Raw genomic sequence first — 144,179 nt, forward strand, 5'->3', positions numbered from 1 at the left:
AGTACTTCTAGTAGGATTGTACATTTAATTCATAGCCTTAGGGGTTAATGAGAGAACCGTAATGGAGGAATTTGGGGTTGAAAAAGTCAAGCAAAGGATCACTTCCAACCAGCCCCTACTGCCATGACATACTGTGACAAACGGAGCTGTAAACAAACAGGCTGCCACCCTCTACAGACTTGACTACAGTAGTCTGACAACCAAACAAATTAAGGATGGCTTATGATGAAGTATTGTGGTCTAAGAGGGTAGACTGCAAGTGCCAGGATTATTTGTGTCAGACTAGCAATGATGGTAAGTCATTCCTGTGGTGGGCTGGACACTGTGCCAGGTTTTGATATCCATGCCATGAATACACGAGACACCAATTCTGGACAGGCCATGACGTCATTTCTAGTTGCATCACTTCCTGTATGTATTCTCCTCATCTCCTCACATGTGGATAAGACCAATTTTTGCACAAAACAAGCAATATCTTTTGAACCACGGCTTAAAACCTCAGTGCAAATTCATGTGATTCTCCATGTAGTAACATAGTGTCGGATGTCTATAAAGCTTTGGGCCAGAGTATTTTATCCATCCTGTAAATAACCATTTTATTGAGAAGGTCAATGAGGAGATCTGGTTACCTATGCTGGATCGGAGGAAGAGGGAGACTTAATTGCTCCCAGTGAGTGCAGTCTGAGGACTTGATTAGACCTCCAACCACTTCTCATGTTCTTCATTTGTATGGCGACAACCTTCCTCCTGACTGAAATCAGGCTGGGGTCGTTCCATGTCTACCGGTCTCCTGAGAGTCATACCCCAATGACTCTCCAACCTACTGACTACATTCCCTCCATTTTACTTCACATTGTTACCCAGTGAAAAAAAGATATACTGTATAACTTCAATTAATAGCATGGTCATTTATTTGCTTTAATCACTAGGCAACCGGTGCTTATTAGAGATTGGCTTCTACTAGAGCCAAGCGTCTATTTCCTTAATGCACGCAGCTTTTGCTCAGTAAAATGTTGCAAACACTACACTGTTTATTGTGACCAGTATGACCAGTATAAACCAGTATATATAGACCAGTATATATAAAAAATATTAGATGACTTTTACTTGAGTAATTGTCTTATTCTGTGACTGAATAATAGTATCTTCACTCCTGTATTTCAATTATTTATTTTGTACTTTTGTACAAAATTAATCCAAATAAACTGTGTTGAGGGAACTGAGGACAGACAGAGCTGTTATCTCTTAAGTGTACTTTTGCTAATTGTATTATCTCAAGGAAAAAATAGGAACTGCAGCCAGTATCATAAAATGAAAAGAGAAAATCACAATAATAGCGCTCAACTGAGCCGCCTGCCATTAGCAAGATGAATTAGTTGGGTCCATGCTAGTGACAACAGCTACAGAGGGAAACTGATCCTGGTGCCTTGAAGACCTGAGCTCCCAGACACCACCAGGAAGCAGACACAAGGCCGGGCAGATCTCCAAGACCCAGTGGACACACACACACACACACACACACACACACACACACACACACACACACACACACACACACACACACACACACACACACACACACACACACACACACACACACACACACACACACACACACACACACACACACACACACACACACACACACACACACACAGGGAAACAGTTGGCTCAGAAAAGTATACCTACATACAATGAATAATCTGAGATCTAAGATACACATTTTTGCAATTATACTTGATGGAAATTCCAGTATTACTTTTCATACAACATATAAACTTTAGTACTTTGGTAACAACGAACACAGAAAATAAAAACATACTAATTGCGAAAATTACTTTGCCCCTTTGATGTATTTTACTTTTAGCTTTTGTATTTAAAATCATCCTTTATTTTGCATGGTCATTGCCTGGAGCCTGGCTCTCCAGTGGACTCTACTCGCCATTCTATCCAGAGGCCTACATAATAAAGTGAGGACCCTTGGTCAGAGGCAGGTTACATGGCAAGCACTGCTGCACATAGGTGACATTGACTACAAATTAGGTTTAATATTGGATTCCAGGCTGGCGGCCCTTGCCCGGACTCCATTACACCAGGGAGCCAGCAGACGCATGAAGAAATTTGTATCAGATCACATACAGGAGTATTTCAAAAATACGTAGCTAGGGGGAGTGAAAGTCAGTTGAATGTGGCTAAGGAGGTTCGCTTATGCAAGACCTGAAGACTTGTGTTAGCCGGAACTGATACCTAGTCTTCACGCTTTAGTTATACCTTAATGTTTTGGCTTTGGTGAATGCCCCAATATCATTCAATTTATACACAACTAACACTTGAACAACATAAACCAATCAATGTTGTGGCGTGTGCCCAAATATTGTGGATAGAGAAGGCGATGTGTTAAAAACAACTATAATTGACCATTGAGTCAACTTAAACGTGCTGTTATCAGTTCCATTGAATTTCACTTTAACACGTCTGTTTGTCATGAAAGTATTCTTGAATGGTCAGTATCTATATACTCGTCATTTTTAGTGGCCATAGGTGCTGGGATGATTGATGACATGTGAAGTATGACATCATGCCAGTGGGTGGCTTGTAAGAGCGCTGTACCAATGAGGTCACTGGTCTCCTAATGACCTCCTCAGGTTTCACAGCAGCAGCCGCCTTCTCTTCGGCCCTACTGTAGGCCTCTCCACTCCACCCTGGCCAGCTCAACGCTTGGCTAGCCTCTGAGCTCATTGTCTTTAATCAAGAGTTTGGGGTATTGAGTATTAATTCATTTGGTATCTCCTTGCCCTTAATTGATAGCACATTTTCTGTACACACAGTGGTGTTGCTATGTATCTATTGATGTTGATCCTGTGGATCTTCATTCATGATAGCATAACATCTTTCCTGCTACCTCATACTAGTGGGTATAATTTGCAGTATATATTCATGAGCTTTAACTGGTCAGGTCACAAAAAACTCATGAGCTAAAAGTATGCTTGCATTAAGTATACTTCCAAGTTCTGTAACATGGTTACTATTCCAAGAGAGGGCTACTGTACAGCCTTTACGGTGGTCGCTAAAGGTCTTGTTGCCACACAAACATCGCCTCAGCAGACTAGCCACAGCCTCACATCAGTATTTGTTCTGCTCTGAATCATAGGTGGCCCAAAGCTGTCTTGATAAATAGCTACTCCAGGCAAGCATGGAGTATGCTCTCTGACACTATAGGTCACATAACCTTGTTGTCGAGACTAAGACTAATGCAATGTGAAGTGTCAAGTTATTATACTGAAACTAGACTGTGGAACAGAACCCGAACTAGTCTGGTGATAGGAAATAGGTGAAACAAGGCAAGGTGAATGTAGAAAGGTCAGAGAACAAAGAGATAGTGAGGAGCAAATGAGAGGGTACGGCCGGGGAAGTATTACACATTAACGGTAGCCTGTTGGAGCTGGAAAGGGGCATTGGGGGTGCTTGCTAGTTGATGTGAATGATAATAGGCTGCACAGAATAATTGAACACGTGATATGTAATAGCTACTCAATGGAGACTTGGTAGCACATGATGCTTGTAAGGAACTTGTTTGTTTATTTCAAGACTAAATAATGCAATAATAATTCAACTCTCTGTGTCTCCTGAGCAAATGCTTCAGCACCTGTCAGAGATTGTGGTACAGTGCCTATTGAGAGAGATGCTAGAAGAAAACATGCTATTATAACAAAGCCAAGTAAACTCAAAGTAATTGTCTGCAGATGGTGAAAACAAGCCACAGCTGTTAATATAGAGTGAAACATGAGCTATAAAATATAAATGTAGCAGCAAGGGATTGAGAACACACAGCACCAGACCAAAATCAAATGACTTCCCATTACAGAATATAACCTACTGATCTGACTATGCTCTAGGTACATAGAGCATTTAAAGAGACCAATCTATGACTTGCTCATAAGGGTGGGGGGAAGGAGAGAGAAGGAGGGAGAGAAGGCGAGAGAGAAGGAGAGAGAGAGGTCTGATTTCATTGATATGCCTTTTTCTCTTTTCTCTTTTTTTGGGGGGGGACTTGATGTCAGTGTACTTTACCAGCACAAAGGAATCCCGTGCTTGCTGACATGCCTCTGCTGAGAGGTAAAGAGAACATCTGTCTCCTGTCACAAGCCTTCACAGGCCTGCCATTACCCAACAAGGGTAAGATAAGCCACCATCAGTTTGGAAAGGAGGCTACTTGAAGCCTTGTTGCTATCCTCATATAAGAACGTACATTGTACTAGCTATGGGGAGGGAAAGATGGTGGAATGGTTTCAGTGTGCTTTGAAATGAAATTGAGAATGAACTCCAGAGATGCAAGGATAGGTGGGATCAAATGTTAATTAACTGTACTGTTTATAGCTCAAAGGCCACTTAGGACTCATGTCTTTATAGAAATCAGCACTCCAGATTAACTCAGTATAGAGAGTCCATGCCCCATAATGCTCATACTCAATAAATCAAACTAGTCTACAGCTTGAGTCGTGTGCTATATGCACGTGATGAAGCAAGTGCATTATAAAATAACCATATCCACTGAAGGCAAACTGACGTGTTTGTGTAATGAGTGTTGACCACATCCAGACAGCCAATATTTGCTGAATTCCCTACAACTATCACATGATCAAAATGCAAGAGGGCATGCTAAATACATGTCCATGCTTTTCAAATAATATTATGCTGCTTCTTTCAGAAGTCTTTACCCGCTATTAAGGTTGTGCTGGTAGCCTAATGTTAGTGTAGTTTATTTGGTGACAGATGGCCATTTTAAACAGCAGAATAAGCCTACATAATGCTAACATACTCAGTCATTTACATAGATACAGAATCAAACCAAAAACAGCAATCATCTTCCATCTCCATTGCTATTTTCCTGCAGTGGAGATGTCTGTGCACATTGTTAATCAAATGTGTTGTGGAAAAGCAATGCATTTGACTATACATCACCCACCAAGCAGTGAGAGCCAGGCAGGCCCTGTGCAGTAAAAGCCCTGTGCTGTAATGGGTGTGTGGTGCTTCAATGAAATATTAAAGGAGCCTAATGAAAAATAGGAAGATTGCCTTTTGCTGCAGAATTACAAATGTGTCTATTAATTTATATTTGAAATCATACCAATTTCATCTGGTGTGAGTAGAGCCAGGCAATAAGAGCAGTTTAAATTTTAATGTATAAACATTGTTTCCCTATTGAAATGTAACATGGGTCTTTGAACAATGTACTAGCAGCAATAAATCAACAAGAGTAGAAAATTGCATGTCAAATTTGCATTTAACAGAATATGAACTCTACCTTAATAAAATCAATTACATCTTTCTTTAATTTAATTGGCGTCAGCTCAGATCTTGCAGAATGCTAATATAATTCAAGATTTCCATATTTAATGATGCATGATTTTCATGGTAAATTTTACTTGGAAAATGTTGTCTTTAATGAACCTTAGAGAAAGCTTTAGTAGGATTCTTATTTGATAAATGTAACTTCTTTATTTCTAAAGGTCTTTTGGTCATTTTTCATATTTGATTATAAAAAGCCTAATGGATCATATTTGAACAATAAAGAAATACTTAAATTGTTTATAAAAAAAAACTTAAATGGGTCTTGTTTATTTATTAACGTTGCACACCGCATAGGGTTCCGACTGTATGTTAGTGATGGAAAGGTTGACTATTTTTACTGACGGATCTTTTCGACTCCTTCGGTCAAAAAAACGAATCTTTCGACTAATTTCGTTAATCTGAGTCTGTAATGCCCAGAGCACACAGGACCCCCTACCGGTGAACGATGAACTGACGACTCGAAAGTGTTATGATTCTACAAGCCTCTCCTTCATATGTCGTTCACTTTAGGGGGCTTATTGGAGCTTTATTTTCCGACTGAGACTTGTAAAAGTGTGCTTTAAACAATCTAAATGTATTCATTGCTAGTTATACAAATATGATTACTTCTTGGTACATGTATTTTTCTTCTCTATGCTTCCTGCAGCGTAATCTATTTTCCTGCGCGCATTTATGACGGACAGTTCATGGTCGGAACACGTTTCTGGACTAGAACTCCTGAGCGGGAGGAGCGTATATCAATCCTGCTGTAGGACTCATTGCGGCCAGCAGATCAAACGAATTACTAAAATGAACAAGTCATTAAAACGAATCATGCCTCTCGTGTCAGTAAAAAGAGTTGTTCAAAAATAATGAATAGTTTGCTCAGTGCACATCACTACTGTATGTGCAGAAACTCTTTCAGGGGTTTGTTACATTATTGTTGAGCTATACAATATAAATACAACAGTAACACATGATCTATTCACACTCTTGGTTCATACTGCATGATGTAGGTATAGCTACAGTAGCCAGTTTGCCATGTGCTAGCCTAAATTAAATAATGCCACATGAATTACAATGCTGGTCTGTTTTAAATGTGTGGTATTTAATCCATCATTTACAGTTGAAACTGAGCTTTCATAGCGAATATATCTTGGGGTGTATACCATGCTCTTAGCTAGTGTTACCTGGAGTAAATGTCCGAGCCCACATAATAAAAACATTGACATCAAAATCCCTCTGTTTAAACTAGAAACTATCTGAGACTCACGAACGTGTTCTACGTTTATTCTACGACAACCAGAAAATTCACCGGCCTCGTGACGCCGGCGTTCCAACTTCGAGCAGGTCTTCTCACAAAAACGTCTGTCAAATCCGAACAGTTTGAGCCATAGGCTATGCTATGACCCAACCATCGAAAAATGGGACTCTCTGTCTGAAGATAACCCGGTACAGACCGGTAGAACATGAATGAAAATTAATATGATTTTTTGGGGAAGCAGTGTTACATATGTAACTTTTTTTTAAAATTATTGTAATGATTTCCTATATGTATCAGGTGCATCTCAGACACCTAAAACCATACTTCCTTTAGATTTATTGTTGTATGAATGTGTTATTCAATGCGTTTCTACGAGCTAATATCACTCAGGCCAAATAGCACTAAGGCCTAATTCGGTGTTTCATCAAATATACAATGCATTCAGAAAGTATTCAGACCCCTTGACTTTTTCCACATTTTGTTACATCACACCCTCATTCTAAAATGGATTAAACAATTTCTCTCATCAATCTACACACAATACCCCACAATGACAAAGCAAAAAAAAGGTTTTTAGGCATGTTTGTAAATTATTATAATATTTTTTTACTTGAAATATCACATTTGCATAAGTATTCAGAACCTTTACTCAGTATTTTGTTGACGCACCTTTGGGTATGACGCTACAAGCTTGGAACACCTGTATTGGGGGAGTTTTTCCCATTCTTCTCAGCAGATCCTTTCAAGCTTGGATGGGGAGCGTCGCTGCACAGCTATTTTCAGGTCTCTCAGAAGACGTTCGATCGGGTTCTGGCTGGGCCACTTAAGGACATTCAGAGACTTGTCCCAAAGTCACCCCTGCGTTGTCTTGACTGTGGAAGGTGAAACTTCGTAATGAGTGGTGCCTGGTTTCCTCCAGGCGTGACGCTTTGCATTCAGTTTAATCTTGTTTTTTTTTATCAGACCAGAGAATGTTGTTTCTCATGGTCTGAGAGTCTTTAGGTGCCTTTTGGCAAACTCCAAGCAGGCTGTCATTTGCCTATTACTGAGAAATTTGTGGAGTGCTGCAGAGATGATTGTCCTTCTCTCCAGAGGAACTCTGGAGCTCTGTCAGAGTGACCATCAGGTTCTTGGTCACCTTCTTGCCAAGGCCCTTCTCCCACGATTGCTAGGAAGAGTCTTCGTGGTTCCAAACTCCTTCCATTTAAGAATGAAGGAGGCCACTGTGTTCTTGGGGACCTTCAAAGCTGCAGAAATGTTTTGGTACCCTTCCCCAGATCTGTGCCTCAACACATTGCTGTCTCGGAGCTCTATGGATAATTCCTTTGACCTCATGGCTTGGGTTTTGCTCTGACATACACTGTCAACTGTGGGACCTTATATAGACAGGTGTTTGCCTTTCCAAATCATTTCCAATCAATTGAATTTACCGCAGGTGGACTCCAATCAAGATGTAGAAACATCTCAAGGACGATCAATGGCAACAGGATGCACCTGAACATTATTTGGAGTCTCATTGCAAAGAGTGTAATACTTATGTAAACAAGGTATTTCTGTTTTTTATTTTGCCCTTACATAGCTGCATGCTTCCCTTTTCAGTCGCAGTAAATGCACAGTCCCTTTCCAAGGAGTCTGCTACGAAAATGGGAATAAATGGATGTCAATTTCCATTTTAAATTGGTAACCAATGACCCATTGAGACAGCCTTTCTACCACAGACAGACAGAATAACTGGAATTAGAACAGCCTGACATTTCAGTTAATTGCACCAAGCATGCCACCTTCGCAATAACCTCCAAACCAGGTTCAATTAAGTCTTCACCTTCCAGCCACAGTTTCAACTGAGAGCAAAGACCACTTAAACAGTGCTATGAAACAGGAGAGGCATGATAGAGTGTAGCAGTCTTTTGAAACAAGTTCCTATTGGAAAGTCACATTGGGTAATTATATTTTGTACACTAAGTTCTGTCTCTGATCAATTTTTTTTCTTCAATTAGACATATTTCCTCATCTTTACTCTAATCTTCATAATTGGCAGGCTCTTCAATACTCAGCTCTTTGCATCTAAATGCATTTCCATGCAGACATCCATGAGAAGCTTACTTCACTGTCCAATAAGTTTTACATGTTGTTTGTTTAGGATAATCCAGGATTTGGATTAATCACAAATCTGCAAACATCCCAATTCATTTAGTTGCCTTTGTCAGAGGACTCAGGCAACAAATATAACTATTACTATGATCTCGTCAGATGTCCGTCTTGTCATTTTTCACGTAATTTTTATAGTCAAGTCAGTAAAAACATCCTAAAGATTGATTCCATACATCGTTTGACTTGTTTCTATGACCTGTAACGGAATTTTTCAAGTTTTTGTCTGGACAAAGTGCCTGCGCCTCGATGAATTACTGGGCTGAACACGCTAACAACAAATGGCTATTTGGACATAAATTATGGACATTATGGAACTTTATGGAACAAATCAGTCATTTATTGTCGAACTGGGATTCCTGAGAGTGCCTTCTGATGAAGATCATCAAAGGTAAGTTAATAACTTGTTTCTAACTTCTGTTCACTCCAAAATGGTGGATATTCCTCTGGCTGTTTTGGGTTCTGAGCGCCGTTCTCAGATTATGCTTTTTCCGTAAAGTTTTCTTGAAATCTGACACAGCGGTTGCATTAAGGAGAAGTCTATCTTTAATTCCGTAAATAACAATTGTATCTTTTATCAATGTTTCTGCAAAAATTACCGGATGTTTTGGAATCAAAACATTACTGCACGTAACGTGCCAATGTAAACTGAGATTTATATATGTATTGTGTAAAATGATGCCCTATCTGATGAAGATCATCAAAGGTTAGTGATTCATTTTATCTATATTTCTGCTTCTTGTTACTCTTCTCTTTGGCTGGAAAAATGGCTGTGTGTTTTTTTGACTTGGCTATGACCTAACATATGTTGTGCTTTCGCTGTAAAGCATTTTTTAAATCGGACACGATGGGTAGATTAACAAATGTTTATCTTTCATTTGCTGTATTGGACTTGTTAATGTGTGAAAGTTACATATTTAAAAAAACAATTTTTTAATTTAGCACGCTGCCTTTTCAGCGGAATGTTGTGGAGGGGTTCCGCTAGCGGAATGCCTGCCCGAGAAAGGTTAAGAACACATTCTTACTTACAATAATAATTGTGAATTGCAAGTCCTATTGGACTCCCAATCACGGCCGTATGTGATACAGCCTGGAGTTGAACCAGGGTCTGTAGTGACACCTCTAGCACTGACATGAGGTGCCTTAGACCGCTGCACCACTTGGGAGCCCATGTAATGGTATCTTGCAAGCTGTTCCTCGTATTTATATCAAAGCAAATGCCTGAAATGGGCCCTGAAGTCTTATAGCCTTGTCTGGCCCTGTGGATAAACCATGCTTTCTTTAAGGGTTGATAGTTTGATATTAAGCATGCCACAACAGAATGAATGACCTTGATTGGTCATACTTTATGCAATGTATCAACCCTTTATGCAATGTAGGGGTCTTATGAGCCATATATAGATACGCTATTACTTTTGACTTTACTAGTTTCTGTAATGCATTCTGATCATGACTGAATGTCAAAGTCAAATAAATGTAAATTATATATGTATATATGGGGAATGATTGTTAGTAGTAATGTACAAATTAATAATAAGAACAAATTTCAATTTTTAAAGCAAAACGTTTATTCATGTTTGAAATTACACAGAACTACCACAAGGAAGACTTTTCAGTCCAGGGTGTAGTCGGGTTAGAAAGAAACACTAAACATTTTTAATACGTTAGAATCACTGCCACAAATCATTTTCCATGACTTTATCGGTTTCAGAATCACATACAATACAAAAAAGAGAAAGAAAGTTTGAACCCTGTCAAACAGAGCTTGAAATGTACAGTTCTGAAAACTGAAACCTCTATGTATTACAGTTTTTATAATGATTTTTTGTGTGAATTAGTAACAAGATGAGCAACATTCAAAATGTTCTTCAGTATTTACAACAGTTTTACTGTTTGGTGTTAATTTATGACCAACATTCTCCTAGCCCCTCCCTCAAAATCCACCAATTAACAATTTTGCACCTCTCCCTCTTATTTTTAAAAATTACTTTTTTTTTCTCATTATTCTTAGTATTAATATTATTGTTGTTAACATCATACATTTTCTTGTTTTTGTCTTTTTGAAGTTGCAATAAAGCAACATTCTTTTTTTAAGATTAAAATATACATTAGATTACATGAACAAAAACAAAGAGTTTATTACAAGATGTAATCAAAACCACTAAATAAAAATGTTAAATAAAAAGACAAAAACTATGGTGGTGATATTGTTTAGAGGTAGTAAGTGAGCACTCTAAGCTATAGAAATGTTGAAAATCTATTGGTTCCTATGAGTTTGAATGAGGTAATAAAGCTGTGTATTGATTGGTGGGATGTATAAATACTCTTAAGCTATATTATATACAACATATTTTGTGTGACTGGTATCTTGTCACATGCCAAAAGGAAGTGCTATAACTGGTTGGATTTACTGTTAGACCCATGACTATTTCAACCAATAGCTCAAAATAACATTTGAATATCACATGACTTTCACCTCACACAGAATGTTAACCTATATAAAGTTGTCATTTTCTATGCTTGAAGATTTTGTCCCAAAATACAGTGTTATCCCATTAGTCTTGTCAATGAAAGGACTGCATGTCAACGAAAGGACTGCATGTCAACCTGGTGGTTGTAAGGCTAAACTAATACTGAAAGCAACTCTTCCAAGCTGCCAGTGAGTTTACAACAGTAGCATTTCTTATTTGCTGCACTCCTTGCGTTCAGTGATGGAACTTCTACTTTGTTAGTCAATATACAGTAGGTAAGATACCAAGGGAATTAGCTGATCTAAAACAAAACACAAATGATATATATTGCATTTCAAAACCAAAACATTTTAGAATGCATATGACAACACCAAATGCCATCCACTTAGGAAGAAATTCAGCTTGGGGAACATCACTTCTTAAATCAATTGTCAATTTAAATGAATGTTGCGCAATAAACATCTGGGCCTTGTTTGATTGGTACATGTGCTTACCCCTTCAAATGACAGACATAAAATAGAGAAATGGTGAAATATAATCATGAGACTGATGGAGTTTGAGCGAAGACTTCACTGAACTACCAAGAAAACATCAGGTGTCCATATTGTAGAACATCATTGTGAGGGGGGTTGAGGACTCTGGTAGATGTAGCAGACAATTAGTTCTGAAAAAAAGTTTTGTTTATCCTCTCTGGTTGGTCAGTCAGTGAAAGTTCACGCTCTACAGCTTGGGGATCAGATGCATCGATAACAGATCAATTCGAGGTATCAGAGTGCACACTTCCAGGTCCTTCTGTCGGGGAGATTACAGAAGATGGAGTCATTGCATCGTGCCATCCCCCATTAGCCTAGGAAGGAAGCAGAAGAGAAGGGATCAAAACGAAATACTACAAATGAAAGAAAACCATGTTAACAACATAATGCTTCATAAGGAACCTATATTTGTAATCAAGACCAGTTACCAGTTAACCAAAATGTTTTCATGTGAGGGAGAATAAGATGACTCTGTACAATAAAATATATTTAGTAATACAGATAACCAAAATACAGGTAAAAGAGTCATTCTTATTGTGTAGAGTTTGTTTGTGACCATATGCTCATTTACTAATTAATAAATAAAAAGAGGTATCTGCTTTGATATACAGTAGTATGCAGTACAACTGGAAAGCCAATGGCCATTCTCTGCATTATACTAGCATCAGCCATGAGACTCCTAGAAACAAATGTGCCTTATGCCTCAGCCAATGGGAGCGATCCCTGAAATCAATGTCTAATCAGATTTCAGCAGTGGCAGACAGCTTGTCGCTACATATTCTTATGTCAGTCAGGAAGAAGGAGGGCTGGGGGTGGGTGAGGTGGGGAATGCTGAGTGGAAGTGACGTGGCAGGGCCTTTCCCAGAGAGCCAGTCTGAGCCAGCCTGACTCCGATTGGCTCGCGGCAGGGACTAGCCTTTGCTGGATCTCCTTCGTCACCATCAACAAAACAAAAGGTTAGCGTATGCTAATTAATCTATGATGCACTTCATTATCAAAACAATCCGTCTGCATTACTGTACATTGGGGGCTCTAGCACTCGTTGTTCATTGGTGGAATTAGTATTTTGATGATTTAGATCGACTGGAATAGGTCAATAAATAGCTTTATCTGGTCTGCTTTGTCACAATGTCGGTACTGCATTGAAATAAGAGTATTGCTGTATGAGAAGGCCTCTCCATCTCTTTAAATGAATTATCCAAAGCATGTTTTTGTTGTTTTCTGGGTGTTTCTACTCTTTTCACGTGCTATTATTGGATGTGTTGACTTGTCAGTAATGTTGTATTTCAGAGAGTATGTTTGTGTGGTGATTAATTGAGCACTGGCCTAAACAGTGAAGGAAAGTGAGAGAGTGAGAAACACTTCAGTTGAGCCTGCTAGAGGTTGACACTTCTTCTAAAGGCCTGCGGGCTAAAAGGTGTTCAACAAAACCAAAATGACACCAAACGCTGTCCAAGAACACTAACAACGACCTGTGTTATCGTGTGTGTGCTTGCTTACATGGTAAATCCCCCCAATTATTTTTATTTTAAAGATAACAGTGTGATATTTTAATATACTTCCAAATATGTATCCCAGTTTGTGAATGTCAAGTGATTGTCAAGTATGGAAAATTAAACATCTAAGCGGTTAATTGACAAAGGTTGGCAATGTCGAAAGTATTAGGTTCACCTCTTTGCAATACTGAAAATGTACAACTTTTATATGACTATCAGAATGTATATATTAGCTCATGATATTAAAATGCCTCTCAATAACAATAGCTGTCATGTTGGGAAGCTGAAAATAACCAAGCCTTCACATCTCTACTGTCCCAACCATGGCAACATGAAGACAACAAAAGGTAATAGTTTCTCTCTGACATTGCAAAGGGAAATATGTCAGTAACCATTTCTCTCTCTCCCTCTGCCTCTATCCTTTCTCATCAAACAAATTAATCTTTACTCTGATGGCTTCAGATAATGCACTGTGTTATAAAAAAGAACCATCAGCCCTCATCAACGAAGATGGAATTCACGTCTGGAAAAGGCTGCAGGCGATCTCACTTTCATATTTTATCATGGTGATAAGGATATGGCAAAAGCTCTGAAGCATTTCAAAACAGCTAAACTAAATATAGAATACAACTAAAAGCCTACTTATGTCATTTTGCTTTCAGTCACATAAGGTATTACAAGATGTTTATAAAATCAAAAACGGGATTTTAAATCCAATGTGTTTTTATTCCACCTGCACTATGATCTAGGTGTGTTTCATTAAACTCTGCTTTTATCCCCCAGCAATGAAAATGTGCCAACTTTCCTACAATCTCTAATCTCCAGTGTCATGTTTGCTCTATCCTTTAAGAAGCTCAATCACTTGCTGCGTTGCTGCGGCAGTGCTGAATGGAGTTTCTCACTCCCTGGCTCCCAGCTGCTACTATGTATTCTCCTGACATCCTAGATTTCCATTCAACCTTTCAAGTAACATTCAAAACTTTTTTATAAGAAAAGGACATGTATAATGAGTCAAGAAATAAAATCAATTAGTGCAATTCATTTGTCTAAGATGGCACTTTAATCAGACAGTTGGCAGCAACACGGGGTGTTCTCCGTCTGAGCTACACACTACTACCATTATGTGTATAATGTTTACAGTAGAATGGATCCAGTTTGGACAAGGTCTGCTCAAGGTAATGAAAAATAACCACTGTCTCCAGAATGGTGCCTACAGGAAGAGGATACCGAGATCACTTACATTCAAGCCATTTGGGCTGTACATAGTGTTCCCCCCCAGAGCTTCACTGTATCCTGCCGTCTGACTGATAACATGGCGCAGGGTATCCACCTGTGGGGAGAGAGAGGGTGGGCATGGCTGTCAACTCACTGTGGCATGGGGTTTTTACATTAACACACATGCTCAACGCCACATTTCAAAACATACAGGACTTACTCCATGTGGAAAGGGACTATGAGACACAGACAACACATTAAGGTGGGTGTTTGCATTATCCAATGCATGTAGAGTATATCCACTGTCATCTAAATGACTACTCTACCTATGGCTATGTCGAAAGTTATTGTGGAAAATGTCTCAATTCTAACGTTGAGACATACCATTGGGAAAAGCACGGCCACACGATACACATAAAGTATTCAAACATACAATGTGTTTTGTAAACAAAGCTATATGCACAAACAAATAGAGGGGAGGAATACATCCGAATGGACATAATGACGAGGACATGTTTGCTGTAACATATGGACAATACAGTTGTATTGTACAGACATGATTCATATGTTCTTTAAAGTGTTAAAAAGCCATACGTCTCTAGTTCTAAGGGGTTCATCTGACATGCGTATGATTATGCTCCTCTATGTGTCTCTGAACCTGAAGAAATAACATAATGGATGACAACGACAATATGTAACACCAACCAAAATGAGACAAAGACAGGAAAAGATACAAGAGAGGAAGGAATGTAGGGGACCATAAAACCCAACACCAACCCAAGAGCTCAAGTCAAAGCCAAATGCATTCACAAAATGGAAACTTCAATCAAGTCTGTTACAGAGATGAAATAAATCCATTTTCTGGAGGCTTTTATAAATAATTGTTGATAGCAATGGGGTGGGATATTTTTAGGTAGGCCAGAATATTCCATCCAAAGCGAATTAGAGTCAGTAAAAAAGAAAATGGAGCTCACAGTGTGGCTCACTTTTGCAGTGGAGACCTGACTGTGGGAATTTGAGCTGGCCCAATGTGGGCAGCATATCTTAGTTACTGTACTTCAGACTGCACTGTGGATGGCTCAGCACACAGGCAAAACTGGGACGGCTCTGTGCATTTGCACACAGGACCTGTCCCTGTTTTTGGCTCCTACCTGTGACTGCACATTGACTCCGACTTGTGCCCCTTGGTAAGAATCCCCATTCAGAGACTGCATGCTCAAGAACATGTCCCCAGAGTTTGGGAGGTTAAAAGAACCTGAAGAACCTGGAAAGGGAAGATGTAAGTAGCTGAATAACTATATTGAGGGCTACGAGGGAAGAGTACATACTAACTAAACACACACAAGCGCACAGAGAGACACAAACGCAGACACAATCTACTGTACATAGGAACACAACGCCCACTACTACACTCAGTTACTAGATTCCCAGAAAGTAAGCAACTACAAAAGGAAAGGACGGAAAGCAAGGAAATACAAGATAGAGGAGAGGATTATGGTCATGTCAGAACTCTGAGAGGCTATACAGATTTTCCCCAAAAAGGAGGCAAAACAAACTGAATGAAAATCACATGACACAAACAGAGATTCAATATGTGGCTGGTGGCTTTAAGCTCCAAATTTGTTCCACATCCCTTAATCCTTATCTACTGTTAGTGGGGAAATATCATATACCAATGACAAGGACAATAAGAAGCTTATGAAAAGAGCAGTACCAGTAAACATGTTGGTTAAAAGAGTGTTTTTGCTCTCTGCAGAGTCCAGCTGAAATTCTTCATCTTTCATCTGGAATCCTGGGTGCAAGAAAAAGGGGACCACTTCAAATAGCTATCGCTTACCAGATCACATCCCCTTGTCAGGTCAGCCAAGTCCAAAATCACAGTCATTCTCCTGGACTATACATTGTGTTGGATGTCTTTGTATTGTCATTTGTGAGTCCTATTCATTAATAATTGTGTGCATTGTTGTTGTTATTTCACATTGGTAACCTATACAGTCTACTCTAACTGCTCCCAGCTATTATTTTCAATCTCTCTTAGTATAAAATGCACTACCATACAGTGGAGCTACAGTTTGAGAAATTAGAGGGGGGGCTGAGGAAAAGTCAAGGGAAAACAAAACCTCAGTGACATCATTTTGAATTGTCTTTTTGCCAGAAATACATCTGTTCTCGGTTCACAAACCAAGAACGCACTCTTTATGCATGAGTTTGCTTGTCTTATTTGGCATCGACTGTCTCAAAGACAGGAGACTCTGGGATCCCCAGGCTGGGAGCAGTGCCTGTCACTCCTGCCTGTGTGAATGGTGCGTGAGTGGGGGTGAGGCATGGGGGGCTGGGGGCTGAGGGCTGGGGGTGGATGGCAGAGTTAGGGCCTGCACAGGGGTGCCTACCGGAGTTGGGTGTGGTAGGGGAGTTGGTCTGGCTGTTCTGCACTGCGGCGGCCACTGCATGCGCTGCTGTTACTGCAGTCTTAGCAGCGTACAGGTTAGCTTCTTCCTGGAACTTGCCTATGTTCTTCTTGTACCGGATTCTCTTGTTGCCGAACCAGTTGGATACCTGGGGGAGAGAGCAGAGGGAGAGCCGAGGTGTCAGACGTCAAGCAGCCAAGGCACTGTGCACTGAGCAGTGTGATTGTTTCAAGACGTTTGGGTCCATCAAGTACCCAATTCCCAGCCCCTGCAGTAATGTCCACTGGGTATGCAGGCTAATTAAGCAATAATCAGGAATCACTTGTGCGTTTTCATAAAAGTGAGCATGACATGCCCTCTGTTTGTCTCTTGACAAAACCAACACACCAGGGGTTGCTCGTCTCCCACAACACAAACTGAAAAGTTCTCCTGACTGTATTACATTGCCAGGCCTATTGCTAAGGAAACAAGTTCTGCCATTACACTCAAAGAAATGTATAGACTTGTTTGCTTCTGCATTGGTGGTAGAACTTGCTTGTGTTTTTAACAGATTATTAATGAAGGATATTGCGTACTACACCAGTGCAGAGCATCAAACCCATGGCTGGCCACGGCACATTCTGTCAGCCGGGCTGCATAACACAGGACACAGGCATTGTGGTGCTATGGTGAGGTCAAAGAGTAACAGTGAGACCTAAAGTGCCTTCACAAACTATTCACACCCCTTGACTTTTCCCACATTTTGTTGTGTTACAGCCTGAATTTTAAATGGATTAAATTGAGATTGTGTCCCTGGCCTACACACAATCCCCCATAATGTCAAAGTGGTATTATGTTTTTAGAAATGTTTGCAAATTAAGAAAAAATGAAAAGATGAAATAGGTTGAATACTTATTGACTCAAGATTTTTGTTATGGCAAGCGTCAAGTTCAGGTGTAAAAATGTGCTTAAGAAGTCACGTAATAAGTAGCAATAATAGTGGTTAACATGGTTTTCAATGACTATCTCATCTCTGTACAACACACATACCCTTATCTGTAAGGTCCCTTAGTCGAGCAGTGTTTTTTAAACACAGATTTAACCACAAAGACCAGGGAGGATTTCCAATACCTCGCAAAAATCTGACTTTGAATATCCCTTTGAGCATGGTGAAGTTATTAATTACACTGCGGATGGTGCGTCATTACTTTCCTAACTCAGTTGCCGGCGAGGAAGGAAACCACTCAGGGATTTCACCAGGAGGTCAATGGTGACTTTAAAACAGTTACAGAGTTTATTGGCTGTGATAGGAAAAAACTGAGGATGGATCAACAAATATTGTAGTTACTCCACAATACTAACCTAAATGACAGAGTGAAAAGAAGGAAGCCTTTACCGAATAAAAACTATTCTAAAACATGCATCCTGTTTGCAATAAGGCACTAAAGTAAAACTGCAAAAAATGTGGCAAAGAAATTCAATTTATGTCCTGAATGCAAAGCATTATGTTTGTGGCAAATCCAACACAACACATCACTGAGTACCACTCCATATTTTCAAGCATGGTGGTGGCTGCATCATGTTATGGATATGTTTGTCATCGGCAAAGACTAGGGAGTTTCTTAGGATAAAAAGAAACGGAATGGAGCTAAGCACAGGCAAAGTCTTAGAGGAAAACATGGTTCAGTTTGCTTTCCAACTGACACTGGGAGACAAATTCACCTTTCAGCAGGACAATAACCGAAAACACAAAGCCAAATACACACTGGAGTTGCTTATCAAGATGACATTGAATGTTTCTGAGTGGCCTAGTTACAGTTTTGATTTAAATCGGCTTGAAAATCTATGGCAAGACTTGAAAATGGCTGTCTAGTAATTATCAACAACCAACTTGACAGAGCTTGAAAAAATAATAATGTGCAAATAGTGTACAATCCAGGTGTGCAAAGCTCTTAGACTTACCCAGAAAGAATCACAGCTGTAAGCGCTGCCAAAGGTGATTCGAACATGTATTGACTCAGGGGTGTTAATACTTATGTAAATTAGATACAGTATGTCTGTATTTCATTTTCAGTAAATGAGCAAACATTTCTAAAAACATGTTTTCACTTTGTCATTATGAGGTATGATGTTGTAGATGGGTGAGACCTTGTTATGAATTCAGGCTGTAACACAACAAAATGTGAAAAAAGTCAAGGGGTTTATGAGGAACTGTTGCGTCCATATGAAATACAATCTCAGGACAATGTCTGCTGTGTCTCTTCAAATTGAAACCTGAAACCTCACTTTAACAATACTAGTAAATGCTAACATTAAAAACAGTATAGGGTCCAGCTTCTATATTTCTAAACTGCAGTTTCTATATTTACATTTCTACATTTCAATATTTATATTATATTACTATGACTACTACTTCAATATTACCGCACTGTGATAGAAATAAAACTGTCTCTCATAGTAGAAAGAAAGATTGACATTTTCTTTGCATGGGGTAAAACCAGTGTGTGAATGCTGGCTCTGCAATAATAGTGGAATAATAATGAGATTAGGTTTGTGTTTTAATAGTCCTATAAATTAGAGTGGCCTGTCGCCGTGCTATGGCTCCCCTCTCAGCTCCTGCAGCCTTCTGCCGGACCAGCCAAAGAGCAGCTGCCCCTAATGAAGCTTTATTTAATTTCCACCCCTGCGCTTACTTTTTAATATCTCCAGCAGCCCGCCAATACTGCAGCAAGCGCAAACTGACTGGATTTGCATGACATCAGATCATTTCTATCCTGCATGTCTCTGTGCTTCTAAATCTTTAATATCTAGGCAATTAAAATTAATGACCATTCAGGCGAAGCCACTGTTGGCATGGTTTCCTTGACATCAATTGTTTGATGGGTTTACCTAGAGGTTAAACTAACAAGCAAGGTTTAATTGGATGCAATGAAAGCCCTAGCCATCATCCTTTTTACTTAACCTGCTTACAGTGGTTTTTAAGGGCAGACAGGATGCAGGCAGTCTCACCCTTTGAGCCAGATCACCAACAGCATTGCAGACCATAGAAAACCTCTCTCTGAGTGGTATCATTACTGGGATATTACTGTATATATTTAACAGGAAACAAAAACACATTACCCTGCTTTGAGAAATCACTTTAAGGCAAATGCAATGACATTGTTATATTTTAGTAAATGCAGAACTAAATGAAGTATACAATTATCATTATTACAGTTAATTAAAATAAATGCATTTAATAACAGTGATGATTCTGCGGTATAGTACAGGGGCTAACATTTAAGGGAGAAAAAAACAAAGCATAGGTAAAAACAAGCATCCAGCCAGCTCTCTAAAGCCTCTGGCCTGTTTCATCTAATAGTAAAGGCCAAACTGAGCTGCCTGTCTGTGTGTGCTTCTGGGTAATGGCTGGAGCTGCCTTTAATCCATCCTTTATGAAAACACATGCTGGACCAAGACTGATGCCGTACACCCGTCTGCTTCAATGGCATCTATGGGCCTCACAGCGCATCATAAAAAAGTCACTTATCAGCAGCGTTGTGTTAACACAAGGGCCACAACATAATGAAAACTACCGAGCCCAACATAGCCAGACACTTTATGCAGCCCATCTACATGGCATTATAGTGCATAATAAACACAATGATTATGACACTGAGCTTGGATTAGCAGTATATGAGGGGCCTTTGAACATTTTTATACCAGTAATGATCATCATTGTGACTATCACTGGTTTTGGTATGCTATACAAACAGTAGTTCTGTCAGAGATATTTGCTTCTGATTCTTGATAATAATTCACTATCCGGTATTCAACAGTGTTACATGAATGCTTGAAATAGAAAAGTATTGCAATCAATTAATCAAAAACAGAATTGCTTTGACAGGATATATAATGTTGAAATGGTATTTAATATATCAGTATATCAGTTTGTGATGTGTTCAGTGTTCAGGTCAGTGTAATTCTGTTATTCAGGACAAGCTGTTATGACTGTATTTAACCACTGTTTGGTGTTGTTAGATTGCACAGCCTCAGCAGTGTTAGCATCACCTAGCCTGGGTACTCAGGGGCCACTTCCTCTGGTCTACACACATTTTACTCCTGCCCACTGAACCCTGGCTTTGGTGATTCACAGGTTGCGCGAAACATTGTGTAAATGCAGGCACCGTAAGGTAAGGACCACAACCCAATCCACAGAACTAATTCCCTTTTATCTTGTGGCAGACCGTGCATTCAATTGACTTCCCTGTGTTAGTGGGAGCCAGGTTGAAAGACTGAATTACCTGACCTCAGCAGCTGCATCAAAGGGAGCGATTGTATAATGGCCATGCAGACTCCTTGCAAGAACACGACACCGGGTTTGTTCTCAGCGACCCACTAGAGAGGGCATGTAACAGTAGTTAATAATCCACTAACATTTCTGTCCCATTCCGGGTCAATACACCGCTCTTGTCATCGAAAGAGAATAGATGATCTTTCCCAGATCTCAATACAACTGGATTTATAAGGACTTCTTAGAGAACTCCTTAATGAAGCCTCACACTTGGGTCTTAATTATACAGACAAAGGTGGTTTCAGTGGCCGTGCTGCTACTTATATTATCAATAATAGAACAGAGAACATTAATACTTAACACATTAACCCAAGGCATCCCTCGCGCCCTCGCCTAAATATATAATGACCTGAAATATTGATAAGTGTCGCTCAATTGAAGAGTGTGAGCTCTGAACTGGGCAACCACAGATTGCGGTGCTGAGTCGGCCATGTGTTCTGAACTCTCTCGTTTGTCCGTCTGGAGAGCTGCCTGTCCCTGTTCGTGCCCTGGGAGCAGAGTGACCCCTCACAGCAGCACTGTCTGGAGAAGATATCAATTATGGCCCCAGACACATCCATAAACCAAGACACAAACCACTGCCGTCCAATCACATGCTTTCATTTAGGAGCCCAGTGTCACACATGCAAACTGACAGAGTGAAATAATACAACTGCATCCTGCATTTAGAGGGCCATTGCTTCATGAAGTGAGGTCAACTTTTAAACAACACCATTAGCTCCTTTCGCATCACTGATGGTCGCTACAAACAAGCACATTTGGCCTCGGATGGTATAGTCCGAGGATATGCTGTTTACTTCACCAGTAAATAAGTAATCCATTCCTTTGATTGGATGAGAAGTCCAAATCATGCTTGTAAGTGTTGGTGCACATGTTTTACAGATCTAAGTTAGGTTACTTTTTTCCAAAATGATGTTCATGCAATGAAACTCACACTCCGTTCCTTCTTGTCAGAGAAGAATATAGGCATTGTATAATGTCCACCCAAACCTACTTAATCAATCCATTAATCAAAGCAGTACAATCCACCTAGACATCTGTGATAACCTTCAGGCTGATATTTAATGCTTATTGATTCACATAGTTCTACTACAGTCATTGAAGTTCACCATTAAATTTGAGGTTATTTGGAAATACCCAAACACTCATTCTCTGGAGTAACTTTCCTGGCTCTCCTCCTATGCTTGAGTATTTTAGGATGACAAACTCAAAGAGGACTTGGCTTAGTCTAACTCAAAAGTAGTCAGCAGGAGTGGCTGCAGTGGCCTAGGCTTGTCAAGGAGAACCCTGCTAATGGGGCTTGAGATGAGTTCAAGTGAATTTGTAAAAGACCTCTTATTTCTGGACTGATTTGTCCTCCTGGGAACTCCTACAGTGTCCTGTTTAGTGAAGCACTCAGAACAAAGAATTGTTCCACTTGTGAGGGTCAATGTCCACTCCTTCAACTAACATGAAGCACACAGGTAGAAAGCAGAACATTAGACACACGCTGCATGTTTTAAAACCAAGAGGAACATACCTAACAAATGATCTACAACTAACAAAAAATGCATACAGTATAGAAAACAAATGATTTGTGTTATAGAAATAACAAAAAAGTGAAATGATATGACATGAGACATCAAAACAAACACAGTGTGGTGGCATGGGTGTTATCTTGAACTGGTATTTAACAATCGTAAAAAAACGATTAAAAGTGAGCTGAAAATACAAATGGAAATGTTGTATGATCCCTAGTCTTTGCATATGATTTGCTCACACGCTGATGTGTGAGATTCAACAGCAAAATAACACGCTCTATGTATCACAGTGGAACTTGCTTGGTGCCAAACCTACAGTAAAACTGTAATCATGGTATGCTTACATGAAAATAGCATCGGACACATTTGTTATGCCAGGATATCAGTCCATTTGTGTGAGGGAGGGGAGCTGTGTGCAGTGGTAGACTGTGAAGGTGCACATACAGAAACAAAGAAAATATACCAAAGAATGAAAACAACAACAGTGGATCAGGAGAAGTCATGACATACCTGTGATACTGTGATGGTGCTTCCCACCCCCTGAAGGCAAAAAAGAATGGGCTTTTACAGTATCTGACTGCATGACTACACTCAATATACCCTTTCACACCCCCTCCCCACAGAAAAGAGAGAACATTGCAAATCAGTGTTTCTTGTATGGGTAATTCTCAAATTGGAACAGCCATGGATTAACATCTGAACTAGAATACAAAAATCTAAATGGTTCAAGGTGTAACAATAGTAGCAGAACAGAGTGCAGGAAGATAACAATACTAAATTGGTTTGGGTGTGAGAGATTATATTGCCTTCAGGTTAACCCAACTATTAGGCTAAAGGTCAAGTGGGAAAGTCACATAAGTTGTCTGTAAAAACAAAATGTTTAGTGGGTGAAGCAGTGTCGTCTCCATGTACAAGCCACTGTGACCACACACGTACACCTTAAAAATCATATTTATTTACTGGATAACCTATACTGGTAGACATCCAGTCACCTGGACTGATCAGGCAGACAGAGAACACGCATGGCAGATGGGAATGAGAAAGAAAATGGCAGGAGACCCAGAGTGGACAGCTATTGAAAGGCTAACATACTGTAGGCCCAGAGTGGACAGCTATTGAAAGGCTAACATACTGTAGGCCCAGAGTGGACAGCTATTGAAAGGCTAACATACTGTAGGCCCAGAGTGGACAGCTATTTTAAGGCTAACTTACTGTAGGCCCAGAGTGGACACCTATTGAAAGGCTAACATATTGTAGGCCCAGAGTGGACAGCTATTGAAAGGCTAACATACTGTAGGCCCAGAGTTGACATATACGGAGGATTAACAGGCCTAGAGTGGATAGCTATGGAGGGCTAACCCACTGTAGACCTCCTATTGAGGCCACTATTGAGGATACTGACCTCCCCTCCCCATGGCTACTGCTGCGATAGGCCGAACACACCCGAACTGAGGTGTCATTAGGCTCAATGTCAAGGTAAGATAAAGACACTGGGCTCTGATAGTGCGGAATAGCCGTCCTTCCAGGCTGGTCTGGTGTTGCAGCCAGGGGCCTTGTTTACTGCCTTTTCCCCCCTGATTACCCAACAGCCACTGCGTCTGAGACAAGGAATCTGCACCCACCTGGGATACTGTGATGCTGCACTTCTTGGCCAACTCCTCTTTGGCTTCTTCACTGGGATATGGGTTGCTGAGGTGCGAGTAGAAATACTCGTTTAAGATTTCCGTCGCCTGCTTGCTGAAGTTTCTTCTTTTCCGCCTGAAAAGTGAACAAAATGAGAGAAAGGCCAAGCTCATTAGCAAGACCAGTATTAACTCATCCATTTGGAACAGACAAATTGCACAATCAATCTCACACATAAATGGTGAAAATAATGAGGAATGTGGGTCTGAGAGAGGCGTCTGGACCGGAATATTGTGTCCTGCCTTTCAGCACCATCCTCATCAACAGACACCAAGCCATCCGGCGACCCACAAACACACACAACACAAACACGTACAGTACATTGCTTAATTTGGTCTGTTGGTCTCTGATCTCCAGTCCAAGCGTGTAATGTGTAGTGTTTAGTGCAGTGGATGGGTAGGCGTGGTGATGGAGAGCTAGGCCCAATTGCCCAGTCGGAGTGCATCTCGGTACATTATAGAAATCACAACATGCCCAGCTGAGCATTCTTCCTGAAGTGCCACAGCCCCAGGGAACTTCAGTGGGAGCAAAGCAACTCTAACTAGATCCGGGTCCCCTTCTTCCCCCCAGGGCACTACTTACCATGTTATTGAGCATTAACTTATTTTGCCTTGTTTACTGCACTTCACGAAAGCAATGGGAAGCAAATGTGCTTCTGCTTGGTTTGCTTTAGCCCTAAACTTCCTCCCGCTCTCCTTAGAGCTCCACTCCACAAACTGTTTGTTATTACAGTAATCCAGAACACCTGCTCATGACCTCCACTCCACCAATTACACATGACTTTGTTCCTGCTTCATTTAATCTAAACTGCTTTCAGGTGCTAGCGGATGATTGTTTTGAGAAGATGGCTATAATACATAACGAATGCACTTTATGGCAAGATCATCTGTGAATATTTGCAGTGTGCTCTTTGGCGCTGTATGTTGTGGGTTCGTTTTTTCTCAGACAGGAAGTGCATTTCTCTAATGTTGTTATTACGATCATATGTCTACATAGAGTTCTGTCTATGGGTACCTTCCGATGCTCCAGGCGAGAAACATTGGTTTTGTGCATCACAGTGAAACACACAGGAACACACACGCACATATATACACACTGACCTGGCATCAAGGAATCTGGAGCGCAGGATCATGACGGCCTCACAGGTGCTCTGTTTGAGCTGCATCTGGATGGAGCTGAACTTGCGGTGGATGATCCCCACCATGCGCTCGATCTCTTTGGGAGAGATGGGTCGCGTGCGGGACTGCTCCCTCAGCAGGTTCATCACATGGGTGGTGAACTCGTTACACGCCTGCAGAGAAATCACAGAGCATAACCCAGCCCTGTTAGTGTACTCCTGGCTGTATCTTTTGGCGAGGTACAACTCTCTAAGTAGCTGACCCGCCTCCCTTGGTTAAAAGCATCTTCACTGAACGTGCCCTGTATTTATCCTACTGCTGAGTGCTTCAATGACTTAATAGGTGAAGTCATCTATGAATGCAAATGCCGATTTGCAATTTGGCTTTGGCCCAGCACAGAGAGAATTTAACCAGCTTTTTGTTAAACCAGTAGTTCATACATGATTCATTAGAATAACTCATTTACGTTGTGCACACTTTAGCTCATTACTCTGAGTAAAATTCGTTAAGTATTTACATTTAGATAATTAAACAGGGAAACACCCCTAAGAAAGATGCCTTCACTCCAGGCAATACTATCTCTCAGAATGAGAGAGTACATTTGTGTAATTTACCTCGCCGCCTTGCTGAGGCAGTGTTCCAACCTTTCATTTTCTCCTATAATACTCCTCTGTTTTATTGCTGAAGCTCAACGTGGCAGCCTAATGAGTTGATCGTATTCTCATTTTACTGAGTCGACTGCACCACTCCTCAGAATTTGTTCACGAACCACACAATATATACATGTTTACAATATTACAAGGGGAATATTTTGTTCCCAGTTTTGTACTCATGGTGATTAATATTACTGGCAATATTTCTAGAACATCAGGGCAAAGTGAGAATGAAAAACATCATGCAAGCCTATGAAGCTTAAAGGTGTGATGTAAAGGAGGTTAAAGGTGTGACTCACACCCACCTGTTCGTATTTCTCCAGCTCTGTGTGGTAGATCTGTCTGATCTGGGTGAGTTTGGATCTGTAGTCTGAGTGTTCGATGGAGTTGTCTGAGGCCCCGCCCGAGGCTGCAGCTGCAGCGGCTGCAGCGGCTGATCCACCCCCTTTCTCTGGTCCTGACACGCCCTCCGCCAGCAGCATGTTGTCCAGGCGCATGAGCTGGGGGTCAGGAGGGTCCTCCTCCTGGGAACCACGGATGCTGAGGCCTGAGAGACAAGAGAGAGAAAAAGAGAGAGAGAGAGAGAGAGAGAGAGAGAGAGAGAGAGAGAGAGAGAGAGAGAGAGAGAGAGAGAGAGAGAGAGAGAGAGACACATGATGACATCCAGACCTCCAGACATGACACAGAGGCTTTTTGATTAGTGGGCTGTATGATAGGGCAGAACCTCCATGGTAACTGCAAAGTAATATCACTCCATTATTTGTTTAGTGTTCCTTTGAAACCAGAGGGTGAGTTTGATTGGCTCACCAAGAACCACACCTAGACACATATTCTCAAACAACTCCATGGCTGACTGGGTGATTTCCATTAGGGTGGCAAACACACAACATCTAAAATTATGCAGCTAAAGTAGCAGCCTCACAAGTATTGTCTTGTACAGAATCCTGAGCAGTGAGCCACTAAAGCCCAAATTCACTGGATGTCTGAATTCTGGTACGTGCAAACATTGCAGGGGTAATTAACGCCATTACCTCAACAGAATCGTAAAGCCGTAGTGTGGGACAGGTAGTCCCCTGTGGGCATGGATTGGGTACTTCCTGTCTATGGTCTGTATTCCTGTTGCCCAAGCCTTCTTTTAACTGCACACTGTGCTGCTCACTGTGTGTACAGGGTGCCTTACATGACAGCAACATCCATAAACTGACAAAAGCTCAACTGCAAGGTAGCGCTTCTATTCTCCGAAAGGATGAATATACCTCAAGCATGTGTCTGCCTTTTCGGCATAGAGCAGAGCCTTAAATCACAATTGTCACTTTGTTTTCTGAGATAAAACACACATTTTGCATTATTCCACTTCATTTACAACAATCTGCGAGAACTACTGTACTACTACACTATAAAAAAAGAAGATCCTGCTAATTGTGCACTTATTTACTCTGCAACTAAGAAACCTCAGGGCACACGCCCGTGCACGCACACACCCACAATTCGTTGAGCGCTGACTTTTGCTGCTGTTTCTTTTTCCTTCTTTCTTATCTTTCAACAAATCCTGATTAGCCATCAGTCAGCCTCGGAGCACACCTGCGCGCATAGAGAATGTTGCCATGACGGCTGCAAAGAAAAAAAACTGCAGCAGTTCAGAATTAACAGCCAAATAGCCCTGTATTATTTAGTCTAATAAATGGATTAAAAAAACTGCACCCAATCTGCAGTAAACACTGAGTGCCCACTCAGACGTTATGATTACCAGAGTTGTCTCAATTCAATAATCTGCCTGCGATTCAGGGATTTCCAGCAGCTCATTAAGGCTTCATTAAGATATGGTGAGCCTCTGAATTCCAAATAAGAAGATTAGTGGTTCTATTGTGTGAGGCAGTAGCCAAGCAATCAGAGGCCCTCTCAAATCAAATCAAATCACATTTTATTTGTCACATACACATGGTTAGCAGATGTTAATGCGAGTGTAGTGAAATGCTTGTGCTTCTAGTTCCGAACATGCAGTAAAATCTAGCAAGTAATCTAACCTAACAATTTCACAAGAATATGTCCATACAAATATACGAATGAGTGATGGCCGAACGGCATAGGCAAGATGCAGTAGATGGTATAGAGTACAGTATATACATATGAGATGAGTAATGTAGGGTATGTAAACATTAGTGGCATTGTTTAAAGTGGCGAGTGATACATTTATTACATCAATTTTTCCATTATTAAAGTGGCTAGAGTTGAGTCAGTATCTTGTCAGCAGCCACTCAATGTTAGTGATGGCTGTTTAACAATCTTGAGATAAAAGCTGTTTTTCAGTCTCTCGGTCCCAGCTTTGATGCACCTGTACTGACCTCACCTTCTGGATGATAGCGAGGTGAACAGGCAGTGGCTTGGGTGGTTGTTGTCCTTGATGATCTTTTTGGCCTTCCTGTGACATTGGTTGGTGCAGGTGTCCTGGAGGGCAGGAAGTTTCCCCCGGTGATGCATTGTGCAGACCTCACTACCCTCTGGAGAGCCTTACGGTTATGGGCGGAGCAGTTGCCGTACCAGGTGGTGATACAGCCCGACAGCATGCTCTCGATTGTGCATCTGTGTTTGTGAGTGTTTTTGGTGGCAAGCCGAATATCTTCAGCCTCCTGAGGTTGAAGAGGCGCTGCTGCGCCTTCTTCACCACACTGTCTGTGTGGGTGGCCGATTTCAGTTTGTCCGTGATGTGTACGCCCTCTCCACTACTGTCCACTACTGTCCCATCAATGTGGATAGGGGGCTGCTCCCTCTGCTGTTTCCTGAAGTCCACGATGATCTCCTTTGTTTTTTGACATTGAGTGTGAGCTTATTTTCCTGACACCACATTCCGAGGGCCCTCACCTCATCCCTGTAGGCCGTCTTGTCGTTGTTGGTAATCAAGCCTACCACTGTAGTGTCGTCTGCAAACTTGATGATTGAGTTGGAGGCGTGCATGGCCACGCAGTCGTGAGTGAACAGGGAGTACAGGTGAGAACGCACCCTTGTGGAGCCCCAGTGTTGAGGATCAGTGGGGTGGAGATGTTGTTACCTACCCTCACCACCTGGGGGCGGCCCGTCAGGAAGAGCAGGACCCAGTTGCACAGGGCGGGGTCGAGACCCAGGGTCCAGATGGGTTAGTGCAGTGTGATTGCGATTGCGTCGCCTGTAGACCTATTGGGGCAGTAAGCTAATTCGAGTGGGTCTAGGGTTTCAGGTAGGGTGGAGGTGATATGGTCCTTGACTAGTCTCTCAAAGCACTTCATGATTACGGAAGTGAGTGCTACGGGGCGGTAGTCATTTAGCTCATTTACCTTAGCTTTCTTGGGAACAGGAACAATGGTGGCCGTCTTGAAGCATGTGGGAACAGCAGACTGGGATAAGGATTGATTGAATATGTCCGTAAACACACCAGCCGTCTGGGTCTGCAGCCCTGCGAGGGTTAACACATTTAAATGTTTTACTCACGTTGGCTGCAGTGAAGGAGAGCCCGCAGGTTTTGGTAGCGGGCCGTGTCAGTGGCACTGTATTGTCCTTAAAGCGAGCAAAGAAGTTGTTTAGTCTGTCTGGGAGCAAGACATTGTGGTCCGCGACAGGGCTGATTTTTCTTTTGTGATTGACTGTAGACCCTGCCGCAAATTCTACCATCAATCCACGGTTTCTGGTTAGGGAATACGCTCACTGAATCAGCGTATTCATCAATGTTGTTGTCCGCCGCTATGCGGAACATATCCCAGTCCACGTGATCGAAGCAATCTTGAAGCGTGGAATCAGATTGGTCAGACCAGTGTTGAACAGACCTGAGCGCGGGTGCTTCCTGTTTTAGTTTCTGTCTATAGGCTGGGAGCAACAAAATGGAGTCGTGGTCAGCTTTTCCGAAAGGAGGGTGGGGGAGGGCCTTATATGCGTAGTTGGAATAAAAATGATATAGGGTTTTGCCAGCCCGGTTTGCGCAATCGATGTGCTGATAGAATTTAGGAAGCTTTGTTTTCAGATTAGCCTTGTAAAAATCCCCAGCTACAATAAATGCAGCCTCGGGATATGTGGTTTCCAGTTTACATAGAGTTGAATGAAGTTCTTTCAGGGCCATCGATGTGTCTGCTTGGGGGGGAATATACACGACTGTGATTATGATTGAAGAGAATTCTCTTGGTAGATAATGCAGTCGGCATTTGATTGTGAGGAATTCTAAGTCAGGTGAACAAAAGGACTTGAGTTCCTGTATGTTGTTATGATCACACCACGTCTTGTTAATCATAAGGCATAAGGCTTCTTTTTACCAGAGAGATGCTTGTTTCTGTCAGCATGATGCGTGAAGAAACCAGGAGGCTGTACCGACTACGATAGCGTGTCTCGAGTGAGCCATGTTTCCGTGAAACAAAGAACGTTACAATCTCTGATGTCTCTCTGGAAGGCAACTCTTGCTCGGATTTCATCTACCTTGTTGTCAAGAGACTGAACATTGGCGAGTAGTATGCTTGGGAGCGGTGCGCAATGTGCCCGTCTACGGAGCCTGACCAGAAGAATGCTCCGTCTGCCCCTTCTACAGCCGCGTTGTTTTGGGTCGCCGGCTGGGATCCGATCCATTGTCCTGCGTGGTGGGCCAAACAGATGATCCGCTTCGGGAAAGTTGTATTCCTGGTCGTAATGTTGGTGAGTTGACGTTGCTCTTATATCCAATAGTTCCTCCCGACTGTATGTAATAAAACCTAAGATTTCCTGGGGTAACAATGTAAGAAATAACACATAAAAAAATAAAATACTGCATAGTTTCCTAGGAACGCAAAGCGAGGCGTCCATCGCTGTTGCGCCGGAAGTGCCTGGCACTAACTGAGCGACTGACCAAGCACACCTAGTGAGTAGGCACTGGAGTGTGTTAAGCGTCTCTCTCTCTCGCTCAGACACATAAACACAAAATTGAGCTGAAAACAGTGACACTATATGGTCCTTTTAAATGAACATGATGTCATTTCTCCTATCACATTCCCAATTGACATTGGTGTGTATGGTGTGTGTAGCTCAGATGTGGAGATGCGAATGCAAGACAAATGTGTGTCTATTCATGGATTGTCTGGATGTTTGTCTTGTAGGTGTAATGGTGTGAAAGTAGAGGATGAATGTGGCCATTTGTGTTGGAGACACTGATGCTGGAAGAGTTGTAGCATCAGGTCTGCCAAGCCAAATCACCCATGTGGACAATATGCCATTAACTCCACTAACTCTAACCCCATCCCCATCATACCTGCAAAGATGCTAAGCTATTAGAATCGTATCTATGGTGGTGGCAATAGCTGGAGGTTGATCTACCAAACAGGTTTGCTCAGAGCAGTACTTTTGTCTACCTTTTGCTGCAGACACTTGTTTAAGTCTGCACTTTCCTTTGTGCTGGAGGTGCTAGTAAGTAGGTAGGCACGTTTTTCATGTCAGGTATATTAACTAGAACTCTGAGAGCAGCCGTTCACATTTCCACACCAAGCCCATGTTGTCACTTTCACTCCACTCTTTATCCAGGGGAAATACAGCTGGGGGAATTTACAGGGCTTTTCAGTTAAATGGACATAAATCACTGGTTTCATTCCAACCAAATAATCACCGGCCATAAAGAGCTCCTTGTCTCTTACCATATATTACCTCAAAGTTCCTATGAGCAATAATGTGGCCATTCAGAGCTTGGGAAAACAGACCGAGGTATTAGGAAGTGACATGTAATCCTGTTATGAAGCTGACGTGTGGAGTGGCCATGACATTTTTATCATAAGTGTCCATTTCTATTTGGGAAATCAGCGGGATAAAAATGATTACTCTACTGGTCTGAGATTGTGCCGCCCCTCCAGCAGCCCACTAGGGTGTGTTTGTGCCAGAGCAGCTATCGAGCCCCATCCATAACAAACACGTTTGGAAACACTGCCACCCTCCACCTGGCTCAACATACAGTAGGGAGCAGCTCTCATTCAAAAGACCAAGTGCTGCGATTTTCCTCACAAAGTCTATCTACTACTGTCCCACTGGGTAAAAACTGGTTGAATCAATGTTGTTTCCACGTCATTTCAACCCAAAACAATATAGTATATGTGATGGTGTTAAATCCTCGTGGAAAACTGATTGGACTTGCAAAACAGTAATCAACGTACTGCAAGGGAATTGTCTTTTTTTCACCCAACTTTTAAGCTAAATCCAATATCATGGTGATTAAGTTTGGGGGGGGGGGGATTTCTCGTTGAATTCACGTTGGTTGACAACTCAACCAAATGTCAATCAAAACTAGACGTTGGAATGACGCCTGTGCCCAGCGGGGTGCTTCTCTCCCTCTCCCTCTCACTCCCCTTGTATTTTTGTTTTCTCTCATCATCAAAATCTTTGTTCATGTTACTTAATACTTAATTTCTCCTCTAGGTTTGAAAGGAATAGAAGTCGACAATGTGATTAATACATTCATATCAGCGAGGTCTGGCCTGACTTTTGATTTGTACATGTTTCAATGTCATATCTGATCCGAGACAATAACACATACGACAGATAAAGACAAAGCAGGCCTCTCTCACAGCCTCTCTCCCCTCCTCTGTTTATGATAATTTCCGGTTTCAGGCCGTTGTCTCGTTCATCACCCCTGCTTGAAGTTCTGACAGTGATCTGAGCAGTGCCTCCAGCCTCTCCTTCCTACCACCTCTTTCCCCCTGTGCCCTCTTTCATTCCGTTGGCTTAGCTGACCTTTGGCCAGTGCTTGTTTACTCTCATCACTGAAGTGTGAGCTGGAGAGCCATAAAGGTAGAGCCCTGCTGGGTTAATGTGAGCTTCTGAGTAGAGGAGCAGAATCAGGGGCTGGAGCAGGGTTATCCACCAGTTCATACTGCAGTACTACACTGTTATAGAGAACAGTGACAATCATTTTTTCTAATGAGATGATTTTCTTATTTTTGCATTTCCTTTCTTTTAATATTTCTTCCACAGATTGAATCAAAAGACTAATTATTTTTCTCTCTATAGCATGTGATTGGATAGAGGGCTAAGAATATGGAACAATATAAACTGTAGAATAGTGTCGTAAATTGTTGGGAAACTGTGTGCCTTGCTGTATTTGAAAGAACACCGCTGTATTGTAACTTCCACTGCTTTCAAAATATCCTGTTCGATACACTTAACCCTGATCCCCTGCAGTTCCTTTCCTGCTCAATGCTTCCAACGAATGGGCCCAGCGCATATCTACACACTCTGCATCTAATTGCATCGATCCACAAAGGTCTCCCAAAGCTAACTAATCGAAACAGAATTTATTTTCTGTCAATAATTGCAAAGGTCATCTCTCTTAAACCAGGAGACAATCCCAGGCAGTACAGATACGGGCAGGCTGTGGTTCTCCTCTCTCCTCTCAGCCCTCTCTGTCGTGTGTATTAGTGAAGATCCCTGATTTCCACCATGTGATTAGACCACACTGCCAAAGCAACACACCAGAGACCACGGAGGACTTAAGAGAAACACTATCACAAAGAGCACCGTGTCACTACAGTCTTGTTCCCATGTCTCTTTTGACTTAATATCATCTCAATTTTCAAAGCCCCCGGATCAGTGGCTGTCCTCTTTGGAAGCAAGGAAGTGCATCAAATTACCATTGGAAATCTTTTGTTCTGGCAAATCAAAAATAAAGATTCTCTTTCATTGATGTCGTTAAAGTCTCTTATAAGCTTGGCCTACATCCACATGGTACAAAGAATCTGGGAGAATGCCTGCGGGCTCTCTCAAGCATGTACATAATTAACATGCCATTAACACATTAATACACATTAGCTATTCCCAATGTTAATGGCAATCACACTGAGGGAAAGCTAGCACGCATTAGCCACATTTTGTTCCAATTTCTTTCTTACCATGAAAGAGCTGAAAAGGATCCTGTCTAATTCAGGGGCTAAATCATTATATTTCCCCATAGACAGAAACAGTGGCTTTGACAGTTCTCTGCACATGTCTGTCAATGCGTGCTCACACTCTCTCTTTCAAACTGCATCAATAGGAAAAGATACACACATTACATTACTATTCCATCTCAATAAAAAGAGACTTCAAAGCATGCAAGTTCTCGTTGTATTCAATGTAAACCGCAAAGCGTTTGACTTTAAAGGAAGAGAAACTGTGGGGATGAACAAGTGAGCATGCCGATTAAATGCAGAGTAATAGAGGGTAAGAAAGGGACCCTAAACTGGGGAATCCCTGTCCAACATGATGCTGTATTTCCTCCCAGTATGGTGAGTGATAAGATAATCAGCAGGCCCGTTGACAGTGAAGTGGTACAGCCCCCCAGTGCTGGGTCAAGTCATACACCACCAGCACACTCTAAACGGACAGCACGAGGGTGGAGGGACAAGACGTGACAAAAAGTGGCTCCGGTCAGAGAAGAAGATCCCTGTCAGCTCAGGTAGCCTTTGTCCTTCGATGATGATGCTCTCCTCTCCCAAAGGAGGCTTTGACAAGGTAATGGGGAGGGGGTGTACTCCAAATCAGAAAGATGGGAGGGGGATGGGTTAGGGGGTGGGAATAGATAACCCGAACAAACATCTTGTAGACATTTTGCCGAGTACACCAAAATGAATCACTGTCCCATTGTGGTACGGACATTTCTGGAATGTGACACAAGGCATGACAGGCCAGGGAGAGAGGATGGGAGAAAACTGAGGGAGGGAGACTGGGTAAACAAGGCCTAGTGTCACTTGCTGTGTCTGTGTGTGTGTCCGTGTGTGTGTGTATGTGTGTGTCCACTCTGAATGCTGCCCTCTCAGACTATGGTGGGCAGGCAGCCAAATGGCGCGGTGATGGCTGACCAGGCCTCGCTGTGGCGGCCGCACGCGGCGGTCGGGGAGACTGGCCAAATGAGTGGACAGGACCTCCGTTACAGATCAGCACACAGACTGACCCTACAGAACACATACAGGGATCAGCAGCAATCACCAACTCAATTCTGCATGTTTACCTAATGAACCACTTACCATCAATATTAACATAAACCTAGTAGAAAGATATGACGTATTTATATACCTCATAAAAAAATTGCATCTTGCTCTACTTTAGTAACAAATAAATGAGATTTACAATAAAGTACTCATGTAAAATTTCAATATGACTAAGATAATTTGTTGCTTCTTCCCTCTTCATTTCATATCTTATGTACTTTTGGTTTTTAGCTGCTAGCCTCAATTTACTGCAAAAGTACCCAGATTTTCTATTCAGACCCCAAGCACATAATGCAAATGTGGCACTGAAAGCCACTTATGAAATACCCAAAGGCAACTAATCTCTCCTCCTCTTGTTCCAGCCTTCTCTGCAGCTCCCTAATTAGAAGATTGTATGAAACCAGGTCACACAGCAGGTCCTGCACACACAGACAACCAGGCATATATACAGATACCATTTCATCTAAACATCATGTGCATGAAGCCATGCATACATTATTCTACAGGCTAACAGTGTTATTAATCCCATGATTTTACTGTTGTCCTCTAAAGAAATGGTTTAGGGTTGAAGAATTGTGTGTGTGTGTGTGTGTGTGTGTGTGTGTGTGTGTGTGTGTGTGTGTGTGTGTGTGTGTGTGTGTGTGTGTGTGTGTGTGTGTGTGTGTGTGTGTGTGTGTGTGTGTGTGTGTGTGTGTGTGTGTTACTCATGCACACATAAACCATAAAGCAGCACGGGGAACATACAGCAGACCATGATCCAGTGCCAGACAAATTATTCTTTGCAGTGGCATTTCTACACGAGAGTTGACAGTCTATCATTTAGATTTTGTTGCAGTGTATCCACGCTAGAGACTGCACTGCCTGAAGGAGAAGGAGCTGTTTCCCTCTGAAGAATGCATTTTATAGAGAAGAATATGACTCCAAATTATAAATTAACATTCCCTTCACAGCCGAGCTAACGTATATAGTCCCAATTACACTTGGAGGCAGAGGCTGTACCGGTGTAAAATGGGCGTCTTTGACACACAAAAGAATATCATACTGCTGAGCGGTGAGAAATGCTGAGAAGCGCACCATACATTTGTTTTTACAGTGTTTATGACCTAAGGTAAATAGTGAATGTGATTTGGAGAGACAGAATGCTCAGGTCAGCCAAAGTCACGTGTACCTGAACAGGAGCATCATAGCTTCTGGCGTATTGTTGTGCCTGATGCTGCAGGTTGCTGTGGTCTGCAGTGTGACTTTGAGGAGGAGCTGGACAAATCAACGTCCAGTCCCAACAACAGCATGTGACAGAAGCAGGCCAGAGAGGATGGACAGAGGAACAGAGACTACCAGGAAGGCTGCCAATCTACTCTTAATCAGCTCTCCTTTTGCTCAACGCATCACATCATATCCATCACAAGAATAATTGTGACAGTACTACAGTGGTATTGGGGTTTAATACAAACTATTATAATAGGGATTCACAATAAAATAAAAATGTCGATAATAATTCCAGCAACAAATTGCTAAAGGGAAAAACCCTTTGTTTTTTGTGTTTAATTTGATTTTATGAGTAACTGTTCTGTATTTATGGTGCTACTGCTTGTCTGGTATCCAGTGAACAAGTTAAAAAAGGTTATTTGTTTCTAATTATTCTCAAAGTGTATTTTACACACCATTTAATGAGTTTGACTGGAGGAGTGGCCATGGGCTGTGACTTCCTCCCCTAGTTATCCAAGATGAACCGTCCAGTCTCCCCCACGTCACCCCCATCATGTGAATCAAGTCCCTCTCCCTACTCAATTCTCTACAACGGCTTCACCGAAGCAAGACAACAGCTCCCGTGCCATCTCGTCTCGGCTTACCGGGAGAGAGAGGGGGTTGGGGGGGACAGAGCGAGGGGCTTGCTCCATAATTACAGTAATTAACAGTTGCAGATTTAATTGGAAGGGAAGGCATTAACGGGAGGAACATTGTGGCGGCGTGTGCGGAGAGAACCTTTGCGGCACAGGGCTTTTGTGTGGTACACACCTAATGGAGCAGTGGCTTGCTAGCTGGCTGGCTGGGCTGCGGTAGCGCTGCAGCCCACTGCTGACACAACAAGCACTGGGTTCAGATGCCGGGGCTCGTCACGACTCAAACTGGAAGCAGATAATTAGGTGCCAGGTTAATGAGAGCATGGGCTCTTGATGGCATTTGGTTACTGTATGTGGGCAATTAATGATTTAGCTTTTGTGTGGAAAACATAGCCCATTACTCAGCTTGGCCTCTGAGTTGGAGTGATGGAGTGGCAAACGGCTGTAACTATGAACCTTTTTTAAATGGCTAACGTTGAATACATGCAGTCAACTTGCAGTTCTATAACAGACGTTTGGAAACATACATTTAATCTCAACCTCTGTGTTGAAAACATACATTTAATCTCAACCTCTGTGTTGGAAACATACATTTAATCTCAACCTCTGTGTTGGAAACATACATTTAATCTCAACCTCTGTGTTGAAAACATACATTTAATCTCAACCTCCGTGTTGGAAACATACATTTAATCTCAACCTCCGTGTTGGAAACATACATTTAATCTCAACCTCTGTGTTGGAAACATACATTTAATCTCAACCTCTGTGTTGGAAACATACATTTAATCTCAACCTCCGTGTTGGAAACATACATTTAATCTCAACCTCTGTGTTGGAAACATACATTTAATCTCAACCTCCGTGTTGGAAACATACATTTAATCTCAACCTCTGTGTTGGAAACATACATTTAATCTCAACCTCTGTGTTGGAAACATACATTTAATCTCAACCTCCGTGTTGGAAACATACATTTAATCTCAACCTCCGTGTTGGAAACATACATTTAATCTCAACCTCCGTGTTGGAAACATACATTTAATCTCAACCTCCGTGTTGGAAACATACATTTAATCTCAACCTCCGTGTTGGAAACATACATTTAATCTCAACCTCTGTGTTGAAACATACATTTAATCTCAACCTCTGTGTTGGAAACATACATTTAATCTCAACCTCTGTGTTGGAAACATACATTTAATCTCAACCTCCGTGTTGGAAACATACATTTAATCTCAACCTCCGTGTTGGAAACATACATTTAATCTCAACCTCCGTGTTGGAAACATACATTTAATCTCAACCTCCGTGTTGGAAACATACATTTAATCTCAACCTCTGTGTTGGAAACATACATTTAATCTCAACCTCTGTGTTGGAAACATACATTTAATCTCAACCTCTGTGTTGGAAACATACATTTAATCTCAACCTCTGTGTTGGAAACATACATTTAATCTCAACCTCTGTGTTGGAAACATACATTTAATCTCAACCTCCGTGTTGGAAACATACATTTAATCTCAACCTCCGTGTTGGAAACATACATTTAATCTCAACCTCCGTGTTGGAAACATACATTTAATCTCAACCTCCGTGTTGGAAACATACATTTAATCTCAACCTCTGTGTTGGAAACATACATTTAATCTCAACCTCTGTGTTGGAAACATACATTTAATCTCAATTTCCGTGTTGGAAACATACATTTAATCTCAACCTCTGTGTTGGAAACATACATTTAATCTCAACCTCCGTGTTGGAAACATACATTTAATCTCAACCTCCGTGTTGGAAACATACATTTAATCTCAACCTCCGTGTTGGAAACATACATTTAATCTCAACCTCCGTGTTGGAAACATACATTTAATCTCAACTTCCGTGTAGCCACTAGCTGACCTTTTCAGACTGTATTGCCCTATGTCACTGCTTCTACGTAAAAAAAGCTCCATAGACATCAAGCAGACCATGAGGTTCCAGGTCAAACACAGTACATTGCACGCCCATACACACACAAGAAGAAAGAAAATGGGTACTCATGCCATAAGTGTTAACTCACGGTATCGCCTTTCACAATGTGTTTGTGAAATCCCATACACTTTTGAAAAGCACTGCATTTTCATTCCATAGGATTTACTGGCAATGAATCCACAGAGAGAACTTAAGACATCCTCTTTCTTAGCCCTCCAGCCCAACGGCTCCACATCTCTTATTTTGGAGTATGTTGTTCTCTTGTCTGTGGTGGCCAATTAGAGTGGTATAAGATAAATGGGCACACACAACTTTGATGTCCATCTTTTTAATAAGCTTTGGTTAAGATGACATCTGTGTGAAAGGGTTCAATATCCTCACAGTGGGAGAGAAAAGAGGTTTATTCAGAAAACAAAAATCATGTAAATACTGTTTGAAGGTTTGGGCTGGGTTGGGGATCATCGCTTCTGCTGTGACTCTGCTGCTGATATTCATGATCATTTATAGCCCAACATATTGGACATCTTAGTTCTGCAAATTAGCCGAGGAGAGATGATGTTTAGAGCCTTTCCAAATCGTTACTTTTATGAACAGAGACATGTGCAAAAAATATATATTCAACTACAATGTATAATCCCTCCCCCAAAAATATTTCATATTTCATGCATGGACAAAATATTCAATTGAAAATCATTTTCAAAAATAACTCTATACTAGTATAGAATATGTATCTGTGTAGCCTTTAAGCCTGTGACATACTGTACAGTGCATGGAGATATGATCACGTTTTTCTGAGCATATTTGTTGGGCGTCCACGTGTGTGTGTGTGTGAAGTGCGCATACCCGCTCTGGCCTGGGGACGTGCCCTTTTATATGTGTGTGTAACTCAGCCAGGAATAATGTAAATGTCTGAAGAGTCTTAAGACTGAGCAGGCCTGTATAAAAGCGCCCTGTTTGAGGCTAGTAAAACAAGTCAATAAATACAGACGAGAAGCCAGAGCTGTCTGCTGCGGGCTCTCCTGAATGAAAAGAGAGGTGAGCTGCTTATTTTCAACATGGCATCCCAAGATGACAACAGCATTATGAGCCCTCATACATTCTGACTATCACTCGTCACTCGCTACGTATATCTGTCAACGTAAAACTCGCCTACATCCTAGATGTAAAAAAACATCCACCTCCACAAGAGAGAACTGTGATGGTCATGGAATTTCGGAGGATGGTAATTGGCCAGACAAATGACCACGGTCACCGTAATAACCGTTCGAGTAGCAAAAAAATATGAACTTTTTTTTTTACACATTTCTTTTTCTGGCTGCATGAGCTTCCCTAGAAATAGAATGAATCCCCATTCAAGACAATGATGGCATAGTGGGTGGACTGGTGGCCATAGCGAGTGTACACATAGGAGCAAAGTAGGAAGTCAAATACTGTATGTGCTAAAATATGTGTTGTGTTTTGTTGATTCAACTCAACTGACATTTGCACATATTTTACTTCCTGCTTTGCTCCTATAGGTACAGTCGCTATGGCCACCAGTCCTCCCTTGAATGGGGATGCCCATTCTATTCATTCTATTTATATGGTAGCACATGTACATGTTTGTTCCACAAACACAAATATATATATATTTCTTTTGGGGGGGGGGGGGTTATGACGGTTATTATATTTTCATGACAGTCTACATACATACCCGTTGGTTACACGGTTATACAGTAATTGTGCCAGGCCTAACTGTCACACAGCTGGTTGTGTTGGGCAGTGACACATTGTATTAAATGCTGCCTAGTTACTGATCCAGGTTCTCTCTCTCTCTCTCTCTCTCTCTCTCTCTCTCTCTCTCTCTCTCTCTCTCTCTCCCTTTGAATGTTTTATCTCTAAAAGAACAGCAGCAGGAGATGGTACCACTCTCTGACTCCCACCACAGACAGCACCCAGAAGGTAGAGTTCTCTTCCTGTTTGCTCTCCAAATGGGAGGGTGATGACACAGACTTACCTAAATGGAAACACCATTACGAAGACAAACACTACACTATAAAAACTGTTACCTGATTACAGGTGAGAGCAAAGCCATGGCTTTCTACCTTTTACATTATGTCAACACTTCAGAAAAGCTAATAGGTCAGCAACTGACTGACTGGTCTGGTCCATTTTGTGTTCTTTCCCTTTTCTCCATATCTGTTATCCCAACAGGATGTGTTTACCAATGGGAAAAGTTCCTCTGCAAACAGGCTACAGTACTGTACTGTATGTATCATATCTATGGCTTTATGTATGAATACTCTGAGGTCATATATCACCACAGGTCGTATATCACATTGAGGCCATTTTCAGTCTTTTAAATAACACACCTGATATTCAATCGCTGTATGTGGATATCCGTTTTCCATTTCTTTTGCATGTTTTTATTATGTATGAGTCATTCCACCTCAAAAAGCACAACATAGAGGATTTTGACACCCACCATGTCACATTGTTCTGAAATTGTTTCTGTAGTTATCGTTGCTGAAAACATATTTTGTTGAATATAATGAGATGTCAGCAACATTGATTGCACCCACATTTGAATTGACAGGATTCACATAGTATAAACAAAAATAGTACCCAACATCCAATTTGGAACATAATTCTTCTTAACAATGAGTAGGACGTGAGGAATCCAATAAAATGGTCAAAAGCCACCCACGGACCCCCCACACCCCACGCTAATCCCATCCCAACAACCAGGATACACAGTCAGTTCTCTATGTCTGACAAGTAGTATGGAGCTCCTGCTTGGAGTATTGCTTCTTCAACCTTTGTAGTGTATTCCCTGTGAGTATGGTGAAGGTTTTTTTTCATATTCAGAGAAGCTATTTGTTTTCTACACAAAGTTGCAAAGAAAATGTTGTGATCCATTTAATAAACACAAGAGATCAGAAAATGGATACAAGGGTGTTGTGGAAGTACTCAATGGAAGAAGTTTGGTCCAAATCAAATGTTGCTTACTATTTTTGTTGAATATTATGTGAATCCCATAAATGAAAAGGGTCAATTTGGGTGCAATCAATTAGCTTAATCTCTCAGAGATCAAATACCAAATCAAAATCAAATCAAATTTATTTATATAGCCCTTCGTACATCTGCTGATATCTCAAAGTGCTGTACAGAAACCCAGCCTAAAACCCCAAACAGCAAGCAATGCAGGTGTAGAAGCAATACAGTTTCACCAAAATAATGTTTCAGGAATGCTAATCTTATCTGTTTCCTAACTACAGAAATGATTTCAGAACAATCGGAGATAGTGGGTGTCATCACTTGCTGAAATTACATGGAATTTACCCATATGAAGTATCATGGAGGCATGTACTGCACACATCTGCACAACAATGTGTGGAGTGGGAGGTGTCATGAGACAAATCTACAGGAACAATTATTAGTCCGTTTCTTTCCCCTCAGACAATACCACCACTGGTGATACACCACATGTTGCAAGCCTAAAATCCTGTGATAAGCGATACAAATCTCCTGGACAAAATTAAATGTATTAAACATATGGATTTCATAAATCTAGCCTCCCTCACTCTGGGACAGAGGTAGAGTCACTATAGAGCCCAGCATGCAGTTTCCCTGAGCTCTGTTACTCAAAGTCACAAGTGCTCTGTCTGCTATAAAATTGAACACCAGCAAAAGCAGCAAGAAGCCAATAAAAAATGACTCTCGGTCCAGGAGTTGTTGAATTTCTCAGGAAACTTTGACTTACTAGCATGTTACATGGTAACTATTGTAAGGTATTCCAATGGTTGTGACTCTAGTACAGTATAACCTGCGAATCTGACACTTGGAACGGTAGTAATGATGTGTATTACTACTTTCTGGAATCCATATTGATGGTGGATGAAAAATATGGATCAAAACCATCTAATTGAGACAATTGATCATCTTCATTCACTCAAAGAAAAAGAGTTCACCCGGAAATAGCAGGGAGATATTCCTCAAGGTTCAGTGCTCTGCAGCATTGCTATTCCTGTTCAAGATACAGTAGCTCATGTTAGTGTTAGCCCGGGTCCAAGCCGTACGCATTGTTAAACACCCAACTGGGATCCTTCTAACCTTGAGCAGCATACCAAAGGTAGAGGCAGCCTGGGGCTATGGGGGGACTGGGTTCCACAACTCCCAGTGCCATGCTGCTTCACAGTGGGGGCCCAACATGGCCAGATTGGTAGAGAGGCCTTGTGGTATAAGGGCTGAAAAGGGAGGAGGTAGAGGCTAGATGAGGGCCGGGGCACTAAACCCATTCATCTGGACCAGTGGTACTACATTCATTTGAGTTGTTTCATTATTTATTTGCTTTGATGTCCAAATGAGGCTTGTCTGGCCATCTCACTAGGCAGTGATACAGGGGGAAATTGCATTCACCTTGGTAGAGACAGTGGTGGTATATGAGCATCTGCTCCCAGTCTGTTCACGAGACATTCAGGGTAATTATTTCTCTAGCTTGATGGATAATCTGTGATCACTAAAGATCAGAAAGAGCTAAGAAAAGACAGCCAGTAATTATCATTGCTCTGTGACTCTCCCTGATAGGTGAAGGACTTTTGAGCATCTCGTAAGTCAACTGCGCAACTTGTTTTAAGCAAACGAACACAGAAATCTTCAGATCCAGTCTGGCAGCAAGGTCACACTAACAAAGGCAACGTCTTCCCCACTAAAATACGTTGTTGGAGACACGGCATCTGTCATGTTGACTGCAACTCAGAATGTCCATTGTTGTACAGAGGGTCAATAGGAATTTTTGGAATGTTGTTTTACAACAAAAGGGGGCACTGTAGAAAATACTACAAATGTCATATCAGTGATTATGTACTTGACTGCCGTGTGCTTCCATTAGTAGCTAGCATTTTTTATGCCATTTTAAAAGTGATAGGCTTTTGGCAAATAGGCTTTTGTGTCAGAGTGGAGAATAGAATGGAAAGGAAACAGTAAGGAATGTGTGGAAATAGGTTAGGACAGAAGTGCAGTGGGCTAATAGATGTCCAGTAGTCCTATGAAAACCATGACTGTGTCCCTCCCTCAAAGCACACAGCGTCCGAGAACAGCCAGAGTGGATGACGGTAATACACTAGCAGACTAGGTTTAGCAGCCTACTGTATGTGTGGGGGGCAGAGTGAATATGATGAATAAATGAGTATTTGAACAAAGTAGAACCCTTTTTTCTCTCAGGCTCATATTATTAGTTGTGCAAAAACAAATATACAGCCCCCACCATTTGAATCATTTAAATTCCGATTTCCAAGTATAATTTAAGATATTTTTTTTGTTGCGACAGTTGGCGGTTATTTCAAAACAGCGTAATGACAGATTAAAAAGTTGTCAAATTGGATATTTAAGAGGACTGCAGGCAGTTGTGAATTTTTAAAGGAAAAACACAGATTGGAGATGAAATGAGGAACCTATATGCATATGTTATGCCATAGGAAATGAATACGTACATTTTCCTCCAGGCCACCTACTTTCTAACCGGGAGTGTATAGACGTGGTAATGTCACAGAGTAGAGTTCATGTGGGCGAGACATTGCTTTTACACAATGATGTCAAAAGGAATATGTCACTGTATGATCATGTGGAATAAAGATAGTATTTTCTTCTCTCTGTGAGTTAGTATGGTTTCATTATTCCCCTTAAGAATAATGAAACCAGCCTTTAATATGAACCTTGAATCAGCTTCTATTGAAAGTGGTTAACAGCATTATAGTTTTCCATAGCAGCACAGATCTGTTGAAAATACCCACGTGTAACATAGGCTGTAATGTAACAGCTTTCTTATATATTGAACAAAAGAGAAAGTGACAAGTGACAGTAATGGTATGACAGTTTTTGCGAGATGAGTTTTTGTAAACGTACAAAGCCAATGTGCTGGATGCAAGAGGGTTAAGTCTCAAAGACAGCAGGGTGTTGCTATTTTACACAGCCAACGTAATTGATTGTAGGAACAATGTCTGATCAATACACACATACAAGCCTCTTCCTAACAAAGACCTGCATGTAGAATTCATATACAATATCATATCTCAAAAACAGATAGTTCTGGACAAGCATGCTGAAATAGCACTTACTGGACCCGCTGTCACTTCTGGCTGTTATTATTCAACACTTAACGATATAGTTTTTTCTGACCTTTGGTCATTTTGTTGCTGTTTGTTTGTTTTGTCTTTCACAAGCGTTTCCTTTCAGTAACTGTTACTCAGAAACGCCCTCATGTCCATACACACTTCCTCATGTCCATACACACTTACTCATGCAATAAGCATCATTGTCACAGTTCCTTCCCTTCCAAATGGCTCTGCCTCCACCATCTGCAGGCATTCCCAGACACCCCGCTTTGAGTCTGCCATAATGATGCATGACTAAGTACAGTTAAAGTGTTGCAGTCTGTTGGCAAAAAGCAGTCAAGCACTTTGCTATAGTGTCACTACGGATAAGCGAGACAGTTGAAGTTTGACGTTGGATAAAAGGCAGTGACAGGTGGTGTGTGTGTGTGTGTGTGTGTGTGTGTGTGTGTGTGTGTGTGTGTGTGTGTGTGTGTGTATGTGTGTGTGTGTGTGTGTGTGTGTGTGTGTGTGTGTGTGTGTGTGTGTGTGTGTGTGTGTGTGTGTGTGTGTGTGTGTGTGTGTGTGTGTGTGTGTGTGTGTGTGTGTGTGTGTGTGTGTGTGTGTGTGTATGTGCATGTGTGTGTGTGCATGTGTGCGTGTGTGTGTTCGTGCGTACGTGTGTATGTGTGTGTGTGTGTGTGTGTGTGCGTGCGTGCGTGCGTGTGTGTGGAGACCATGGCACAACAGCTTTGAGTGTGTATTTCAGTGGCACGTGACATGAGGATGGACACACAGAAGAGAAGTGCTGCGCTGGGGTATATTAAATCTGGGACATGGTTTAAAATAAGCTCCTCTGCCAGGGAGTGTGGCCACAGTGCTGCCAGTGCAGCTTGGTCACGCCACTGCCACTGGCTCAGTACAGCCACAGCAGCTGGGCATCTCCTTCCACACAGGTGGCAGGACCCGGGCAACACTGGCACCGTCTCTTAGGAAACTAAAACAGCCTCATGATGCTGGACTAAAAATACTGCTCAAACGGTGAAGGAAGTGTATGGTGTAAACACATGGTAATATAATTGAAACGATCACATTTATAATAAGAAATCCCTTGGAGAAGGCAACGTTACTCTTCTGAGAATGCCTACACAGAGTGCCCCAGCACTTGCAGTAAGCCTGTGAACAAAGTACAGCCTTTCCAGTGCACTCCTCATTAATGCAGTTTATTTGGCTTCTTATGCTGGGCTGTGAGAGCCGGTCTCTTTGGTGAGTCTATGGAGCAGCTGATGCCTGCTCTGTTTGACAAAGCAATCAGGGGGCTGGAGGTTCACTCAGAGCAGGGATTCTCTCTCTTCCTCGCTCTCGCTCTCCCTCGCTCTCTCTCTCTCTCTCTCTCTCTCTCTCCATTGTCCTGCTTCTGCCACTAGATATTCAACTTACAGTCAATGAAAAGCAGACAAAGAAATACCCGCTCCACTTTCTTTTGCCTGGGGTTTAATGTCTACAGTAAATGCTGCATAGACTCACTCACTCCTTTACCAAATGTAATGCTGCTATTGCTTTCATGTACATTTTTTAAAGAACACTTTTTTTTGTAGAAATGCTCATTTTGCCTCATCATTCTGTCACAAACCCTTCTCCTCTCCCTCTTTCTCCCTTCCACTCTCTTTCTCTCCCTCTCAGCCGCCACAGACTACATAATTGATGCAAATGCTGTCACTTGCGTCAAGAGTGGAGGCTCTTCTGGTTAACTTCTCTGCAACACTTTATCGAGGAACATTAACTAGAGAAAGCAGCCTCGCGCCAGGGGTGGGAAATATGCTTGTCATGGGTCTCATTCAAGCTGCCATTCAAGGGACTACTTCAGGACTGTTTCATCAAGGTGATTGAGAACAAAAAAGTACTGAAGCAAATTCCAGCTTATGTTTCGGGGCCTCGGCACATACATTATTTATACTGGCCCAGCCCAGCCTCTCCACCCCTCAGAATACATCATTGCCTGATTCTCAAATATTTCTCCAGGTTTCATTCCATTTAAGCTATATCATTTTCGCATCAGGCTCGACAAACCATTAGGCACAGAGAGCCTGCTTTTTGTGTGTGACACAGACCTGAAATTATGGATTGCTGCTTTCATGTGGGAGCAGTTGGGGCTTGATGGGAAGTCTCTCACGATTGGTAAGCGACAGGGATGCAGTCAGAGACACAAACCGAGTTCCGTCTAATAGAACAATGCTGGAGGAATATTCAATTTAAGCCTGTTTCTAAAAGGGTATAGATTGTTTTCATTTATGCAATTACAAGTATTGAAATTCAGCATATTTTTATGTGTAGGTCCAACATTTAGCGTTCTAAAACTGGTTAGGAAAGATACTTGAAAGGCAGACATTTGCAGTTCTCAAGTATGCACATCGGCTACTCCCTTTGACTTCCAGCAGAGTGCTGCACTTGTCTGCTCCTGCCTCCCCCTTTCTCCCCCTCTCTCTCGTTCTCTTTCTCTCTCACTCCCTTGTCCTCTGTTTCTGGCCCAGGCCTGTGCTACAGATTAAGTGACTTGATCCTGCAAACATCTGAGGAATTCAGTTCCACATAGGGGTCAGAGCGAGGCCAGGGGATAGCCTTACAGGTCCTGGTCCATTAGCAGATCAGCAGAGGTGTCTTCAGCACGGCTCTACCGGCAGGACAGGAAGAAGGTATCTTGCAGGATGCCATTCAACAACACTCATTATCATTACAACCATAACCTCAGCCTGCTCACTCACATGACCACAGAGATTAAAGAGGAAATTAATTAGTACCACACAATAGTTGTTTCTTTGGTAGCACGTGTCTTGCTTTATGTGTTGTACTAAAGAAGCATAGCTTTGGAGACTTTAGTTAGTAATTGCAGATGACATAGTTTTGAAAAGTGCACAATGATATTTTGAGCAGTCATTTTTGTTGTTGTTGACTTTTTCACTTATTTGTGAACTGCACAACTCAATCTCACTAGCCTGTTGACTGGTTCTAAGTAGGTACTTCAGAAATTAACAATACAACATATTTCTGGCCAATAACGAAGATCTGGCTTCCTGGAAAAACATTTAAACCATAATTAGCTTTCTCCATGAGAGGCTCAAATGCTTCAGATGGATTTTCTGATGCTCTCACTGTGTTGACTGTTCAACCCTCTGTGCCATTCAGAGGGTGAATAGGCAAGACAAAATATTTAAATGTCTTTGAACGGGGTATGGTCGTAGGTGTCAGGTGCACCAGTTTGAGTGTGGCCAGAACTGCAATGCTGCTGGGTTCTTCACACTCAACAGTTTCCCGTGAGTATCAAAAATGGTCCTTCACCCAAAGGACATCTTGACACAACTGTGGGAAGCATTGGAGTCAACGTGGGCCAGCATCCCTGTGGAACGCTTTCAAAACCATGTGGAGTCCATGCCCCAACAAATTGAGGCTGTTCTGAGGGCAAAAGGGGTACAACTCAAAATTAGGAAGGTATTCCTAATGTGTTGTACACTTAGTGTACACAATCCATGTCTAAATTTTCTTAAGGCTTAAAAATCCTTCTTAAAAATGTCTCCTCCCCTTCATATACACTGATTGAAATGGATTTAACAGGTGACATCAATAACGGATTATAGCTTTCACCTGTACTCACCTGGTTTGTCTGTCACAGAAAGAGCAGGTGTTCCTAATGTTTTGTACACTCAGAGTATATTGTGGTAAGCAATTTAGGTACGCTATTTAGCTTGCTTGTTTTATGGCATTTCCATTGATTGTGTTTGGCTCTATGTGGTAAAGCATATGGGGTGAAAACATGCCAGCATGAAGAACTGCCGTTAAGGCAGTGGTGTCCATCTCTCAGGAGCCAGGAGCCCTGCATAGTGTGACCTGCTCAGAAGGAGCTCCTGTAGCTTACTGGCAACGCAATGTGAGTTTACGGCTAACACAGACTCATTTACTTGACTTATAGAGAGGCCCATCATGGGCAGGTTCTGTAGAACATGCTGACCTTGTCATTCTGGGGGGGTAGGCTGGCTATCCCCCTGGGCTGCAGGAGCAGGAGCCTATTGGTGCTAAAGTACTGTTACCCATCCACCCTCTGGCCCATTACAACACAACAGAAAGGAGATTGTTATGTGTGACAGCAGAACAGGTGTCTGCTGTAGGGTTAGGCATAACAAAAAATTTTGTAAAGTAAGACACAGTAACATGTTGGTCTTATTTCTGAGCCGAGCCTATGGGATTTTATTAAATGTAGTACATTATATCAGATGTATAGGACATAAATGGGGTATATCTGGTTTTGCAAGAAGATACATATTTCCTTATACCAGGGCTCTCCAACCCTGTTCCCGGAGAGCTACTGTTCTGTAAGTTTTAACTCCAACCCTGTTCCTGGAGAACTACCGTCCTGTAGGTTTTAAATCCAACCATGTTTCTGGAGAGCTACCATCCTGTAGGTTTTAACTCCAACCCTGCTCCTGGAGAGCTACAGTCCTGTAGGTTTTAACTCCAACCCTGTTCCTGGAGAGCTACAGTCCTGTAGGTTTTAACTCCAACCCTGTTCCTGGAGAGCTACAGTTCTGTAGGTTTTAACTCCAACCCTGTTCCTGGAGAGCTACAGTCCTGTAGGTTTTAACTCCAACCCTGTTCCTGGAGAGCTACAGTTCTGTAGGTTTTAACTCCAACCCTGTTCCTGGAGAGCTACAGTCCTGTAGGTTTTAACCCCAACCCTGTTCCTGGAGAGTTGTAGGTTTCCCCTACAACCTTAATCTAGCACACCTGATTTTAATAATTAGCTGGTTAATAAACTGAATCAGGTTAGTTACAACTGGGGTTGGAACGAAAGGAGGGTAGCTCTCCAGGACCAGGGTTGCAGAGCCCTGCCTTATACATATGCTGAGTATAAGAGAACCTAAGCATTCATTGCAATAGTCTTAAAAGATGGTTTAAAATGACACCAATGACACCAATGAGCCCAGAGCCCAGGAACTGCCCAGTGTTTCCTATCTTCTATGAAATATGACCTATAAATATTGTATAATTACAATACGAGTAAAATAGTTTTCCTTCTATGTTAAAAATAGCTTTTCTGCATTGGAATGGTGTGGGCATACCCCAACAACAGAATGGTGTGTATACAGGTAATTAAAAAGGTTAATGCAAGTAGACCGCTGATTGGGAAGCTCATCGTCCTCTAGACCACTGATTGGGCAGCTCATCGTCCTCTAGACCGCTGATTGGGCAGCTCATCGTACTCTAGACCACTAATTGGCCAGCTCATCCTCCTTGCAGAGATTATATCATATTCTATGAGGAAAAAGCAAGCATTTTTAAAACAGCCTGAGATACAAGTTTGGGGTGGGGTTGTGTCTCCAATATGTGCTTTGGCCACAAATATGAGTATAGGGTGAGTCAACAACATTATTTGGATATGAACATTTAAAAGTGAAATTTTCACTGGGCAGTTACTTTAAGGATAAAGGGGGAGGAGTGGCTGTAAATCAGGAGCAAGGAGAGCATCTTTTAGCTCCCTATAAATCCTTATTATTTCAAATAGCATTTTTGAAGGCTAGAGAGTAGAGCAGAGCATGTTCTCTTTATTCTGCAGTCAGTGGCAGACACGGTCAAGCACTATGGGTTAATGTAATATCACAGTTGGATGCATCCCCAAGCCACTTAAACTCCCTATTAGTAAAACAGTCCTTCTATGCACAAAAAAATGAATGTCTGCAGTAACTTAAAGAGCAAAGAGCATTGTCTAACCTACTTCAGGGAGTAGATATGTAGGGAGTAGATAACGAAGAAAAAAATACAAGCTGTTTCCATTGCAATATGAACAAGCATATGAACATAATTTCAAAAAACAGCTACAGTTGGTGAAAATAATCATAATTACTAAGCTTTATTCAGAGTTTCTTAACTAACTGAGATATTCATAAACCCAATTTGGTCATAGGAGGAAGTTAGACTAAGTAGCCTATGGAAAAATGGAGTGTACAAAAGCCATGGTTCATCTAGTGGGACTGGCATATCAATTAGGATTCTGAATAAGAGTGTAATTGGAAGCAACAGGAGCAGAAAGAAGCGGAAATTCATCAAGGCAACCATGGAAAAGCACAAATGGGTTCTGAAGGAAAAGTAGAGAGCCGCTCCGCCACTCCCCTTCCCAGTCTTTGCCAGGAATAAAATCACCTACTATCACCAAATGCTTACCAAACAATTAAATCAGCAACCAAACAACTCTTGATTAGTTGTTTCCTTCCCTGCACAGTCCTAGAAAAGTTCATGGTTTTGCTGCAAATATTAGCAAATTATTCCAGAAGCCTTGGTCCTTCAAGTCACATCAGCTGAGATTTTAAACTGGGTCTTAAGAGCAAAACATGGCATTAAAGTTTTATAGCTCATGTGCTCCACCAAGTTGTAAATTTGTTTCATTAAAAACAAGATAAAAGGGAGGAAATGACTGTCTGATGCTCTCGGCATCCCTCCCGTCCAAAAGAGGGCAACGTCATTTTGTGAAAACTGAAATAGCTACGTGGTGTTTGGGTCATGGGCCATTTTCCAGGGTGTTTTATAGGTAGGTGGGTTTTATGGGGTGAGCATGGTGAACACACATACAAATACAGCCAATGAGCACTGTCCTTGTGTTTTCAGAGTAGGACTGGCTGCCTGGTGACAGAGGCCCACTGCCCAGGAGCATCTGTCTCTCCACACGCCCTGCCTCTGCTGCCAAACAGGCACACTGGCGCAAGCTTGCCACACACTCATTGTGCCACAGCTCCACTGTCACTAAATGGCACGTTCTCTCAGCCCCAGTCCTCCCTTTTCATAGGCACAGGCTTCTCCAGCTGCAGCTTAATTTCCTGTGACTTGCCTAATTACTGTAATTAAGGATTAATTGCCATTAATTATTCACACATAAGCTCATCGCAAATCATGGGGTAAATGTCTTATGAAAGCTGCCATACAAGTCATGTATAAACACACTAGGATGCTCCAGGCTGCTGAATCGATCACTCAGCCCTCCAGCAAATCTCCACGCCACACTTAGGAAAACAGCGATAACTCTCCCCAAAATCAACAGTCTAGCCAGGTAATGGAGGAATCAATCCAAATGTTTTTTTTGTCTCTGTTTCAATTCATCTATTTCCAATGGTGCATCCGAACATCTAAAACATCAAACGGATATATGTGCCTGAAAGTGTTACTCGATCACAACCGTAAACGTTGCCGTAGCAATGTTTTGGTTTACCCGTGAGTCATGTGGTCAGAGATGATGTATGTTGGTACTAAACACAAGACATCACAGACTAAAGAAACCAAGAGGTTGGAAATCAAGTTAATGTGGGAACATAAACATGAGCATATGAAAGGGCTAATTTAGCTTTAAACTCTGCTTCTAATTCTCTCCCTCCAGGTCAACTGCATGAGAGGATAGTTTATTCAAACTGCTATCACAGCAGAAAAGATGCCTGAAAACTGGCAGGAATTATCTTTGTGTGGCACATGGGGTGAATTAAATCAGTTAAAACATTTTCAGGAGGTTTCAGGGGGGAGGGAGTAAGACAAGGTTTCAGGGGGAGGGAGTAAGACAAGGTTTCAGGGGGAGGGAGAGAGGGATAGAGATGGGGTTTCAGGGGGGAGGGAGTAAGACAAGGTTTCAGGGGGAGGGAGAGAGGGATAGAGATGGGGTTTCAGGGGGGAGGGAGTAAGACAAGGTTTCAGGGGGAGGGAGAGAGGGATAGAGATGGGGTTTCAGGGGGGAGGGAGTAAGACAAGGTTTCAGGGGGAGGGAGAGAGGGATAGAGATGGGGTTTCAGGGGGGAGGGAGTAACACAAGGTTTCAGGGGGAGGGAGAGAGGGATAGAGATGGGGTTTCAAGGGGGAGGGAGTAAGACAAGGTTTCAGGGGGAGGGAGAGAGGGATAGAGATGGGGTTTCAGGGGGGAGGGAGTGAGACAAGGTTTCAGGGGGGAGTGAGTGAGGGATAGAGACAGGGTTTCAGGGGGGAGGGAGTGAGGGATAAAGACAGGGTTTCAGGGGGTAGGGAGTGAGGGATAGAGACAGGGTTTCAGGGGGGAGGGAGTGAGGGATAGAGACAGGGTTTCAGGGGGTAGGGAGTGAGGGATAGAGACGGGGTTTCAGGGGGTAGGGAGTGAGGGATAGAGACGGGGTTTCAGGGGGGAGGGAGTGAGGGATAGAGACAGGGTTTCAGGGGGTAGGGAGTGAGGAATATAGACGGAGTCATGCAGCAACAACCTCTCTCTCTCTTCTCTTAGAGCTACACAGACATAGACACACATTTACATGTGCCTGTGCAAAGCCTGAGAAATCCCCATGCACTTTTGAGGCAATAGTTTTAAAAGCTCATGGTTCATAAAACCATAATAATGGCCATGTAAATCTGCTGAATATGAAATGTCTTCCAGGGGGTAGCATGCAAACAGTATTTAAAATCAGACACTTTTACTAGCCCTTCAATCAGTCCTTCCAGTTTGGCCCATTTATGTGTTGAGAGACAGAAAACAAGATAAACTATGTAGTTCTTTACAGAGGCTCTGCACAACCTCACAGCAACCTAACAAACTCAGTTCTAATATACAAGTCTGACAATTATTTTCAGATTCCTGGAGTGGTGTCTGGCAAAGTTGCTGCTTCAGCAGTGACATGGAACTCCAAATCTGCTGTCCCAGGTAGTTTCTACATAAACACTACTGGTACTACTGATTGAACTTGGGCTGGGGTGCGGGTGGGGTGCGGGTGGGAGCGGTGGCAGAGGGGGCACTAATTGTTAGGCTGGGGCCGTCTGTGCCAGATTAATGCAGGGAACATTTTCATTTGGGTACATAAGTTTGTTTGTCTGATTTAAACATTTATGTTAATGGCCCTTCTGGCAGCTCTTTAATGCTTTATACACTCTTGTAATCTACTTCTTAGCAGATCCATCATTTAGCCATCCTCTCCTTGCTATCCTGCTCAACCCAAATACTGTAGAAAAAATAGAGCAGATAGAAGATCATTTGAGATCGAGAAATGTGGATTACAAGACCTCCTAACAGAGCTGGAGCCAACACATGCAGAATTTCATAAGATCAGCATTATTGCAGCCAGTGTTTAATTTATAGAGCCGACCCAGGGCTGTTTTATACGTTTACTAGATTCATGTGCAGAGCCATACTTTTTTACTGCTGTGGTCTTTGATCGAGTGAAATTTATTGGGATTAACATGCGGTTAAAGCGTGGTCTGTGATCCATTTCAAATCATTATAAGAAGCCACTATTTTTTCCTCTCTACGATTGAGTCTGCAAAGCTCAGTTATTATATACAAACATAAACTGGCAGGTTGTCTGTCACACCACTATGCAAGTCTCACCATAAATGCTATTACTGTACATTTTGAACAACTCCTTACAGAAAAAAATAAAAACCAGTCCAAGTGTCATAAAAAGTCCAACTTTGTAGGCTGAATGTGTTACTCTATGTGACTAGGTGCTAATCATTACACATGTAGACACCATCACCTAAAGCAACACCTTATATCCATAAAAAACAAAAAGTGTCTGGGGTAACGTGCTGTTAAAGCGCCAACGCGAGATGCAGTCAGTGTGTCATCACCCCTACACAGTGAGTCAATGTGTGAGCTGCAGGACCCAACAGCTTCTGTCTGTAGCTAGCTATCTGTAGACCCCTCCGCCCCCACACAGCACAATCCTGACTCTCACCTCCACCCCCTGCATGACACCTCCCAGCACACGCATCACCGCCACTGCCTCTGCCTAATTGATACTTCTCTATTTGTCGTCACCTTCCCTCTGTCAGTTGGCTAGGTTCTCCATGTCGCTTTGCATTTATGGACTCCCAACTGCCTTGATCTGGGTAATTAGAGTTTATGTGTTAATTGGTGTAAATACAAAGATGGGACTTGCAGGCGAACATTTCACACTGCCAGCTATAAATTGTGGCTCTGATAAGTGCGGGCTGCCGTGTTGGAGGGACAGCAAAGGGAACAGAGAGATGTCTGAAACTGATTTTATAGCCTCTCCTTTCAAGTGCAGCAACAAACTTTATGATGTGATTGCAGCAAAGTGCTTCTAACAATCCGTATGTATGAACACATGGTGAGTCGTGTTTAATATCTACTATACCTTGTTAATAAAATCCCCATATATTCTCAATGTAATTTACTGTTTTGAGTATTTGTGTACAAGAAAATGGCAAATAATTAGCAGAAACACAAAACAATAATAATAATAAATGTTATCATTTAAATAAATACAAATGTAAAGAAACACAATATCAGACAAAATATGCAGATCAATTACACAACTTTGAGCTGATTACAAATGTGCCCCAAGCCTGTGCTTTTCACATGCAAACACACAGATGGATGTTTCTTTCCCCCCTTTTCATTTTCAATGTGGTTCTTTTTCAAGTGGTGTCAGCAGATGTCCTTCTAACGGAGACAAAGAAAATGAGAAGGGGCTGGATATCATCAGCATAGAAATGAGGCTCCTCTTACTGCCCCCTCTAAGGCACAGCCATAGCGCCGCTCCAGCCACTGCACTACCTTTTCAACTTGCAAATGACAGTGTCACCAAATGCTATCCTTCCATCAATCAAGTCGGGGGGGTCATGAATATACAAAAGGCGAAGCGGAGACTGGCTGCCTCCCGCCGCTCTACTTGGCCCAATTATACAGGCTCAGCTTTCTCCTCTGCGCTCCCACTTTTTGTTTCAGTCTAAAGGGTACTGTCCTAGGCAGCCCCAGGCTTAATCAAGGTAGGTCACGCATACTGGCCCTCTCAAGTGGACTGCAAATGCAAGTTAAATGTGGACACCAAATGTCATCTTTCTTTTGCATCATTACTGCTAGAGGGCAAAGACAGCAGGGGACATTTCTGCACCCCTTACCCAGACATATCCCATGTGCCGCATTCCTCCTCTTCCACCAGAACCACACCAAACTCCTACATGTCTGATCATAGTAGTGAATTAGCATTCTAACGGATACACTCCAATCCAGGGATGAATTAGCGCACTGGGCTAATGACCTTCCTACTGAAAGTAGAACTGATCGTCGACCGCACTGCTGATCAATACCAAAGCCTCAGCTCTCCCTTTCCTGTTTCCCTTTTTGTTGATTTCTCAGCCTCATAACACACTATAGATACATCTTCAAAACAAACACGAGACCCTTTGTTACCATGGGAGCCATAAGTGTGGAATAAGGTGGAGAGAGAAAGAGAAGATTTCTGATCAGGGTTGTATGATCAAGAAAACTATAGACACTATTCAGGCCAATCTATTTCCTTTGTCATAGATAATTGTCAGAGAAGTTGGATGTAAAAATGCAAATAAAATACTGTGCCTACAAATGCAAGTATGGCTAACAGAGCACAAGACATCAATCCCCGAATACAGAAACAACTGATGTACCTGCGCCGCATTGACACATTTTGTAGTGAAAGATGACTCATTTATCATCTTATTAAAAGTGATGACTCCAACTGCTTTGATTAGTGCAGCTCTGAAACAAAGGTTAAGTTAAGGCCCTTTCTTGGGGCTCAGCCCAGAGTCGACGATGTGCTACACTATGTCTGAATTTGACACATAAATCTGTGCTGATGGAGGGGGAGGAGACCTTCCTCTGCGTCTGACCTGGTAGACTACACTTTGTTTGGACATGACCACTCCCTGAACTTAGTCAGTTTGGCATTTCCTTGAGAAGTTCATACTCCCTTTCTCAGATCTCTCAGACAGATAGGATCATGAAATACACAAAAACATATTCATACTGTTAAAGGAGAAGGATTACAATAGTATTTCTCCATCTTCACAACAGTCCGTCTGAAAAAGTCTCGATAGTTAGTGAGCGTCTAAAACACATTCGACAGGGTCTGTTTTCAATTAGCTTTGTTCAGGTTTTTGAGGTGTTCATGTGGCAGCATTACCTTGGTAATCAACACACACACAGAGTCCCACAGGAGAGTGAGAAAGTAAAGGGTTAACCTTGGCCCACGGCTGAGAAAAGAAATTACTTTAAATATGTAAGTGGACGTCAGAATGGGCCATGCAAGAGCAGTGTGGGTTTGGGTAAACCAACAGTCTGCCTCCAGTAATTTATAGACAGCTATGATAAATGCTATTTGTCCATGACAGTCACATGAAATAATAAACCTTGGCTTGCTATAAACATTACCAAATCCTGACACTATTGATTTATAATGTCTAGCAGTGACATCAAACCAAACAACTGACAGAAACAATGCCGGTGCTTTAGGAGCAGTTTGTCAACTATTAATTCTGTCAAAGGGGGTTTCGGCTCTAAGCCGGGAGAGCTTGTCTTGCAGTTGTCAATCCCTGTACTGAGAATGAGTGCAGTGTGTTCACGGGTAAGGGCCCAAGGTACTGCTCCGTTAGCCCTAATTACCCCCAGCCCTGCCTTGGCAACCACAGGGCCAGCCTCTGTTTAAAATGCATGTTAATTATGCAAATTATTAATTGGGCTGGTGCTAGAGGATTTGTGTTTATGCCCGGATTATAGTTAATAACTGTATCAAGCCGCATTTTAAGCCTGACCTATGACAAGTAATGCTGAGGTGCTGAAAGGGACATTTTCCAATACATTAGCTTCTCTTCTCTTCCAAGTCCATTCCCCATTACTACGCGCTGAATAAATGACATGTGCATTTTCCAACATAGTGGAAGGAAACAGGGTATGAATACCCTCCTGAAATTGTACAGTAAGTGCATTAGATCTTAAGAATAAGTAGCTATTCTTCTGAAATTAATGTCATGTAATACTATCTATTATTTGTATACAGTATATTAAAAAATGCCAGCTGTTTATTTCACACACACACACACACACACACAAACACACACACAAACACACACACAAACACACACACAGGCATTTTGGAAGGGGTCCTATTTCATGGCTGTCCAGGATTAGCTGTCAGGCTAATTGCACACACCTGTGAGGGAGACCACACATGCCCTGTCACCACCTGCAATATGGAGCTGGCTTATTGCATGCTGTAATCCCCATACTACCAAAGTCCTGCCACCCAGCCTCAGCCCTGGCCAACTCTTAACATCTGTAATGGGGTCCCAAGTAGACTTAGGTCCCTCTTACTCCACACCTAAACTACAGGCCCACTCCAAAATTCTCAACATCAGTCCTGTGTCCCCTGGCCCTAACTTTCTCAAATGCAGCTCAAGCCGTCCTGTACGAGTATGTGAGTATGCAAACTAGCCTTCAAAGTTGAGCAAGAATACAACTCTGGGGCAAAGTTATGTCAAATGCCATAGTGAGCATGGTTGTGACTAGCATACCTTAACCCTGGCAATGACTCACTCACAGAGATCCTGATGGAGCTTGCAGGCCCTTTGGGAGCTTTGAGTGTTTCCTGGATGGGGTTAAAGCTTGATTTGGTGTGCAGACAGTCATGCATGAGTGAGAAAGTGCTACACAATACCCAAGAGCAATGAAAAGAATATCCTCGGCCAAAACCTTGACATTAAGGGATTAGATAAATACAGTGAGCTCCCAAAAGAATTGGGACAGTGACACATGTTTTGTTGTTTTTGGCTCTGCACTTTGGATTTGAAATTATACAATGACTATAAGGTTAAAGTGCAGACTATCAGCTTTGATTTGAGGGTATTTTCATCCATGTCGGGTGAACCATTTAGAAATTACAGCACTTTTTGTACATAGTCACCCCATTTTAGGGGACCAAAAGTATTGTGACAAATTCACTTATGTGCTTATTAAAGTAGTAAAATGTTTAGTATTTGGTCCCATATTCATAGTATGGAATGACTACATCAAGCTTGTGACATTACAAATTTGTTGGATGCATTTGCTGTGTTTCTGATTATTTTGTGCCGAATAGAAATGAATGGTAAATAATGCATTATGTCATTTTGGAGTCACTTTTATTGTAAATAAGATTTGAACCTAAAAGGGTTCTTCGGCTGTCCCCATAGGAGGACCCTTTGAAGAACCCTTGTTGATTCCATGTAGAACCCTTTTCGTTCCAGGTAGAGCCGTTTTGGGTCCATGTGCAACCCTTTACATAGAGGGTTCTACATGGAACACAAAATGATTATAGGTGGAACCAAAAAGGGTTTTCTTAAGCAAACAGCCGAAGAACCTTTGTGCATCTGTAACGCTCACTCATCATTATTCACAAGTCATTCAGGATTATTCGTAATCATGGTAGGATCAAATTAAAGCTGACAGTCTGCATTTTAACCTCATAGTCATTGTATCATTTCAAATCCAAAGTGCTGGAGTACAGAGCCAAAACAACAACATTGTCCCTCAATCTTAATGGTTCACTATGCAGAAATTGCTCCACCATTTCCTGGTTGGTAAATTCAAATATTTCACCCAATTTCAGTTTACAAAACAAGAAAGTATAGTGTAAAGAATCATTGTACCATAATAAACAATAATGTATCATCTATATCATTGTACCATCTATTTTCAGCTGTTTGAAGCTGGTGTACAAAACCGAAAGTAAAAGATAAAAAAACTCAACTTAAGAACGGGAAGCATAGAAATAGTGCATATAGAACAGACCACTTATTAGATTTGCTTTCAATAAGAATGACAGCTGTATAAGAATGAATGACAGCTAACCTGTTCTCAACTAGCCTACCTGGTTAAATAAAGGTGAAATAAAAAATAAATACAAAAATATGAGAATGACAGCTTAACCCCCCTTTTTCTCCATATCCAATTATAATCTTCGCTGAAACTCCCCAACAGGCTCAGGAGAGGTGAAGGTCGAGTCATGCGTCCTCCGAAACATGACCCGTCAAACCACGCTTCTTAACAGCCGCCCGCCCGCTTAACTCAGAAGCCAGCTGGACCAATGTGTCGGAGGAAACACCATTCAACTGACGACCAAAATCAGCCTCCAGGCGCCCAGCCCACCACAAAGAGTCACTAGAGCGCAATGAGCCAAGTAAAGCCACCCCCTCCGGCTAAACCCTCCCCTAACCTGGATGACACTGGGCCAATTGTGCACCACCCTATGGGAATCCCAGTCACGGCCAGTTGTGACGCAGACCTGGGATTGAACCCGGGTCTGTAGTGATGCTTCTAGCACTGAGATGCAGTACCTTAGACCGCTGTGCCACTCGGGAGGCCCAATAACACACACAATTAAGGCATTTTTTCCTTCAGTGAGCCAGGACACCATAGCAAGATATTTAACCCTATGACTCAAAAAGACATGTAAACAGTCAGAAGCCATTCTCTGATGTTAAATAGAAAAGTATTGTCAAATGTACTGATACTTAATGACATTACTTCACAGCAAGAGGGGTTTCACGCATTCCTGATAATCACCTCTATTACTAACCCGAGCTAGCTCGCTAACTCAGAGGCCTGTGCAAGGGAGGGAGCAGTACGAATAGCCCAAAGGAGAGTTGTAATGCTGTTGAGATTGCACACTGTACATCACATTGAACAGTAAACACACTGAGAGTCACAGTGTGTACTATTCCTCGGCTCAAGTGCCAGCTAACCAGCAGTAAGCAGCACTTCCTCCAGTTGCTGCCTGCATTGAAATGGTTAAGAGAGCATTAAGCCATTTTGCTCAATAGCCTTTGATCAATACAAAGAAGTGCTTGGATTGCATGTTCTGATTTATGCCCTGTGAACACATGCATGCACACACATGCCTATGCACACATACAAACACCAACAAACACACTTTGCTCCAAAAGCGTTGCTATACCACACTAATGAGTTAGAATATCATGAGAAGGAAAGGCCAGTAACCTTTGGCAACGGACTGAAATACTAAAAACAGCCTTCCTAGGCACTTGTCTTACATCACCTTTGAATTTGAATTTTAACCATTCGCTCAATTGATTTAAATGCTAGTTTGAAGAGAGCCTAGTAGAAGGCTACTGTAAATCCTGCTCTCCTTTAATGTTTGCTGCAATTCCTCTGAAATGGGGAATATTGATCAGTGTGATTTCCCTGGGTAGCCAGAGCCAGGCAGAAAGAGTGACAGACATTCTTTAAGGGACATGGAGCCAAAAAGTAGAGGGGAGGTTTTTTGCAGATGTTTCCTACATCCCGATAAGCTGATAGACGACACGCATCACTTCCCCATGCTGCATGTGTTGTACGTTGTTGTGCTGACAATGGTGGATTTGCTTTAACGTGGGACTGTTGGCTACACTGGCTCTAGGTCATCTAATGGGTATTCTAATGGGTATTCTAATGGGTATTCTAATGGGTATGGTAGGAAAAGCTCTTTTCTTCTTACTTCAAAACTGTGGAGCGGAATCTGCCATTATTTGCACTAGATCAAAGCATGTAATCATGTTTCAGAAATCAATAATTGCTATTTTCTCTGAGTTGCCTGTTTTTCTTGGCTGGAATGTTAGAGCCCCTGAAACAGATGAGTTAGCTAAGTGGGTTCGCTAAACAGAGGGGCTTTAGCTGGTCAGGTAAAGAGTATGCATCAATGCCTGGGAACCAGTGAGTCGTGATCTGATGTTGGTTTTACATTATTAATTTGAGACACACAAGGTCATTGGAGCCTGATAGTCCTGGGAACTGGTTGTTATCTTAACAAAGTTGTCAACCTGCATCTGCATTGACTGATATGGCACTGATTGATAACACTGGGCTGAGTAGCGGTTCTGGATATTCTTTGGTGATCTCTGAAATGTAAATGCCAGACATTTTGCTCTAAAAACAAAAACACAAAAGTGATTTTTGTAATACTGAAAACAAATGTTTATGCAGTCTGTTTGGTGGCAAACTGCCAGAACTAAACACGTCTTTATTCCCTTAAATCTAGCTCAAACGCAAATGTTAAGGGAATATTGTCAAAACGTATGGTCAGTTGGAAGAGAAAGCACAACTATTGTGTGAATTGTTTTATTCTAACTGGAAAATAAACATTTGAAAAACCTGTGCATTTTTTTTTACAAAAGGGTGGAATCCTGAGCAGCTGGCATGAAATGAACTCTTCTGTAGAGGGAATGCCAGTTTCAGAGCGCCTTGAGCATCGATTTGGAGCCAAGGCAGTAAACAGCTTTTATCAGCAATAATGATGGCATAATCCCAGTTAAAGAGGAAAGTAGCATATGGCATCAGGCTTACAACTGCAATCCAAAGAAAGTAGGGGGATTTATAACACTATGTCCACTTGAAAGATATTGGATAGCCAATACTCTTCTCTTTTTCTCTCATTCACAGGTTATCATCGACACTGTTAGAGATTAACCCGACTCATGGGATTTATTTATTCATTCATTTTTGTCATGATTTGAATCATGCCAATACACATCATAAGAGTGTATTACTGCACCATAAGCAACATAAGCAGCATGGCACCATATGGTTAATAGCTTACAACTGGCAAGTGGGGAAGTATCCATGTTAGCCATGCTACCATGTTAAACAACTTGTCACAAGGTATCAGTCAAAAAAATCCTGGCTGATATAAAATGATATATAAAGGTATAATACCTCAATATTGCTGCTGTATTGCGAGCACCTGAATGGACTAGCTACAGTAGTGTACAGCGTGTTTATGCAGAGCAAAATCAGTCTCTCTACTTCCCCTAAGCCGCAAATTTAAATGTATTATCAATCAGGCCTATTGCATGGCTGGGGCTCTGAAGTAGAAATTCACTGCGCCGCAATATCTATATTTCTGTTGTCAGTTCTATCGTATCTCCCTTCATTAAACCTATCAAGTTTTCCCTTTGATCATGCAACCAAGGCCAGAAGGCAGATCTGTTCCTGGAACAGTGTGCGCCTGCCAAGTTGCTCTCGAGACCGGCTTCAACCTCCTCCATTGATTTTCCTCCAAGCTGCGACCATTCATTGTTTGTGACATTCTCCTGTCGCCTCTTTAACACCCTTCAACCAAATCAATTTCATATTTTTGTCAAAGCCTTGCAAGAGGATGAGCCTGATGGAAAGGGACTATACATGATTTAGGATGTCGATTTTCTAGTTTTATCTGCAGTTTTTACAAGACTTTTACATTTAAGGACATAGAGAGGAAGAAGAATGTTGCTGTCCATCACTGTAAGCTAACAGTCCTCTTAACCACCTCTCTAAACAAATGTTTAAAGGAAAAAAGGGGATAAAACACTGCAATTCTGTGAGACAAGAGACACATCATGTATGTCTGTGGAGCACAAAAAATCTCATACTTGTTTTAGCAAACAATGACAACCATTTAAAATACAATCTTCCTAGAATTGTAACCTAAAAGCTCATTCACAATCTAGCAAAAGGTAAGACATATTTGTATTATGACCAAACAGCATGCACTTATATTTTATGCTTTACATTATAGGAATTCTAATCTTATTTCTTTTCCTTTTTATGTTTAATTTGTTCTGTTACTTTCTCTCTCATCTCAGCAAGCGTATGCCATTCTGCTTCGCCCTCTATTATAGTCTTGATACCAGAGTCACAATGACAACAATAATAACAAAACTGACCTTGACTTTCGGCATGAATTCTAAGAGTACTATTTGATAACAATATTAACTGTAGCCATAATGAGATGAATATTCCCTATTTAGCGTGGAAAGCTTTAGGACAAATTCTGAGGGGAGAGCTGCCTGCTCCAGCTACATGCTGGTCACTCTTGATGATTTATTGCCTCCTAGCTGTTCAATTTCACATTTTGTCCTCGTCATATCCCCGACTCATGATCATTCTGCGCTGACCCTTGTAGGGCAGGCAGGGAATATTGATAAAACAATTATCTGCTTGCCGTTCATTTGATTTTCCATTTCAATTACGGATTGGAGAAGGCAAAAAGAAAAAGATTGCAGCATTGATTTTCCCCCCCTACCTTACAACAGGAAGGAGGCTGGGTTTGATGGGATGCTTTGGTGACATGAAATGGAGGCAGGTGAAGCGAGGCATTCGGTAGCTTCAGGCTTTCTACATCTTACTTTCTGTTGCCATTGTAAAGGCTTTGCTTTATGGCCTGTTCTCAAATTAGGTATAAAGATGTCATAGGGACCAATGACGGTATTTTAAAATGCAACAAGATGGTGAATTAAAAAAAAAAAAATACAAAAAGGGTATCCATGTTTATCATTGAAAATCTCAAACAAAATCTTAACCCAATTTCCATCCCACTCTATAGGCTAAAGGGTTTGACGCCTGTCCTCTCCACCAGTGGAGTCTGAACTGCGATGGGATGAGCTGCTCTCCATGGGGGAGCACCATATTCACACCACTGCTGACCTGAGGTAAATCAGTGCCGGGTCCTCTGGAGGCCAGGGGCCCAAGAGGTCAGGGCACTTTGTCAGTGACACCATTCCATTCCCCCATTCTGATGTTCTGCCAGTGTGTATTTGTCACTCTGAAATGACAACATACTGTAGCTGCATCATACTAGTACTCCCCATGGCACTGACACAATCCTTACTCCACATGGGGCTATGCTATGGTTGAGAGGATACAGTTTGACCAGACCAGACAACAGAGCGCTATGTACAGTATTCCAATAACAATTCAACTATACACAAATAAAGGCTGCAGGCATTGGAGTGCAAATTCTGTCATACTGAAAAATCATGTAAATATGTACAGTGCCAGTCAAAAGTTTGGACACACCTACTCATTCAATGGTTTTTCTTTATTTGTACTATTTTCTACATTGTTGAAATAACGCATATGGAATCATGTCGTAACCAAAAAAGCGTTAAACAAACCAAAATATATTTTATATTTGAGATTCTTTGTCTTGATTACAACTTTGCACACTCTTGGCATTCTCTCAACCAGCTTCATGAGTTAGTCATCTGGAATGCATTTCAATTAACAGTTGTGCCTGGTTCAAAGTTAATTTGTGGAATTTCTTTCCTTCTTAATGCATTTGAGTCAATCAGTTGTGTTGTGACATGGTAGGGGTGGAATACAGAAGATAGCCCTATTCGGTAAAAGACCAAGTCCATATTATGGCAAGAACAGCTCAAATAAGCACATAGAAACAATAGTCCATCATTACTTTAAGGCATGAAGGTCAGTTAATCAGGTAAATTTCTAGAATTTTGAAGGTTTCTTCAAATGCAGTCGCAAAAACCATCAAGCGCTATGAAACTGGCTCTCATGAGGACCGCCACAGGAAAGGAACACCCAGTGTTACCTCTGCTGCAGAGGATAAGTTCATTAGAGTTACCAGCATCAGAAATTGCAGCCCAAATAAATGCTTCACAGGGTTCAAGTAACAGACACATCTCAACATCAACTGCTCAGAAGAACCATTACTAAAGAACACCAATAACAAGAAGAGACTTGCTTGGGACAAGAAACCCGAGCAATGGACATTAGACAGGTGGAAATCTGTCCTTTGGTCTGATGAGTCCAAATTTTAGATTTTTGGTTCCAACCACTGTGTCTTTGTGAGATGCAGAGTAGGTGATTATCTCTACATGTGTGGTTCCCACCGTGAAGCACGGGGGACGAGGTGTGATGGTGTGGGGGTGCTTTGCAGGTGACACTGTCAGTGATTTATTTAGAATTCAAGGCACACTTAACCAGCATGTCTACCACAGCATTCTGCAGCGATACGCCATCCCATCTGGTTTGTGCTTAGTGGGACTATCATTTGTTTGTCACTCGGACAATGAACCAACACACCTCCAGGCTGTGTGAGGGCTATTTGACCAAGAAGGAGAGTGATAGAGTGCTGCATCAGATGACCTGGCTTCCACAATCACCCAACCTCAACCCAATTGAGATGGTTTGGGATGAGTTGGACCGCAGAGTGAAGGAAAAGCAGCCAACAAGTGCTCAGCCTATGTGCAAACTCCTTCAAGACTGTTGGAAAAGCATTCCAAGTGAAGTTAGTTGAGAGAATGTCAAGACTGTGCAAATCTGTCAAAAAGGCAAAAGGTGGCTACTTTGAAGAATCTAAAATATATTTTGTTTAACACTTATTTGTTTGACACTTTTTTGGTTACTACATGATTCCATGTATTATTTCATAGTTTTGATGTCTTCACTAATATTCTACAATGTAGAAAATAGTACAAATAAAGAAAAACCCTTGTATGTCCAAACGTTTGACTGGTACTGTATTTCAAATGTCACAAAACTTCAACAGAAAATCATGAAGTCTATACAGAAGAAACGAGTAAGACATGGATGTGGAATTCTGGTGTTCATGAGCATTGAGCAAGCCATGTGAAATAATTTTATTAGCATATAAAGTAAATAATTCTGTATTTGGAATGTTGGTAATGGGTTAAGACCTAATGGGAATCCTAGTAAAATAGCCTTCTGGGAGCCTGGGAAAATGTGCCTCAGTGAAGTGGCCGGCTCCTGGCCAAAACTATGTGTAGAGGGGAAGGGGAAGGGAGGGGAGGCGCTGACTTCACAGAGATGGCAGGACAGTATGTGAGAGAGAAAGGGGGAGGCAGAGAGAGAGAAGGAGAGAGACTGCTCTAGGAATCTTCACCCATGGATGATGTTAAGTTCCAGTGTTGAGCATAATCGTGTAAAAACGCTGAAGACTTGAAATGGATGATGATAATGCTATTGCTGGCCAGTGATCCAGCACGGTCCCAGGCAGCAGCAGCAAGGCACCCAGTGCTCTACAACCTCCTATACTGCAGTCCGCTTCAGCGCACACAGTGGCTCCAGGGGAATTCACATGGCTGACCTTAAGGAAGTTTGGCTTTGATCAAAGTTTAGCGTTAGCAGGATTGGGCTGCCTGCTGCAGATCAGGCTAGGGGATCAGGGGCTAAAGCCAGGGGCCCTGGCAAAGATCTGTTCCCAAAGCTCCAGTGCACCCTTCCAAACCAGGATTCTGTTTGGCAATTAACGTAATGAACTGGACAACGTAAAAACGCATAATTACCTTCTTTATCCCCATCCATTGAGGTGCCTCTCCTACATTTTCTAACATGTTTACCACTCTATCATAACTGATAGGAGGGCTTGACCTGTCTCTAACTGAGGACCTCCCTATCCTACATCACCCAGAATTCATCAAACTGATACTATGTTATGATCATCCTAACTGTTAGTATTCTCACGTATGTCTAGGGTTGCTAAGCTACCGGTAGTTTACCAAAGTTACCGGAATCTTCAGTAATTTTGGAAATTAACAGAAAATCTATGGTATCTAATGTAACTTGGGTAATTTATACTTGAATATAAATATTGGTCTCCATATTTTCCCTGAGTTTCCTTGGGAAATTATTAAAGAGAAAATAGCCTCATTAATGTAAAAAAATAAAAAATCTCATCAACAATGGCAATATTTTCAATAAACTCTGCAACTCTTCTAACTGGCACCAGTTCGATGCCAAAACATTGACAACAAATACATACTGACATAGTAAAATAAATACAAATGTGTACAAAAAAATATAAAAGATATTTCATGCTGAAACCCTCACATTAAACACCAGTGCTATTCACTAGGTTGATGGTTTATATTTAGGATAATGTTTTACAGATTTTTCATAATTTTTTTTATTTTGAAAATCATCGTATTTAATTATTTAATATATTTTAACATGTGATAAAGACACGTAGAGGGTCAGAGATGATTACAGACACCTGTGATAATTTGAAGTACCCAAAATGACCACTAGATGTCTTGTGATAGATTACATAAAATCCTTGAAAGATACCAAAATTCTGGTAGATTACTGGTAAACTTCAAAAGTTTACAGTAATATACCATCCCTTCACAACCCTGCTTTATGACACAATAAATAATATCACAAGTGCTGACACGTCTGTAAAATAACACTTTCTTGTAGACTTCCTTGTCATCAGCAGGGGTGAAACACTGCAGCCCTTGTTCAGAGAGCAGCCAACAAGGAGAGGCCATGGAAAGAACAGAGGGGCAGACAGAAGAGACAGAGTGGAGAAAGAGAAGAAGACCTCCAGTAGGGAGAGAGGTAGTGCTTCCAGGGCATATGGTGTGTGTGTGCATGAGTGTGAAAGATAGAGCCATGTGTCCATATGTGTTGCTGGGAGTGCCCGTGCTCTCGTTCCCCCATCCAACCTCCCAACTCGTCGATGCACAACATGTCTGCTCGCTCCCTTTTCATTTGAACACATTTACTAGCCCCAAATTTCACTTCAATCTCACCTCATCTCTCCATACTACATTAACCCCTGGCAATTGCCTTCCAAATGACCCCATTAAGCCGTAATTGCCTCAGCAGGCCCGCTCCCTCGCTTGTAATTCTGTGCTGTTCGTCCACCAGACGTTCCCCCGGCATTGTTTCATGTTCTGGCTCCCATCAGTGAGTTCAGATGCTGACTCCCCGCCATCGTGGCCGGAGCCACCGCTCCACTCACTGACCGCTAGCTAACAGTGGCACTGTCAGATGACTACTACCCCCCCACGCCACAGTGAGCTCACACACACTGGAGGCACCATGCATTCACTTCCTCCTTAATGACCAGACACACAACCAATTTGATTGACAACCTTGCAGATGATACAGGAGCCATTCATTGACGATCAATGACTCTGAACTTCAACCTAGATTACCTCAGACTCAGACTATTTTAGTGTTATACTCCATTTATGATAACCGCTGTCGTGATGTTGTAATGGAAATATACTATGGAAGTGTGATGTAATATATTTTCTTAATGTGTGCCTATATAAGCTCTCAAGAACCAAAGCCAAGATTTTCATGTGATGTGTTCAATATTTAACTTATTAAGTGATTGGTGTGATATCTGAGCATTTACAGCCAATGAGCTAACAATCCATTTTTGCCTTCAGTATTAATCAGGTTCGTGTTGGGAGAGAGTGCAGCCAGCAGTGACACCCGCCATGGCACCTCCCAACATTGCCTCACCTTCCGTGTTCCCACCAGGGAGCTTGTGTCAGGACTGCTCAACTATTTTGATGAGGGCCTCCATGGGTAACTAACGTGCAAATGCAGATGGGTGGGGAAAGCAATCCTGACAGTGATGTATTGCAACTGGTTGCAGGTGTCAGGGAAGAGAGAGGCTTGGCCAGCCATTGGTGTGCGTGTGTGTTTGGGGGGGGTAGGACTGATACCCCTTCTCCTCTCAGCCACCATGTCCACACTGCCTCCCACAACTGGTTCATTACCCCATCAAAGCCCTCATCTTCTCCTCTCACAAACCCCTCTCTCCTCTGCTCTCTCTCTCTGTCTCTCTGCTTCTTCACAGCACTACTCAGCTAACAGCCTGGTTCATCTCAACATCCATAATGTATGTGACCTTTGAATACAGTACTGTTGACATACGTTCAGTAGAAAACTGATAATAACAAATCAATACTCTATACTAGACTATACATTATAAAATATTATGGTACAGTTCTACATAAGTATTGTATATTTAACGAATTCACCCAATACACTACACAGGACACACATTCATACATTGTAAACACACACACATACGCGTCGTTTATAGCCATTTCATTGTTTATTTTTTTCAGTTTTTAAATAGCTCATTCATTTAAATTCATTATTTTCCAAAGCAAAATGTTCCCTCGGAATATCAAGGTGTTTTTGTTGCAAAGCTCTAACTGATCCAGGGGGATTTGGTTCCAACAGCCTGTCTCTCCCTGGCCTTTCAACACAAAACTCTGTGCTCCAATCAAAATGAACCACCAGGGACCCCCCCCCCACACACACACACACCCTCCCCTCCCCCGAGCTATGCCTTCTCTGAGTGCTGTGATACCAGCATCTCTGCCATTGATCGCAGAGTTTTGCAAAGAGCACGCATGCTAGTATTAGCAGAGAACAAAGGCCTGTGCTGCCTTGATAAACTACTGCACACGATTAGTGCACCTAATGTCTCAAATATATATATATATTTTTTTCCAAAGAATAGATCACTATTATACAGGTTAACTAGGGTCTCACACTAGTCACAAGTAATCTTTTTTGAGAAATTGTATGATTCTTCAAAAAATGTATTGATATCTTTGTGGTTTACAATTGACTTGTCATATATGATAAGTATATACATATACAGTATGTAATAAATATACAATGTTTTGTGTGATGCAGTTCTATGCACTTCAATTGCTTTCATTATGTCCAATCTAATTTCAGGCACTAAGTACATTAAATGAAATACAGCTTTATTGATCCATAAACTTCAGCTGACACAAATCAAGGAAATCTAATACATTATAATTGGGATAAATCACAATTAACCCACGGCAAACTCAGTTATTGGTCGACCACTGACATAGTGCTAATTATTTTTGGAAAACTGTGTAATTCTTCCTGGCAAAGTTTAAAAATAACTCTTCTATAAATACAGTATGTGCTCGTTTATTTAATCAAAGGCTAATTTACTTCTGACAGAGAGTAAATTCCACTATTTTCTGTGAGGCTCTATAAAATTGCCATCATTTTTAATTAATTCTTAATTAAAATATATTACACCACAGCTTCTACCCATCTCTCTTGATATTCTAACATAATCAATTCAGAACCATTTACATATCATTAATTAAAAGCTTTCCTCTCTCATCCTTAAACTCATAATGAGGGCCTATTCCTCATTAACAACCTATAAGGTAGAATATAACAATGCAGTGGAGAATGAATCGCAGATTTTACAATGTGTCCTCTGGTTTTCAGCAGAGAGCTTTTTCTCATTCTAAAGTTGACTAAAATGTTGCAGTGTCAATTTTAAAGCACTGTGGCCTATGGGTGAAACATCATCATGTTTAGAAATCACAATCAGAATTGTGCAAAAAGTAAACCTATCGTTCCCAATTTTGCTATTCAAAGAACATACTCATCTTTCAGAAAGGGGAGATTAAATGTATTTATAATGCAAAGAGAATTGACAGTTAAATATCAGCAGTCCTGCATTTTACTGTATAATGAATTGTGCAGTAAAATAAAAAATAAAAAAGCAGGCGTGTATTCATTACCCAGGCTTTAAAAACGCTGCCACGTTTCAAATATCTCTCCATCTTGAGCTCTCTCTTAAGGAAGAGTAATAATATCAAGTAATGGTAGGTATTGTTATGCCGAGGATCAGGCATATCCTGATTTTTATCGTCAGTCTCTCACAGGTGCTCCAGCGTTACTTGTCACGACTGCATGTCTGGGTCTTCCACACGTCAGATGGAAATCTCTGCACTTGGTGTTTCAGCAGGGTGACAGCAATTTATTTGAATGTTTCGTCACAACGGTGGTGCATATTGTGTTGGCTGTCCGCACACCAGAATGGCAACAGCTCGTACCATTCTGACACACACATAGTGCTGTCACAAGTCCTGCCATATTAGCCAAATGGCCAGTGAGGGGGTGACACGTTTTTAATTCCTTATTCACAACCCAGATCCCGGGATATGTCTTATATTCAACCATCGAAACCACCAAAATGACTGATTTGTGCAAAATGAACCGAGTCAAAGACACACTGACACATTCCACCAATGTAAGGCAATCAGACAATAATCAATAACAATGCTTGTGTGTTATAACCTCAGTCGCTGTTGAATAGTCAGTATTATTAAGGAGTTCTAGCAGGTGGAGATCAGCAGTCTCTCTGCACCTCCGGGTTGTACAAACAGCCTTTACCCTGATAAGTTTAGGCCTATGCCCAATTACACGCTTGCAAAGTCATGCCCATGTAGAGAATTATGAACAGATCCTACCGCAGCCTCATCCGCAGCCTCATCCTCTCACACAGTGTTAATACCACCGGCCCAAAGCAAGCTAACAGGAACACACACGCACACTCACAGACATATACAGACAGCTAAAGCATTGCTGTACTTCAATCTGCAACCACAAACACTCGTTTCTAAGAGCAATAAACAAGAGTGGGTTGACCATAATTGGCTGCACGGTGGATAACAAACATATTCATGAATGAAAGAAATACATCATGTTGTTGTGGCCAGGAAATAACAAGAAAGAGAGCATGTCATAAAACTGTTATGTATTGGATTCACACCTATACTAAATATTAAACTTACATTACATTACAGTACAGTACGGAAACAACTTCAAAGCCAAAATAGTTTAACACCAAGCTGTCAGCAAATGTCAAGAATATTATTGACTTGGGAACTGACATGAATATGTTGTCTCTATTTTAGAATAGGTGCTTATATTTCACTAGCCAGAATAGCCCAAGGCTGGCTGTGTCAGTACATACCTACTACATACCGACTACATAATGTAAATACAATTCCTCGTATTATTCTGGAAGAACAAATTTAGCACACACCGGATAATCAGTAAGTTAATGAAATCCTCTCAAAGATAAGAACTCTATTTTTACACAGTGATAATTAAAGTACTGCACAGTTATAATTTACAGCCCTCGCTTAATTGCATAGGAAAAGTAAAATGGGAAAGGTCTATGAGGATATTAAAATGAGTGTGTGTGTGTGTGTGTGTGTGTGTGTGTGTGTGTGTGTGTGTGTGTGTGTGTGTGTGTGTGTGTGTGTGTGTGTGTGTGTGTGTGTGTGTGTGTGTGTGTGTGTGTGTGTGTGTGTGTGTGTGTGTGTGTGTGTGCGTGCGTGTGTGCGTGTTTGCGTGTGTGCGATGTTGGGTTGCAGCCTCAACAAGAGATTTCCATGCATCTAAACAAAAGCATTATATCTTTTAGCATCATGGAATCAATCAAGGATTAGGTAATGAAATATGTACTGTCCTATTTTCTTCTGCTACCAGGCCCTTTGACAAATCGAGCGCAATCCAAAATCTCCATAAATCACTATTAAAGAGAAGTATATCATCTCCAGCGCATATATCTTCCCCAGCCTGACCCGTAGACTAATGAGAAGAGGCCTAGACTATCTTGTCTGATTAATTAATTCAAAATGTCGCCTGTTATTCAAATGTGAGGCTGGTGTTATTTGAATAAGACTTGACAGAAATGCCTGAAGAAATCATTTCTGGTTTGTGAGGTTGCTGTTGCATTACTGATGATGGCTTATGGAAATGTTAGAAGCAGGGAGTATTTTCTCCCTCTGCGCCACTTCTCTCCCCCTCTCTCTCACCTCTCTCCCCCTCTCTCTCACCTCTCTCCCACTCTCTCTCACCTCTCTGGTCATGATAGCTCAGAGAAGTATGTCATTACTTCCACCCGTTCACAATTAGGGTTTTAGAACTTATTTCCACTGTCCTCTGTGTTTTTTGCATTCCGTCCCACCACTGGCCCAGATCTGCAGGGCAGTGCTTTGGCTCCACAAGAGGCATGCTGGCAGAGAGCGAGGTCATGGTTTTTACAACAGCAGCTCCCCACTGCTGACAGCCACTGCTGCCAAAGTGACACACACTGTTTGGCTTTCCCACGTTCATACAGCTAGCTCCACAGCCCTTCATCTTTATCACGCCCCATGCCACACACAACTAATCACAATTACAATGTAACGTTACTCCTCACTCGGATTTCCCAGGATAGCTCCCTTTTGCTCACCATGCTAAATCATATACAAGGTAGGCTACACAATTATCAAAGGCGTACAGATAATAATTGTAAAATATCTGACTCTATAGCATGATTTTTCCTTAACCCTAGTGTCTGACCTTTACTGGAGAAAGCGGAGGAGACGGATAGAGTGGAGGTGGGGAGGAGAAAGGATGGAGGAATCGGAGTCCGTGGGTCTAAGTGCGTGAGGCTGGTGCACACCACTCTATCCCTTCCCTCATCAAGCATGGATTCTAATCAGGGCTCGGGAGATAAAAGACACTCAGTCATTAAATAAATTAACTCTTCCACTCCATGCTCTCCATCAGCACCCGGGAGAGGCCAGGCCGTGCTCGGCATACTTACAGACGGAGGTACCAGGCGCCCTCGAACCCAGCCTTCACTCCAGGACCTGACGGGTCGGCCGACCCACACAAAAACACACACTACGTTAGGGGATATTTTTCATTATTTAGAGAATGTGGGGAACCACGCCTTCTGTTCTAACCCAGCTATGTGCACATTTGCATGGGAGGCCTATCACTTTGCATAATTGTATTAAAAGACCGAAAGCAAATTGAGGGCATTACATATACAGTACAGACTGACACAACTCACTATATGTAGTAAAACTGTAGAGGTTTAAATAGTAAACAAACCCTTGCAACTATGCTGATTCAGTGATATTGTGAGATTTTGTTGATGGGAGCTTTGAGCCTTCATACACAGGAAACAATTGAAATGACGAATGGTGAGATAGTAACTATTCAAATCACTGACAAGCCAAACCAAAGCTGACAGTGTCTTCCTACGCACCCGTCTGAGAGCAGAGAGAGAGACCCTTATGAGGCTTTCTGATTCACTGTTTAAAACTTTGACTTCTCTGCTGCTCGCATACACTCCTACCTTCCACAGTGGTACGAGAAAGAAAGTGCTACCTAAATATGTATCAATCATTCTGACAGAGCTAGTGCTTATTTGAGAAGCAGGAGTGAGGGAAATACACCGTGTCAGCAGAATGTCCATTGGCAAAACTTGCTTTTAGAATTTTCACTGCAATGTGCAGAGAGAAATGACCTTAGAAATCCCTTACAAGGTGCCTGGTATCATCCTAATGCATGCTTTAATTCTCCATTACGTAGAAATGAAATACCTGGGAAGGTGGAAAAGACATTAGTGAAAGTAAGGCCTGAACAGAATGCTCTGGGGATGTCTGTGGCACACAGGATTAAATATTAATGTGTCTGCTGCTAGGACACAACAGACACTCATATCATGGCTACTGCACATCAGCTCAGTGTGTTCACACATGGGCTCCCAAATCTTTCACTTTCAGAAAATCCTCAATGTTTAAGATGTTCAATTAAACGACTGTTGTTAATATCCCAAAACACACTTACTATGAAAAAGCACATTGTCATCATCCTTTCTTTACAACATCGAATATATCTTATTTTTGTTTGCTGTCCTTTTCCAAGTGTACAGACATGATCAATCATATTGATACATGGATCTAGGTTGCCAACATGCCATTATCTGTGTTATAATATCTATAGACATGTAGTGAAGATATTAGGGACGCCTGTTAAACAAATCAAGCAAACATCAATCAATACCTGTTATGTTGTAACATAAGTAATTCCATATATCAGTAGGTGCTTTTCCTTTCCCATGTACTTCCTAACAGCCATAACTCCAGGAAAGACTGAGTACTCCCAACAGCATGCTAGTGGACAGGATACCAGCTCACAAATCTGGGGAGCGGACCCATCCTAAATTCATTAGGAGGAACCATCCAATCTCCCACCGGAAAAAAGGGAGAGAAAAATAGCAGTAATGTACTCTGGGTGACCTCCACTTTCTAAAGGGAAGAGAAGCCAGCCTTTTTCGCTTTTCAATGCCCGTCAATGTGGAGTAAAAGGAGGGACAGCGTTCCCCTGCTCGCCGTCATTAATCATGGCTTTCTGGGAGCAAGAGCGTATTAATTTCTGTCATCCCAAACATCATTGCGTATTGTTATGGCACGGCTCAGTCCTCATTCACCACCAGGCGTTACCCGCTCGTCCTGGCTGAGGGAATACAGGCCCGGTGTGGCTGTGTTTCAGAGCAAGAGGCCTTTATCCCTGGGGCTCTGACACCAATTAAGCCATTTCACCAAGAGACGAAAACAGGACCCGCCGTTTCACTGTAACATGAGCCAGAACCTAGTCGTTGGCCACTTGCCATCTTTCCATTGCTTCAGCCCACAAAAATGAACTTCAAGGGCTTAGGTGAAGAAAAAGAAAGATACATTTAGAGTAGGCTTATACATTCACCAACCCTTGCTTGAGTAAATATGACGCGAGAAGAGGAAGGGGATTTCAGTCCCTTGTGTGTTGTTCTAGGAGTAGAGATAGTAAATCTGGATCACTCAATAATAGAAGGTTTCTCTGTGTGTTCAACACCAGGAACCAATATGTTGCCTTTAAAACAAATACAGCCCCATCATGGAATTGTTTTCATCTGACCTTCAATATATATTTTCACTTTTTCTATCATTATCTTAATGTTGAGTAAAAATAGACAATCTCTGCCCCATTTTAATAGTATAATGTAAGGCAGTATAGTATTTATTGATGACTTCAAAGCTGCTCATCCAGTTGTCGTTAGACATTTACATCTGCTTTTACATTTTTATGGTTGCCTTTTGGCAGGCAGCAGAGTGGGGCTTGTTAGGGCAGCAGCAGAATAATGCAAGGTTTGTTATGAATTAAATATTAGAAATCTTAACACAGCAGCCATAAGAATTATTTGCCTTATTAAAGCAGCAGCAGAAGACGCTGATTAAATTTTCATTGCATTGCAGTCTTTTTCCCATTTCGGCCTTCAATATATCATTCTAATGTGTGAAACATGTGGAACAATGGCTTTGTGGAACAATGGAAAGGAGTCTTCATTTCAGCTGAACAAATAAGGAGAGAACTTTAGAAAGCACCTTTTGGGAAGTTAAATATCTGGTACCGCAAGGGAGACAACGGACTACAGTCACACGTTGTTATTCGACATGGTAGAGCATGTGTGTGATAACACTGATAATGACTTGAACACGGTAGCAGCCTTGCAATGTTGTACTGTTATAAATGCTCAAATAAAATCTGGAAATCTAATAGCTTACATCTGAAAATGCCAACACTTCTCTGAGAGAAAAACTGATCACCTGTAAGAGTTCCATTGACTATACATGTTACTGTATTAGATGGATAGTATTATATTCATCGTATAACGAAGAAAACAAACGGCCAATCATAAAATAGATAAACCCCAAAACAAATAGCATCATCAAAATATATTTCCTATGAACAGCAGCGGTCCACCTCTGTACTAAAAACCATTATAGCATGTTGGTTGTCCACATGTAATGTGTATGGAGAGTAAATTAACATCAGGCATCTATTGCCCCATGAGAAAATCTCTTCCCTGAAACACTGGAGCTAATGAAATGGGGACCTATAAATAGCAGTATCATTACTGACAGCAGACCAGTCTCTCCATCTTTACACTAATAACTGCTATATGGCAATATAGCTCCACCATCTAACGATGCTGCGTTAAAACATTAAGACCAAGATTGGGCTCAGATAAAGAAACTCTATAGGAAACATCCGGTAACCAAACCTTTAGTTGTATCATTGTTATAACTGTGTAACAGTCTTCCCCATGGTCCAGTGTCTCTGTTACCTGACCTGATCTGTGATCAGCTCTTACTGAATCAATATCACTTATCGCACCATAAGACACTTTCAGACTAGTCCCTTATAGGCTTGAACTGAATATTACCGACACAAATCTAGCAATGTATAATTGAGAAAATGTCATTAAGTAAACATGAAACGAATTGATTTAACAGACATACTCGCTGTCAGATCTATATCTGAAAGGAACCATCCAGCGAGGTCTGCATGGGGTAAATGGTCATTTTACATTTTGCTGTAGACATAAACACCGTGGTGGGTGGATGGCTTTTTAAGCTTTTACGCCTGCTGACAAAATTATTGATGATAACACATCACAAATTGTACTTATTTCATATACACATGTCAGGGGAAAAGCATAAAATATTGAAAACAGCGTGGCTGGTGGAACATTCACTTTAAATGAAAATGTAATGTTTCAATACTGAGCACAATTTGGTTAACCTGCAAAGAATAGCTGCCGAGTCAAAGGTGATATCGAATTCATCAGCCGGCCTCTTTCTGGTCTGTAGAGCGTGCAGCCACGGCAATATATTAGAGGAGATGCCATGCTAACAGATGCCGGGGCCCTGATAGAGAACAAGCTACCTCCTCCATGTTGCTGTGCCCCTAAAACATCTACAACATTTCAGTTCCTCCATCAACATAAGGGCACCATGTAGCCCACAGGGGGAAACATTATGACCTCTGGCCCCTGGAGAGGAAGGCTTAGCTACGCAACAATCACAAGGGATATATAGTGTAGAAAAATGAATGATATATTCTGCAGGGATTGAACATCTCGAGTAACTCACACATAAAACAAACATATTCCCATTTAAAAAAATATATATATATTTATTTTTTTATTTAAGCCAACTGAATTGATCAACTCCAATGAAATTACCAGAATTCTGGCTATGAGTTAATATTCTATATGTTCATATTCACTGTGTTTTCTTGAATGACAAAGAATGGAGCAAACCGAGGGATCTGAGATAGAAGGTACTTAAATTAAACATGAGCTCATCGAAAGAGTTGGGGGTGGGGGTGCAGGGACCACATTTATTAAATGAGATTAGCAAATATAAGACAATGTCATTGATACCCAGACTGGGTCAATGTGGGAGGAGCCTTTCTGCCTGATGGAGGACGAACAATGCTGAGGAGGATCTGAGAGATTTATTCTAATTTTCTTTTCTATTATTCATCACGCTTCAGCAGCATGTTGGTTCAGGTGGGATACTCTGTTTGGTTAGCAGAGAGAGGCACCAGAACATTGAGGATAATGGAGAGTGCACAGAAAGCAAGCAAGGGCCATGATGCTCCAAGCTTTACCGATGTCAAACGTGTGAAATAAACGTGTGGCAGACACAAAGAAGTATTCCTTGACAGCCACACTCCTACAGCTGTAACCCCTCAATTTCAATCAATCCTTCCCTTTTGCATCCCAAGCAGCCTTTCCTGGCTGCCACCGCCTGAAGATAGCTATTTCACCACCTCTGTCATGCCTAATTAACAACGCAGATGTACAATTTCGAAATTTCGCAATTAACCTACTAAAATATTGTTGGAGGATGCTAATTCTTATGCCAGTTGCCATAAAGACTAATTTGCATAACGTATGTGGAAAAACAATTATCGGCTGTTGTTCACATAGGAGCCCAGAGAAAACGCTTCCAGCTATAGAAATGGGAGCGAGAGAGGCAAGTGCAAGGTTCTGCATTTGTACAGATGGAGGGACATCAGCACCAGCGGATTATCGTTCAAAAGCGCCTCGTTCAGATCAGAATCAGATTCCGGTGCTACTGTAGGAGTCAGGATAACAAAATACAACAAATACTCAGAGCATGTGAAAGCATGAGATTACAGATTTTCCCTCCCTATAGATACTGATATGCACCCTACTTTTTCTCCATTCTCTCTTTGTCATATGCTTGCTCTTTTTTCTCTGTTGTTAGGAGAAAGGAGGGAATTTGGGAGCTGCTTAGATAACAGCCCCATCTTCCCAATCCCCTGCCCGCTGCCCGATGCAGAGGAAGCACAAGTGGCCCTGCCATTGAGACGGCCAGGAACCCAGCTGTGAGAGAACCATTCTGCCGAGCGCTATCTAGTCACTGCAGCCACATCACTGAGGCAGTCTCAAACAAAAAGCAGCCAAAGTCAATTGTCTGTCTGCTGAATAGCTTTCTGTTCCCCGGCATACATTGACTCTGGTATTGTGCGCAAATCAACACTATGAAAAAAACAAATGGTAAAGAACAAGGCAGTCTTGACAAATATTGACTTTTGATCTTGGGCCACGGTAAGGATACTGATATCATTAACTTAGATTGTTTTCTCAATGTAATAATAATACTAACACAAATACTAATAATACGAATAAAAATATTACTACTACTAATAATAATAATAATAATAATGGGATGTAAAATTAACACCAAACTAGAATACGGTGGCTCATTAACTCTGTCAGAGAGCCTTGAAATTAATGGCCCCTAAAGGTTTGAGAAATGCTTACCCCTAAAACCTAACAATATTTACGCAAGGTAATGCTTTTACTCAGCCTTGCATGTGGTTAATTACAACCTCACTCTGAAATTAATTCAGCCAGTCCAGTGTTCATAACCACAGCGTGCACATAGATGAACAGACACATTTTGTGGCATGTTCAGCAGTGTGTTCAGTAATGTGAGGAGGCTAACATAATGCTGTCCAACACAATGCTGACATTCCCCTAGTCTGTAGCTAGTCTCTCTAATCCTCTGCTCTACACACTGGATCTGGGTATCTATCAGCCTGAGCCTCCTGCACTCTCTTACCTCTCCAGACCTCCCGTTTCTGAACTTGATGAGTCAAAGGTCAAGAAAACAACAGGTCAATAAGCAGCCAGGAGGAGTGCAGTGCAGCTGAGAGAGCTGTGAAGAGGACTAAAGCCTCTCAGTGGGGTGCTGTGATTTAGATTGTAATAGTTTTCTGTAATCTCTTTCTATTGATTAAACCTCACATCAAAGAGGAGTCCTGCTGCAGAACCTCTCCTTTCCTGGTCAGAAATACCATATGGAGGTAATCTTTCACCGTTGTTATTCTTGCTGCACCCGCTGCTGCTGAAAGCCTCTCTTCCAGGGCGAGAGAGAGGGGAAAGGAGAGCAAGAGAAAACAAACCCAGCACATCTGATTAGCACTGAGATCTCCCTCCACAATGCACTGTAGTTCTTCCTCAAGCTATGGCAGAAAGAAATGACAGCATACTTGTCTTTTTAGAGTTTACTTTTCTTTTTCTGCCCCTGACATGCTGGGCACAATTCAGAGGAGGTGTGGAAAAAAGTAATGTTGAAGAACAAACCTGTGTGATCTTTTGCAGATTGCTAGTGTCGAACATGATGAGAGAGAAAAAACAAAATGGGCAAAAGGGCACAGAATTCTAGCAGTTTTAGCAATATCTCACATTCAGCTCATTGAAATGCAAAACCAAGAGAAAGTGAAAAAACAAACCCCTCCTGCTAAAAACACTCAATTTACTGACAAGTAAATGACTTCATGCTGCCACTTAATCTCATTTCTTCCATAATGCCCTCTAATTAGCATATCAAAGTGAATTAATACTTCTAGGGTCTTAGCAATGAGGAAATCTGCTCTAGGTCTACAATAAGAGTGCCAAAAATCCTCCGAACACTACATACAGCCTTGCATTGCAAAACCCATCTGTCTGTTTACCAGTCAAGTGCATCCCTCTCTCTTTCCCAACCACACAACACGGGCTACTGACCCAAGCGGAAAAATAGATTTAACTTAACCCCCCGCCCTTGACGCCATGCACCGAAGTCCCTGGTGAGTTTCTGAGATTCTAAGTGGGAGGCATACATACATTAATTCTCCACACAGGTTGAAATGGCCGTCGTATTTCTTACATGGATATTAATGTAAAGATTCTAGATATATATCAGGTACTGTTTCACATTTTTCCACTGGAGCTGTTTAAGAGAGCCTTGATACAACTACTCTACTTTTCTCCCAAAAATACATTTTCTGCTCAGTTTTGAAGCACATACTTTAAACATAAAATAATTAAAGCCGTGTTTGTTTGTTGCACTGCTGTCAAATTCATGGTTGGAAATGATTTTCACCGGATGGGATCATTGCATGGTTAAATGACATTGGGATTGTGTGCCACTTGAACAGACATGAAAGGGGCAAAGATTCACAGGGGCATGTGAATGGCCCACAGTGGGAAAGGAAAACAACCCGGTCAAGAAGGCCACCGGACCAGCTGAGCTCTGTCAATGGCTAAGAGGGGGGAGGCTGTGACTCCAAACCACATGTTAACCACACGCACACTCACACAGATACACACTCACACAGACACACACACACACAGATACACACACACTCAAGACAGATACACACATCATCCATTCACTCTTTAAACAGATGTAAATACGTATGTTTGCTGTCATTGTTTACATGGCTACAATACAAACACTTCTGGTTTGATTTAGCCGGTTTTTATTTATGCTTGATACAGTGTGATCCAAGAATAATAATGAGCATTTTATATTTCCGAACATTGCTCTCTCCTTTGATTTACGACAAAATATCTTAGCAAACTAATTGCATTGAATTGCATTATGTATCTATTGATAAAGTATAATCAAATGAAGGCACTGGAGTATCTGGTTACAATGAGATCAATAATGTCCACCTGTCAAATGTTTTCATACATATAAGATGTAGACAAAACTGCAAAGAAGCTAAACACACACACACACACCTCTGCATTTTGAGGCACGTCTCAATTCAGAACAGGAAGTGGATTTAAATTCATAAAAGTAAAAACAATAACTTTACAGCTACTTCCAAATGCCAAACGGCACACAAAACACACACTAATCAGAGGGAATGGGATAGAGAAAATGTACAACCAGAAGAAGCATTATTACACAGCCATTTCTAAATTGAGTGCTCAAACAATGTAGTACAGAAGAATATTGTTTCGTGGAAAAATACATTGAAACAAAGGCCATCAAAGGGATTAAAGAAGATTACAACAACTGAGCTGGTAAACAAGCTCATTTAAATAATTTGCACACTTGGAGACCCTATTCCTCATGCATATTTAATTAGATCTTTAATGTAATATGAAATATAAATATGTAAAAAGTAATCCAATATGTGCCCATGGAGATTTGAGTTCTACAGGTGGGGTTTAGATCTGAAAGCGTATAGGGAAACATACATTTTGTGTGTGTGTTTATATTGATGCATGGACTCATCTATGATGCACACACAGAAGCATACACAATACTGTATGCACAGTCGCTCACACACTATTACATCGAACTAAACCATCCAGTGATCACTTTGTCCCTTTTTCTTACACGATCGCTCGCTCGCTTTCCCTCTTCCTTTTCGACAGGCATAAAGAATGCCTCAAGTAGGCAAGGCAGCCAAGCGGGCCCTTCTCTTGCCCCTGTGGACACCTCCTGTGGCCAAGAAGTTCATTAAGTTTTATGGTCTTCCCCAAGTCACTTCTGCTTATTATTAGCCCCACAAAGGCCACAAATCTGGCAAGGCATCACTATTTTGAAGCAGTAGCAAGTGAATGTCATTTAAGTTTTTTTGTATGATAGGCCACTTTCCTATGTTTTAAAATGGGTTTAAGAGTTTACCGGTATTTGACAGCTGTCATCACTCTCTCTCTCTCTACAGAGACCAATATACAAAACTTAGACCTGACCGGCATGTAGGGGAAAATGCCAAATGCTTACATCACTCTTGTAATCTGATGTATTGTCTCTTATAGTCATTAACTAATGCAACTTTACTTTCAAATATACCAAATATATCAAATATTCACTAGCAAGAGTAAGTATAATGCTCCTGGCAACAGATTGAAAAAAAAACTTTCCACAACTTGAAATCTTTAAAATGAAAAGGACATTTTATATTAAATGTATTTAATAAAGTTCAATATTTTGGGCAAGAATAAGAACCTCTTCATATTCGACTGTATAGGGTATTGGCCCAAAAAAACAAGCCACACACACTTTAACAATAATAATGAATTGCAATATTTTGTATATGTTTCATATACACCTACAATACTGAAAACTTGTATTTGTGTTTTACATTGCAGTGCAAACACATTTTTGTAATAGGTTTATATGTGAGAAGTTGACTAGCAGTAACCTCCTTTTGGCTCATAAAAATTGTGAGAGGAATCCTATCCATGAAAAATACCTTCTCCAATAATGTGGGCATAAAATCCTTAGTATTTTTTTGTCATATCCAAATGTTATATTATTTGTATTAGGTCCATACGATATCCATCTGGCCTTGGAATGACTGGCAACCTGTCCTAACAAAAGCATCACATCATTGGCTGTGGTGTTTGTGGCTTCTTATGAGCATTTTCCTTTCACCAAAACCCACAGGCCCACTCGACCTTGGGTAAACAACAGAAATTAAAAGGCGCATTATGATAAAATACAGAAAATATCAGTGTATCATATTTGATTTGCTGCATTTGCTGTGAAGTCAGGATTGCATGGCATCGCAACACACAAGAAAGGTGCACAAGACAGGTTAACCCACTTTTAGCAACCTATTCGTTTGTGGATTTATTATGGTTAGAGTTTGAAAAAGGGGACCCTAAAGTCGCATGGTGCCACAATTGTCACTCACTTGCTTGCACATGCACAAACTCACTCACACAGTGGACACACACACAATGTTATTGTTTGGGGGGCGCTTGTTTCCCCTTTCGTGTTTTACACAACATCTTACAGAAGGCTACTAAGATGACCAAACAAATGTAATATAAAAAAATATATACTTAAAATGAATTAAACATAATTAAAATCTTAAATCATGTCCTACTTTCTAACAATGTGTGAACCCTAATACAATTACTAATTTGTATGCTACCCATTTGTATTAGGAAAGTCAAATGATGTGCAGAGACGGGTTCTAAAGACTGTCCACGAATGCCTGGCAAATATTTGTATGTGTTGGTATATATACTTTACACCGTTTCATTGCACTTAGCTTGTCACGTTAGAAACGTCTGACTTTATTGATCCAATGAATGCTGTATGTGCGTTACAGATGGCAACAACGGTTAGATAGACTGGCGCTAATAATGTCAATAGTGATCCTGTGGTCAGAAAACCTCATTGTGCAGGAGATTACATTATAACTGACACATTTTCGGATTAATTTAAATAGTGAAAACAGGGATAATCACTGTAGGCTATACTTTCAATATTAATAAAAACACAACGACGCATAGTTGAGATGCAGCTCACATAATGGGCGCTGTGTGGTGTAGCCTAAAAACACCAAAGCCGGTGAATGTCCTTTATTTGTGCGAAACGGGAGAATGTGACTCACAGCGTAAACATGTGCAGGTTGCCAGCTTGTCCATTCCACGGCAATGAAACCACCGAATAACAACTCACTATCAATTTGTACGTGAGAGCACATAATACATTTTTTTTTGTGGGGTATGGATGCTTCTCAACGGGTGAAACCATAGCCTACATTTTCCCGTTACAAATTTGCTCCGTTGCGGAGCTGATTCTGTCTCCCGCTTGATAACATCGGATAAGGCTGCCTAGAGGAAAATAAAGATGGCGGTGTGCAAATGCGTTGTGGTTCCGCAATGTTTCCTATTATTACAGTCCTCGTGTTGTTTAATCCTACACTTTAATGCATGTGAAATCTTACCAGTTTTCTCTTTGATCTCGCAGAGGACGCTGAAGAGTGCAGGTTTCATTCTGTGGCAGTTCAGTCCATGTTTCCTGTTTCAGTTTGAGACAAGAACCAACATTGAAATATAGTCACTATAACACCACAGTTGTTAAAACTTTTAAGAAATTACTGAAATGTCCTTGCTCTTTACAATAACTTCGAGGTCTTGCTCACTTTGCACATGGAGGATCTGTAGGTAATGTTGACATGCATCTCAAAGTTGTAACATAGAGTTATTTGTCAACACGAATGACAATGGATGCATTGTTTGTTGAAATACTAACTATTCTGTATGACTTCAAAGTTAGTTTAAAAAAAGTTTATTTGTTGAAAATTCACAATTGAAACTACTCAAGAGTGTACATTCAAAATGGTTACTAATGGAAAATAACTTGCTATGGAATTAAATTAGGATTATTTTAAAACATCATGAGTTACTGTGAAACACATTATTCTACAAATACGCATCAATCAATGTTTACAGTAGCCCAGCCTACCAATACGCAGACTCCACACAAGGCAAAGATGCAAGTGTTAAAACTGTTAGAATTACTAGATGACAGGTGTTAGTTAACCTTTTAATATACATTGGTCCCTGCAACTAATTGTCCGTGAGTTTCAGGTATGGAGCAGCATTTTATAGCCTAGCTACCTGTTATTACATGGGCATTAATTAGCTATAGTGCGTAATGGTGCGTAAAGTGTTTTGTAGTGAAAACATATAAATGAACCAACTTTGCTTGCGCCTCGTCCAGACTTTGGTCAGTAATGGTCATTATTTGATGCAGAATGTCACCGATATCTTGTTTTCGCCCATCATCTGTCCCATCGTGTCCATGTGGAGGCTGCAGTCCCATGCCTCCTTGTACGGAGTGACCAGCCAAGCTGACACCGCCGAGAGCCTGCATGATCCGGGCTTGTTCGTCCATAGTCAGCCGCAACAGAATCAATGCACTAAGCCACACAAACGGAAATGTAGCTTGAAAATCTCACATACAAAAACTACTAGTACATGTGTTGCGTTAAGGAGCTGAATATTGGTGATATTGCGCTTACGCGTATAAGAAAAAATAAATAGGTGAGTACCAGTGATGGTATCAATATCGCGTGTCCATGTAATCACTTTCTTATTATCTTGTTTATTTACGGTCCGAAGTGTGTGTAGTTATGAATGTTTGTGTCCGAAAATGCATAAGCTATAATTCTTCAAAACTTCTTTGTCAAAATGACAGCCGCTGTCCCTCGTATCCTGTACGAGTCCTCTTGTCAATTCGTCTTTCTCTTTAGATTTGACGTGTTGGGTATTGCTGATCCTGGCTGATCTCTCATTTATTTGCGGTCTTCTTTTGATTATGTTTCCTCTTGCAATTCCTCTTGTAAATGTTCAAATCCACATTATTGTGAGCGCGAAAAATATCCAAAGTGAAATAAAGCAATGAGCAAGTGAATGAAAAAACAACAACAATTAAAAACAAAATACAACACTTAGGTAGTAAATGAGTACCTTCTACCTGTAAATGTATAGCAATTATTTCCAAGATAACTGCAAATTAAATAAATCATTAGCGGCATTGGTAGCCAAATGTAAAAATAAAAATATGAAATGTAGAAAAAGTTAATAGCGTTAGTGGAAAAATTATAGAAAAAATAACAGCGAGAAATTAATTAGGCTACACGCTTTAAAGCGATGCGCAAAAATATCTGCCTGCTGAAATTTATGAGCCCGAGCCTCTGCCTGTGTGCTTTATGTTGTTTGATGGCAGCGGTAGTGAGCGATTGACAGTGTGCCAATGCCACTCACTCAGTGCAGACGTGTCAGAGCAAAAAAATACTCAATCGGAATAAAAATGCACGCTCCGCCCTTCAAAGGAGGGGTCTATATTCTTGTCACTTCTCTCTGGAACCCCGAAAATAAAATGCTAGAGCAGTGCTTGAGATTGTTATTATAATGATGAAATAACGGTGGAGTCCCACTTGTCGTATGCCTTACCCGTGCACCTGCACCAAAATGCCGTCATTCTCCACACATAATAAAAAATTGGAGTGTAACACACAAAACAAAAGGCTTAGCAGAGTTTTATATAGTTTGATACAGAACTGATAATGAATTGCACTGACTCTTCGCTTCTCAGGGCTATGCTATGTATGGTCGTCCCTACAAAGCCTTGCCTCATAGGGTAGGCAAGCAGTAGACATGTTTATAATATTGGAAGTAAACCTCATCGACCAATCAACGCTGTGTTTGAATGCGACTGACGACCAGGGTGACCTATTGCTGGCCGATGCATGGTCCTGAAAGCCCACCCACCACATCCCTTCATGTACTTCTACAAAGGACATAGAGGAAGAGGCGAAGCGAGAGGTTTCACTCTCCCCAAAATCTGTCCGAAATAATCCTTATGCGTTTCTATGGGCTTATTTTGGACCTAAGCTTTTCGCCTTTGGGACAATTACTCCAATTGTTAGGGCAGAGACATGAGCATCTCTTCATTATATACAGATCTCTGAAAGTATATAAACTTCTGATTGGTCGTTGCTACGGGTGACATCCATAGCACAAGCAGGCAGCACTGCTCAGTGCTCCCCTGCAGTTGCTATGGCAGCAGACAAGTTGTTGAGCTGGATGCAAGGCTGCAACCATAGAGATCCTATTAAATAGTATTCTAGTAGTCAAATTCCTAATTCTTGGGCAACAACATTTAATCATCATCTATATACCCACCATTCATATAAGACAGGTTTTAATGAAATGTCACCATCATGCAAGCACTCCAGAATAGCAAGTGTGGGAAGAGTATCTCTGTGCAAACTTGTCAGAGAGCTCCACATGTTGGTGAGGGTGTAGGTCACACAAACTGTGGTGGTGCAATATGAACCAAGACATAATAACTACATGTTATCTTAATTCATTGTAAGTATAACATTGACACATTTAAAAAGACTATACAGAATCTTTGCCTCTAGGGGTGCTTTTGAGCCAAAGGGGGTCCCCTAAATGGACAGATATTCTCCAGAAATGAACTCATTAGACAAAAAGGGGCTCATCCATGCCCATGAGCAAAAGCCTTGTTAGCCTAAAAGAAAAGATTATGTGCTTTCATTAGTTACAAAATAAAGGTACTGTACAGCCTCTAATGAAAACTGAAGGGAACCCCTTTTGGCTCAACAGCATTCCCAGAGCATGAAGTTCCATATAGCCTCTCTAATTCTGTCAAAACTCTTGAGATAAATTGCAACAAAAATTGAAAACTGTTATTGGATCATACAGTCATCATAAAATATAACAACAAACGTGGTTTAGTGTTGTTTATCAGAAAGGAACACCAATAGGTTTTGCGTCACAAAATAAAATCAAGATTACAATGTTTCCTTTGGGAAAAGTCATGCCACTGAGTGAACTACACTATACTATATACTACCCTGTGTACTGTGTACCTTCACAAAATGAATGAAATAAATCCAAGAGAGATTTGGTTCTGGATTGAATCAAGAACCTCAAATGTCTGAGGGTTGAGATCACGGCAAACAGCTTCTAACAAGTGAACTGTGTGGTTCCGCTCCTTTCTTATTCACTTGACCTTGAAGTATCAGCTCAACACACTCTTGAGTTTAGTGAATGGGAGTCCCAGGACTACTGCATTTATCATTGAAATACCGGAGCTGTCAAGTCACACTGCATACCTGTCAAGGAGGGCTCAAAGGTACAGCTCGAGCTCCTCTCCTCTGTTGCAGTGCATGATTCTTCATTGCATTGCATACCATACCTTTTCACCATTGTTTTCAGTCATATGTCAACATAATTCATTTCTGTCCTATGACAGCCCCCTGCAAAAAGACACAGTACCATTACAAATTCACCACCCTATGTTTACATAACCAGACGTGCACTATTGTCATAAAACAATGTTTTCAATTCTGAAACCATATTATTAATCTAAAATATATTATTTATTCTACTTTTATTCATTTCCCTAATCATTTTCAGTAGAAAACCATTGCAAAAAATAAGTAGGTAATAAAAGCCTCTTCTATTGCATTTATAATGCGACTGCAGTTGATCTAAAAAGGAGTAAGACATAAACCGAAAGTAAATTTTACTGTATACCTGGTACTTATTTTTAGTTGATTTGTGTTAATTAAGACATCACCACTTCGATGAAGTAAAGTTGAACATTTGAAATGAATTATTGCTGTTATGGCAACACCACTTGAATCAAGGGGGGAAAAACAAGCATCACATTACATTGCATATGAGATCATCTGATCATTTTAGGATTTACCTTCTGTGGACTTTGTCAAGAATGGACATGGTATTGGAGGAAAGGATGCGTGGCATAACATGATATGTTTAATGCATGAGGACTTATTACTGAGCCTCATCAACTCACCATTACTAATGAAATGAGGACTTATTACTGAGCCTCATCAACTCACCATTACTAATGAAATGAGGACTTATTACTGAGCCTCATCAACTCACCATTACTAATGAAATGAGGACTTATTACTGAGCCTCATCAACTCACCATTACTAATGAAATGAGGACTTATTACTGAGCCTCATCAACTCACCATTACTAATGAAATGAGGACTTATTACTGAGCCTCATCAACTCACCATTACTAATGAAATGAGGACTTATTACTGAGCCTCATCAACTCACCATTACTAATGAAATGAGGACTTATTACTGAGCCTCATCAACTCACCATTACTAATGAAATGAGGACTTATTACTGAGCCTCATCAACTCACCATTACTGATGAAATGAGGACTTTTAAAGCAGAGCATGCTCGTCTGTTTGAGCTACACATGAGTGTGCAGAGATAACACTTTGTCATCTGTTCAAATGCATATTATGCTTTTCAATGTGACATCTGAAAAGACCCACAGGTGCCATAGAAAGCAGTGACTGTGTTGTCATATTTCATTTAGGCATCCTTCTGCAAAGCTGTAATTGCCTAATTAGCTTGTTAATTAGGAGATTAGCATTTACTGATAGAGTGGCTTGCTCTGTTTTGATGGGAGGGATACAGTTTAAGTGAGGAAGTTATGGGTGCGTGATTTTAGAAGGCTGTTGTCTGCAAGGGGTTAACGGAATACTAAAGAGTATTAAAAAAAGAAACACGAAAATTCTGTAAACCACCCAGTGGTGTTGAACACATAACAAATGAATCAACAACATTTCCAAATTAACTGAAAATCCAAATGTTTGCGTTTTAAAGCTAAGATCAGCGAAACAGCACCACTGGCCGACCCACCACCATTGTTATTGTTTTTGTTGCCGAGCTAAGGAGCATCTTTCAGCATGGAGAAAAGAAATTGCAGTACATATTGTGCTCTTCTATCGCACGTGCAATGATGTCAGGGGGAAAAAAGCAGTGTTTGTTGTTTGCTGTAACTTCTTTGTTGTTGTAAAATCGCAAATGGACGTGGCCGTTTCACCATTAAGGATTGCAGCTTTAGCATATCAAAATGATATGAATTAACAATGTATATCTTATTGTTATGATTCATATTTTGTATGTTCAATAGAACTAGAGCTGCTGGTAATGGGTCTACCTCTGACCAATGGTACAAAGGAGCGGTGAGATGGATCCTGGTCTGAGTGTCGCCTCTGTGATCTCCTTGTTGAGGGAGATTTGAGGAAATGACCAAGCAGACGGTGCCAGAGACATTACTAACCAAATTATGAACAGTCTTTCATTTGGTTTGTGTACATTGTTTATTTATTTCCCGGCATTTGTTCCAGGCTTGCACTTTGTCTTCATTATTGCTGCACATGTGAAAGATGAGAGGTACTGTGACTGTTTGTTGCATCTGTTTATGGCTGTAGAGGGGTGAAGAAACATACATGCTGCCTGCTTTTGGCTTGACTTTTAGGATCTTTGCTCATGTTTGCGATAATTTTGCATGATACTGTTTCAGAAATATCAAGCTATGGACATTTTTATTGACAATGTGAGGTAAATATATGATTTGCTTCGGGCTCTAAATCCATGCTAAATTTGTATGAAATATGACATGCAATAGATGTTTTGTGATTGTGTATTGCCTGCATCGACTGTTCCAAAATGAATCTATGAAATGGTCTTATTCATGGAAAGGGATAACTGGTCCAAGAAAATCGTCAATGCTGCCTACTTTAATGCTGGAATCTACATTAGGGGAAACAGCGCCACTGTTCGCCCCCAGCGTATTTGTTAATTTTGTTCTGTTTATGACATGGCGGAGAGGAGCATTGAGTATGGTGGTAAAAATGCAATACATTCTCTGTGGTACTATTGTGCGTGCTATGATGTGCTATGATACGCCAGGGTAGTGGGTTCGATTCCCGGGACCACCCATACGTAGAATGTATGCACACATGACTGTAAGTCGCTTTGGATAAAAGCGTCTGCTAAATGGCATATATTATTATTATTATTATTATGTGCTATGATGTGTATGATGTTCTATGATATGCAATGAAGTCCAATGATATGCAATGATGTGCAATGATGTGCTATGATGTGCTATGGTGTGCAATGATGTGCTATGATGCACTATGTGCAATGATGTGCAATGATGTGTTATGATGTGCTATGATGTAAAATTATGTGCAATTATGTGCAATGATGTGCTATGATGTTCAATGATGTGCTATGATGTGCTATGTGCTTTGATGTGCAATGATGTGCAATGCTGTAAAATAATGTGCTATGATGTAAAATGATGTGCTATGATATGCTATGATTTGCAATGATGTGCTATGATGTGCTATGATGTAAAATGATGTGCAATGATGTGCTATGACGTAAAATGATGTGCTATGATGTAAAATGATGTGCTATGATGTGCTATGATGTGCAATGATGTGCTATGATGTGCTATGATGTGCAATGATGTGCTATGATGGGGCGGCAGCGTAGCCTAGTGGTTAGAGTGTTGGACTAGTAACCGGAAGGTTGTGAGTTCAAACCCCCGAGCTGACAAGGTACAAATCTGTCGTTCTGCCCCTGAATCTGTCGTTCTGCCCCTGAACAGGCAGTTAACCCACTGTTCCCAGGCCGTCATTGAAAATAAGAATATGTTCTTAACTGACTTGCCTGGTTAAATAAAGGTTAAAAAAAAATAAAAAATGATGTGCAATGATGTGCAATGATGTGCAATGATGTGCTATGATGTAAAAGTATGTGCAATGATGTGCTATGATGTAAAAGTATGTGCAATGATGTGCTATGATGTAAAAGTATGTGCAATGATGTGCTATGATGTAAAAGTATGTGCTATGATGTAAAAGTATGTGCAATGATGTGCAATGATGTGCAATGATGTGCAATGATGTGCAATGATGTGCAATGATGTAAAAGTATGTGCAATGATGTGCAATGATGTGCAATGATGTGCAATGATGTGCTATGATGTGCAATGATGTGCAATGATGTGCAATGATGTGCAATGATGTGCAATGATGTGCAATGATGTAAAAGTATGTGCTATGATGTGCTATGATGTAAAAGTATGTGCTATGATATGCTATGATGTGCAATGATGTGCAATGATGTGCTATGTCCTATGATGTGCAATGATGCGCTATGATGTAAAATGATGTGCTATGATGTGCTATGATGTAAAATTGCATGCTATGATGTGCAACGATGTGCTATGATGTAAAATTATGTGCAATGATGTGCAATGATGTGCAATGATGTGCAATGATGTGCTATGATGTGCAACGATGTAAAAGTATGTGCTATGATATGCTATGATGTGTCATGATGTGCTATGATGTGCTATGATGTAAAATGATGTGCTATGATGTGCAATGATGTGCTATGATGTGCTATGATGTGCTATGATGTAAAATTGCATGCTATGATGTGCAACGATGTGCTATGATGTAAAATTATGTGCTATGATGTGCTATGATGTGCTATGATGTGCTATGATGTGCTATGATGTAAAATTGCATGCTATGATGTGCAACGATGTGCTATGATGTGCAACGATGTGCTATGATGCGCTATGATGTGCTATGATGTAAAATGATGTGCAATGATGTGCTATGATGTGCAATGATGTGCTATTATGTGCAATGATGTGCTATGATGTGCAATGATGTGCTATGATGTAAAAGTATGTGCTATGATATGCTATGATGTGCAATGATGTGTCATGATGTGCTATGATGTGCTATGTCCTATGATGTAAAATGATGTGCTATGATGTGCTATGATGTGCAATGATGTGCTATGATGTGCAATGATGTGCTATGATGGGGCGGCAGCGTAGCCTAGTGGTTAGAATGTTGGACTAGTAACCGGAAGGTTGTGAGTTCAAACCCCCGAGCTGACAAGGTACAAATCTGTCGTTCTGCCCCTGAATCTGTCGTTCTGCCCCTGAACAGGCAGTTAACCCACTGTTCCCAGGCCGTCATTGAAAATAAGAATATGTTCTTAACTGACTTGCCTGGTTAAATAAAGGTAAAAAAAAATAATGTGCAATGATGTGCAATGATGTGCAATGATGTGCAATGATGTGCAATGATGTGCAATGATGTGCAATGATGTGCTATGATGTACAATGATGTGCTATGATGTGCTATGATGTGCTATGATGTGCTATGATGTGCAATGATGTAAAAGTATGTGCAATGATGTGCAATGATGTGCAATGATGTGCAATGATGTGCAATGATGTGCTATGATGTGCAATGATGTGCAATGATGTAAAAGTATGTGCTATGATGTGCTATGATGTAAAAGTATGTGCTATGATGTGCTATGATGTAAAAGTATGTGCTATGATGTGCTATGATGTAAAAGTATGTGCAATGATGTGCAATGATGTGCTATGTCCTATGATGTGCAATGATGCGCTATGATGTAAAATGATGTGCTATGATGTAAAATTGCATGCTATGATGTGCAACGATGTGCTATGATGTAAAATTATGTGCAATGATGTGCAATGATGTGCAATGATGTGCAATGATGTGCAATGATGTGCAATGATGTGCTATGATGTGCAACGATGTAAAAGTATGTGCTATGATATGCTATGATGTGTCATGATGTGCTATGATGTGCTATGATGTAAAATGATGTGCTATGATGTGCAATGATGTGCTATGATGTGCTATGATGTGCTATGATGTAAAATTGCATGCTATGATGTGCAACGATGTGCTATGATGTAAAATTATGTGCTATGATGTGCTATGATGTGCTATGATGTGCTATGATGTGCTATGATGTAAAATTGCATGCTATGATGTGCAACGATGTGCTATGATGTGCAACGATGTGCTATGATGCGCTATGATGTGCTATGATGTAAAATGATGTGCAATGATGTGCTATGATGTGCAATGATGTGCTATTATGTGCAATGATGTGCTATGATGTGCAATGATGTGCTATGATGTAAAAGTATGTGCTATGATATGCTATGATGTGCAATGATGTGTCATGATGTGCTATGATGTGCTATGTCCTATGATGTGCAATGATGTGCTATGATGTGCTATGATGTAAAATTGCATGCTATGATGTGCAACGATGTGCTATGATGTAAAATTATGTGCTATGATGTGCTATGATGTTCTATGATGTGCTATGATGTAAAATTGCATGCTATGATGTGCAACGATGTGCTATGATGTGCTATGATGTGCTATGATGTAAAAGTATGTGCTATGATATGCAATGATGTGTCATGATGTGCTATGATGTGCTATGTCCTATGATGTGCAATGATGTGCTATGATGTGCTATGATGTGCTATGATGTAAAATGATGTGCTATGATGTGCAATGATGTGCTATGATGTGCTATGATGTAAAATTACATGCTATGATGTGCTATGATGTGCTATGATGTGCAATGATGTGCTATGATGTGCTATGACGTAAAATGATGTGCTTTGATGTGCTATGATGTGTTATGATGTGCTATGTTGTCAGAGGGGAAAAAACATTGTTCGTTGTTTGAAGTAATTTCTTTATTGTTGTAATATTGCAAACAGACGTGGCAATTTCACTATTAATAAATCCAGTTTTAATGTTGATTCTTTAGAAGTCCATGTGTGTGCTCTTTGCAAAGGTAAATACATATGTTTAAAATAATGCATCTGCCATTGCATGTTGTTAACTCCCACTGTCATCATTAACTAATTTCAAGTGCAATCTTAGTGTAGGGGGGAAATGAACAAACCATTAAGAATGTTTTAAATGCACAATTAGCATGCTGACATTTCTATAACATATTCATGAGCAGTAATTTTTATAGGGAATTTGCAGACCCTTTTTAAAGCAATATAGTCTAAAGTCTGTCTGAAAAAGAGGTCTCAAGATGTGCCCTGATTTAATGGGTCATTAGAAATGAGTAACCACCACTATATCTGGGTTAGAGCATGTGCCTCTCACCCCACACTTCTTTATCTTTGGCCGTTCCTGCTTTGTAGACCATGGCTGTTTACATTGCTCCACCGTAGATGAATAAACTCTAAAGTCCATGATACTGTACATTGGCAGCTCACCACTGTAATTTTAAAAGAATAAGATGAGGGTGCCAGGGTGTTTGTGATGTGATATGTGGTTTATGAGGTTTAATAAATGAAGCCAGAAAGATAAATGTACTCAGTCACAATTAAGCTTGAGAATATGACCCTCATTGGCAGGGTCAACCCCCCCCCTTGGGGTGTGCCGTGGCGGAGATCTTTGTGGGCTATACTCGGCCTTGTCTCAGGATGGCAAGTTGGTGGTTGAAGATATCCCTCTAGTGGTGTGGGTCTGTGCTTTGGCAAAGTGGGTGGGGTTATATCCTTCCTGTTTGGCCCTGTCCGGGGGTATCATCGGATGGGGCCACAGTGTCTCCTGACCCCTCCTGTCTCAGCCTCCAGTATTTATGCTACAATAGTTTATGTGCCGGGGGGCTAGGGTCAGTTTGTTATATCTGGAGTACTTCTCCTGTCTTATCTGGTGTCCTGTGTGAATTTAAGTATGCTCTCTCTAATTCTCTCTTTCTCTCTTTCTTTCTCTCAGAGGACCTGAGCCCTAGGACCATGCCTCAGGACTACTGGCAGGATGACTCCTTGCTGTCCCCAGTCCACCTGGCCGTGCTGCTGCTCCAGTTTCAACTGTTCTGCCTGCGGCTATGTAACCCTGAAATGTTCACCGGACGTGATACCTGTCCCAGACCTGCTGTTTTCAACTCTCTAGTGACAGCAGGAGCGGTAGAGATACTCTTAATGATCAGCTATGAAAAGCCAACTGACATTTACTCCTGAGGTGCTGACTTGCTGCACCCTCGACAACTACTGTGATTATTATTATTTGGCCATGCTGGTCATTTATGAACATTTGAACATCTTGGCCATGTTCTGTTATAATCTCCACCCGTCACAGCCAGAAGAGGACTGGCCACCCCTCATAGCCTGGTTCCTCTCTAGGTTTCTTCCTAGGTTTTGGCCTTTCTAGGGAGTTTTTCCTAGCCACCGTGCTTCTACACCTGCATTGCTTGCTGTTTGGGGTTTGAGGCTGGGTTTCTGTACAGCACTTTGAGATATCAGCTGATGTAAGAAGGGCTATATAAATCCATTTGATTTGATTTGATTTGAATGACAATCGGCACAGTGATCCTTTTGCCCAATTGTTTCAACACAGTCTGATCTCATGATTTAATGTTTTACATTTTTGGGGTAAACATTTGCCAACCCGTTACCATAACCCTAACCCTGACTCTAACCCTGACCTTACTCCTTACCCTTGCCTTAACCTTAACCTACTGTCATCCTACAACTAACCCTCATCAATACAATACGTACAATTAACAATACTGGAAATCCCAACACTATGGTTTGAAAGTCTTGTCCCTAATCCCAAAGTTCCTCCAAATTACCCGTCAAAAGAGAGTCAGGAATTTAACTGTGAGAGGTATTCTGGGGGAGGGTTTCTTTGGGAAGTCAAGACAGATGTGAGAGATCAGGAGCAGGCAGTAAGCACAAGGGAAGGTGAGAGCTACACAGCTATACTGCTCCCCATGATCAATCATACTCTACTTGTCCTTCCTAGACTCCAGCTGTTACACTGTCTCCACTGAATGCACTGTTCTCTTTGCTTAAAATTATTACACAGGCTATAAACCCTGAGTGTGAGGAGACCTGTTAATGTGGGTCCATGTAGTGGTCGCAATAACCTTTAAGATCGGCCAGTGGTGGGTTGGACACGGGCCATATATCCCGTCCAATACAGGATCGAGAATTGACTTGAGGAAGCATTTAAGGCCTTTCCCTTTTAATTGCCACTCACTGACTGTTTGCTGCAGTTCCATTGATTATTTTATGACTACGTTGGACTCAGGCCTTCATTTCAAGGCTGCACTGAAGAGCAAGCAAAATAAATCTGGCATTGTAAAACAGATCATGAAACATTGGAGGAAACTGAATTGTGTTGTTGATTAAGTAATTATGCATTGAATTAGCCCAACATGATAGTATTTGCCACATCAAACAATGTATTATAAATCAATGAGTCATCAATATGCCAGATATGTTCCACAAGCAAAGCGAAGTACTGTGAGATCATTGTTATCCATTTATCATAGAATAATCTGTAACTACTGAGGATGCTAACTAGCAGTAACGCTAATCACGAGTTCTAGTTATTCAGTTGTTTACAATTTTGGGAAAGTATGTTAGGATTAAATGAGCTAAATTTGGATTAAGCCTAGAGTATGTTCTCATCAAGGATAAATGTTGTTTGTGTAACCATTGATGTGCTGTAGCCTATAATGATGTGAAACATCCTGATAACAGCGTATCATTCAATATACCGCTCTGACATTGCTTGTCCATATAATTATTCTTAATTCCATTCCTTTACTCAGATTTGTGTGTATTGGGTATACTGTATGTTGTGAAATTGTTAGATATTACTTGTTAGATATTACTGCACTGTCAGTGCTAGAAACACAAGCATTTCGCTACCCCGCAATAATATCTGCTAAACACGTGTATGTGACCAATACAATTTGATTTGATTATACCCTGTAAACAACTTGAAACGTAGACTTTGAATATACAGTATACCGTCTTATTCAAATGCTCCCAGACAGATATGGTAAAGATTAGAAAATTAGGATGACCATGATAAATAAAGCAATTGTGTTACCTGAATGACACACCCACAATTCACATCAGTTTCTTGGTATCCGTCCGTCTGATTTTTAAATGGTACAGCACTTTTCCCTGCTACATTAATTAAACATTGTGCAAAGGTCATAGCACAGTGTGTCTAAATCACTGTAGCCAGGCTGCCCTCAACTCAACTTGGGTGTTGACATCATGCCAGTTATGACACCATAACTCAGCCTACTGCGATGGTCATTTGATAAATAGTGCCATAAATTGTTGACAAAACAATTTGTGATGTATTATGTTACCGACTGCTTATCAAATCAAGTAATCTGGCAGGGTGCTCCATTCATCAGTATAATGTCAGCTCTCGTTTGGGCGGGATAGAGACAACTTTCCTGTCCAGTGGACATATCGATCTGCTTGGAGAGATCAGCAAAATGTTCAGAGAATAGTTGTGCAATTTTTCTCTCTCTTTTACTACTTCTGTGTATCACAAGATATTTTATGACTTATTTTTCTCTTTTGTTGTTTTTATTCTGCTATGTTGAGAATCATGACTTTTAAAGTACTCTTCGGGACTTTTACTATGCAGTAGGACCTGGACTTAGCTGTTATTGTAAGACTGCTTCTCTCTCTGAACTCGTACTGTTAAGCAGTAGACAGATTCACTTTATTTGATCTGTATCCGCAGTCATCTTTCATGACAAATGCCAGAGATACAAAAGGACAACTGAGAACAATAGTTGATTAATATTGGACAGCACTGTGTGATCATTTCCATCATCTCTATTCCTCCTTTTATGTGTCCTCATCTTAAGCTCAAAGACATAAAAAGCAAAAAAGCAGGCAACAGAACGCTACAATGGAGAAAGTAACAGTGACTGAAAAAGAAAAACCTTGTCCAAATGAAGTGTCTGTGCATTCAGGTACACTTACAGTATCATACATGTTAAAAGCAATCTCCGTATTTTGTGTTCCTATCAACAGAATCATACAATTGAAAATGCTATCCATTGTTACCATACTTCAAACTCCTTTTGTTGAGCATGTCTGTCAGTATCATCACTGTGACTCGCTTCTTTGTATGCTGCTCATTAAGTGAAATGTGAGCAATATCTGTGCTACTCTAAAGCCATTCAGCCCACTCAATAGTCAGTTTTAAACAATGAAATATTTGATCTTAAAATAATGCCATTGCTCAATAGCAGTTGCATCTTCTTGATCAAGAAACAATGTCTACATAACGCCTCTACATCATGTCTTTGCTGGAAGTCGGCTGTCCACCCTCTCATTTATAATGTTCAGTATCTGCTCGGCTGACAGTGGCTGACCTGTGGGCTTCAAAGAGACATTGAAGTTCTGCAAATAACCTGTCTATCATGGAGTCTGTCAATGATCACGATTTATCCACAGCATCTCAATGATGCCTTTAATGAATACTCAAAGTATGTTGGCAAAAACTTTTTCATCATGACTACATGTTAGACTGGCCTCTCCCTATTCCTCCTGCATGTTCTAGCGTATAACTTGTTTAATTCTTTGCCATTGTCTTAATGCAATCTTGTTTGAAAAAGTGATCAGATGACATCCTGACCTGTACTAATTAGTATCCAGCAAAAAGGGCCAGGGGATTTATGAAAGGGTTCACACTGACACTCATAAGTCTTACTTAGGCCTAGAGTTAAAGTCACACAACCTTGAGAGTGAGGGAAACAGATTGCCCGAAAAACGTTCATGCGGTGCATTCAGCCTAGATGAATTAAAAAGGCAATTACAATACATTTTTTAAGTAGACAAATAAAAATGGAAGTTTAGAATTATGTGTTCTTTCGCTATATCTTCAACATTAAGAACATATATATATATATATATATCTTTACTTTAGCTATGAGGAACATGTGTAATTTGTTAGGTGGTGATATCATCATGGCTATTATTATTTTTCTTACTGTATAATGCGAATGAGTGAAACATGCTGATTGGAAAGCTTTGTGGTCTGCCAGTGAGAGCATCTTTAAATGCTGCAATTAAGCCCAGCTGTCAGTCTCTGGGGGAGGCGGAGGCGGAGTGGTGGAGGGAGTGAGGTGGGGCTAGGGATGGGATTGGAGAGGGTGTGGTTGGAAGCTGGCACATCAATGTTCTTCCTTCCCAATGAGGAGCCAGGTAGGCATCTCTTACAAATAATTTAGAAAGGTCTCTCTTGTACTGAGAAAACTAGTCTTTTAAACCATTAACAGGGGTGTAATCATTAGTCCAAACAGTTGCAAAGTGTTTTGTTTTGCAACGAAAATAAGAGTTCCTATTGAACAATTTCAGGTAGGTCCCTCCATGTTCCGTTCCATTTGCTTCTGTTTGGTTTCTAGAGAATCCACCCACGTTTCCTAGTTACTAAACATTTCTGACAACATGGCAGTCAAAATTAGGGGATTTGACTAAGTGGCCTGCGTTGAACCGGGCTATGGCCCCTCAAGAGACCGGGCAAAGCTGGTGAGGGAGGCACACTCTGCTCAAATTGAGAAGTAATCTGTTCCCCTCGGTCATGTTCTCAACAAGGCAGAATGATGCATGGTTCCGAAACAAACATAATCTTTCCCATAAAATAAAGTGAACTCCCAAAGTATTGGGACAGTGACAATTTTGTTGTTGATTTGGCTCTGTACTCTAGCACTTTGGATATGAAATTATACAATGACTATGAGGTTAAAGTGCAGACTGTCAGATTTAATTTGAGGGTATTTTCATCCACATCAGGTGAACTGTTTATAAATTCCAGCACTTTTTGTACATAGTCGCCCCATTTTAGGGGACCAAAAGCATTGGGACAAATTCACTTACAGTGGGGCAAAAAAGTATTTAGTCAGCCACCAATTGTGCAAGTTCTCCGACTTAAAAAGATGAGAGAGGCCTGCAATTTTCATCATAGGTACACTTCAACTATGACAGATAAAATGAGAAAAAAATCCAGAAAATCACATTGTAGGATTTTTAATTAATTTATTTGCAAATTATGGTGTAAAACAAGTATTTGGTCACCTACAAACAAGCAAGATTTCTGGCTCTCACAGACCTGTAACTTTTTCTTTAAGAGGCTCCTCTGTCCTCCACTCGTTACCTGTATTAATGGCACCTGTTTGAACTTGTTATCAAAGACACCTGTCCACAACCTCAAACAGTCACACTCCAAACTCCACTATGGCCAAGACCAAAGAGCTGTCAAAGGACACCAGAAACAAAATTGTAGACCTGCCCCAGGCTGGGAAGACTGAATCTGCAATAGGTAAGCAGCTTGGGTTGAAGAAATCAACTGTGGGAGCAATTATTAGGAAATGGATGACATACAAGACGACTGATAATCTCCCTCGATCTGGGGCTCCACGCAAGATCTCACCCCCTGGGGTCAAAATGATCACAAGAACGGTGATCAAAAATCCCAGAACCACACGGGGGGACCTAGTGAATGACCTGCAGAGAGCTGGGACCAAAGTAACAAAGCCTACCATCAGTAACACACTACGCCGCCAGGGACTCAAATCCTGCAGTGCGAGACGTGTCCCCCTGCTTAAACCAGTACATGTCCAGGCCCGTCTGAAGTTTGTTAGAGAGCATTTGGATGATCCAGAAGAAGATTGGGAGAATGTCATATGTTCAGATTAAACCAAAATATAACTTTTTGGTAAAAACTCAACTCGTTGTGTTTGGAGGACAAAGAATGCTGAGTTGCATCCAAAGAACACCATACCTACTGTGAAGCATGGGGGTGGAAACATCATGCTTTGAGGCTGTTTTTCTGCAAAGGGACCAGGACGACTGATCCGTGTAAAGGAAAGAATGAATGGGGCCATGTATCGTGAGATTTTGAGTGAAAACCTCCTTCCATCAGCAAGTTCATTGAAGATGAAACGTGGCTGGGTCTTTCAGCATGACAATGATCCAAAACACACCGCCCGGGCAACGAAGGAGTGGCTTCGTAAGAAGCATTTCAAGGTCCTGGAGTGGTCTAGCCAGTCTCCAGATCTCAACCCCATAGAAATTCTTTGGAGGGAATTGAAAGTCCGTGTTTCCCAGCAACAGCCCCAAAACATCACTGCTCTAGAGGAGATCTGCATGGAGGAATGGGGCAAAATACCAGCAACAGTGTGTGAAAACCTTGTGAAGACTTACAGAAAACGTTTTACCTCTGTCATTGCCAACAAAGGGTATATAACAAAGTATTGAGATAAACTTTTGTTATTGACCAAATACTTATTTCCCACCATAATTTGCAAATAAATTCATTAAAAAGTCCTACAATGTGATTTTCTGGATTTTTTAAAATCTCATTTTGTCTGTCATAGTTGAAGTCTACTTATGATGAAAATTACAGGCCTCTCTCATCTTTTTAAGTGGGAGAACTTACAAAATTGGTGGCTGACTAAATACTTTTTTGCCCCACTGTACATGTATTAAAGAAGTCAAAAGTTTAGAATTTGGTCCCACATTCCTAGAACGCAATGATTGCATCAAGTTTGTGACTGTTGGATTCATTTGTTGTTTGTTTTGGTTGTGTTTCAGATTAGTTTGTGCCCAATAGAAATAAATGGTAAATAATATAATGTGGCATTTTGGAGCCACCTTCATTGTAAATAGAAATAGAATATGTTTCTAAACACTTCTACATTCATGTGGATGCTACCATGATTACGAATAGTCCTGATTTAATTGTGAATAATGATGAGTGATAAAGTTACAGAGGCATGAATAGAAAAAATAAATATTCCCACCCTGCAGACGGCTATATCGGTCAGCTAATACAGGACTTGTCAAGGCCCAGTGCACTACATTTGTGAAATGTAAAAATATATATATAAATTTCGATTTATCAGGGGGTACTGCAGCACCTCTACTTCCTGTGGCTATGAAAATACCCTCAAATTAAAGCTATCAGTCTGCACTTTAACCCCATGGTCATTGAGTACCTTTACCTGCACAATAATAATTGGATATTAAACTGTAGGTAGATTAGGCAATAGTCATGTAAACACCTTACTCTGCTTATCTTAATCAGCGTTGAGTCAAAATCGAAGTAAGCCTACGGCGATTAAAAACTCCTGGTTTTCTGAGCAATCTTTCACATTTTTACGACATGTAAACACCTTATTCAGTGTTCCAGATTTGTATTTGATATGTGCATGTGCTCTAGCCGAGCGAGCCTCCCTGTTCAGCACGAGTGACTTGAGTTCGGAAAAACTGAATGTATCTGTCTTATAAGTCGTTATCACATACAAACGTTATATGTCAGAACTCAGAATCAAATATGCTTACCACGGTAGAATGTTTATTATGATTGCCGATTTTCTACCAATTAGTCAGCCTGATTTCAGATGTGTCGATAGAAACAGGATTTATTAGGCAAATCGTTCTTCATGCAAAGCATGTAAACAATAATGTCAAAGTGGAATTTTGTTTGTCGAAAGTTTTTTAATACGAGTATTACAAGAATACAAGTATTCAAAGCTAAATATGTTCAGCAGTAAAAATATGCTTAACAAATTCACATAATAAGTTGCATGGACTCATTCCGTGTTCAATAATAGTGGCTAACATAATTTTTGAATAACTACCCCATTCTTTGTACGCCACACATACAAGTACCTTTAAGGTCCCTCAGTTGAGTATTGAATATCAAACACAGATTCAACCACAAAGACCACTGATTAGTAGATTAAATTTTTAAAAGCAGACGCTGAATATCCCTTTGAACATAGTGAAGATATTAATTAGGCTTGGATGGTGTATCAATACACCCTGTCACTACAAAGATACAAGTGTTCTTCCTAACTCAGCTGCCGAGGAGGAAGGAAACTGCTCAGGGATTTCACCATGACGCCAATGGTGATTTTAAAATAGCTACAGAGTTTGGTTGTGATGGTTGTGATATGACAAAACTAAGGTTGGATCACCAACATTGAAGTAACTCCACAATACTAACTTAAATGACTGAGTGAAAAGAAGGACGCCTGTACAGAATAAAAATATTCCAAAACACTCATCCTGTTTGCAACAAGGCATTTAAGTAATACAGATTTTTTTGTGGGGTAAAGCAATTAACTTTTTGTCCCAAATACAAAGCGTTATGTTTGGGGCAAATCCAACACATCACATCACTGAGTACCGCTCTTGATATTTTCAAGCATTTATTTTGATTGATTTCACCTTTATTTAACCAGGTAAGCCAGTTGAGAACAAGTTCTCATTTACAACTGCGACCTGGCAGGTGGTGGCTGCATCATGTTATGGGTTTCCTTGTCATCGACAAGGACTAGGGAATTTCCTAGGATAAAAAGAAACGGAATACAGCTACACGCACAGGCAAAACAAATTCACCTTTCAGCAGGACAATAACCAAAAACACACAGCCAAATCTACACTGCAGTTGTTTACCAAGACAACATTGAATGATTCTGAGTGGCCTAGTTAGAGTTTTGACTGAAATTGTCTTGATAATCGATGGCTGTCTAGCAATGATCAACAATCAACTTGGATAAAAAAATGAATAATGTGCAACTATTGTGTAATCCAGTTGTGCAAATCTATTTTGAATTCAGGCTGTAACACAACAAAGTGGAAAAATCAAGGGGTATGAACACCTACTGAAGGCACTGTATGTTAAAATTATCAAACTATGTTTCATTGAGAATTCAAATAAAGCATTTTTATCAAAAGCAAACAACTTTTGCATGTAAAAACACAAAATCCTACTCATTACTTGCCGACTTCGCCTTCAACCAGAACACGACACCAGGCTTACGCCCGGGAGGCAGTCCTGTTCCATAACGAATTCAATCACTTTTAACCCGGTGGAAAGCCCGCCCGTCCAGGTGCCCGAACCAGGTTAATCGAAGTCCCCAAATGGCTTCTCCCATTTCTGTCACTCTCACTCTTTCTGGGAATCTCAAATCATCCCCTCACCCCTAACAACTCACTTGGAGGGCCCTCCGTTGTCACGTGCTGCTGAAGAAACTCAGAGGGTGACTATCAGAGAGTGGTGATGAGACCAATAAACCCATCAACTTCGGGACACACTCCTGACTTGACTGATGCAATTCATGTTCCACTTTTAAATAATAAAACTAAGCATGAAATTCAAATGAACAATCCCTTTATGGCATATAATGATCTATTCTTTGGTATAAAATTGCGTAAACATTGCAGTGCGTGTCAGGATAGCACTTCAGCTCGGTGGAATTAGCCCTTACACCCTAGATCATTTTCACTCCCTCAGCTTTGTGACACTTGTGCAAATGGTGGAGGAGCGCTTGAATGCTCAAATGGATGACCCAGGGGCGAGGGAAGGGGGTGATTTGGGTTTCAACCCCATTTCACTGAAACCAGGAAGTGACTCTTGGTCACCTCCTAGTTTCACTATCCATTCTAGTGGGCGCTTGTAGCCTCTCTGTCCCTAAAGTCAGAGTAATCCATAACACATTCTATGAGAAATCTAGTGTTCTGCAGCTTGGTGTTAAAAATCACAATAACACCCAAAAAATATTTTGTCAAGAAAGCTTTGAATATTAATGTGATGTAGGAGCCCTTGCACCAGTCTTTTCTGCAGCAATTCTTGTTACTAGGCTTTTTTTTAAACAATGTAAATGGTAGTGCTGAGTTTAAGGGACAGCTTTAAACATGTGCTCTTAAAGTCTGTGAGAAGCAGATAACATAGAGTTCAACAGAAATATAATACAGTAGTATGATGATTACAGTAATGGTCATATGAGAGTTTAATCAAGCAGGCTGATAACAATTGGATGGGCACCCCATGAAATTTGACTGCTCCACATACACTACAGGACCAAAGGTATGTGGACATCTGTTCGTTGAACATCTTATTCCAAAATCATGGGCATTAATATGGAGTTGGTCGCCCCTTTGCTGTTATAACAGCCTCCACTGGTGGAAGGCTTTCTACTCGATGTTGGAACATTGCTGCTGGGACTTGCTTCCATTCAGCCACAAGAGCCTTAGTGAGGTCAGGCACTGATGTTGGGCCATTAGGCCTGGCTCACAGTCGGTGTTCCAATTTATCCCAAAGCTGTTCGATGAGGTTGAGGTAAGGGCTATGTGCAGGCCAGTCAAGTTCTTCCACAACGATCTCAACAAATCATTTGTGTATGGATCTCGCTTTGTGCACAGGGACACTATCATGCTGAAACAGAAAAGGGCCTTCCCCAAACTGTTGCCACAAAGTTGGAAGCACAAAATCATCTAGATTTGCTGGACAGCAATGGGTGTGGCTGAAATAGCCAAATCCATTCATTTGAAGGGGTGTCCACATTCCTTTGTATATACAGTGCCTTGCGAAAGTATTCGGCCCCCTTGAACTTTGCGACCTTTTGCCACATTTCAGGCTTCAAACATAAAGATATAAAACTGTATTTTTTGTGAAGAATCAACAACAAGTGGGACACAATCATGAAGTGGAACAACATTTATTGGATATTTCAAACTTTTTTAACAAATCAAAAACTGAAAAATTGGGCGTGCAAAATTATTCAGCCCCTTTACTTTCAGTGCAGCAAACTCTCTCCAGAAGTTCAGTGAGGATCTCTGAATGATCCAATGTTGACCTAAATGACTACTGATGATAAATACAATCCACCTGTGTGTAATCAAGTCTCCGTATAAATGCACCTGCACTGTGATAGTCTCAGAGGTCCGTTAAAAGCGCAGAGAGCATCATAATATAAATAATATATGCCATTTAGCAGACGCTTTTATCCAAAGCGACTTAAAGTCATGTGTGCATACATTCTCCGTATGGGTGGTCCCGGGAATCGAACCCACTACCCTGGCATTACAAGCGCCATGCTCTACCAACTGAGCTACAGAAGGACCACATCATGAAGAACAAGGAACACACCAGGCAGGTCCAAGATACTGTTGTGAAGAAGTTTAAAGCTGGATTTGGATACAAAAAGATTTCCCAAGCTTTAAACATCCCAAAGAGCACTGTGCAAGCGATAATATTGAAATGCAAGGAGTATCAGACCACTGCAAATCTACCAAGACCTGGCCGTCCCTCTAAACTTTCAGCTCATACAAGGAGAAGACTGATCAGAGATGCAGCCAAGAGGCCTATGATCACTCTGGATGAACTGCAGAGATCTACAGCTGAGGTGGGAGACTCTGTCCATAGGACAACAATCAGTCGTATATTGCACAAATCTGGCCTTTATGGAAGAGTGGCAAGAAGAAAGCCATTTCTTAAAGATATCCATAAAAAAGTGTCATTTAAAGTTTGCCACAAGCCACCTGGGAGACACACCAAACATGTGGAAGAAGGTGCTCTGGTCAGATGAAACCAAAATTGAACTTTTTGGCAACAATGCAAAACGTTATGTTTGGCGTAAAAGCAACACCCTGAACACACCATCCCCACTGTCAAACATGGTGGTGGCAGCATCATGGTTTGGGCCTGCTTTTCTTCAGCAGGGACAGGGAAGATGGTTAAAATTGATGGGAAGATGGATGGAGCCAAATACAGGACCATTCTGGAAGAAAACCTGATGGAGTCTGCAAAAGACCTGAGACTGGGACGGAGATTTGTCTTCCAACAAGACAATGATCCAAAACATAAAGCAAAATCTACAATGGAATGGTTCAAAAATAAACATATCCAGGTGTTAGAATGGCAAAGTCAAAGTCCAGACCTGAATCCAATCGAGAATCTGTGGAAAGAACTGAAAACTGCTGTTCACAAATGCTCTCCATCCAACCTCACTGAGCTCAAGCTGTTTTGCAAGGAGGAATGGGAAAATAATTCAGTCTGTCGATGTGCAAAACTGATAGAGACATACCCCAAGCGACTTACAGCTGTAATGGCAGCAAAAGGTGGCGCTACAAAGTATTAACTTAAGGGGGCTGAATAATTTTGCATGCCCAATTTTTCACTTTTGATTTGTTAAAAAAGTTTGAAATATCCAATAAATGTCGTTCCACTTCATGATTGTGTCCCACTTGTTGTTGATTCTTCACAAAAAAATACAGTTTTATATCTTTATGTTTGAAGCCTGAAATGTGGCACAAGGTCGCAAAGTTCAAGGGGGCCGAATACTTTCGCAAGGCACTGTATAGTGTACTAAATCATGTGCTGCATATGTGGATAGGTGAACTGGGTCACAGGTCATAACTGTACTTTAGGAATTATTGTAGCTCTGTAGGAGAAGGGTTTTGGAAGACTTACTGTAACATCTACCATAACTTTAGGAAATCAATTAGGCTATTTTCTATTTAAAGTTGCCCCCAACTTTGTTGCACAGGCTGATAGATAGAACGATGAATGCTATTGAATTCAAATTATGTCTTGGTATTTGACATTGAGGTTTTCAAAGAGAAGTTGAATAGGAAGCAAGAAAATGTGTGAAATGATTTCAACGTTTCCTCTTACTCATTTAATGGGGAGTGTCATCAGTAGGCTGTGACTGGTTCAGACAGAACATCGGAGACTCAATTCAATTGTTTAAAAAGAACGTTCCTCATATCCCATTATTTTATATTGAGGAAACGGGAGGTTAATGTAAAGCCCTGAATTCCTTCAAGATGGCTTTCTTTAGTGTTAGAGGAGGACATTATCATTGTGAAAAGAGATAGCATAAATAGGTCTGTTGACCATGAATAATTTTTGTACATTTTGTTACTCTGGCATATCCTTCATTAGGCGTTCAGCATTAAATTAAAGTAGAACCAGTTTCCAATAGTAATTAACTTGAGTATATCAGGAGGCCATTATTCACAAAGTAACCTTTTAATAGCTGAGCCTTTAACTCCACTGCAGGTAATGACTTTAAAAAATGCTTATTAAAAGACAAATGGTAATGAGCTTTAATAAAGCAGAACAACTTTGAAATGAACAGCCGTTTTCAATAGAAAAAGGATGGAGGGATAGGACCCATGATTGCATTAAATAGACTAATGATTCTTTATCAGCCCTCTCATGCGTACATGAAGTTAACATTAACCGTGATTGAGGATGGATCTCCGTGAAAAGAGGGGATTTTTCAGGGCTCTTTAGAGAATCAGATAAAATAAAAAATAACCCTGGTAATTTCAATTGCCGAGGACTGATAACACAACTCACATGACCTAGAACTAGTAGAGTGTAACAAAAATCTCTTTCAGCAGTTATATGGACTGTCACAATACAGTACTTATGTAAATGGTATCATTATAAAATGAACCTTGTTCATTATTTTAAATAGGTTCTAGATAAAGGGAAGTTGGTCAAAGGGTTTAACATTATGGTATAAAGGAAGGTGAATTGGATATTGGCTATCATACATATGCCATTTGCTGTTATGATTTATTCTACACAAAATCTATACAGACAATGTGCATGGTTAATTCTATAAACCATTTATGAAAAATGTCGATTGAACAATGAAAAAAATTGCACAACATTATTGTAATACTGCCTACTTAGCGAATGTAAAGTGTGTAACGGTATAGGCATGCACACTTTAAATACATTACGATAAAGAAAAGACATGCAGTATGGACTGACATGCTGACTGTTTGTTTAAGGTGTACATTAGGTTTCTCTATACCTGTGCTATAACACTGTAATTACTACAGTTCTACAACATGCACAATATTCCGTAGCTATGCAAACATTGCAGTGCTTTTGGTATAGGTGCTTTGAAGTCCCGGGAAAATATGTAGCGAGACAAACAATAGACTGAAATAAAGACCAAAAGAAAGTAGACAAAGAATTACCAACAGAAAGAAGGGAAATAATTATTGTGTGAGCAGCTGGAGCTGGATTCCAGCTGACACCAGCACCTGGGTGTGCAGATCAGGCTGCCTGGGGCTGGCCTCCCTCACACTCCACAGCCCCCTACAGCTCCCCTATGCCTGCTGGAGCTCTGGCTGGCACCCCCCAGCCTACCAGCCTTAGACGTAAGTAGCATTGCCACTGTGACGTTCACAGACTTATTAAAGGGATGATTAGTGAAACGCCATCTTTTTATTTAATTAATCACCAACACAAAGCCATAAAACCCATGATTTAAAAATATACTTGTTAGTTTGCCATGTGCCTAATAGATCATGGTACATTAAAGAAGTGACATGATGATGTATTTTAAAATGTGGGCACCTGAAAAGACTGGCAAACTTCCCAATATTTTAAGGCCCTGTCTAGCCATTTGGTGTGTCAGCATTTAGCGACATAATACAAATGCTTTGCTCTACCTACTGGTGACGACAGCGTGCTCTGCGTTACATCACTTTTTGTTTCTCTATAAGTTACAGAACAATGTATACATTTGCAATTTACAAACAATGCTTTCTTCCTTCAATGTTCTTCTTCCACTCAACATATTAATTAGTCATAAAAAAATGAGTTATTTTGGAAGATAAGTAACGGGAGCTCTGCATGTTTGTTTTTTAGATGGCAAAGCTAAAGATATGTACAGTGCATCTCAGCATGGGCACTTTCAGGAGAATGATTGAGAAAATGATTTGCATATACCTCATGAAGTTTCAGTTACACTTAATTTTACAGTCTGTTATTTACCTAGTATTTACAAATGTAATAATTTAGTAATGACCTAAAACTTACTCCATTGTTTCTTTAAGGTTAATTCAAACAAACACAATTACCTAACATTTGGTACCAGGTAAGTTACCCATCGTTACCACACACTTCCTTCGTAAATACCAGGAAAATATCAGCTGACACAGGACTGTAAAACGTTTATCAATATGGTTTACTGATTGGTTTCCTCATAGTGAACTACCGTCTACCATCTGACAATTAAGAATTGAAATAAAACATGCACATGCTCTATTTGAATATGGAGACGACACATGGGGGGTGTCTACAATCAGGGAGTATGTAGAGAGAAAGATAATTACTGTAATTGGTGTTATCATTACTGTGATGTGTCTACCAAGCTACCAGTCAATGGAATGAGGAGCTTGAACTCATTTGTGTACAATGCACAGCACTGGTTTCTGCTGTGTCTGTGTGAAATTTAAAAACTATTAGCGACTCTCAACTGTCATTTCATTTTTATGTAACATTTCTTATCACATATCTATAATTACACTAGGCACCTGAAATGACGAATAAACATTTGTTCAGCACTTTTGGTGAACAATGTGTGTGAACTAAAGTAATTTGGTCTCTAGCCTTTCAAGATTACTTTAGTCAGGAACATGATGAATGCAATGGCAGGCAATGCTCCGATGCATCATTGTCACTCTAGCCCCTTTTATAAGATCTTTCATGGGAGTTGAGCATTTTATGATTAAGTGCAGTATTAGTCATTGTTTTGGAAGAAGACTTGTGCACTAATTTACAGAGGAGCGACAATCTATGGGGGAGTTTCCATTAGCCATGACAATGAACTAATGCTATAAAGTAAGAGTGGGAAAATGTGATTTTCACCCCTCTCTAAAACAGGAATTAATTTCACTTGTGGTTGGGAAAGTCATTCCACACTTGCAGGTATGTATACCTGTGATATTACAGTTCTTTTGTTAAAATCAGTCTCTGTCTTTAGCAGGAGTGTTGTCATGCTGCACTGAAAGCTACATTAGAGGATTTATTGAAGTTGACTAAATAGGTACGTTTGGGGTGCATGGCATGAGCTAACAGAAATATAACCCATCTGAACAACAATATCAAAAGTGAGCTATTTGTTTTTGAATTTAGAAACACATTAAGTCTTGCTTCCTTCAAGCAGTGTAATGTGCCATATATTACCTGCCTGGCGATGATAGAGGAAAATTGTTTTCAAACAAATGATAAAACATGCCTGCAGCGAACATGGAAAGTAGGGTAACAGCATGCTAGCGAGATGAGAGTTACTGATTAAAATCTGTATCTTTATCTCCCTAAAATCTCTTCCACCGTGACGTCAATAAATCGATCAATTGAATACTAAGAAGCAAATGTTAGTTTTATTTGTGATTGCAGGGTTGACCTCTCATTCAGAAAATGTCACTGTTTTTTCTTCTTTCCTTGGTGGCATTTCCATAGAGATGAATGTATCGCGGTTGTCTCTAACTTCTTGCCCTTTGTGCTGTTTTCTGTGCCCAATAATGTTTGTGCCATGTTTTGCGCTGTTACCATGTTGTGCTGCCGCCATGTTGTGTTGCTACCGTGTTGTTGTCATGCGTTGCTACCATGCTGTGTTGTTATGTGTTACTGCCATGCTATGTTGTTGTCTTTGGTCTCAGTTTATGTAGTGTTGTGGTGTCTCTCTTGTTCTGATGTGTGTTTTGTCCTTTATTTTATTTTTATTTTTAATCCCAGCCCAAGTCCTGACAGGAGTACTTTTGCCTTTTGGCAGGCCGTCATTGTAAATAAGAATTTTGTTCTTAACTGACTTGCCTCGTTAAAGACATTTCTTTATTTATTTTTTAATTTTTTATACTTTGGCTAACTGCTGTCAGTACAGATACTCACTTCCCTTGGAAAAAATGATGTTGAAATACTCCCCAATCAGACAAGTGTTTACACATGAGTTCCAGATTTGATTGGCTTCTGTAGAGAAGAGTGTGTTTGGATTAGACCTCAATGCATGCCATACCACTCACTGTATCTATGTAGTATATACCTCTAACAGACCCTCAGTCTGAATGGGGATGGTTCTTTCATGCTTGGCTGTTTCGGAGGAGGAAATAGAACGCACACTGGATTGGTTCCGGTTGTTTGCCTTGCACAGAGGTATTCTCTCTTGCCTGCTCATCGTAACAGAACTTGTGACCTTTACAAAACGATGGATAGTCTGCTTATTTGTATGCAAAGTGTTTGTCCGTGTATTTATTGTGCACTCTTAGTGGCAGTGTTCTTTGAACTTAATATACAGTATATGGGGTAGCCACTGTAATATCAGATAGTGTAGCTAGTTGCAAAACTTATAGCTGGCTGCCACTATTACTATAGTCATGCATAGTGTATATTGATGTATGTACAGTTGAAGACGGAAGTTTACATACACCTTAGCCAAATACATTTAAACTCAGTTTTTCACAATTCCTGACATTTAATCAAAGTAAAAATTCCCCGTCTTAGGTCAGTTAGGATCACCACCTTATTTGAATTATGTGAAATGTCAGTATAATAATAGAGAGAATGATTTATTTCAGCTATTATTTCTTTCATCACATTCCCAGTGGGTCAGAAGTTTACATACACTCAATTAGTATTTGGTAGCATTGCCTTTAAATTGTTTAACTTGGGTCAGATGTTTCAGGGAAGCCTTCCACAAGCTTCCCACAATAAGTTTGGTGAATTTTGGTCTATTCCACCTGACAGAGCTGGTGTAACTGAGTCAGGTTTGTAGGATCCTTGCTCGCACACGCATTTTCAGTTCTGCCCACACATTTTCTATAGGATTGAGGCCAGGGCTTTGTGATGGCCACTCCAATACCTTGACTTTGTTGTCCTTAAGCCGTTTTGCTACAATTTTGGAAGTATGCTTGGGGTCATTGTGTCACGGCCCCCCCTCTGTGGCGCAGGGGCGGTTCCTCCTGCAGGCAGAGGAGGGTCGTTAGTGATTGGAATCACCTGGGATAAGGGTATTTAAACTGCTTCACTAATCACTCTTGTCTCTCTCTCTCTCTCTGCTCCTCCAGGTATGATCCTGTTTTGTTTGTTCCTTTGTAGTTTTGCATTGTTTTCACTCAGTCATTCACACACACAGATTCACACATCCCTGCACTTTACATACACCTTACATTATGAAACTTTCACACCTCATTCCTTTTTCTTTGTTTAAAGTTAATAGTTTGGTTTATAATAAAGAACCTTTTTGATTGGCCTACCTGTTGTTCGTGTCGCCTCATTTTTGCCACAGGCTATGAGCCGGCCTGTGACAATTGTCCATTTGGAAGACGCATTTGTGACCAAGCTTTGACTTCCTGACTGATGTCTTGAGATGTTGCTTCAATATATCCACATAATTTTCCTCCTCATGATGCCATCTTTTTTGTGAAGTGCACCAGTCCTTCCTGCAGCAAAGCACCCCCACAACATGATGCTTCCACCCGTGTGCTTCATGGTTGGGATGGTGTTCTTCGGCTTGCAAGCCTCCCTATTTTTCCTCCAAACATAAGGATGGTCATTATGGCCAAACAGTTCTATTTTTGTTTCATCAGACCAGAGGACATTTCTCCAAAAAGTATGATCTTTGTCCCGATGTGCAGTTGCAAAACATAGTCTGGCTTTTTTAGAGAGGTTTTGGAACAGTGGCTTCTTCCTTGCTGAGCTGCCTTTCAGGTTATGTCGATACAGGACTCATTTTTACTGTGGATATAGATACTTTTGTACCTTTTTCCTCCAGCATCTTCACAGGGTCCTTTGCTGTTGTTCTAGGATTGATTTGCACTTTTCGCACCAAAGTACATTCACCTCTAGGAGACAGAGCGCATCTCCTTCCTGAGTGGTATGACGGCTGCGTGGTCCCATGGTGTTTATACGTACGTACTATTGTTTGTAATAATCACAGACATTTGGAAATTGCTCCCAAGGATGAACCAGACTTGTGGAGGTCTAAAAATTTTTTCTGAGGACTAAAATTTTTCCCATGGTGTCAAGAAAAGAGGCACTGAGTTTGAAGGTAGGCCTTGAAATACATCCACAGGTACACCTCCAATTGACTCAAATTATGTCAATTAGCCTATCAGAAGCTTCTAAAGCCATGACATCATTTTCTGGAATTTTCCAAGCTGTTTAAAGGCACAGTCAACTTAGTGTATATAAACTTCTGACCCAATGGAATTGTGACACAGTGAATTTTAAGTTAAATAATCTGTCTGTAAACAATTGTTGGATGCAAAAACTATAGTTTGTTAACAAGAAATTTGTGGAATGGTTGAAAAACTAGTTTTAATGACTCCAACCTAAGTGTATGTAAACTTCCAACTTCAACTGTGCGTGTATATTACATGCATGCAATATACACTGAGTGTACAAAACATTATGAACACGTCCTAATATTGAGTTGCACCTCCTTTTGCCCTCAAAACAGCCTCAATTTGTTGGGGCATGGACTCCACAAGGTGTCGAAAACATTCCATAGGGATGTTGGCCCATGTTGACTCCAATGCTTCCCACAGTTGTGTCAAATTGACTAGATGTCCTTTGGGTGGTGGACCATTCTTGATACACAAAGGAAACTGTTAAGCGTGAAAAACCCAACAGCTTTGCAGTTCTTCACACACTCAAACCGGGACCCTACTACCATACCCAATTCAAAGACACATAAATATCTAGTCTTGCCCATTCACCCTCTGAATTGCACACATACACAATCCATGTCTCAATTGTCTCAAGGCTTAAAAGTCCTTCTTTAACCTGTCTCCACTGCTTCGTCTACACTGATTGAAGTGGATTTAACAAGTGACATCAATAAGGGATCATAGCTTTCACCTGGATTCACCTGGTCAGTCTATGTCATTGAAAGACAGCTTTTCCTTGTGTTTTGTACACTCGGTGTACAAACACATGTGATAGGTGAGTGTAATGTTTTCATGTGGATTCAGCAGCAGACTTGATTGTAGCCTCTCCACACAACAGTAAAGTAATACATTTTGGTCTATGGGGGTCTGGCTTTGTGATGCCCTCAGTATAATTAAGTGGTATATTAGAAAGAGGGCTGGAATAAAACATGAGTATGTAAATGCAGCCTGGAGCTGATGTTGTAGTGATTATTACAATGCAGATAAAGCATTTCTCATAACTGCCTGTGTCTACTGAAGCCTCCAAAAACATCTGGACCTTTTAATTGAAAAATGCCATGGTTTTCTGCCGTGCTGGTACTTCTACTAATTGAAGTCAACAATTAAGACAAAAATGTAATTGAGAAAATTGCATTACTTCATTATGTGGTGTGTCAGTCACATGAGACAATTGGTTTATCATTGTTTATGGGTCACTGGAAAAGGGGCAACACTTTTGTTCCCAGTCATTAAAGAATAAAACAGTACTTATAGATAATGCTCAAAACTCAAAAAATAGTTGTAACGCAAGGAAGGTAGTGGAACTTACAGTGTGTAGTTTTTGGTACAGCAATTTCAATACGGATTACATTCTGCACAGGATTTGTATTTCGCTTTGAGGTATGCAAATGACTACAAATCATTTGCCTCTACATTGAGGTCAATGTTCTACACCTACAGTTTGCATGCATGATCTGGGGGCGGCAGGTGGCCTAGTGGTTAGAGCGTCGGGTCAGGTTGCTGGATCGAATCCCCGAGCTGACAAGGAAAAAATGTGTCGTTCTGCCCCTGAACAAGGCAGTCAATCCACTGTTCCCCAGTAGGCCGTCATTGTAAATAAGAATTTGTTCTTAACTGACTTGCCTAGTTAAATAAAGGTGAAATTGTACAATTTAAATTAAAAAATGATCTGACTGTACAGTAGCAGTATTATTGTCTTACACTTCCTGGTCGTAAAACAAGCAATTAGGTGCTAGCTACTAATGTGTTGAATGGTTTCTCCATAGATTTACCTCCCCACTTCATATTTAATTAAACCTGATCTCTGAGAAGATATAAATCCACATGTCCTTTGGCTGAGTGTGGGGAGCAGCACACCCCAATCATGTCAAATAAGACCTGCAGTCTGTGCATCTGATCTGGTTTAGGCAGGCAGGCATCATCACTCCTTTGTCATTGTGATTCCACGTGAACATTCCTTCATACTCTCAGTCTGGAGGCTCCAGATTTGTGGTCCAGGGGCAGGGGCTGTTCATCTGCCAATATGGCACCACTTTGAGTGATGGGCATGTGGCGATGTCACTAATGATCAGGCCATAATGATTCTCTGACAGGAGAGGAGAGCAATAGATTGTCACGCGGGGAAGCTAAAGAGGTGTCCTAATGATCTATTCACAGACACAGCCAGAGGCCCTCCTATTTCACCCTCGCCCCACCCAACGCTACTAATCGGGCTCCTCTGCAGTGGAGGGGGGCACCATGTTGTCTTAATGCTGGTTCACTACATAAACATCTGGCTCCTCTCTATCTATATTTTATGCCATTACCTTTTGAGCCTAGGGTAGAGTGTATTAGCCTCGGGAAGTTGATTTCCACAAGCATGAGCCTTCAACTTAGGAAGAATCAAGTAGAAATCATTGGGTTGTGTGGCAGTGTTTTACCAGCATGTGTCCTATATAGAATCATCCCAAGTGGTAACATTTCTGTAGCACTCAGCAAAATGAAGAATACCTTACCATGACCTCTATTTTTATCAGATGCTCTGTTACCTCCTGTCTCCCTTTTCTTTTTTGAGTTCTTAACACCTCTGTAAAAATATACACACAAGGCCTCAAATAGACTGTATTTGTATACATACAGTGTGCGTTTCTACATCCTAATATCTTGATTAGCATGCAATGGGGGGGGTAGAGCAAAATAGAGAACACCATTGTGTTCGTGAGAGTCTCCCCTTTCTATAGAGTGGTAGGTGAAAACATTTGCATGCTATTGACGTCTTTGTGAGAAGACCGATTTTCAGGATTGTCTCTTGGTCTGACAAACAGCGCTGTAGCTCTGCCGCTTTCCACCACAGTAGCGGAGGGGCGACACCTGCAGATGTGGTGGATTGAGATGCAGCTCATGCAAAAAAACATATCTCCAGTTTAAATTGACAGATTTTGATGGGAATTTCTTAGATTCGGTGCATCAATAGACTCTTGTGGTTTTCAAACTCCAACCATTTTATACAGTTAGAATATCCTTGGTCTGATCAAATATTGAAGAAGAATGAAAAAGGAAAATAATGGTTTTAATAGCCCCCCAAAAAAATCTAAAACATATTCTTCTATAGTGTTGAGTTTTCCATGGATTTGACATGGCTTGATAGATAATAAGTGTTCTACCCAATTTTGATCCACGGCAACACTTCCGACCAGCATTGTTAGAGAACACTTTCACCCCATCAATGTATTTAATTATGCCTGAACTAGATTCAACTCTCAATATTATTTTATCTTATTTAAGGAAAAGGGAAAAAAAGAAAGAAAAGAAAAAAGCTGGAAGTACTTCTGTATTTTCAGATAGTGTTAATGAGTGTCTGCTAAGCTTTCCCAGTTATCCATCATCCGGTAATGGAGGAGAGCATCCCTTTTCCAATCCGCTTCATTAAAAATGTTCTATTAAATCTAAATATGACACCATGTACCGCTGAAATTAATAGAGTTTCAGCATGTTTAATTCATCCTTATGGTGTTGAAATGTTCCTGGAACGTGTTAGCCACATTGATACGATTTAAGGAGAAAGTGCATCTGAACAATAAAATGCTCATTTGGCACTGATGTTGTATCATTACTATAGAATTTGGCATTACCATTATAGAACACCTTGCGGAGTGAATTATTTATGAACTCAATGTGCTTTTGATGCCTGGACTTCATGGGTGAGTTAAAAACAAACTACAGTAAATGTGTCACTCCTTTTAATTTGTCACTCTTTTTTTGTGCCAGGGGTCAAACGGCACAAAACTGGCACACAAAGGCCATTCAATCTCATTATATTAAGCAGATTACCCTATGGCACCAAAAGGACAGGTGACATCTTCAAATAAAGTACACACTTTTGATTTCACTCTGAGATCCTTATTGGTTGATTTATTTATTTAGTTTGTTATTTGGGCTGTGTGCAGCTGCTTCCTGCCAGGTCTGTCCTGACACAGGCGTGTGTCTGCCAGCCATCAATGTCACAACTCTGTGTGCTGCTCTTAATGAGCAACTCTCCTTCATTAGGGAAACAACATCTTACCTGTCAGAATTAGCACAGACAGCAACCGCTTACTCCGAGCTACACCTTGTCTCCTTCGATTAAATACAGTTCAAGTTTTGTCTGTCCATCTCCAGATGGGTCAGAACATTGTACAGATAAGAAAATCTCACTTAAAGCAATCACAGATCATGGACAACCTGGTTATCAGCACTGAATAACTAATCATTTGTGGCCACTAGGCTACCTGGGGCGGCAGGTGGCCTAGTGGTCAGAGCGTTGGGCCAGTAATCGAAAGGTTGCTGGATTGAATCCCCGAGCTGACAAGGTTAAGATCTGTTGTTCTGCCCTTGAAAAAGGCCGTCAATCCACTGTTCCCTAGTAACCCGTCATTGTAAATAAGAATTTGTTCTTAACTGACTTGCCTAGTTAAATAAAGGTTATATTAAAACATTTACAACCTTTATTTAACTAGACTAAATTAGTATTACTTAAAGATCACAATAAATGGGACCTTTATGTCAATGAGCAAGGTCAGACACAAGTTGCTAATATTGGACAACTATTGCAGCTCATGCAAAAAAACATCTCTAGCTTAAACTGGCGGATTTTGATGGGAATTTCTTAGATTCGGTGCATCAATGGACTCTTGTGTTTTTTAAACTCCAACCATTTTATACAAAAATACAGATTAGCCACAAATGAAAATATTTTGCTCTAAATACCACTTGCCTTGTTTGTTGGGCTTTGGGTCATGTTTTCTAAAGGGGGGGTTAATCAACTCTCTGACAGCACCAACCTGATAATTACCACAGAAGTCATCTTTTCTTATTTTTTCCTATAGCGTATAGGGTTAACTCTTTAGACCCCTATAGCGTATAGGGTTAACCCTTTAGACCCCTATAGCGTATAGGGTTAACCCTTTAGACCCCTATAGCATGTAGGGTTAACCCTTTAGACCCCTATAGCGTATAGGGTTAACCCTTTAGACCCCTATAGCATATAGGGTTAACTCTTTAGACCCCTATAGCGTATAGGGTTAACTCTTTAGACCCCTATAGCGTATAGGGTTAACCCTTTAGACCCCTATAGCGTATAGGGTTAACTCTTTAGACCCCTATAGCGTATAGGGTTAACCCTTTAGACCCCTATAGCGTATAGGGTTAAACCTTTAGACCCCTATGCATACCTTTCATTCTGTTATAAAGCTTGTACTAAAACACTGGTCAAATTACTTCAGTGAAAACATGAATGTCACCTCCATAGTTGTGTTAACACCTAGCATAAACATGCTAATGAATGCATTGCAATCACATTACATTTCTTACACAGTAGTGGATGGAATAATATTACACTCACATATAGTAGAAACAACAATGAAATTCATAACAAATCATATGACATGGGTGATGGACATAATATGTTTTTTTGTGCTGTTTGGACAATTTCTGGGATATTTTATTTTAGCTCATGAAACACGGGACCAACACTTTATATGTTGTGTTTAGATTTTTGTGCAGTATAGATTGTTGAACCAGTTACCTACATGTAGTTGGTTGGGATGGGTGTGGGGGCTGAGACAGGACATAAATACAGTCAAAATCACATGTTGAAATTAGGTTGAAATGGAACCGTTGAAACAACGACCTCAAAAAGACGTCTTTTCAAATCTCAAATAGAACTGAAAATCAACATTTTTTTCATTTGTTCACTGGGCAGTGTGGTTAAGATTAGGTTTAAAAACAGATTTTAAGAAGATAAATCATAGAATTATAGTGGTTAGTGGTTCAAGTTCCTACCCAACTAGATGTGCAGGGGTTGCAATGCATCAACATCAGATTGCTATATCATATCATGATGTGGTTAGCTAATATGTTTAATATCTATCCAGTGACAACCCCAACTTGTCTTCCCGAGACATGGAGAAAGGCACACTAAGGGCTTGCATGTAAGGCGCCCGTGTAATTTAAACTGAACAAAAATATAAACACAACATGCAGCAATTTCTAAGATTTTACTGAGTTACAGTTCATATAACGAAATCAGTCAATTGAAATAAATTAATCAGGCCCTAATCTATGGATTTCACATGACTGGGAATACAGATATACATCTGTTGGTCACAATACCTTTAATAAAAGAGAAATGCTCACCAACAGGGATGTAAACAAATTTGTGCACATAATTGAGAGAAACAAGCTTTTTGCACATACAAAACATTTCTGGGATCTTATATTTCAGCTCATGAAACATGGGACCAACACTTTCCATTTTTGTTCTGTGTATTTTATAATGCCTCATTTTGAATGATAATGACCCAACTGAAGCTGGGCACGCCGGCAGTGAACGCTCAGTCCGCTTTGACACTCAGCTCAATTAGATTGCAGTCACACAAAATAATTAAAATGTCCTCACTCAGTTTTTCCCCCGAACTCATATAAATTGAAAGAGGTGGCAAAGGGGTGAGGCTTTACCATACATGCTAAATTAGACCAATGTATTACTTATGGAAACACAACAACACTGTCAGCAAAGATGATTGGCGATATGGATTATCCTGCTAGCATACAATCAAAGCAAAAGCCGCAACTGTCATCGGAGGTGTTGTTGCCGATGTTGAAAGAGGGGGAGATTAAAATGTATGTTTTACTTCAAGGTAAATCCTTATATTCACACATTGGGTGGCTATGCAATCTAGACCATTTCAATCCAAAATGATTGACTGGAATAAATCAATCAACAGAATAGTGATGACATACTGTGTGAGTAACTTTTTAATTACAGATGCATAGGCCTACACGATGCAACCCTGCATAAAGCAAGCTCAGCCCAGTTAGTTATATTGTCCAATCACAGTTGTTGTCTGATTGTTTTCTGTGCCTCCAAATTCCGAGTTAGTGTGTCATTTTTAATTGCGTTTCTCACCTCTAATTGCATATTTCTAGATAGTATCTCGAAATGTATATTTATGTATCTCGAAATTTCGAGATAGGATCGACATTTTAAAGAAAATGATGTCGGAAACGGGCTTCCATAAAAATCTCTTGATATTTTAACAAGGGGGTCAAATTTTTTATCAATACATTTTATTGGCTCGCTATTGCCTCACTTTCTCACTTAAAAAAAAAGAAATCCCTTAAACATTTAATACAATTTGTATGGCCTAAGTTGTAGAAAAAAAAACTAATTTTTCAAGTGTGCACAAAAGTGCATTTACAGTTGAAGTCGGAAGTTTAAATACACCGTAGCCAAATAGATTTAAACTCAGTTTTTCACAATTCCTGACATTTAATCCAAGTAAAAATTCCCTGTCTAGGTCAGTAAGGATCACCACTTTATTTTAAGAATGTGAAATGTCAGAATAATAGTTTATTTCAGCTATTATTTCTTTCATCACATTCCCAGTGGGTCAGAAGTTTACATACACTCAATTAGTAGCTTTTCTTTTAAATTGTTAAACTTGGGTCAAACGTTTTGGGTAGCCTTCCACAAGCTTCCCACAATAAGTTGTGTGAATTTTGGCCCATTCCCCCTGACAGAGCTGGTGTAACTGAATCAGGTTTGTAGGCCTCCTTGCTTGCACACACCTTTTCAGTTCTGCCCTCAAATGTTCTATGGGATTGAGGGCTGGGCTTTGTGATGGCCACTCCAATACCTTGACTTTGTTGTCCTTAAGCCATTTTGCCATAACTTTGGAAGTATGCTTGGGGTCATTGTCCATTTGGAAGACCCATTTGTGACCAAGCTTTAACTTACTGACTGATGTCTTGAGATGTTGCTTCAATATATCCACATCATTTTCCATCGTCATGATGCTATCTATTTTGTGAAGTGCACCAGTCCCTTCCTGTAGCATTTTCCACCCTCATGATGCTATCTATTTTGTGAAGTGCACCAGTCCCTCCTGTAGCAAAGCACCCCTACAACATGATGCTGCCACCCACGTGCTTCACAGTTGGGATGTTGTTCTTCGGCTTGCAAGCGTCCCCATTTTTCCTGCGACCATAACGATGGTCATTATGGCCAAACAGTTCTATTTTTGTTTCATCAGTCCAGAGGACATTTCTCCAGAAAGTATGATCTTTGTCTCCATGTGCAGTTGCAAACCATAGTCTGGCTTTTTTTATGGCGGTTTTGGAGCAGTGGCTTCTTCCTTGCTCTGCTGCCTTTCAGGTCATGTCGATATAGGACTCGATTTACTGTGGATATAGATACTTTTGTACCTGTTTCCTCCAGCATCTTCACAGGGTCCTTTGCTGTTCTGGGATTGATTAGCACTTTTCACACCAAAGTACATTAATCTCGAAGAGACAGAAAGCATCTCCTTCCTGAGCAGTATGATGGCTGCGTGGGTCCATGGTGTTTATAGGTGTTTGGAATTTGCTCCCAAGGATGAACCAGACTTGTGAAGGTCTATCATTTTTATTCTGAGGTCTTGGCTGATTTTTAAAAAAAAATTCCCATGATGTCAAACAAAGAGGCACTGAGTTTGAAGGTAGGCCTTGAGATACATCCACTGACTCAAATTATGTTAATTAGCCCATCAGAAGCTTCTAAAGCTATGACACCATTTTCTGGAATTTTACAAGCTGTTTAAAGGCACAGTCAACTTTGTGTATGTAAACTTCTGACCAAATGGAATTGTGATACAGTGAATTATAAGTGAAATAATCTGTCTGTAAACAATTGTTGGAAAATGACTTGTGTCATGCACAAAGTAGATGTCCTAACCGACTTGCCAAAACTATAGTTTCTTAGTAAGAAATTTGTGGAGTGTTTGAAAAACAAGTTTTAATGCCTCCAACCTAAGTGTATGTAATCTTCCCACTTCAACTGTTATTGTTGTTATCCAAGTTGCCAGCAAACCTGAGTGTTATACTATGACACTACCCAGATCTACTCAGGATTTTCTAAAGCTAGCCAGCTTCAGTTAGCATAACATTCCAGCTCAGGCTTCATCCATGTTGCAACAGGTGAATATTGATCCTGCATCTTCTGCTAACTAAAGCAGGTTTGTAACTGTGCTTCCATGTTGCACATGGCTAGTCCAATGCCAAATTCTTCATTGAGACAACGCTGAAACCGTCATCCTTGGGTGAGTAGGCACCACATAAAAATGTTGATGAAATCGACATTCTTGAAAAGTTATCCTGCAATTTCAGCAGGCTACGTTGGGAAATAGTCTGGAAGTGCTCCATCTTTCTTTTATTATGTGTGTCGTTAATTCCGTCTCTGGTGTGCTTTGTTGTGCTATCAATGTATGAGCACCTTTTCCTCCCACGAACATATTTGTATCGAGTCATACAGAAGCTTACTGCGTGTAAAGTTTCAAATGCATTCTGTCTTTACTAAATGTGTAGTGTGATATGTATTTGAAAATTACATTTAAAAAAATATATTTAATCATTCATCTTCCTCAAATATGGTCCAGAGAAAGAAGGGTATGATGACGCACTTTGCGAGAGGGAGGGAATCTGATTTGATTGGTCCTCAACTCGCAGTTCAAACAGAATAAAGTGGAATTCTGAAGGATTTGTTGCCATAGAAATGAACCTGGCTAAAAAGGAAGCACCTTTCCTGTCAAAGGTTTTCCCGGATTGAACTCAATAGTTGACCAAAGTTAGCTCACTAAGTCCTCTATCTTGTGTCGTAGTACACCACTCTGGCTTGCTATTGATGGTATTACCAATGTAAATACTAAATATAACTGACGGGATTAATATGAAGTAGCAGAGACGTATAAAATATTGCTAGCTCCTAAACACACATCCAGCCAAGATAGAATGTGCAACGATGTCTGTTGGTTGCAACCCGTTCCCAGTCCCGTCCTCTCTGTCTGCTTCGCTCTTCTCGCTGCGCCCGCCCACTTTCTGTTATTTTTGCATGAAGTGGAAGGAGGAGGGGTACGACCATGCATCCAAGCACCCTGATTGGTTAGGAATAGGGCAGAGGTGTGGAAGGTGATTTACAGGTGGTGTAGGTGAGATCCAATTTCTGTTGAGATGGTTCAGGCTGGCCTTTTTTAACATAGTTCAGATGTTGTGGAGAAAATCGCACTTATATTATGTGTTTTTGAGAAGCCAATGAGGACAACACAAGTTAGCATCAGTGATGTATTTAAAACGAAAGTTTTAAATTGTTGTTAAGTCTCGGATAGCGAAGTAGCGAAGAATTTATGAAATAATTGTCAATGACTGACATAACAGAAAAACTGCTGATGCACAAACACATTTCAAAATTGCATGTTATGTGTTATACTAATTCTAACACTCAACAGTAAGTTGAGATCCCGACTGAGTTCCTAAAATAAAAGGGGGGCTGCCAGTTGCCCATCCATGGTCTAGATGGGAGAATCCTGTAGGTAGATCTACATCTAGCCAGATGTGTGCAGTTGCTTTGTCAAATGGTTGCCCCCCCCAACCCTTCTTAGACACTATGGAAAGGAGTGGGAGGCCATGGCAAATGGTGAAGTCAGAGAGTGCCCTCTTATCATCAATCATGCATGGCAGCACAGAATAAGCTACTTCTACAGATAACGCTACTGGCACTACCCATCGCCATTCATCAACTCACAGACACCACAAAAAGCCAAGCAAAAACAGCTAACCGCACCTCCACCTCTGTGACCCTTACCATCACTACCACCACACTGAGGTCCTTTCTCTGCCAGCCTAGCATTCCATTCAATTTGTACCATATCAAGTCTTAGATTTCTTTTAGAAACCCAGCTATGACTTTTTCATGGCTTTCTTTAGCAAAATAAATTAATTTCAAATAATTGGCAACATACAGTATAACATCACATTAAGGTTCTGGGGCATCCACTGTATTACAAGGAACAATAGCAGGTCTATTTTGCTCCAGCAGCTGGCATATTCAATTGGTTCGCAATTCACCTGTGGGAACATGGCGTGTCTCAACACCCGACAACAGAAAGAGTTGGCCACTACTATCCAAGCAATTGTTCGTGAGGAATGTACCTCTGCCTTTGACTTGAAATGAAAACCAATAACTGAATCTCTTGCACTGCTCACTTCTAAAGTGAATACCTACTCAACTAAAGTGGAAAGTTTGGAGACAGCAGCTAATGTGACAGAGGGGCGACTCCATGACTTGGAAACAGCGTTAACTAACCTAGAAGAGGAAATCAATCTCCTAAAAAAGAAAACAGAATCACTCTAAAATCATTCCTGTAAATTGAATGTGTGGATCACAGGACTTGAAACTGGTGTGGAAGCGGGCAACCCAAATTCCTTCATGAGCAATCTTTTCTATGAACTCTTTAAGCAGAACAAGCTGGGTCCCATACCGGTGATAAACATTGCACACAGCACAGGTCCTCCTCGGAATGGATCTCAGTGTACAGTTTTGAAGTCAAACAGCAAATTGTTTGCCTCATAGAGAAGATGTTCAACATCTACCCAGACCTGAGTGCTGGACTGTTGAAACAGAGGGTGTCCTATAATGAGATGAGATCCCAGCTACGCAAGCTAAACCTGTGATGCGGCTTCATGTACCTGGCAAAACTCATCTTGAGCTTCCAGAATACAACACACACGTTTTCCACTGCCAAGGAACAAGACTTCAAGTCAATGATGAGGACACCCCCTCAATTGGGTAAAATGAACACTATTATTATTATTATTATTATTATTATTATTATTATTATTTCTGACCATTGGACTTCGTGAATATTATATTGCCTATGGTCCAGGACATTTAGACAACGACGCCAATGACAATGGGCAATATATTGAAGTCTCATACAGGCTGGGGTTGCTTCCTTGTGGGGCTACAGCACATTGCACCCGTATTGGCTAAACTGTTTAGGATAGATGGCCAGTCCCATATGGGCTACCACACAATTCCTTTGAATTTTTTCTCCCTGTTGATGGCTGTCCCCCTCCGTTTACGCTGCCGAATGTATATCCCAGTGAAGACGTGGCCTATAGGTCATGATTGATTATAGTGAAGATCTAGATTATAGACTGCATTTCTTTCACATACCCTATTATTTTTTTCATTTTTTTTGTACATATTATAGAGCACATACATGCCTAATACAAATTGAGGGTACATTATGTTTAGGATCATTTATACCATTTTGCTAATGATAATGGACCAGGAGCTCTTGCTCCTACAGACATCCTGTTTGACTGTTTAGGCTTGCATTTCTGTTATTATATTTAGCCTACGTTTAAATAATTCATTTCCTACCCTTATTCATCAAGTCTGCAAACGTACAATTAAAGGACAGAAACCCTGTAAAGATAGTGCAGGGGGGGGGGGACCAGGGAGGGAGGGATGGCTGGGGGCTAGGGAGGGGGCAGGGGTTAGAAAAGGGGGTTGGTAGCTAGGGAGGAGGGAGCTAGGGAAGGGGGGTGACGGAATGGGAAGGGGGAATGGGTCACGGGGGTTCTGGCGGGGAACGACCAAAGGGTGGGTTTCCCTGTGGTTCCTACTTTTTGTTTCACATCCATGGGCTTATTGACACAAACGATAACAATTACATAATTAATAATACATACATTTTTTAAAACAATGGCAATGCTAGCTATTCTCTTCTGGAATTGAAAGGCCTAACTGTCCTATTAAAAGTTCCAGCTGTCTTAATATCCCAGCAAGAAACCATATTGATATAGCAATGCTCCAAGAAACACACCTGCTCCAAAATAACTCACATAAAACAGAGAACCATTTGTACAAACTGGGCGCTGTTTCATCAACCCCAAACAAAACTAAAGGCGTAATCATAATGATGTTGGGTAAAGGCTAAGACCAAGAAGGCAGAATCTCTTCCCTTAACACTAGAACTGCTGGGCCTTAAGGGACCCCCCCTTCAAGTTAATGAGCATTCATTCCGACTGCAGCAATTCTTAACGGTGTAATTCATTAATTTCATATACGCTATTGCAAAAAAAATCATTTGGTTGTGTTTATGAAGGTATTTTCTTTTATATAACACAATAGCCTTTCCATTAGTTTATGTTACTGTAATCTATATGTAAAAACAAAAACACCAACATTCAATCAATTTTATTCATGGAATGCCATCTTTACAACTAAGTAACAGAAAGCATATGTGTGTCAAATGATGAAAACACCAGTAGCCTAAACATCATTATAAGCACCAATTGTGCTTGATGAATAAGGAAAATCAGCACAAAAGCAATAATGGCATTATAGTGAATATAAGTGTCAATATGACAGCAGTCAAACATAGTCCATTATTGTCAGTGCTTGCTATTCTATAAAAACATGTTCCAAATGTTTCCAGGCATCACCTTCTAGTTTCTTTGTCATCATAATGGAGGTAACACATGATCTCTCTGAAGCGATCCAGTGACATGTGTCATGACGTTGGCCTGGGGGAGGTTTATGACAGTCATTAATACCTTCCCCCCTTTTTCCTCTCTCTACCCTACTGATGGGAAATTTGAAAACCTCTTGGTTAACATAGAGATTCTGGGAACATCAGAAGGTGGGGGGAAATGAACTATATTCTGGTAATCCGACCAATTGAACATATGCGGTGGTACTTAATGAATTTGATGTCAGTTCGGTTGTCAACTGGGACATTGTCATCAATGATAGGATGACATAAACTCTACAGTGGAAAGTCTGCACATTGTAGTTATTGGAGTCACATGGAATTGTTGTTCAATTTAAATGTTTGAATATAAAATTATTGGTGAAGAGATAAAATGTCATTTTAGCTTCCAAATGAGAGATTTGGGTTTTCATAAGGTTATGGCTCTGCTCAATCAGTGGCCCGCCCCTGTGAAGAGGCATGGGTTATAAAACTTTTCAGACACACCCTTCTCGCTCCACTATATAAAGCCTTGACGAAAATGTTCCTGTTCCAAGTACGTGAGGTCTGCAGCCTCTGCGTTAAAGGGACTAACATGTCAACTACAGAACTAAGCCAACCTCAGCGTGAGCTTTGGTTGCGAATGGTATGAACTTTGAACTCTTATTCACTACAGAAGTGATACCTCCTAGCCGTTGAGTTAGCAACAGCAGCTGCAAACGCGGGCTAGGAAAGAACAGACAGAGTATCCCGTCTACCACACAACGACTTTACTACAACGTATCCAATTGACCACCAGAGACATTCTTCAAAGGACAAAGGACTCGGTTTGGCAACATGGCCTTCCATCTACCACCAACCTACCGAAGCGCAGCTCAGAGTAAATATTTATTGCATTTTCCTTTTCCAAATGGGCGGTAATTTAGAATGCATAAGATACTGTATTTACGATAGCACAGCTTCTCCCTTTGTCTCTCAGTCTTCTCGCTCTTTCACTCAAACCCAGCCCCTTTTCTTTTGTGTAACCAGCTGTCATATCTGTTCCGTCCGCTAGGGACGTTTTCCTTTATGACGTAATTTGTAATCAAAGTATAATTAATTCTGTGTATATGTAATTCTGTGTGATTAGTTAGGTATTTAGTAAATATGTATTTAAACCCATTTTTTTATTGCTGATTCAACTTGTTAGCCAGGGTCCGTGAAGATAACCAAGAATTTATAACTTTCAGATGAGACTGAATTAAGGTGACGATTAATATTGACTGCTATTGATGTCAAATATTACTAGGTCTTTAAGAGTTTATTCGGAAGATAACAGCTCTATAAATATTATTTTGTGGTGCCCCGACTCTCTAGTTAATTACATTTACATGATTAGCTCAATCAGGTAATATTAATTACAGAGAAAGGATTTTATAGAATAGCATGTCATATCACTTAATCCGGCATAGCCAAAGACACGACACATGGTTTCTCCAAAGAAAGGTATCCCATACATTTTGTGCTGATAATCGTCCCGTAGCATTGTCACCGGCTTGTTCTATCCAAATGGTGCTGTCTCTTCCTCGCTCCTGTCTCACCATTTCATTTGGTGGGAGCCCGGTCGGCTTTTTTGTGCAATATGCCTCAGAGGTGTAGGCTGAGGCTCGGAATCCGAAGAATAATCATCAATTCCTTCGCCACCACCATCATTTTGTAAATGACACACACTCTCACTGTGTACTCCAAGTAGGACAGAGAAAACTGATACGACTGCTTGGACTGCTGTTCTTCATTCACAATTGGTGATTACATAATTATGCATCATTCGCTTACCCTTGCTCATCAACTCACCCTTCTACTACTTAATTCATTTAATCTGTTGTTATATGTGTGAAGGTAGTTTTGTTATAGTTTAGGTTCAGTTTTGAGGCAATTATCAGGGTGATTATCAACTGGGCACGGCTCTTTCAAATGTCAGGAGAAGGAGCGGTCAAGGTCAATGGGGGGAAACCAAAAAATGACATGCCCTCCTGAAACTGATTATAACTCCAGTTCTGTTTGTCATGTTAAGATTCTAACAATGACAGTGTGTAATATAGAATGTAGGAAACATCAAGGACAGAGGGAGGCATGATTTTTTAAAATGGTAGAGTAATATAAATAAAATAATCATGACTGCTTTTGCAGTTCTGGTGTTAAATGTATCCATAATGGAAAAACAATTGCCTTTATTAATGTGGACACTCCAAATTTATATGATCTGAAATGTTTGTATTCTCTGAACAGCATATTGTTAGAATTAACTGAATTCCATCTGGTTATTAGGAAAGACGAATGGCATTTTGGACATGAGGTACAAATCTAATAAGACTAACTACAATCCACATGCAACCAAGCATATACTCTCCAACATATACTCTCTGACTACAACTTCATTTATGCCTGGTGAGCATGTAAGCCTAAAGCAAAATAGTATACTTTTTACTCAAACAAGCATAAATCATTATCACTAATCGATTTCATACTATTATCTACACCTATATTTTCTTTCATTATGAAAATAGAAATTCTACATATGAGCTTATTACTGACAACTCCTAAAAGAGGCACAATGTGGTGTTTTAAAGTTTCATTACTAAAATCCTACATTCATAAAGATCTATAAAAATTCAGTCGGTGATCCCCGGATTATATGGGATTCCACCACATGTTTAATTAACAATAATGCAACTGCATTTGCATCTGGGTTGAATAAATCACAATTATTATCAGATTTGATGGTAAGACCCAGGTGCAGACAGTGTCGAAGTAACAAAAGTTTATTAAATCGAACACAGGCAGGCAAAGTTACAGGATGGCAGGCAGGCACAGGGTCAGGTCAGGCAGAGGTCGGTAATCCAGAGTATTGGGGCAAAGTTACAGGACGGCAGGCAGGCACAGGGTCAGGTCAGGCAGAGGTCGGTAATCCAGAGTATTGGGGAAAAGGTACAGGACGGCAGGCAGGCACAGGGTCAGGTCAGGCAGAGATCGGTAATCCAGAGTATTGGGGAAAAGGTACAGGACGGCAGACAGGATCAGGGCAGGCAGAAAGGCAAACTAGAAAAACCGGAACTAAAGACAGGAGCAAGCGGGAAAACGCTGGTAGGTTTGATAAACAAACAAACAGAGAAGATGGGAATAAATAAACAGGGGATAATGGGGAAGATGGGCAACACCTTTTTATTTGTATTTTTTTATTTCACCTTTATTTAACCAGGTAGGCTAGTTGAGAACAAGTTCTCATTTACAACTGCGACCTGGCCAAGATAAAGCATAGCAGTGTGAACAGACAACACAGAGTTACACATGGAGTAAACAATTAACAAGTCAACAACAAAGTAGAAAAAAAAGAAAATAAGAGAGTCTATATACATTGTGTGCAAAAGGCATGAGGAGGTAGGCGAATAATTACAATTTAGCAGATTAACACTGGAGTGATAAATGATGGTCATGTACAGGTAGAGATACTGGTGTGCAAAAGAGCAGAAAAGTAAATAAATATAAACAGTATGCGGATGAGGTAGGTATTTACCGATAGACTATGTACAGCTGCAGCGATTGGTTAGCTGCTCAGATAGCAAATGTTTGAAGTTGGTGAGGGAGATAAAAGTCTCCAACTTCAAGTCTCCAACTTCCAACTTGTCTCCACCTCCTGGAAGGCTGTGAGGCCGATACATACACTTATTAAAGATCAGTGATACTATCAAGAGCAGTGATACTATCAAGAGCAGTGATACTATCAAGAGCAGTGTGCGGTTTCCTTTTTCCTTCTTCCATGGTAATCGTCCCAGTCAATTATTGGCCAACAAGCTACACAGTAATAATCAATTAGCTGATATAGCAACTATTGAATCTGAAACAAGGGAATTACTAGCAGAACCCAAATTAATCAATCAACTATTCTCCCGCTTCAATAAAGAACTGCACACCTCTGAATGTAAATCCACACCAAGACTAAGTCCTTCTAAAAGAACTAAGGACTCCTCTTCTCTCAACGAAGGAAGCCACTCAACCTCGGTGGTTGGACCAGCATGCTGCTCGGTGAGCTTTGCATTGCTCAGTCTCGACATGGTGGTCCTCAGTTTTTTGCTCTTGGCAATGCACAGCTATTTTTGGATATCCATGCTGATCAAAGCTTAGCTAACTAGCTACTATTATTCACCATACCAAAACTTAACGAAGTTAGTAGCTACTAGCTAGCCTATTATTAGCTGTCTAGAAAAGTTAAGTACTTTTTTCTCTCTTTGACCCCACCCTGGGATCCAATGAGCTTCCTAAACAAGGTAATGAAGGTGGTACCTTGTGACATTGCATGGCAAGGTGCCCAATCAGAAAGCATTTTTTGTTAGCCGCTAAAAATAACATTACTAATAACATCCCCCTCCCTCCCCCTCCTCAGATCATGAGTGCACACCCGGCACATGGCCTCTGTGTCAGTCTACATTACTGGCAGGCCCAGTGGTGCTACATTGTGAAAACCGGGCATTGTGATTCTTATACCATTTGATATGTTTATGGGGAAACAAAACTGGGAGGGGGGAGGGGCACAAATTCAATCTGGGGGGTCCACGTCCATCTTTGCCACCCCGTCACTATCGCCACCTATATTTGATAAACACAGGTATGAAACTCTTTTCTAAAATCTTGTCGTCCCACCTCGAGACTTACAAATGTGTCCATGTGGGTTTGTTAAAAAGCATTTATACACAGACAAAGTCAGTCGACTATTACATATCTTAGGTGCTTCATCAGAAACAACATATTCTTGGGTTGTATTATCTCTCGATGCAGAAAAAACTTTTGATAGACTAGAATGGTCATATCCTTGGTCAGTCTTGGAACATAGGGGAATTGGTCCAATTTAATAATAATAATAATAATATATGCCATTTAGCAGACGCTTTTATCCAAAGCGACTTACAGTCATGTGTGCATACATTCTACGTATGGGTGGTCCCGGGGATCGAACCCACTACCCTGGCGTTACAAGCACCATGCTCTACCAACTGAGCTACAATTCATTAATATGATTAAAATACTATATCCCAATACCTCAGCCATAGTTATTACATGTAATATCTGCTCTGCTCCACTCTGAATCTCTAGAAGCAGCAGACAAGGTGATCCAATTTAGCCTTTGCTATTCTTATTATCCATGGAACCCCTGGCCCAAGTAATTTGTCAGTCTAAGGAAATAACACCAATTTCCCTCAAATCTACAGATCACTTCATCTCTTTATACACAGACAATATTTTATATATCTAGACAATGTATCTCAATTGCTCTCAAATGCATTGAAGATCATAGATAAATTCAGCAGAATCTCAAACTATAAAATTAAACCAACCAAATCAGCCCTACTGCCTCTCAAGACCCCAATGAAGGACTCCATCTTGACTTATGGAATCCCAATTATTTCCCATTTTACATATTTGAGAGTAGATATATTTCCTTCCTTAGATAAAACCATTGTCAGAAACTTTAACAGAACGCTCAAATAATGAAGTATGACCTCACTAGATGGAATAATATACCAGTTGTTTTGAACGGCTGTCACGTCCTGACCTTAGAGATCCTTTTCATGTCTCTATTTTGGTTTGGTCAGGGCGTGAGTTGGGGTGGGCATTCTATGTTTTGTGTTCTATGTTTTCCATTTCTGTGTGTTTGGCCGGGTGTGGTTCTCAATCAGAAGCAGCTGTCTATCGTTGTCTCTGATTGGGAACCATACTTAGGTAGCCTTTTCCCACCTGTGTTTTGTGGGTAGTTGTTTTCTGTTTTTGTGTCTGCACCAGACAGAACTGTTTCGGTTTCGTTCGTTCTCTTTGTTGTTTTTGTTAATCAGTGTTCAGTTCAAATAAATCATGAACACGTACCACGCTGCACCTTGGTCCTCTCATTCAAACAGCCGTTACAGCGGCAGAATATCTATTGTCGAAATGAATATATTGCCACGTGCTGAATTTCTGTAGTTCAGTGCTTCACATGGCTCCCCCTCCTGGCTATTGGGATTAAATATATTGGTTGGTTTCGAAATGTATATGGCAAAGTAAATGATAAAATTAACACATTTAGAAAGAGCGAAAGACGTAAGTGGACTATCTGTACCAAATTTGAAATTGTATTTCATGGCACTAACATTTCGCCCCATCCTAAAATGGTTTAGGCATGATTCTTCTGCCCCCTGGCTGAGAGAAATAAGGTGTCTCCTATTGCCCTGGAAGAAGTGATCTTCACTGATATATCCATTAGTCAATGTAAACTACTCATTGGTCCTATTATTGCTCATGAAATGTATATTTGGTGTAAAATTGAAAAACAATGTACTTGGGAATCAAAATGGCATGCCCATACTCCAATATCTCAAAATAATGCCTTGCGATCTGGAGGGCGGCCTTTTGCATCTCCCCAATTGCCCAAATTTGGAATGTGTACCCTTACCGATATCTGGATTGAAAACATTCCAATATTTGGAAGATACACAAACATTACCATTTACAATTTAGGTCAGCTATGTTGGCCTGTGGAGTCCCTTGGAAAACACAACTACTAAACCATGAATTATGGGATTTATAAATCAGTTATCTGGGCTCCCAAAAGTACTGATCTCTATCAAATATAAACAACTTTTGGAAAGTTCATATTCTGAGCCATTAAAAAAAGTATGGCCCACAGATCTAATTGAATCTGAACAACCCTTTAACTGGAACAAAATATGAAAAAAATATGACCTTGTCATCCAAACCATCAATTTATGCATTTTAAGTTTGTTCACAGACTGTTTTTAACACCAAGAATACGTTTTACGATTAAATTGGCCCCAACTCCCAACTGTTCACTGTGTTCCCTAATCAGGTAAGCACAATTGATGGAGTATGATGTGCCCTGCAGTTAACTGATTCTTGGGCAAAGTTACAAAATTCATTTAGAGGTACTTGAATGCTTTGCATCTATTATGTTACTTAACAATTCATCTTGAATCTCTCAATCAATCAGATAATATTACTGCTGGCAGGCAGCACTGCTGCACATTTTTTGGGGGGCTCTAAGATGGCAACCATCTCACAATCCAATTGGTGACAGATTTTCACATGAATATTCTAAAATCCACATAAAAACAACAAAGGTTGTGTGCGATGACGTAGTGCACATAAAATACCTTTTGCCGTTAAATTCCCATGTACAGAATGAAGTTAAATGGGTTTCCATCTCATTTTCAACTCTACTGATGGTTTTCTCACAAAATAAATGTTACGTTATATTGCGGGTGTGCTCGCTCGGGTATTGGCATGTGCGATCTAGCCAACAGCTCACAAATACAGTGCGGGATTAGTCTACAGTATGCGATTATTATTGACAAAAGAGCGAGATAATTTTTATTTGTCAAACGGCAGCCGAGCATTGATGATCATGTCACCAGAATAAGACCCTCTATATTTATTGGAAAGGTGCATCAAGTACATCACCTTGCACTTTCACCACCCTGTGAAGTTCATCATAATTTATTTTGTCTGTAGCCTAATACACTGCCTGCTTTCCAGACAATTCGCAGTGGGAGGACCACACATGTCATCTCGTGACTCCAAGTTTACTTCGAGATGATGGTTATTATATCAATATTTGAGCATAAAATGGATAGGTTTGAGGGAGACTGATGGGCAACCTTGGTTTTTGGGTTGGATGGGAAGGGGTGGGAAGCCTGAGGGGGGACATGGTTTCCAGGTGGGAAGGGAGGATGCGGGCAAGCGGATGGGGATATCTTTGTATGCATTCCTTTGATAATTTATTTGTACCTATAACTCCCCCTCCAAAAAATATATACAGAAATAATTAAAGTTGGTCACGATTTTTAAAATAAATAAAAAACAGCTAGGTCAACAAACAGAACCACAAGTCTGATGGATTGATGTTGAGGCAGGACCAACCAGAAGTGCATAGCAGTGTGATGGTGTGTTGGATACCTGAGGCTCCTGTAGAGAGAGGCAGGGGGATGCATGGGTCTCACTACAAATGCGCTCTACTTTAGCCTGCACCTAAAAGCGCTTTACTTTAGCCTCCACCTAAAAGCAAGGCAGTTACCCCCCAACAACAACTGCACCCCGGGTGTCGATGACATGGCAGCCCCCCACACCTTTCGGATTCAGAGGGATTGGGTTAAATGCGGAAGTCACATTTTGGTTAAATGCATTCAGTTGTGCCATTGACTAGGTATCCCCTTTCCCTTTCCCTAAAATGTCTGCTGTTTTTCATTTCCTCCAAAGAGATCTGACGGCCATGGCAGTAATGGCGCTGATGAATGCCAGAATAAACAGACGGTGGGAGACAAGACAAAGAAGAAGATAAATGTGTCCGAGGGTAGAGTTCTTGGCAGTTCAGAATTCAGACAAAATCTGAAGTTTCATATTGGTCATCTATTCACTGAAAAAGGGTCTCCCAGACTTTATTCAGAATATGTGCCTATACTGTAGGTATGACAGCATAAACCTCCTTTAACTGATATAGCTATAATCTCCAGTATTTAAATACATGAACATGCTCTCATTTCAATATGATAACATTGGTATGTGCAGTTAAGTGCAATAACTGTCTTAAATGGCAACACAATACCCCCGCCCTCTCTCTCTCTCTCTCTCTCTCTCTCTCTCTCTCTCTCTCTCTCTCTCTCTCTCTCTCTCTCTCTCTCTGACTTATTATATGGGAAAACATTCTGTGTTTGGAGAAGTGAAACGATATAGTGTAGCAGATCAGCCGTTCTGATGACACACAGGACCTGTCTGTGATCAGAGTGCTGGGAAGCCGATAGGCCCTACACTCCATCATAGCTCCACACTCTCCCTGGCACCAGTGCTTGGTGAGCTCTCTCTGGGGAGGAGTTGTATGGGGTGCAATGGCACCTTACTTTGCCAACATTATTGCACGGCTGGCTGATCCAGGCCGGTCTTTGGCAGGTGCGGGATGCCCACGGGTAGGGCATGACAGAAATGGAAGCCTGTGTCTCCCAGGCAGGAGCAGATGTATGGTGCCAGGGCTGGACATAGGTGCTGCTGGTTTGTTCTGAGACTTTGCCATGGTAGTACAGTGTATGGAAAGGGCCTTCTGTGTTCTTTTTCCCTCATTCTGTTCCATCATGGATTTTTTTTAGCTGTGAGGAGCCAACAGCTTTCAGTGCTTATCCGCACAGTGTCTTAAAATCCTGCAGTAAATCAGTGCCAGGGAAAGTGCAACGGAAAAAAATCTTGTTAGATTTATCGGCTTAGAGCCTTGTAAACAAATATTGAATGCGTACCGAGTTCTAAGCCTTTAAAGGTGTTTTGGAGCAGTTTGTCATTCTTTTTGCTGAGCTTTTTGTCTCTGGTCATTTTAGAGAGTGAGCAATAAAAGCATCTAAATGTAATAAACTAAACAGCCTTTTCCTCATTTAATAAGGACTGCTGTATCTTAAAAAATGGTAGGGTTAATTAGAAGTATTCATGCACAATGCTCTTGCCTAGACATTAAGCTTGTCTTTTATAGAAAGGAAGAGCTTACTTGTGGTTTAAAGACAGAAACACTGTATACTCTCCATATACTGGACCTTACCAAAGACCTCCACTTTAATCTGCTCTTGAAATGTGCAATTTAGATGGATTTACAATGGCAAATGCTCTGGGTTTCCTTAAAGCCAGCCCTTATGAGAATGTACAGTTGGCATTAATATTAATGCGTCATTATCACCTGTCTGGTCTCCTAAATAAGTGCAGTTGTGTCAGGTCTGGTATAGATCACTTGGATAGGGCACACGTCGAAAAAACATTCTTTGAAGAGCTTTGTGAATTAATTGGGGGAATTGCAAATCAGGTAAATCGGCCAAATAACTCATTGTCACATTCAATCAATAAACTTTGTAAATCAACTCATTTAATTTATAAATTATCTTATATAGATCAAGTGGCCAATTAAACAATTAGCAGACATTTTAGCAATTCATTAATTTAACCATTAATCACACCATTACAGTTCAGATTTGAAGACAGCAATTTTGGGAACAGGCAGGCAGCCGGGCGTTTTAGGCAGTACGTCATGGATGGAGAGTGCAGCTTGTGACACAGCTAGATTTACTGTGCTAAAAAGCAATGCAATTAGGAGAGAGGTTGGGAGGCAAAACTGGGGTTCAGCGCATGGCCTCTGGTTTCAGAGGAGAGAGAGCTGAGAAGGGGTTCAGCGCATGGCCTCTGGTTTCAGAGAAGGAGCTGAGGAGGGGTTCAGCGCATGGCCTCTGGTTTCAGAGGAGAGGGAGCTGAGGAGGGGTTCAGCGCATGGCCTCTGGTTTCAGAGGAGAGGGAGCTAAGGAGAAATTTGACAAAAATACTCACACTCTCACTGTCTCCCTTTTTCTTTCTTTCTTTCTTTCTTTCTTTCTTTCTTTCTTTCTTTCTTTCTTTCTTTCTTTCTTTCTCTTACACACACACACACACACACACACACACACACACACACACACACACACACACACACACACACACACACACACACACACACACACACACACACACACACACACACACACACACACACACACACACACACACAAACTTTCTTCTGATGGAAAGTACAAAATATGACCTTGTTAAAACACACTCAAGTTAATTTGTTTAGTAGGACATTGCTTCAGAAAATATATTTGGAAGAATGCCCTTCAATATATTTTTTGAATATATTTGCAGGATTCTAAAGATGACACTCTAACATCAATTTCAATAAATATCTGATTAAGATCATATTATAATAGATCTTATATAATAGATCACTAAAGGTCATAAAAACAAGTTGTTTTGTAACGACTAAGAAACAATGTCATGTATTTAAAATGAAAGGTTTATAGGTACAGTATAACGGCATACAATACATAATCAGTTTGCTTTATGTCATCCATTGGTGATGGATCCAGGTAGTGCTCTGCCCTGGCGCTGTCCAGGCCTTGAGGTGCTGATTACCTGATCCGTCTTAGCTCAGTCAGCGGGAGGTGACAGCAGCCCTCTCCCTGATACCCACTGACCACTGGGCTTGGCATGCTCTCTACCCACCTGCCCTCTCCCCTCCTCCTACCTACCTACCGACTCCCTACTCCCTCGTTCACACGCTTCTCTTTGCCTTTGCAGAAGGAATGGGGACTACTTCCCTGGTGCTGAAGAAGCGGAAGTCAAGGCGAACTAAACTCTTTCTGACTATGGACTCCTCTGTATCAATTCGGCTTTGGCTCTGGCGGAACCCCCTTCTTTCTTTCTGGCAATAAATGTAAGTTGCCCAGCCGGGTGTTTTATTATGTTATACTGAACAACTATTTACTGTTTGCTAGCTACATGAACGTATTTGTATGTGCACCAACATGTTTCAGGTTGAAAGTTCATTGTGTAAAGTCATGTTAACAGTTTTGCTGGCTTTAAATATGTGCTTACACATTTTGCCCTATAATTTATTCTGACATCATATCATGTCATCATTCAATTCAATTCGATTTCTTCATGTAATCTCTTTTTATGTTTACGACTACATTCGAGACATTATTTGAGAGTAGGTGGGAGGAGTTCCCCCCCCCCCATCATTATCTATGTTATGTCAGAGAGCTTCCATTGTCACAGATGGATCCACTCCGTTCAATTTCTACAGGCTCCTTCAGGTCAGCTCAGCGCGTCACCATGTTTCATGGAGACCTCCGTGAATGACCATATGTCCCAGTCTTCCCCTTGTCCTTCTATCTTATGCCTACCCATTTCAGAAAGATTATGGCGTGGTTTCTCCATTACATGAAACATTTTATTTTTAGCTGGCTTTTATTGACATTTTATACAGATGTGTGAAATAGTAATGATAATCACCTAATTCTTACTCATTAATGTTTTCTGGTTTCCTCTTAACAAGATCCATTATTTTGTAGCAGGTTGTTGATTATGTTAAATTCTTCAGTTTCAGTTCCAGGAAGTATCCACTGTCATCACATACTTTATAGAGCTGGACAATATAGACACAAGTCCATATCACAATAAAACTACTGGATTATCACGATAACGATAAATAGAACTATAAGTTCATCAAATGAATGTGCACCACAATTATTACCCTTAAAACTGCTACCACTTTGAATGCTGTAGATATCAATTGTCCTGTTTACAATCACCTATATTCAAACTTCACATTTGTCTAGTAGGGCTCTATAGCTAATTTATTGTATTTAATGATTTCAGCAAAATGTCCAGCATAAGTGGGCAGTTCCGTTGTTGTCCACAGCACTGCAAAACAAATTATAGGAAAATTAAATGAATAATCTTTTTCAGTATTTTCAAGTTCTACGTTCTGATTTGGCATCCTTTTTGGCAAGGTTCTGGGTGTCTTCAGGGTTTCTTATACCTACCGCTTCCTCTGAGAAACCCTGATTACATTTCAAACTTTAAACCATGACAAAAGCCATAGCATCAGGGATAATAGATATGTGTAGATGAACAGTGTCAGGTAAAGTGCTGTGAAAGACATTTAATGTGTTTTATATCAGTGTGTCTGAATTGTCCAGGAACACTTGAATCACTCAGTGTCAACCAAATACGCTGTAATGAGACTTGCCTCTTATCATCTGAAGACCCATATGTCTTTCTGCTGTCACTCAGGCTAACACAAAGGAAAAGGCTTTCAAGTCTTTTAAGGCACTCTCGCTATATGACATTAATGCACTATACATCAAGAATTGGCCATACAGGATTATTCCATTCCATGTCTGACAGAATGATGGCTGGGGGTCACAGTTCTGTCTTTAGAGCTAATTTCTAATTTCTTGTAGTTCCACAAGACAAAATGATTAAAATATACACAGAATACTGAGACTGAAATATTGTGACTTGCGGTGTAATTGTTTCCGACCACTTTTGGTTTCACCAGGAAAGACATAATTCAGAGCTTGGTATTTGTTTTCCTGTACCTGCTGTTGTTTTCGTTGTTATTCTTTGTTGTTATAGTGCATCAGCTGTGGTTTTAATGCAGCGCACAATTATCTTGCTGTGAAATACCCTACAGTAAACGTTTTGTATTCTCATGGTGAGCATTATCTGCCAGTCTTGCCTTCTGTGATACAACCTGACTGGTATGAGCTGCCATATTTATTAATACCCTCCCGATCCCTCTGTCTCATGCTTTAGCTATTCTCTTCCAGCTAGTCGAGGCAGCCTGGCCTGACAGTAAAAAGTCTGGTTTGGGACTGTTTTCAGCAGGACGTGTGTGAGGGGGGTGTCTGTTTGGGGAACGTTGCATTGCTACCGTCGTTGCCAATACAAACTGTTACCTGTCTAGGATGGTAAGCAGTGCCCAGTGGTATCAAATGAAAACGGGTTCACGTGGTTGTTTTTTGGGGGGGTTGATGGGTTTGGGTTCTGGGTGGGGTGGGGTGGGCACAGCATGCTAGCCTCCTTTTGGTTGTCACAACAGGTAAATAATTGACTTTGAGCTTGAAGAGACCTTTAATTATCCCCACATGTGTCTAGTTGCAATGGGAGGGTCGAGATGAAGCCATTAGCTGTCTCTACACTGGCACCACCAAGACTTTGTGTACATCTGGGTCTTATTTTCTTTCCTGGCACAATCAGTCCAGCAAGCTAACTAGGCATGACCGGATTTGGCAAGTTCCAAGGACTCTGGCAAAGTTATATGAGGAAGAAACTGATAAATGAAGAGAGGGGGTGAGGTTACGCCTGGGACGTGTTGGGTAGCCTAGTGGTTAGAGCATTGGACTAGTAACCAAAAGTATGCAAGTTCAAACCCCGAGCTGACAAGGTACAAAATCTGTCGTTCTGCCCCTGAACAGGCAGTTAACCCACCGTTCCTAGGCCGTCATTGAAAATAAGAATTTGTTCTTAACTGACTTGCCTAGTAAAATAAAGGTAAAATAAAATAAAAAATGTTTTAAAATTCTCCCCTGCCTGTTACTTTAGTTGAGCGTGTTGCTTGGAGTTGCTGTTGTGTTGCTGAAAATAATTGGATAGACTGTTGGAAGAGAGAAATGGGGAAGAAATAGAGAGGAATCTGAGGGAGGGTGCTCAACAAGATGAGATCTATTTCAGAGGAAATCAAAATAAAAGCCCAAACTTACAAGACTTTATTATGAATGACAGTAATGTAGGAGACACAGCTAGTGCACTAGCAACAGATAGTGTACTAACAGACTCACCGTGTCTTGGGGCAACTACTATACAGCCGACCAATTTTCTCATCTGTCAGAATACAACTTAACGTACAGTATATGTGTATGTTAAGAAACCAATTACACCGTTATGAACTCGGTGATAATATAATTCCAATATTATATTACTTAAATAAAAGGCTAGGTCTGTATGGGAAATAATTGTAGCAATCATTGTTTTCCAAATACAACTGGAGTAAATTACTATTCTTTCCAGCTCACACATTAGTCAATGATTCTTGCATGCCCAACATTCAACAGAGTATTACCAGACAACTGGTTAGTCCTATTGACCATCAATTTCAAATATACCGTAGTTCATAATAGGAACAAACTCATTTCATATATTCAATATTGTCCGTTTTGATTAGCAGAGTCTAACCTGGGTCAGTCCCAGTAAGTGCGCATGTTGTCATAGCCATTTACAGCAATGACCTGATATGAGCCCCAGACTTGTGTGTTCATGTAAATGGCCACATCTGTGTAAAACCACCTGCTCCCAACCTTAACCCTCAAGCAACTTCAACCATTCTCTCTATACTGTACATGCCACATGCTTAGCACATTACAAGGGTTGTAAAGTCAATATTCTGTATATATGATAATCTCACACAATTTTGTATTGAATTGTCCAGAAATAGAATTGACAGTAGAAGAAGAAAATATAGGAAACACTGCCATTCAGCCACTACACACCAGACAGCTCCAACCACTATCTGTGGTTGTGATAATCCCAACACTATTGGAGCATATTTGCATTAATTTATATGCATTTACTTTTTTTCTGTCCGATGCTACCTTTATTTATTTATATGCTTACCTTGAGTGTTTGTTTTCGTTTTAGTCCCTTGAACCTTGCCACCCTGTGTGTGACACGCGGGCTGTGAGGGAAGATGGAGAGGCGGACTGGTTCAGAATGATCACTATCATTAACATTCATGGGGGGGTTCACTTATCATCCCTGACTGGAGGGACATGGCAGCCATTATGAGACGTCCGCAGGTGGAGCGCCATGATACATATTGCATTGTGCCACAATGGATTTATGTATTCTGTAACAAAAGAAAAGTCTAATGAAAAAATACAGAAGGCAATCCTTTATTCCTCGCTCCACTTCAAGTGAGGCCATGATGTCCTGCGATGAGGAGGAGCATGGGGAATTCCACGGCTGGGCGCTGTCTTGTCACTCGGGCTCTGTGTGAGGGACCACATCACACCACAGTACACCTGGACTTTTACCACTACTCTGTGTGAGGGACCACATCACACCACAGTACACCTGGACTTTTACCACTACTCTGTGTGAGGGACCACATCACACCACAGTACACCTGGACTTTTACCACTACTCTGTGTGAGGGACCACACCACACCACACTACACCTGGTCTTTTACCACTACTCTGTGTGAGGGACCACATCACACCACACTACACCTGGTCTTTTACCACTACTCTGTGTGAGGGACCACATCACACCACACTACACCTGGTCTTTTACCACTACTCTGTGTGAGGGACCACATCACACCACACTACACCTGGACTTTTACCACTACTCTGTGTGAGGGACCACATCACACCACACTACACCTGGACCTTTACCACTACTCTGTGTGAGGGACCACATCACACCACACTACACCTGGACTTTTACCACTACTCTGTGTGAGGGACCACACCACACTACACCTGGACTTTTACCACTACTCTGTGTGAGGGACTACATCACACCACACCTGGACTTTTACCACTACTCTGTGTGAGAGACCACATCACACTACACTACACCTGGACTTTTACCACTACTCTGTGTGAGGGACCACATCACACCACACTACACCTGGACTTTTACCACTACTCTGTGTGAGGGACCACATCACACCACACTACACCTGGACCTTTACCACTACTCTGTGTGAGGGACCACATCACACCACACCTGGACT

General features: G+C 40.8%; 1 protein-coding gene across 6 annotated transcripts; it reads right to left on the bottom strand.

The window, feature by feature from the left end:
* Positions 1–11,017: 11,017 nt before the first annotated feature.
* On the bottom strand, positions 11,018–87,007 carry LOC118358283 (pre-B-cell leukemia transcription factor 3-like). Of its 6 annotated transcripts, XM_035735909.2 has the most exons (11): positions 85,593–87,007; positions 84,834–84,907; positions 26,458–26,699; positions 25,482–25,672; positions 24,321–24,456; positions 23,209–23,238; positions 16,849–17,014; positions 16,173–16,250; positions 15,610–15,722; positions 14,484–14,573; positions 11,018–12,061 (listed from the first exon to the last, which is right to left on the bottom strand). In XM_035735909.2, the coding sequence occupies exons 1-11, from the start codon at positions 85,784–85,786 to the stop codon at positions 11,969–11,971; spliced, it is 1,407 nt and encodes a 468-aa protein (XP_035591802.1). In that variant the 5' UTR covers positions 85,787–87,007; the 3' UTR covers positions 11,018–11,968. The 6 variants fall into 6 exon arrangements, with proteins under 6 accessions (XP_035591802.1, XP_035591804.1, XP_035591806.1 ...); XM_035735911.2 differs by lacking the exon at positions 23,209–23,238; XM_035735913.2 differs by lacking the exon at positions 15,610–15,722 and having other exon boundaries at positions 85,593–87,005.
* Between the last annotated feature and the right edge of the window lie 57,172 nt (positions 87,008–144,179).

Source organism: Oncorhynchus keta, chromosome 25 (assembly GCF_023373465.1).
Source record: "Oncorhynchus keta strain PuntledgeMale-10-30-2019 chromosome 25, Oket_V2, whole genome shotgun sequence".
NCBI lineage: Eukaryota > Metazoa > Chordata > Actinopteri > Salmoniformes > Salmonidae > Oncorhynchus > Oncorhynchus keta.

What these genes read in the sequence shown, in the direction of transcription:
- LOC118358283 (XM_035735909.2), bottom strand. Translation starts at nt 85,786, where the DNA reads ATGGACGAACAAGCCCGGATCATGCAGGCTCTCGGCGGTGTCAGCTTG. An exon ending in CTGGACGAGGCGCAAGCAAA is followed by an intron (nt 84,908 to 85,592) that starts GTTGGTTCATTT and finishes AAACTGAAACAG; the next exon opens with GAAACATGGACTGAACTGCC. An exon ending in ACAGCCCAAATGGCTTGAAT is followed by an intron (nt 12,062 to 14,483) that starts GTAAGTGATCTC and finishes CTTCCTTCCTAG; the next exon opens with GCTAATGGGGGATGGCACGA.